The following is a 144179-nucleotide window of genomic DNA, read 5'->3' as shown; positions in this document are numbered from 1 at the left end:
TACGAGCATGTGCGGAACTTATAGGCAATCACATCGGAAGGTGACACGAAGTGATTCGAGTTCGTTTGCCCCCCCATTTTCTTTAACGAACGATAACTTTTTGTGAAAATATCAAGTGCCCCGAACCCGGCCGAAACGACTCGAATTACACTTCGAGACCCGCCGACATGATCGCCACGATGCACAGAGCACCCTCGTAAATTTTCGGGACGTTTCATTTTTTCACAACCAGGACCGAAACCCTAGGCCGAACAAAATGGTCGGGTCCGAAGTGAAATTTTTTCGCTCGAAATTTTACGAGCTTGTGCAGAACTTCTAGGCAATCATATCGGCAGGTGACACGAAGTGATTCGAGTTCGTTTGCCCCCCCATTTTCTTTAACGAACGATAAGTTTTTGTCAAAACAACAAGTGCCCCGATCCCGGCCGAAACGACTCGAATTACACTTCGAGACCCGCCGACATGATCGCCACGATGCACAGAGCACCCTCGTAAATTTTCGGGACGTTTCATTTTTTCACAACCAGGACCGAAACCCTAGGCCGAACAAAATGGTCGGATGCGAAGTGAAATTTTTTCGCTCGAAATTTTACGAGCATGTGCGGAACTTCTAGGCAATCATATCGGTAGGTGACACGAACTGATTCGAGTTCGTTTGCCCCCCCATTTTCTTTAACGAACGATAACTTTTTGTGAAAATAACAAGTGCCCCGATCTCGGCCGAAACGACTCGAATTACACTTCGAGACCCGCCGACATGATCGCCACGATGCACAGAGCACCCTCGTAAATTTTCGGGACGTTTCATTTTTTCACAACCAGGACCGAAACCCTAGGCCGAACAACATGGTCGGATGCGAAGTGAAATTTTTTCGCTCGAAATTTTACGAGCTTGTGCAGAACTTCTAGGCAATCATATCGGCAGGTGACACGAAGTGATTCGAGTTCGTTTGCCCCCCCATTTCCTTTAACGAACGATAACTTTTTGTGAAAATAACAAGTGCCCCGATCTCGGCCGAAACGACTCGAATTACACTTCGAGAGCCGCCGACATGATCGCCACGATGCAAAGAGCACCCTCGTAAATTTTCGGGCAAATCGGACGACGTTATATTTTTTCACCACCAGGACCGAAACCCTAGGCCGAACAAAATGGTCGTATGCGAAGTGAAATTTTTTCGCTCGAAATTTTACGAGCATGTGCGGAACTTCTAGGCAATCATATCGGCAGGTGACACGAAGTAATTCAAGTTCGTTTGACCCCCCATTTTCTTTAACGAACGATAACTTTTTTTGAAAATAACAAGTGCCCCGAACCCGGCCGAAACGACTCGAATTACACTTCGAGACCCGCCGACATGATCGCCATGATGCACAGAGCACCCTCGTAAATTTTCGGGACGTTTCATTTTTTCACAACCAGGACCGAAACCCTAGGCCGAACAAAATGGTCGGATGCGAAGTGAAATTTTTTCGCTCGAAATTTTACGAGCTTGTGCAGAACTTCTAGGCAATCATATCGGTAGGTGACACGAAGTGATTCAAGTTCGTTTGACCCCCCATTTTCTTTAACGAACGATAACTTTTTTTGAAAATAACAAGTGCCCCGAACCCGGCCGAAACGACTCGAATTACACTTCGAGACCTGCCGACATGATCGCCACGATGCACAGAGCACCCTCGTAAATTTTCGGGCAAATCGGACGACGTTGTATTTTTTCACAACTAGGACCGAAACCCTAGGCCGAACAAAATGGTCGGATGCGAAGTGAAATTTTTTCGCTCGAAATTTTACGAGCTTGTGCAGAACTTCTAGGCAATCATATCGGTAGGTGACACGAAGTGATTCGAGTTCGTTTGCCCCCCCATTTTCTTTAACGAACGATAACTTTTTGTGAAAATAACAAGTGCCCCGAACCCGGCCGAAACGACTCCAATTACACTTCGAGACCCGCCGACATGATCGCCACGATGCACAGAGCACCCTCGTAAATTTTCGGGACGTTTCATTTTTTCACAACCAGGACCGAAACCCTAGGCCTAACAAAATGGTCGGATGCGAAGTGAAATTTTTTGCTCGAAATTTTACGAGCATGTGCGGAACTTGTAGGCAATCATATCGGTAGGTGACACGAAGTGATTCGAGTTCGTTTCCCCCCCATTTTCTTTAACGAACGATAACTTTTTGTGAAAATAACAAGTGCCCCGAACCCGGCCGAAACGACTCGAATTACACTTCGAGACCCGCCGACATGATCGCCACGATGCACAGAGCACCCTCGTAAATTTTCGGGACGTTTCATTTTTTCACAACCAGGACCGAAACCCTAGGCCAAACAAAATGGTCGGATGCGAAGTGAAATTTTTTCGCTCGAAATTTTACGAGCATGTGCGGAACTTGTAGGCAATCATATCGGTAGGTGACACGAAGTGATTCGTGTTCGTTTCCCCCCTATTTTCTTTAACGAACGATAACTTTTTGTGAAAATAACAAGTGCCCCGAACCCGGCCGAAACGACTCGAATTACACTTCGAGACCCGCCGACATGATCGCCACGATGCACAGAGCACCCTCGTAAATTTTCGGGACGTTTCATTTTTTCACAACCAGGACCGAAACCCTAGGCCGAATAAAATGGTCGGATCGGAAGTGAAATTTTTTCGCTCGAAATTTTACGAGCATGTGCGGAACTTATAGGCAATCGTATCGGTAGGTGACACGAAGTGATTCGAGTTCGTTTCCCCCCCATTTTCTTTAACGAACGATAACTTTTTGTGAAAATAACAAGTGCCCCGAACCCGGCCGAAACGACTCGAATTACACTTCGAGACCCGCCGACATGATCGCCACGATGCACAGAGCACCCTCGTAAATTTTCGGGACGTTTCATTTTTTCACAACCAGGACCGAAACCCTAGGCCGAACAAAATGGTCGGGTCCGAAGTGAAATTTTTTCGCTCGAAATTTTACGAGCTTGTGCAGAACTTCTAGGCAATCATATCGGCAGGTGACACGAAGTGATTCGAGTTCGTTTGCCCCCCCATTTTCTTTAACGAACGATAAGTTTTTGTCAAAACAACAAGTGCCCCGATCCCGGCCGAAACGACTCGAATTACACTTCGAGACCCGCCGACATGATCGCCACGATGCACAGAGCACCCTCGTAAATTTTCGGGACGTTTCATTTTTTCACAACCAGGACCGAAACCCTAGGCCGAACAAAATGGTTGGATGCGAAGTGAAATTTTTTCGCTCGAAATTTTACGAGCATGTGCGGAACTTCTAGGCAATCATATCGGTAGGTGACACGAAGTGATTCGAGTTCGTTTGCCCCCCCATTTTCTTTAACGAACGATAACTTTTTGTGAAAATAACAAGTGCCCCGATCTCGGCCGAAACGACTCGAATTACACTTCGAGAGCCGCCGACATGATCGCCACGATGCACAGAGCACCCTCGTAAATTTTCGGGCAAATCGGACGACATTATATTTTTTCACCACCAGGATCGAAACCCTAGGCCGAACAAAATGGTCGGATGCGAAGTGAAATTTTTTCGCTCGAAATTTTACGAGCATGTGCGGAACTTCTAGGCAATCATATCGGCAGGTGACACGAAGTGATTCAAGTTCGTTTGACCCCCCATTTTCTTTAACGAACGATAACTTTTTTTGAAAATAACAAGTGCCCCGAACCCGGCCGAAACGACTCGAATTACACTTCAAGACCCGCCGACATGATCGCCATGATGCACAGAGCACCCTCGTAAATTTTCGGGACGTTTCATTTTTTCACAACCAGGACCGAAACCCTAGGCCGAACAAAATGGTCGGATGCGAAGTGAAATTTTTTCGCTCGAAATTTTACGAGCTTGTGCAGAACTTCTAGGCAATCTTATCGGTAGGTGACACGAAGTGATTCGAGTTCGTTTGCCCCCCCATTTTCATTAACGAACGATAACTTTTTGTGAAAATAACAAGTGCCCCGAACCCGGCCGAAACGGCTCGAATTACACTTCGAGACCCGCCGACATGATCGCCACGATGCACAGAGCACCCTCGTAAATTTTCGAGCAAATCGGACGACGTTGTATTTTTTCACAACCAGGACCGAAACCCTAGGGCGAACAAAATGGTCGGATGCGAAGTGAAATTTTTTCGCTCGAAATTTTACGAGCTTGTGCAGAACTTCTAGGCAATCATATCGGTAGGTGACACGAAGTGATTCGAGTTCGTTTGCCCCCTCATTTTCTTTAACGAACGATAACTTTTTGTGAAAATAACAAGTGCCCCGAACCCGGCCGAAACGACTCGAATTACACTTCGAGACCCGCCGACATGATCGCCACGATGCACAGAGCACCCTCGTAAATTTTCGGGACGTTTCATTTTTTCACAACCAGGACCGAAACCCTAGGCCGAACAAAATGGTCGGATGCGAAGTGAAATTTTTTCGCTCGAAATTTTACGAGCATGTGCGGAACTTGTAGGCAATCATATCGGTAGGTGACACGAAGTGATTCGAGTTCGTTTCCCCCCCATTTTCTTTAACGAACGATAACTTTTTGTGAAAATAACAAGTGCCCCGAACCCGGCCGAAACGACTCGAATTACACTTCGAGACCCGCCGACATGATCGCCACGATGCACAGAGCACCCTCGTAAATTTTCGGGGCGTTTCATTTTTTCACAACCAGGACCGAAACCCTAGGCCGAACAAAATGGTCGGATGCGAAGTGAAATTTTTTCGCTCGAAATTTTACGAGCATGTGCGGAACTTGTAGGCAATCATATCGGTAGGTGACACGAAGTGATTCGTGTTCGTTTCCCCCCCATTTTCTTTAACGAACGATAACTTTTTGTGAAAATAACAAGTGCCCCGAACCCGGCCGAAACGACTCGAATTACACTTCGAGACCCGCCGACATGATCGCCACGATGCACAGAGCACCCTCGTAAATTTTCGGGACGTTTCATTTTTTCACAACCAGGACCGAAACCCTAGGCCGAATAAAATGGTCGGATCGGAAGTGAAATTTTTTCGCTCGAAATTTTACGAGCATGTGCGGAACTTATAGGCAATCGTATCGGTAGGTGACACGAAGTGATTCGAGTTCGTTTCCCCCCCATTTTCTTTAACGAACGATAACTTTTTGTGAAAATAACAAGTGCCCCGAACCCGGCCGAAACGACTCGAATTACACTTCGAGACCCGCCGACATGATCGCCATGATGCACAGAGCACCCTCGTAAATTTTCGGGACGTTTCATTTTTTCACAACCAGGACCGAAACCCTAGGCCGAACAAAATGGTCGGGTCCGAAGTGAAATTTTTTCGCTCGAAATTTTACGAGCTTGTGCAGAACTTCTAGGCAATCATATCGGCAGGTGACACGAAGTGATTCGAGTTCGTTTGCCCCCCCATTTTCTTTAACGAATGATAAGTTTTTGTCAAAACAACAAGTGCCCCGATCACGGCCGAAACGACTCGAATTACACTTCGAGACCCGCCGACATGATCGCCACGATGCACAGAGCACCCTCGTAAATTTTCGGGACGTTTCATTTTTTCACAACCAGGACCGAAACCTTAGGCCGAACAAAATGGTCGGATGCGAAGTGAAATTTTTTCGCTCGAAATTTTACGAGCATGTGCGGAACTTCTAGGCAATCATATCGGTAGGTGACACGAAGTGATTCGAGTTCGTTTGCCCCCCCATTTTCTTTAACGAACGATAACTTTTTGTGAAAATAACAAGTGCCCCGATCTCGGCCGAAACGACTCGAATTACACTTCGAGACCCGCCGACATGATCGCCACGATGCACAGAGCACCCTCGTAAATTTTCGGGACGTTTCATTTTTTCACAACCAGGACCGAAACCCTAGGCCGAACAACATGGTCGGATGCGAAGTGAAATTTTTTCGCTCGAAATTTTACGAGCTTGTGCAGAACTTCTAGGCAATCATATCGGCAGGTGACACGAAGTGATTCGAGTTCGTTTGCCCCCCCATTTCTTTTAACGAACGATAACTTTTTGTGAAAATAACAAGTGCCCCGATCTCGGCCGAAACGACTCGAATTACACTTCGAGAGCCGCCGACATGATCGCCACGATGCACAGAGCACCCTCGTAAATTTTCGGGCAAATCGGACGACGTTATATTTTTTCACCACCAGGACCGAAACCCTAGGCCGAACAAAATGGTCGGATGCGAAGTGAAATTTTTTCGCTCGAAATTTTACGAGCATGTGCGGAACTTCTAGGCAATCATATCGGCAGGTGACACGAAGTGATTCAGGTTCGTTTGACCCCCCATTTTCCTTAACGAACGATAACTTTTTGTGAAAATAACAAGTGCCCCGAACCCGGCCGAAACGACTCGAATTACACTTCGAGACCCGCCGACATGATCGCCATGATGCACAGAGCACCCTCGTAAATTTTCGGGACGTTTCATTTTTTCACAACCAGGACCGAAACCCTAGGCCGAACAAAATGGTCGGATGCGAAGTGAAATTTTTTCGCTCGAAATTTTACGAGCTTGTGCAGAACTTCTAGGCAATCATATCGGTAGGTGACACGAAGTGATTCGAGTTCGTTTGCCCCCCCATTTTCATTAACGAACGATAACTTTTTGTGAAAATAACAAGTGCCCCGAACCCGGCCGAAACGACTCGAATTACACTTCGAGACCCGCCGACATGATCGCCACGATGCACAGAGCACCCTCGTAAATTTTCGGGCAAATCGGACGACGTTGTATTTTTTCACAACCAGGACCGAAAGCCTAGGCCGAACAAAATGGTCGGATGCGAAGTGAAATTTTTTCGCTCGAAATTTTACGAGCTTGTGCAGAACTTCTAGGCAATCATATCGGTAGGTGACACGAAGTGATTCGAGTTCGTTTGCCCCCCCATTTTCTTTAACGAACGATAACTTTTTGTGAAAATAACAAGTGCCCCGAACCCGGCCGAAACGACTCGAATTACACTTCGAGACCCGCCGACATGATCGCCATGATGCACAGAGCACCCTCGTAAATTTTCGGGACGTTTCATTTTTTCACAACCAGGACCGAAACCCTAGGCCGAACAAAATGGTCGGATGCGAAGTGAAATTTTTTCGCTCGAAATTTTACGAGCTTGTGCAGAACTTCTAGGCAATCATATCGGTAGGTGACACGAAGTGATTCGAGTTCGTTTGCCCCCCCATTTTCATTAACGAACGATAACTTTTTGTGAAAATAACAAGTGCCCCGAACCCGGCCGAAACGACTCGAATTACACTTCGAGACCCGCCGACATGATCGCCACGATGCACAGAGCACCCTCGTAAATTTTCGGGCAAATCGGACGACGTTGTATTTTTTCACAACCAGGACCGAAAGCCTAGGCCGAACAAAATGGTCGGATGCGAAGTGAAATTTTTTCGCTCGAAATTTTACGAGCTTGTGCAGAACTTCTAGGCAATCATATCGGTAGGTGACACGAAGTGATTCGAGTTCGTTTGCCCCCCCATTTTCTTTAACGAACGATAACTTTTTGTGAAAATAACAAGTGCCCCGAACCCGGCCGAAACGACTCGAATTACACTTCGAGACCCGCCGACATGATCGCCACGATGCACAGAGCACCCTCGTAAATTTTCGGGACGTTTCATTTTTTCACAACCAGGACCGAAACCCTAGGCCGAACAAAATGGTCGGATGCGAAGTGAAATTTTTTCGCTCGAAATTTTACGAGCATGTGCGGAACTTGTAGGCAATCGTATCGGTAGGTGACACGAAGTGATTCGAGTTCGTTTCCCCCCCATTTTCTTTAACGAACGATAACTTTTTGTGAAAATAACAAGTGCCCCGAACCCGGCCGAAACGACTCGAATTACACTTCGAGACCCGCCGACATGATCGCCACGATGCACAGAGCACCCTCGTAAATTTTCGGGACGTTTCATTTTTTCACAACCAGGACCGAAACCCTAGGCCGAATAAAATGGTCGGATCGGAAGTGAAATTTTTTCGCTCGAAATTTTACGAGCATGTGCGGAACTTATAGGCAATCGTATCGGTAGGTGACACGAAGTGATTCGAGTTCGTTTCCCCCCCATTTTCTTTAACGAACGATAACTTTTTGTGAAAATAACTAGTGCCCCGAACCCGGCCGAAACGACTCGAATTACACTTCGAGACCCGCCGACATGATCGCCACGATGCACAGAGCACCCTCGTAAATTTTCGGGACGTTTCATTTTTTCACAACCAGGACCGAAACCCTAGGCCGAACAAAATGGTCGGGTCCGAAGTGAAATTTTTTCGCTCGAAATTTTACGAGCTTGTGCAGAACTTCTAGGCAATCGTATTGGCAGTTGACACGAAGTGATTCGAGTTCGTTTGCCCCCCCAATTTCTTAAACGAACGATAAGTTTTTGTCAAAACAACAAGTGCCCCGATCCCGGCCGAAACGACTCGAATTACACTTCGAGACCCGCCGACATGATCGCCACGATGCACAGAGCACCCTCGTAAATTTTTGGGACGTTTCATTTTTTCACAACCAGGACCGAAACCCTAGGCCGAACAAAATGGTTGGATGCGAAGTGAAATTTTTTCGCTCGAAATTTTACGAGCATGTGCGGAACTTCTAGGCAATCATATCGGTAGGTGACACGAAGTGATTCGAGTTCGTTTGCCCCCCCATTTTCTTTAACGAACGATAACTTTTTGTGAAAATAACAAGTGCCCGATCTCGGCCGAAACGACTCGAATTACACTTCGAGACCCGCCGACATGATCGCCACGATGCACAGAGCACCCTCGTAAATTTTCGGGACGTTTCATTTTTTCACAACCAGGACCGAAACCCTAGGCCGAACAACATGGTCGGATGCGAAGTGAAATTTTTTCGCTCGAAATTTTACGAGCTTGTGCAGAACTTCTAGGCAATCATATCGGCAGGTGACACGAAGTGATTCGAGTTCGTTTGCCCCCCCATTTCTTTTAACGAACGATAACTTTTTGTGAAAATAACAAGTGCCCCGATCTCGGCCGAAACGACTCGAATTACACTTCGAGAGCCGCCGACATGATCGCCACGATGCACAGAGCACCCTCGTAAATTTTCGGGCAAATCGGACGACGTTATATTTTTTCACCACCAGGACCGAAACCCTAGGCCGAACAAAATGGTCGGATGCGAAGTGAAATTTTTTCGCTCGAAATTTTACGAGCATGTGCGGAACTTCTAGGCAATCATATCGGCAGGTGACACGAAGTGATTCAGGTTCGTTTGACCCCCCATTTTCCTTAACGAACGATAACTTTTTGTGAAAATAACAAGTGCCCCGAACCCGGCCGAAACGACTCGAATTACACTTCGAGACCCGCCGACATGATCGCCATGATGCACAGAGCACCCTCGTAAATTTTCGGGACGTTTCATTTTTTCACAACCAGGACCGAAACCCTAGGCTGAACAAAATGGTCGGATGCGAAGTGAAATTTTTTCGCTCGAAATTTTACGAGCATGTGCGGAACTTCTAGGCAATCATATCGGTAGGTGACACGAAGTGATTCGAGTTCGTTTGCCCCCCCATTTTCTTTAACGAACGATAACTTTTTGTGAAAATAACAAGTGCCCGATCTCGGCCGAAACGACTCGAATTACACTTCGAGACCCGCCGACATGATCGCCACGATGCACAGAGCACCCTCGTAAATTTTCGGGACGTTTCATTTTTTCACAACCAGGACCGAAACCCTAGGCCGAACAACTTGGTCGGATGCGAAGTGAAATTTTTTCGCTCGAAATTTTACGAGCTTGTGCAGAACTTCTAGGCAATCATATCGGCAGGTGACGCGAAGTGATTCGAGTTCGTTTGCCCCCCCATTTCCTTTAACGAACGATAACTTTTTGTGAAAATAACAAGTGCCCCGATCTCGGCCGAAACGACTCGAATTACACTTCGAGAGCCGCCGACATGATCGCCACGATGCACAGAGCACCCTCGTAAATTTTCGGGCAAATCGGACGACGTTATATTTTTTCACCACCAGGACCGAAACCCTAGGCCGAACAAAATGGTCGGATGCGAAGTGAAATTTTTTCGCTCGAAATTTTACGAGCATGTGCGGAACTTCTAGGCAATCATATCGGCAGGTGACACGAAGTGATTCAAGTTCGTTTGACCCCCCATTTTCTTTAATGAACGATAACTTTTTTTGAAAATAACAAGTGCCCCGAACCCGGCCGAAACGACTCGAATTACACTTCAAGACCCGCCGACATGATCGCCATGATGCACAGAGCACCCTCGTAAATTTTCGGGACGTTTCATTTTTTCACAACCAGGACCGAAACCCTAGGCCGAACAAAATGGTCGGATGCGAAGTGAAATTTTTTCGCTCGAAATTTTACGAGCTTGTGCAGAACTTCTAGGCAATCATATCGGTAGGTGACACGAAGTGATTCGAGTTCGTTTGCCCCCCCATTTTCATTAACGAACGATAACTTTTTGTGAAAATAACAAGTGCCCCGAACCCGGCCGAAACGACTCGAATTACACTTCGAGACCCGCCGACATGATCGCCACGATGCACAGAGCACCCTCGTAAATTTTCGAGCAAATCGGACGACGTTGTATTTTTTCACAACCAGGACCGAAACCCTAGGCCGAACAAAATGGTCGGATGCGAAGTGAAATTTTTTCGCTCGAAATTTTACGAGCTTGTGCAGAACTTCTAGGCAATCATATCGGTAGGTGACACGAAGTGATTCGAGTTCGTTTGCCCCCCCATTTTCTTTAACGAACGATAACTTTTTGTGAAAATAACAAGTGCCCCGAACCCGGCCGAAACGACTCGAATTACACTTCGAGACCCGCCGACATGATCGCCACGATGCACAGAGCACCCTCGTAAATTTTCGGGACGTTTCATTTTTTCACAACCAGGACCGAAACCCTAGGCTGAACAAAATGGTCGGATGCGAAGTGAAATTTTTTCGCTCGAAATTTTACGAGCATGTGCGGAACTTGTAGGCAATCATATCGGTAGGTGACACGAAGTGATTCGAGTTCGTTTCCCCCCCCATTTTCTTTAACGAACGATAACTTTTTGTGAAAATAACAAGTGCCCCGAACCCGGCCGAAACGACTCGAATTACACTTCGAGACCCGCCGACATGATCGCCACGATGCACAGAGCACCCTCGTAAATTTTCGGGGCGTTTCATTTTTTCACAACCAGGACCGAAACCCTAGGCCGAACAAAATGGTCGGATGCGAAGTGAAATTTTTTCGCTCGAAAGTTTACGAGCATGTGCGGAACTTGTAGGCAATCATATCGGTAGGTGACACGAAGTGATTCGTGTTCGTTTCCCCCCCATTTTCTTTAACGAACGATAACTTTTTGTGAAAATAACAAGTGCCCCGAACCCGGCCGAAACGACTCGAATTACACTTCGAGACCCGCCGACATAATCGCCACGATGCACAGAGCACCCTCGTAAATTTTCGGGACGTTTCATTTTTTCACAACCAGGACCGAAACCCTAGGCCGAACAAAATGGTCGGGTCCGAAGTGAAATTTTTTCGCTCGAAATTTTACGAGCTTGTGCAGAACTTCTAGGCAATCATATCGGCAGGTGACACGAAGTGATTCGAGTTCGTTTGCCCCCCCATTTTCTTTAACGAACGATAAGTTTTTGTCAAAACAACAAGTGCCCCGATCCCGGCCGAAACGACTCGAATTACACTTCGAGACCCGCCGACATGATCGCCACGATGCACAGAGCACCCTCGTAAATTTTCGGGAGGTTTCATTTTTTCACAACCAGGACCGAAACCCTAGGCCGAACAAAATGGTCGGGTCCGAAGTGAAATTTTTTCGCTCGAAATTTTACGAGCTTGTGCAGAACTTCTAGGCAATCATATCGGCAGGTGACACGAAGTGATTCGAGTTCGTTTGCCCCTCCATTTTCTTTAACGAACGATAAGTTTTTGTCAAAACAACAAGTGCCCCGATCCCGGCCGAAACGACTCGAATTACACTTCGAGACCCGCCGACATGATCGCCACGATGCACAGAGCACCCTCGTAAATTTTCGGGACGTTTCATTTTTTCACAACCAGGACCGAAACCCTAGGCCGAATAAAATGGTCGGATCGGAAGTGAAATTTTTTCGCTCGAAATTTTACGAGCATGTGCGGAACTTTTAGGCAATCGTATCGGTAGGTGACACGAAGTGATTCGAGTTTGTTTCCCCCCCATTTTCTTTAACGAACGATAACTTTTTGTGAAAATAACAAGTGCCCCGAACCCGGCCGAAACGACTCGAATTACACTTCGAGACCCGCCGACATGATCGCCACGATGCACAGAGCACCCTCGTAAATTTTCTGGACGTTTCATTTTTTCACAACCAGGACCGAAACCCTAGGCCGAATAAAATGGTAGCATCGGAATTGAAATTTTTTCGCTCGAAATTTTACGAGCATGTGCGGAACTTATAGGCAATCGTATCGGTAGGTGACACGAAGTGATTCGAGTTCGTTTCCCCCCCATTTTCTTTAACGAACGATAACTTTTTGTGAAAATAACAAGTGCCCCGAACCCGGCCGAAACGACTCGAATTACACTTCGAGACCCGCCGACATGATCGCCACGATGCACGGAGCACCCTCGTAAATTTTTGGGACGTTTCATTTTTTCACAACCAGGACCGAAACCCTAGGCCGAACAAAATGGTCGGGTCCGAAGTGAAATTTTTTCGCTCGAAATTTTACGAGCTTGTGCAGAACTTCTAGGCAATCATATCGGCAGGTGACACGAAGTGATTCGAGTTCGTTTGCCCCCCCATTTTCTTTAACGAACGATAAGTTTTTGTCAAAACAACAAGTGCCCCGATCCCGGCCGAAACGACTCGAATTACATTTCGAGACCCGCTGACATGATCGCCACGATGCACAGAGCACCCTCGTAAATTTTCGGGACGTTTCATTTTTTCACAACCAGGACCGAAACCCTAGGCCGAACAAAATGGTCGGATACGAAGTGAAATTTTTTCGCTCGAAATTTTACGAGCTTGTGCAGAACTTCTAGGCAACCATATTGGCAGTTGACACGAAGTGATTCGAGTTCGTTTGCCCCCCCAATTTCTTTAACGAACGATAAGTTTTTGTCAAAACAACAAGTGCCACGATCTCGGCCGAAACGACTCGAATTACACTTCGAGACCCGCCGACATGATCGCCACGATGCACAGAGCACCCTCGTAAATTTTTGAGACCTTTCATTTTTTCACAACCAGGACCGAAACCCTAGGCCGAACAAAATGGTCGGATACGAAGTGAAATTTTTTCGCTCGAAATTTTACGAGCTTGTGCAGAACTTCTAGGCAACCATATTGGCAGTTGACACGAAGTGATTCGAGTTCGTTTGCCCCCCCAATTTCTTTAACGAACGATAAGTTTTTGTCAAAACAGCAAGTGCCCCGATCCCGGCCGAAACGACTCGAATTACACTTCGAGACCCGCCGACATGATCGCCACGATGCACAGAGCACCCTCGTAAATTTTCGGGACGTTTCATTTTTTCACAACCAGGACCGAAACCCTAGGCCGAACAAAATGGTCGGATGCGAAGTGAAATTTTTTCGCTCGAAATTTTACGAGCTTGTGCAGAACTTCTAGGCAATCTTATCGGTAGGTGACACGAAGTGATTCGAGTTCGTTTGCCCCCCCATTTTCATTAACGAACGATAACTTTTTGTGAAAATAACAAGTGCCCCGAACCCGGCCGAAACGACTCGAATTACACTTCGAGACCCGCCGACATGATCGCCACGATGCACAGAGCACCCTCGTAAATTTTCGAGCAAATCGGACGACGTTGTATTTTTTCACAACCAGGACCGAAACCCTAGGCCGAACAAAATGGTCGGATGCGAAGTGAAATTTTTTCGCTCGAAATTTTACGAGCTTGTGCAGAACTTCTAGGCAATCATATCGGTAGGTGACACGAAGTGATTCGAGTTCGTTTGCCCCCCCATTTTCTTTAACGAACGATAACTTTTTGTGAAAATAACAAGTGCCCCGAACCCGGCCGAAACGACTCGAATTACACTTCGAGACCCGCCGACATGATCGCCACGATGCACAGAGCACCCTCGTAAATTTTCGGGACGTTTCATTTTTTCACAACCAGGACCGAAACCCTAGGCTGAACAAAATGGTCGGATGCGAAGTGAAATTTTTTCGCTCGAAATTTTACGAGCATGTGCGGAACTTGTAGGCAATCATATCGGTAGGTGACACGAAGTGATTCGAGTTCGTTTCCCCCCCCATTTTCTTTAACGAACGATAACTTTTTGTGAAAATAACAAGTGCCCCGAACCCGGCCGAAACGACTCGAATTACACTTCGAGACCCGCCGACATGATCGCCACGATGCACAGAGCACCCTCGTAAATTTTCGGGGCGTTTCATTTTTTCACAACCAGGACCGAAACCCTAGGCCGAACAAAATGGTCGGGTCCGAAGTGAAATTTTTTCGCTCGAAATTTTACGAGCTTGTGCAGAACTTCTAGGCAATCATATCGGCAGGTGACACGAAGTGATTCGAGTTCGTTTGCCCCCCCATTTTCTTTAACGAACGATAAGTTTTTGTCAAAACAACAAGTGCCCCGATCCCGGCCGAAACGACTCGAATTACATTTCGAGACCCGCTGACATGATCGCCACGATGCACAGAGCACCCTCGTAAATTTTCGGGACGTTTCATTTTTTCACAACCAGGACCGAAACCCTAGGCCGAACAAAATGGTCGGATGCGAAGTGAAATTTTTTCGCTCGAAATTTTACGAGCTTGTGCAGAACTTCTAGGCAATCTTATCGGTAGGTGACACGAAGTGATTCGAGTTCGTTTGCCCCCCCATTTTCATTAACGAACGATAACTTTTTGTGAAAATAACAAGTGCCCCGAACCCGGCCGAAACGACTCGAATTACACTTCGAGACCCGCCGACATGATCGCCACGATGCACAGAGCACCCTCGTAAATTTTCGAGCAAATCGGACGACGTTGTATTTTTTCACAACCAGGACCGAAACCCTAGGCCGAACAAAATGGTCGGATGCGAAGTGAAATTTTTTCGCTCGAAATTTTACGAGCTTGTGCAGAACTTCTAGGCAATCATATCGGTAGGTGACACGAAGTGATTCGAGTTCGTTTGCCCCCCCATTTTCTTTAACGAACGATAACTTTTTGTGAAAATAACAAGTGCCCCGAACCCGGCCGAAACGACTCGAATTACACTTCGAGACCCGCCGACATGATCGCCACGATGCACAGAGCACCCTCGTAAATTTTCGGGACGTTTCATTTTTTCACAACCAGGACCGAAACCCTAGGCTGAACAAAATGGTCGGATGCGAAGTGAAATTTTTTCGCTCGAAATTTTACGAGCATGTGCGGAACTTGTAGGCAATCATATCGGTAGGTGACACGAAGTGATTCGAGTTCGTTTCCCCCCCCATTTTCTTTAACGAACGATAACTTTTTGTGAAAATAACAAGTGCCCCGAACCCGGCCGAAACGACTCGAATTACACTTCGAGACCCGCCGACATGATCGCCACGATGCACAGAGCACCCTCGTAAATTTTCGGGGCGTTTCATTTTTTCACAACCAGGACCGAAACCCTAGGCCGAACAAAATGGTCGGATGCGAAGTGAAATTTTTTCGCTCGAAAGTTTACGAGCATGTGCGGAACTTGTAGGCAATCATATCGGTAGGTGACACGAAGTGATTCGTGTTCGTTTCCCCCCCATTTTCTTTAACGAACGATAACTTTTTGTGAAAATAACAAGTGCCCCGAACCCGGCCGAAACGACTCGAATTACACTTCGAGACCCGCCGACATAATCGCCACGATGCACAGAGCACCCTCGTAAATTTTCGGGACGTTTCATTTTTTCACAACCAGGACCGAAACCCTAGGCCGAACAAAATGGTCGGGTCCGAAGTGAAATTTTTTCGCTCGAAATTTTACGAGCTTGTGCAGAACTTCTAGGCAATCATATCGGCAGGTGACACGAAGTGATTCGAGTTCGTTTGCCCCCCCATTTTCTTTAACGAACGATAAGTTTTTGTCAAAACAACAAGTGCCCCGATCCCGGCCGAAACGACTCGAATTACACTTCGAGACCCGCCGACATGATCGCCACGATGCACAGAGCACCCTCGTAAATTTTCGGGACGTTTCATTTTTTCACAACCAGGACCGAAACCCTAGGCCGAACAAAATGGTCGGGTCCGAAGTGAAATTTTTTCGCTCGAAATTTTACGAGCTTGTGCAGAACTTCTAGGCAATCATATCGGCAGGTGACACGAAGTGATTCGAGTTCGTTTGCCCCTCCATTTTCTTTAACGAACGATAAGTTTTTGTCAAAACAACAAGTGCCCCGATCCCGGCCGAAACGACTCGAATTACACTTCGAGACCCGCCGACATGATCGCCACGATGCACAGAGCACCCTCGTAAATTTTCGGGACGTTTCATTTTTTCACAACCAGGACCGAAACCCTAGGCCGAATAAAATGGTCGGATCGGAAGTGAAATTTTTTCGCTCGAAATTTTACGAGCATGTGCGGAACTTTTAGGCAATCGTATCGGTAGGTGACACGAAGTGATTCGAGTTTGTTTCCCCCCCATTTTCTTTAACGAACGATAACTTTTTGTGAAAATAACAAGTGCCCCGAACCCGGCCGAAACGACTCGAATTACACTTCGAGACCCGCCGACATGATCGCCACGATGCACAGAGCACCCTCGTAAATTTTCTGGACGTTTCATTTTTTCACAACCAGGACCGAAACCCTAGGCCGAATAAAATGGTAGCATCGGAATTGAAATTTTTTCGCTCGAAATTTTACGAGCATGTGCGGAACTTATAGGCAATCGTATCGGTAGGTGACACGAAGTGATTCGAGTTCGTTTCCCCCCCATTTTCTTTAACGAACGATAACTTTTTGTGAAAATAACAAGTGCCCCGAACCCGGCCGAAACGACTCGAATTACACTTCGAGACCCGCCGACATGATCGCCACGATGCACGGAGCACCCTCGTAAATTTTTGGGACGTTTCATTTTTTCACAACCAGGACCGAAACCCTAGGCCGAACAAAATGGTCGGGTCCGAAGTGAAATTTTTTCGCTCGAAATTTTACGAGCTTGTGCAGAACTTCTAGGCAATCATATCGGCAGGTGACACGAAGTGATTCGAGTTCGTTTGCCCCCCCATTTTCTTTAACGAACGATAAGTTTTTGTCAAAACAACAAGTGCCCCGATCCCGGCCGAAACGACTCGAATTACATTTCGAGACCCGCTGACATGATCGCCACGATGCACAGAGCACCCTCGTAAATTTTCGGGACGTTTCATTTTTTCACAACCAGGACCGAAACCCTAGGCCGAACAAAATGGTCGGATACGAAGTGAAATTTTTTCGCTCGAAATTTTACGAGCTTGTGCAGAACTTCTAGGCAACCATATTGGCAGTTGACACGAAGTGATTCGAGTTCGTTTGCCCCCCCAATTTCTTTAACGAACGATAAGTTTTTGTCAAAACAACAAGTGCCACGATCTCGGCCGAAACGACTCGAATTACACTTCGAGACCCGCCGACATGATCGCCACGATGCACAGAGCACCCTCGTAAATTTTTGAGACCTTTCATTTTTTCACAACCAGGACCGAAACCCTAGGCCGAACAAAATGGTCGGATACGAAGTGAAATTTTTTCGCTCGAAATTTTACGAGCTTGTGCAGAACTTCTAGGCAACCATATTGGCAGTTGACACGAAGTGATTCGAGTTCGTTTGCCCCCCCAATTTCTTTAACGAACGATAAGTTTTTGTCAAAACAACAAGTGCCCCGATCCCGGCCGAAACGACTCGAATTACACTTCGAGACCCGCCGACATGATCGCCACGATGCACAGAGCACCCTCGTAAATTTTCGGGACGTTTCATTTTTTCACAACCAGGACCGAAACCCTAGGCCGAACAAAATGGTCGGATGCGAAGTGAAATTTTTTCGCTCGAAATTTTACGAGCATGTGCGGAACTTGTAGGCAATCATATCGGTAGGTGACACGAAGTGATTCGAGTTCGTTTCCCCCCCATTTTCTTTAACGAACGATAACTTTTTGTGAAAATAACAAGTGCCCCGAACCCGGCCGAAACGACTCGAATTACACTTCGAGACCCGCCGACATGATCGCCACGATGCACAGAGCACCCTCGTAAATTTTCGGGACGTTTCATTTTTTCACAACCAGGACCGAAACCCTAGGCCGAACAAAATGGTCGGATGCGAAGTGAAATTTTTTCGCTCGAAATTTTACGAGCTTGTGCGGAACTTATAGGCAATCACATCGGAAGGTGACACGAAGTGATTCGAGTTCGTTTGCCCCCCCATTTTCTTTAACGAACGATAACTTTTTGTGAAAATATCAAGTGCCCCGAACCCGGCCGAAACGACTCGAATTACACTTCGAGAGCCGCCGACATGATCGCCACGATGCACAGAGCACCCTCGTAAATTTTCGGGACGTTTCATTTTTTCACAACCAGGACCGAAACCCTAGGCCGAACAAAATGGTCGGATACGAAGTGAAATTTTTTCGCTCGAAATTTTACGAGCTTGTGCAGAACTTCTAGGCAACCATATTGGCAGTTGACACGAAGTGATTCGAGTTCGTTTGCCCCCCCAATTTCTTTAACGAACGATAAGTTTTTGTCAAAACAACAAGTGCCACGATCTCGGCCGAAACGACTCGAATTACACTTCGAGACCCGCCGACATGATCGCCACGATGCACAGAGCACCCTCGTAAATTTTTGAGACCTTTCATTTTTTCACAACCAGGACCGAAACCCTAGGCCGAACAAAATGGTCGGATACGAAGTGAAATTTTTTCGCTCGAAATTTTACGAGCTTGTGCAGAACTTCTAGGCAACCATATTGGCAGTTGACACGAAGTGATTCGAGTTCGTTTGCCCCCCCAATTTCTTTAACGAACGATAAGTTTTTGTCAAAACAACAAGTGCCCCGATCCCGGCCGAAACGACTCGAATTACACTTCGAGACCCGCCGACATGATCGCCACGATGCACAGAGCACCCTCGTAAATTTTCGGGACGTTTCATTTTTTCACAACCAGGACCGAAACCCTAGGCCGAACAAAATGGTCGGATGCGAAGTGAAATTTTTTCGCTCGAAATTTTACGAGCATGTGCGGAACTTGTAGGCAATCATATCGGTAGGTGACACGAAGTGATTCGAGTTCGTTTCCCCCCCATTTTCTTTAACGAACGATAACTTTTTGTGAAAATAACAAGTGCCCCGAACCCGGCCGAAACGACTCGAATTACACTTCGAGACCCGCCGACATGATCGCCACGATGCACAGAGCACCCTCGTAAATTTTCGGGACGTTTCATTTTTTCACAACCAGGACCGAAACCCTAGGCCGAACAAAATGGTCGGATGCGAAGTGAAATTTTTTCGCTCGAAATTTTACGAGCTTGTGCGGAACTTATAGGCAATCACATCGGAAGGTGACACGAAGTGATTCGAGTTCGTTTGCCCCCCCATTTTCTTTAACGAACGATAACTTTTTGTGAAAATATCAAGTGCCCCGAACCCGGCCGAAACGACTCGAATTACACTTCGAGAGCCGCCGACATGATCGCCACGATGCACAGAGCACCCTCGTAAATTTTCGGGACGTTTCATTTTTTCACAACCAGGACCGAAACCCTAGGCCGAACAAAATGGTCGGATGCGAAGTGAAATTTTTTCGCTCGAAATTTTACGAGCTTGTGCGGAACTTATAGGCAATCACATCGGAAGGTGACACGAAGTGATTCGAGTTCGTTTGCCCCCCCATTTTCTTTAACGAACGATAACTTTTTGTGAAAATATCAAGTGCCCCGAACCCGGCCGAAACGACTCGAATTACACTTCGAGAGCCGCCGACATGATCGCCACGATGCACAGAGCACCCTCGTAAATTTTCGGGACGTTTCATTTTTTCACAACCAGGACCGAAACCCTAGGCCGAACAAAATGGTCGGATGCGAAGTGAAATTTTTTCGCTCGAAATTTTACGAGCATGTGCGGAACTTGTAGGCAATCATATCGGTAGGTGACACGAAGTGATTCAAGTTCGTTTGACCCCCATTTTCTTTAACGAACGATAACTTTTTGTGAAAATAACAAGTGCCCCGAACCCGGCCGAAACGACTCGAATTACACTTCGAGACCCGCCGACATGATCGCCACGATGCACAGAGCACCCTCGTAAATTTTCGGGACGTTTCATTTTTTCACAACCAGGACCGAAACCCTAGGCCGAACAAAATGGTCGGATCCGAAGTGAAATTTTTTCGCTCGAAATTTTACGAGCTTGTGCAGAACTTCTAGGCAATCATATCGGCAGGTGACACGAAGTGATTCGAGTTCGTTTGCCCCCCCATTTTCTTTAACGAACGATAACATTTTGTCAAAATAACAAGTGCCCGATCCCGGCCGAAACGACTCGAATAACACTTCGAGACCCGCCGACATGATCGCCACGATGCACAGAGTACCCTCGTAAATTTTCGGGACGTTTCATTTTTTCACAACCAGGACCGAAACCCTAGGCCGAACAAAATGGTCGGATGCGAAGTGAAATTTTTTCGCTCGAAATTTTACGAGCATGTGCGGAACTTGTAGGCAATCATATCGGTAAGTGACACGAAGTGATTCAAGTTCGTTTGACCCCCATTTTCTTTAACGAACGATAACTTTTTGTGAAAATAACAAGTGCCCCGAACCCGGCCGAAACGACTCGAATTACACTTCGAGACCCGCCGACATGATCGCCACGATGCACAGAGCACCCTCGTAAATTTTCGGGACGTTTCATTTTTTCACAACCAGGACCGAAACCCTAGGCCGAACAAAATGGTCGGATCCGACGTGAAATTTTTTCGCTCGAAATTTTACGAGCATGTGCGGAACTTCTAGGCAATTATATCGGCAGGTGACACGAAGTGATTCAAGTTCGTTTGCCCCCCCATTTTCTTTAACGAACGATAACTTTTTGTGAAAATAACAAGTGCCCCGAACCCGGCCGAAACGACTCGAATTACACTTCGAGACCCGCCGACATGATCGCCACGATGCACAGAGCACCCTCGTAAATTTTCGGGACGTTTCATTTTTTCACAACCAGGACCGAAACCCTAGGCCGAACAAAATGGTCGGATGCGAAGTGAAATTTTTTCGCTCGAAATTTTACGAGCTTGTGCAGAACTTCTAGGCAATCATATCGGTAGGTGACACGAAGTGATTCGAGTTCGTTTGCCCCCCCATTTTCTTTAACGAACGATAAGTTTTTGTCAAAACAACAAGTGCCCCGATCCCGGCCGAAACGACTCGAATTACACTTCGAGACCCGCCTACATGATCGCCACGATGCACAGAGCACCCTCGTAAATTTTCGGGATGTTTCATTTTTTCACAACCAGGACCGAAACCCTAGGCCGAACAAAATGGTCGGATGCGAAGTGAAATTTTTTCGCTCGAAATTTTACGAGCTTGTGCAGAACTTCTAGGCAATCATATCGGTAGGTGACACGAAGTGATTCGAGTTCGTTTCCCCCCCATTTTCTTTAACGAACGATAACTTTTTGTGAAAATAACAAGTGCCCCGAACCCGGCCGAAACGACTCGAATTACACTTCGAGACCCGCCGACATGATCGCCACGATGCACAGAGCACCCTCGTAAATTTTCGGGACGTTTCATTTTTTCACAACCAGGACCGAAACCCTAGGCCGAACAAAATGGTCGGATGCGAAGTGAAATTTTTTCGCTCGAAATTTTACGAGCATGTGCGGAACTTCTAGGCAATCATATCGGTAGGTGACACGAAGTGATTCGAGTTCGTTTGCCCCCCCATTTTCTTTAACGAACGATAAATTTTTGTGAAAATAACAAGTGCCCCGATCTCGGCCGAAACGACTCGAATTACACTTCGAGACCCGCCGACATGATCGCCACGATGCACAGAGCACCCTCGCAAATTTTCGGGCAAATCGGACGACGTTGTATTTTTTCACAACCAGGACCGAAACCCTAGGCCGAACAAAATGGTCGGATGCGAAGTGAAATTTTTTCGCTCGAAATTTTACGAGCATGTGCGGAACATATAGGCAATCAGATCGGAAGGTGACACGAAGTGATTCGAGTTCGTTTGCTCCCCCATTTTCTTTAACGAACGATAACTTTTTGTGAAAATATCAAGTGCACCGAACCCGGCCGAAACGACTCGAATTACACTTCGAGACCTGTCGACATGATCGCCACGATGCACAGAGCACCCTCGTAAATTTTCGGGACGTTTCATTTTTTCACAACCAGGACCGAAACCCTAGGCCGAACAAAATGGTCGGATCCGAAGTGAAATTTTTTCGCTCGAAATTTTACGAGCATGTGCGGAACTTCTAGGCAATCATATCGGCAGGTGACACGAAGTGATTCAAGTTCGTTTGACCCCCTATTTTCTTTAACGAACGATAACTTTTTGTGAAAATAACAAGTGCCCCGAACCCGGCCGAAACGACTCGAATTACACTTCGAGACCCGCCGACATGATCGCCACGATGCATAGAGCACCCTCGTAAATTTTCGGGACGTTTCCTTTTTTCACAACCAGGACCGAAACCCTAGGCCGAACAAAATGGTCAGATCCGAAGTGAAATTTTTTCGCTCGAAATTTTACGAGCATGTGCGGAACTTATAGGCAATCAAATCGGTAGGTGACACGATGTGATTCGAGTTCGTTTCCCCCCCATTTTCTTTAACGAACGATAACTTTTTGTGAAAATAACATTTGCCCCGAACCCGGCCGAAACGACTCGAATTACACTTCGAGACCCGCCGACATGATCGCCACGATGCACAGAGCACCCTCGTAAATTTTTGGGACGTTTCATTTTTTCACAACCAGGACCGAAACCCTAGGCCGAACAAAATGGTCGGGTCCGAAGTGAAATTTTTTCGCTCGAAATTTTACGAGCTTGTGCAGAACTTCTAGGCAATCATATCGGCAGGTGACACGAAGTGATTCGAGTTCGTTTGCCCCCCCCATTTCCTTTAACGAACGATAACATTTTGTCAAAATAACAAGTGCCCGATCCCGGCCGAAACGACTCGAATAACACTTCGAGACCCGCCGACATGATCGCCACGATGCACAGAGTACCCTCGTAAATTTTCGGGACGTTTCATTTTTTCACAACCAGGACCGAAACCCTAGGCCGAACAAAATGGTCGGATGCGAAGTGAAATTTTTTCGCTCGAAATTTTAGGAGCTTTTGCAGAACTTCTAGGCAATCATATCGGCAGGTGACATGAAGTGATTCGAGTTCGTTTGCCCCCCCATTTTCTTTAACGAACGATAACTTTTTGTGAAAATAACAAGTGCCCCGATCTCGGCCGAAACGACTCGAATTACACTTCGAGACCCGCCGACATGATCGCCACGATGCACAGAGCACCCTCGTAAATTTTCGGGACGTTTCATTTTTTCACAACCAGGACCGAAACCCTAGGCCGAACAAAATGGTCGGATGCGAAGTGAAATTTTTTCGCTCGAAATTTTACGAGCTTGTGCGGAACTTATAGGCAATCACATCGGAAGGTGACACGAAGTGATTCGAGTTCGTTTGCCCCCCCATTTTCTTTAACGAACGATAACTTTTTGTGAAAATATCAAGTGCCCCGAACCCGGCCGAAACGACTCGAATTACACTTCGAGAGCCGCCGACATGATCGCCACGATGCACAGAGCATCCTCGTAAATTTTCGGGACGTTTCATTTTTTCACAACCAGGACCGAAACCCTAGGCCGAACAAAATGGTCGGATGCGAAGTGAAATTTTTTCGCTCGAAATTTTACGAGCATGTGCGGAACTTGTAGGCAATCATATCGGTAGGTGACACGAAGTGATTCAAGTTCGTTTGACCCCCATTTTCTTTAACGAACGATAACTTTTTGTGAAAATAACAAGTGCCCCGAACCCGGCCGAAACGACTCGAATTACACTTCGAGACCCGCCGACATGATCGCCACGATGCACAGAGCACCCTCGTAAATTTTCGGGACGTTTCATTTTTTCACAACCAGGACCGAAACCCTAGGCCGAACAAAATGGTCGGATCCGAAGTGAAATTTTTTCGCTCGAAATTTTACGAGCTTGTGCAGAACTTCTAGGCAATCATATCGGCAGGTGACACGAAGTGATTCGAGTTCGTTTGCCCCCCCATTTTCTTTAACGAACGATAACATTTTGTCAAAATAACAAGTGCCCGATCCCGGCCGAAACGACTCGAATAACACTTCGAGACCCGCCGACATGATCGCCACGATGCACAGAGTACCCTCGTAAATTTTCGGGACGTTTCATTTTTTCACAACCAGGACCGAAACCCTAGGCCGAACAAAATGGTCGGATGCGAAGTGAAATTTTTTCGCTCGAAATTTTACGAGCATGTGCGGAACTTGTAGGCAATCATATCGGTAGGTGACACGAAGTGATTCAAGTTCGTTTGACCCCCATTTTCTTTAACGAACGATAACTTTTTGTGAAAATAACAAGTGCCCCGAACCCGGCCGAAACGACTCGAATTACACTTCGAGACCCGCCGACATGATCGCCACGATGCACAGAGCACCCTCGTAAATTTTCGGGACGTTTCATTTTTTCACAACCAGGACCGAAACCCTAGGCCGAACAAAATGGTCGGATCCGAAGTGAAATTTTTTCGCTCGAAATTTTACGAGCATGTGCGGAACTTCTAGGCAATTATATCGGCAGGTGACACGAAGTGATTCAAGTTCGTTTGCCCCCCCATTTTCTTTAACGAACGATAACTTTTTGTGAAAATAACAAGTGCCCCGAACCCGGCCGAAACGACTCGAATTACACTTCGAGACCCGCCGACATGATCGCCACGATGCACAGAGCACCCTCGTAAATTTTCGGGACGTTTCATTTTTTCACAACCAGGACCGAAACCCTAGGCCGAACAAAATGGTCGGATGCGAAGTGAAATTTTTTCGCTCGAAATTTTACGAGCATGTGCGGAACTTCTAGGCAATTATATCGGCAGGTGACACGAAGTGATTCAAGTTCGTTTGCCCCCCCATTTTCTTTAACGAACGATAACTTTTTGTGAAAATAACAAGTGCCCCGAACCCGGCCGAAACGACTCGAATTACACTTCGAGACCCGCCGACATGATCGCCACGATGCACAGAGCACCCTCGTAAATTTTTGGGACGTTTCATTTTTTCACAACCAGGACCGAAACCCTAGGCCGAACAAAATGGTCGGATGCGAAGTGAAATTTTTTCGCTCGAAATTTTACGAGCATGTGCGGAACTTATAGGCAATCACATCGGAGGGTGACACGAAGTGATTCGAGTTCGTTTGCCCCCCCATTTTCTTTAACGAACGATAACTTTTTGTGAAAATATCAAGTGCACCGAACCCGGCCGAAACGACTCGAATTACACTTCGAGACCCGCCGACATGATCGCCACGATGCACAGAGCACCCTCGTAAATTTTCGGGACGTTTCATTTTTTCACAACCAGGACCGAAACCCTAGGCCGAACAAAATGGTCGGATCCGAAGTGAAATTTTTTCGCTCGAAATTTTACGAGCATGTGCGGAACTTCTAGGCAATCATATCGGCAGGTGACACGAAGTGATTCAAGTTCGTTTGACCCCCCATTTTCTTTAACGAACGATAACTTTTTGTGAAAATAACAAGTGCCCCGAACCCGGCCGAAACGACTCGAATTACACTTCGAGACCCGCCGACATGATCGCCACGATGCACAGAGCACCCTCGTAAATTTTCGGGACGTTTCATTTTTTCACAACCAGGACCGAAACCCTAGGCCGAATAAAATGGTCGGATCCGAAGTGAAATTTTTTCGCTCGAAATTTTACGAGCATGTGCGGAACTTATAGGCAATCATATCGGTAGGTGACACGAAGTGATTCGAGTTCGTTTCCCCCCCATTTTCTTTAACGAACGATAACTTTTTGTGAAAATAACAAGTGCCCCGAACCCCGGCCGAAACGACTCGAATTACACTTCGAGACCCGCCGACATGATCGCCACGATGCACAGAGCACCCTCCTAAATTTTCGGGACGTTTCATTTTTTCGCAACCAGGACCGAAACCCTAGGCCGAACAAAATGGTCGGATGCGAAGTGAAATTTTTTCGCTCGAAATTTTACGAGCATGTGCGGAACTTCTAGGCAATCATATCGGCAGGTGACACGAAGTGATTCAAGTTCGTTTGCCCCCCCATTTTCTTTAACGAACGATAACTTTTTGTGAAAATAACAAGTGCCCCGAACCCGGCCGAAACGACTCGAATTACACTTCGAGACCCGCCGACATGATCGCCACGATGCACAGAGCACCCTCGTAAATTTTCGGGACGTTTCATTTTTTCACAACCTTGACCGAAACCCTAGGCCGAACAAAATGGTCGGATGCGAAGTGAAATTTTTTCGCTCGAAATTTTACGAGCACGTGCGGAACTTATAGGCAATCACATCGGAAGGTGACACGAAGTGATTCGAGTTCATTTGCCCCCCCATTTTCTTTAACGAACGATAACTTTTTGTGAAAATATCAAGTGCCCCGAACCCGGCCGAAACGACTCGAATTACACTTCGAGACTCGCCGACATGATCGCCACGATGCACAGAGCACCCTCGTAAATTTTCGGGACGTTTCATTTTTTCACAACCAGGACCGAAACCCTAGGCCGAACAAAATGGTCGGATGCGAAGTGAAATTTTTTCGCTCGAAATTTTACGAGCATGTGCGGAACTTCTAGGAAATCATATCGGTAGGTGACACGAAGTGATTCAAGTTCGTTTGACCCCCCATTTTCTTTAACGAACGATAACTTTTTGTGAAAATAACAAGTGCCCCGAACCCGGCCGAAACGACTCGAATTACACTTCGAGACCCGCCGACATGATCGCCACGATGCACAGAGCACCCTCGTAAATTTTCGGGACGTTTCATTTTTTCACAACCAGGACCGAAACCCTAGGCCGAACAAAATGGTCGGATCTGAAGTGAAATTTTTTCGCTCGAAATTTTACGAGCTTGTGCAGAACTTCTAGGCAATCATATCGGCAGGTGACACGAAGTGATTCGAGTTCGTTTGCCCCCCCATTTTCTTTAACGAACGATAACATTTTGTCAAAATAACAAGTGCCCGATCCCAGCCCAAACGACTCGAATAACACTTCGAGACCTGCCGACATGATCGCCACGATGCACAGAGTACCCTCGTAAATTTTCGGGACGTTTCATTTTTTCACAACCAGGACCGAAACCCTAGGCCGAACAAAATGGTCGGATGCGAAGTGAAATTTTTTCGCTCGAAATTTTACGAGCTTTTGCAGAACTTCTAGGCAATCATATCGGCAGGTGACATGAAGTGATTCGAGTTCGTTTGCCCCCCCATTTTCTTTAACGAACGATAACTTTTTGTGAAAATAACAAGTGCCCCGATCTCGGCCGAAACGACTCGAATTACACTTCGAGACCCGCCGACATGATCGCCACGATGCACAGAGCACCCTCGTAAATTTTCGGGCAAATCGGACGACGTTGTATTTTTTCACAACCAGGACCGAAACCCTAGGCCGAACAAAATGGTCGGATGCGAAGTGAAATTTTTTCGCTCGAAATTTTACGAGCATGTGCGGAACTTATAGGGAATCACATCGGAAGGTGACACGAAGTGATTCGAGTTCGTTTGCCCCCCCATTTTCTTTAACGAGCGATAACTTTTTGTGAAAATATCAAGTGCCCCGAACCCGGCCGAAACGACTCGAATTACACTTCGAGACCCGCCGACATGATCGCCACGATGCACAGAGCACCCTCGTAAATTTTCGGGACGTTTCATTTTTTCACAACCAGGACCGAAACCCTAGGCCGAACAAAATGGTCGGATCCGAAGTGAAATTTTTTCGCTCGAAATTTTACCAGCATGTGCGGAACTTATAGGCAATCATATCGGCAGGTGACACGAAGTGATTCAAGTTCGTTTGACCCCCCATTTTCTTTAACGAACGATAACTTTTTGTGAAAATAACAAGTGCCCCGAACCCGGCCGAAACGACTCGAATTACACTTTGAGACCCGCCGACATGATCGCCACGATGCACAGAGCACCCTCGTAAATTTTCGGGACGTTTCATTTTTTCACAACCAGGACCGAAACCCTAGGCCGAATAAAATGGTCGGATCCGAAGTGAAATTTTTTCGCTCGAAATTTTACGAGCATGTGCGGAACTTATAGGCAATCATATCGGTAGGTGACACGAAGTGATTCGAGTTCGTTTCCCCCCCATTTTCTTTAACGACCGATAACTTTTTGTGAAAATAACAAGTGCCCCGAACCCGGCCGAAACGACTCGAATTACACTTTGAGACCCGCCGACATGATCGCCACGATGCACAGAGCACCCTCGTAAATTTTCGGGACGTTTCATTTTTTCACAACCAGGACCGAAACCCTAGGCCGAATAAAATGGTCGGATCCGAAGTGAAATTTTTTCGCTCGAAATTTTACGAGCATGTGCGGAACTTATAGGCAATCATATCGGTAGGTGACACGAAGTGATTCGAGTTCGTTTCCCCCCCATTTTCTTTAACGAACGATAACTTTTTGTGAAAATAACAAGTGCCCCGAACCCCGGCCGAAACGACTCGAATTACACTTCGAGACCCGCCGACATGATCGCCACGATGCACAGAGCACCCTCCTAAATTTTCGGGACGTTTCATTTTTTCGCAACCAGGACCGAAACCCTAGGCCGAACAAAATGGTCGGATGCGAAGTGAAATTTTTTCGCTCGAAATTTTACGAGCATGTGCGGAACTTCTAGGCAATCATATCGGCAGGTGACACGAAGTGATTCAAGTTCGTTTGCCCCCCCATTTTCTTTAACGAACGATAACTTTTTGTGAAAATAACAAGTGCCCCGAACCCGGCCGAAACGACTCGAATTACACTTCGAGACCCGCCGACATGATCGCCACGATGCACAGAGCACCCTCGTAAATTTTCGGGACGTTTCATTTTTTCACAACCAGGACCGAAACCCTAGGCCGAACAAAATGGTCGGATGCGAAGTGAAATTTTTTCGCTCGAAATTTTACGAGCACGTGCGGAACTTATAGGCAATCACATCGGAAGGTGACACGAAGTGATTCGAGTTCGTTTGCCCCCCCATTTTCTTTAACGAACGATAACTTTTTGTGAAAATATCAAGTGCCCCGAACCCGGCCGAAACGACTCGAATTACACTTCGAGACTCGCCGACATGATCGCCACGATGCACAGAGCACCCTCGTAAATTTTCGGGACGTTTCATTTTTTCACAACCAGGACCGAAACCCTAGGCCGAACAAAATGGTCGTATGCGAAGTGAAATTTTTTCGCTCGAAATTTTACCAGCATGTGCGGAACTTCTAGGCAATCATATCGGTAGGTGACACGAAGTGATTCAAGTTCGTTTGACCCCCCATTTTCTTTAACGAACGATAACTTTTTGTGAAAATAACAAGTGCCCCGAACCCGGCCGAAACGACTCGAATTACACTTCGAGACCCGCCGACATGATCGCCACGATGCACAGAGCACCCTCGTAAATTTTCGGGACGTTTCATTTTTTCACAACCAGGACCGAAACCCTAGGCCGAACAAAATGGTCGGATCTGAAGTGAAATTTTTTCGCTCGAAATTTTACGAGCTTGTGCAGAACTTCTAGGCAATCATATCGGCAGGTGACACGAAGTGATTCGAGTTCGTTTGCCCCCCCATCTTCTTTAACGAACGATAACATTTTGTGAAAATAACAAGTGCCCCGAACCCGGCCGAAACGACTCGAATTACACTTCGAGACTCGCCGACATGATCGCCACGATGCACAGAGCACCCTCGTAAATTTTCGGGACGTTTCATTTTTTCACAACCAGGACCGAAACCCTAGGCCGAACAAAATGGTCGGATGCGAAGTGAAATTTTTTCGCTCGAAATTTTACGAGCATGTGCGGAACTTCTAGGCAATCATATCGGTAGGTGACACGAAGTGATTCAAGTTCGTTTGACCCCCCATTTTCTTTAACGAACGATAACTTTTTGTGAAAATAACAAGTGCCCCGAACCCGGCCGAAACGACTCGAATTACACTTCGAGACCCGCCGACATGATCGCCACGATGCACAGAGCACCCTCGTAAATTTTCGGGACGTTTCATTTTTTCACAACCAGGACCGAAACCCTAGGCCGAACAAAATGGTCGGATCTGAAGTGAAATTTTTTCGCTCGAAATTTTACGAGCTTGTGCAGAACTTCTAGGCAATCATATCGGCAGGTGACACGAAGTGATTCGAGTTCGTTTGCCCCCCCATTTTCTTTAACGAACGATAACATTTTGTCAAAATAACAAGTGCCCGATCCCAGCCCAAACGACTCGAATAACACTTCGAGACCTGCCGACATGATCGCCACGATGCACAGAGTACCCTCGTAAATTTTCGGGACGTTTCATTTTTTCACAACCAGGACCGAAACCTTAGGCCGAACAAAATGGTCGGATGCGAAGTGAAATTTTTTCGCTCGAAATTTTACGAGCTTTTGCAGAACTTCTAGGCAATCATATCGGCAGGTGACATGAAGTGATTCGAGTTCGTTTGCCCCCCCATTTTCTTTAACGAACGATAACTTTTTGTGAAAATAACTAGTGCCCCGATCTCGGCCGAAACGACTCGAATTACACTTCGAGACCCGCCGACATGATCGCCACGATGCACAGAGCACCCTCGTAAATTTTCGGGCAAATCGGACGACGTTGTATTTTTTCACAACCAGGACCGAAACCCTAGGCCGAACAAAATGGTCGGATGCGAAGTGAAATTTTTTCGCTCGAAATTTTACGAGCATGTGCGGAACTTATAGGGAATCACATCGGAAGGTGACACGAAGTGATTCGAGTTCGTTTGCCCCCCCATTTTCTTTAACGAGCGATAACTTTTTGTGAAAATATCAAGTGCCCCGAACCCGGCCGAAACGACTCGAATTACACTTCGAGACCCGCCGACATGATCGCCACGATGCACAGAGCACCCTCGTAAATTTTCGGGACGTTTCATTTTTTCACAACCAGGACCGAAACCCTAGGCCGAACAAAATGGTCGGATCCGAAGTGAAATTTTTTCGCTCGAAATTTTACGAGCATGTGCGGAACTTATAGGCAATCATATCGGCAGGTGACACGAAGTGATTCAAGTTCGTTTGACCCCCCATTTTCTTTAACGAACGATAACTTTTTGTGAAAATAACAAGTGCCCCGAACCCGGCCGAAACGACTCGAATTACACTTTGAGACCCGCCGACATGATCGCCACGATGCACAGAGCACCCTCGTAAATTTTCGGGACGTTTCATTTTTTCACAACCAGGACCGAAACCCTAGGCCGAATAAAATGGTCGGATCCGAAGTGAAATTTTTTCGCTCGAAATTTTACGAGCATGTGCGGAACTTATAGGCAATCATATCGGTAGGTGACACGAAGTGATTCGAGTTCGTTTCCCCCCCATTTTCTTTAACGAACGATAACTTTTTGTGAAAATAACAAGTGCCCCGAACCCAGCCGAAACGACTCGAATTACACTTCGAGACCCGCCGACATGATCGCCACGATGCACAGAGCACCCTCGTAAATTTTCGGGACGTTTCATTTTTTCGCAACCAGGACCGAAACCCTAGGCCGAACAAAATGGTCGGGTCCGAAGTGAAATTTTTTCGCTCGAAATTTTACGAGCTTGTGCAGAACTTCTAGGCAATCATATCGGCAGGTGACACGAAGTGATTCGAGTTCGTTTGCCCCCCCATTTTCTTTAACGAACGATAACATTTTGTCAAAATAACAAGTGCCCGATCCCGGCCGAAACGACTCGAATAACACTTCGAGACCCGCCGACATGATCGCCACGATGCACAGAGTACCCTCGTAAATTTTCGGGACGTTTCATTTTTTCAGAACCAGGACCGAAACCCTAGGCCGAACAAAATGGTCGGATGCGAAGTGAAATTTTTTCGCTCGAAATTTTACGAGCATGTGCGGAACTTCTAGGCAATCATATCGGCAGGTGACACGAAGTGATTGAAGTTCGTTTGCCCCCCCATTTTCTTTAACGAACGATAACTTTTTGTGAAAATAACAAGTGCCCCGAACCCGGCCGAAACGACTCGAATTACACTTCGAGACCCGCCGACATGATCGCCACGATGCACAGAGCACCCTCGTAAATTTTCGGGACGTTTCATTTTTTCACAACCAGGACCGAAACCCTAGGCCGAACAAAATGGTCGGATGCGAAGTGAAATTTTTTCGCTCGAAATTTTACGAGCACGTGCGGAACTTATAGGCAATGACATCGGAAGGTGACATGAAGTGATTCGAGTTCGTTTGCCCCCCCATTTTCTTTAACGAACGATAACTTTTTGTGAAAATATCAAGTGCCCCGAACCCGGCCGAAACGACTCGAATTACACTTCGAGACTCGCCGACATGATCGCCACGATGCACAGAGCACCCTCGTAAATTTTCGGGACGTTTCATTTTTTCACAACCAGGACCGAAACCCTAGGCCGAACAAAATGGTCGGATGCGAAGTGAAATTTTTTCGCTCGAAATTTTACGAGCATGTGCGGAACTTCTAGGCAATCATATCGGTAGGTGACACGAAGTGATTCAAGTTCGTTTGACCCCCCATTTTCTTTAACGAACGATAACTTTTTGTGAAAATAACAAGTGCCCCGAACCCGGCCGAAACGACTCGAATTACACTTCGAGACCCGCCGACATGATCGCCACGATGCACAGAGCACCCTCGTAAATTTTCGGGACGTTTCATTTTTTCACAACCAGGACAGAAACCCTAGGCCGAACAAAATGGTCGGATCTGAAGTGAAATTTTTTCGCTCGAAATTTTACGAGCTTGTGCAGAACTTCTAGGCAATCATATCGGCAGGTGACACGAAGTGATTCGAGTTCGTTTGCCCCCCCATTTTCTTTAACGAACGATAACATTTTGTCAAAATAACAAGTGCCCGATCCCAGCCGAAACGACTCGAATAACACTTCGAGACCTGCCGACATGATCGCCACGATGCACAGAGTACCCTCGTAAATTTTCGGGACGTTTCATTTTTTCACAACCAGGACCGAAACCCTAGGCCGAACAAAATGGTCGGATGCGAAGTGAAATTTTTTCGCTCGAAATTTTACGAGCTTTTGCAGAACTTCTAGGCAATCATATCGGCAGGTGACATGAAGTGATTCGAGTTCGTTTGCCCCCCCATTTTCTTTAACGAACGATAACTTTTTGTGAAAATAACAAGTGCCCCGATCTCGGCCGAAACGACTCGAATTACACTTCGAGACCCGCCGACATGATCGCCACGATGCACAGAGCACCCTCGTAAATTTTCGGGACGTTTCATTTTTTCACAACCAGGACCGAAACCCTAGGCCGAACAAAATGGTCGGATCCGAAGTGAAATTTTTTCGCTCGAAATTTTACGAGCATGTGCGGAACTTATAGGCAATCATATCGGTAGGTGACACGAAGTGATTCGAGTTCGTTTCCCCCCCCATTTTCTTTAACGAACGATAACTTTTTGTGAAAATAACAAGTGCCCCGAACCCGGCCGAAACGACTCGAATTACACTTCGAGACCCGCCGACATGATCGCCACGATGCACAGAGCACCCTCGTAAATTTTCGGGACGTTTCATTTTTTCACAACCAGGACCGAAACCCTAGGCCGAACAAAATGGTCGGATTCGAAGTGAAATTTTTTCGCTCGAAATTTTACGAGCTTTTGCAGAACTTCTAGGCAATCATATCGGCAGGTGACATGAAGTGATTCGAGTTCGTTTGCCCCCCCATTTTCTTTAACGAACGATAACTTTTTGTGAAAATAACAAGTGCCCCGATCTCGGCCGAAACGACTCGAATTACACTTCGAGACCCGCCGACATGATCGCCACGATGCACAGAGCACCCTCGTAAATTTTCGGGCAAATCGGACGACGTTGTATTTTTTCACAACCAGGACCGAAACCCTAGGCCGAACAAAATGGTCGGATGCGAAGTGAAATTTTTTCGCTCGAAATTTTACGAGCATGTGCGGAACTTATAGGCAATCACATCGGAAGGTGACACGAAGTGATTCGAGTTCGTTTGCCCCCCCATTTTCTTTAACGAGCGATAACTTTTTGTGAAAATATCAAGTGCCCCGAACCCGGCCGAAACGACTCGAATTACACTTCGAGACCCGCCGACATGATCGCCACGATGCACAGAGCACCCTCGTAAATTTTCGGGCAAATCCGACGACGTTGTATTTTTTCACAACCAGGACCGAAACCCTAGGCCGAACAAAATGGTCGGATGCGAAGTGAAATTTTTTCGCTCGAAATTTTACGAGCTTTTGCAGAACTTCTAGGCAATCATATCGGCAGGTGACATGAAGTGATTCGAGTTCGTTTGCCCCCCCATTTTCTTTAACGAGCGATAACTTTTTGTGAAAATATCAAGTGCCCCGAACCCGGCCGAAACGACTCGAATTACACTTCGAGACCCGCCGACATGATCGCCACGATGCACAGAGCACCCTCGTAAATTTTCGGGACGTTTCATTTTTTCACAACCAGGACCGAAACCCTAGGCCGAACAAAATGGTCGGATCCGAAGTGAAATTTTTTCGCTCGAAATTTTACGAGCATGTGCGGAACTTATAGGCAATCATATCGGTAGGTGACACGAAGTGATTCGAGTTCGTTTCCCCCCCCATTTTCTTTAACGAACGATAACTTTTTGTGAAAATAACAAGTGCCCCGAACCCGGCCGAAACGACTCGAATTACACTTCGAGACCCGCCGACATGATCGCCACGATGCACAGAGCACCCTCGTAAATTTTCGGGACGTTTCATTTTTTCACAACCAGGACCGAAACCCTAGGCCGAACAAAATGGTCGGATTCGAAGTGAAATTTTTTCGCTCGAAATTTTACGAGCTTTTGCAGAACTTCTAGGCAATCATATCGGCAGGTGACATGAAGTGATTCGAGTTCGTTTGCCCCCCCATTTTCTTTAACGAACGATAACTTTTTGTGAAAATAACAAGTGCCCCGATCTCGGCCGAAACGACTCGAATTACACTTCGAGACCCGCCGACATGATCGCCACGATGCACAGAGCACCCTCGTAAATTTTCGGGCAAATCGGACGACGTTGTATTTTTTCACAACCAGGACCGAAACCCTAGGCTGAACAAAATGGTCGGATGCGAAGTGAAATTTTTTCGCTCGAAATTTTACGAGCATGTGCGGAACTTATAGGCAATCACATCGGAAGGTGACACGAAGTGATTCGAGTTCGTTTGCCCCCCCATTTTCTTTAACGAGCGATAACTTTTTGTGAAAATATCAAGTGCCCCGAACCCGGCCGAAACGACTCGAATTACACTTCGAGACCCGCCGACATGATCGCCACGATGCACAGAGCACCCTCGTAAATTTTCGGGCAAATCGGACGACGTTGTATTTTTTCACAACCAGGACCGAAACCCTAGGCCGAACAAAATGGTCGGATGCGAAGTGAAATTTTTTCGCTCGAAATTTTACGAGCATGTGCGGAACTTCTAGGCAATCATATCGGCAGGTGACACGAAGTGATTCAAGTTCGTTTGCCCTCCCATTTTCTTTAACGAGCGATAACTTTTTGTGAAAATATCAAGTGCCCCGAACCCGGCCGAAACGACTCGAATTACACTTCGAGACCCACCGACATGATCGCCACGATGCACAGAGCACCCTCGTAAATTTTCGGGCAAATCCGACGACGTTGTATTTTTTCACAACCAGGACCGAAACCCTAGGCCGAACAAAATGGTCGGATGCGAAGTGAAATTTTTTCGCTCGAAATTTTACGAGCTTTTGCAGAACTTCTAGGCAATCATATCGGCAGGTGACATGAAGTGATTCGAGTTCGTTTGCCCCCCCATTTTCTTTAACGAGCGATAACTTTTTGTGAAAATATCAAGTGCCCCGAACCCGGCCGAAACGACTCGAATTACACTTCGAGACCCGCCGACATGATCGCCACGATGCACAGAGCACCCTCGTAAATTTTCGGGCAAATCGGACGACGTTGTATTTTTTCACAACCAGGACCGAAACCCTAGGCTGAACAAAATGGTCGGATGCGAAGTGAAATTTTTTCGCTCGAAATTTTACGAGCATGTGCGGAACTTATAGGCAATCACATCGGAAGGTGACACGAAGTGATTCGAGTTCGTTTGCCCCCCCATTTTCTTTAACGAGCGATAACTTTTTGTGAAAATATCAAGTGCCCCGAACCCGGCCGAAACGACTCGAATTACACTTCGAGACCCGCCGACATGATCGCCACGATGCACAGAGCACCCTCGTAAATTTTCGGGCAAATCGGACGACGTTGTATTTTTTCACAACCAGGACCGAAACCCTAGGCCGAACAAAATGGTCGGATGCGAAGTGAAATTTTTTCGCTCGAAATTTTACGAGCATGTGCGGAACTTCTAGGCAATCATATCGGCAGGTGACACGAAGTGATTCAAGTTCGTTTGCCCTCCCATTTTCTTTAACGAACGATAACTTTTTGTGAAAATATCAAGTGCCCCGAACCCGGCCGAAACGACTCGAATTACACTTCGAGACCCACCGACATGATCGCCACGATGCACAGAGCACCCTCGTAAATTTTCGGGCAAATCCGACGACGTTGTATTTTTTCACAACCAGGACCGAAACCCTAGGCCGAACAAAATGGTCGGATGCGAAGTGAAATTTTTTCGCTCGAAATTTTACGAGCTTTTGCAGAACTTCTAGGCAATCATATCGGCAGGTGACATGAAGTGATTCGAGTTCGTTTGCCCCCCCATTTTCTTTAACGAGCGATAACTTTTTGTGAAAATATCAAGTGCCCCGAACCCGGCCGAAACGACTCGAATTACACTTCGAGACCCGCCGACATGATCGCCACGATGCACAGAGCACCCTCGTAAATTTTCGGGCAAATCGGACGACGTTGTATTTTTTCACAACCAGGACCGAAACCCTAGGCTGAACAAAATGGTCGGATGCGAAGTGAAATTTTTTCGCTCGAAATTTTACGAGCATGTGCGGAACTTATAGGCAATCACATCGGAAGGTGACACGAAGTGATTCGAGTTCGTTTGCCCCCCCATTTTCTTTAACGAGCGATAACTTTTTGTGAAAATATCAAGTGCCCCGAACCCGGCCGAAACGACTCGAATTACACTTCGAGACCCGCCGACATGATCGCCACGATGCACAGAGCACCCTCGTAAATTTTCGGGCAAATCGGACGACGTTGTATTTTTTCACAACCAGGACCGAAACCCTAGGCCGAACAAAATGGTCGGATGCGAAGTGAAATTTTTTCGCTCGAAATTTTACGAGCATGTGCGGAACTTCTAGGCAATCATATCGGCAGGTGACACGAAGTGATTCAAGTTCGTTTGCCCTCCCATTTTCTTTAACGAGCGATAACTTTTTGTGAAAATATCAAGTGCCCCGAACCCGGCCGAAACGACTCGAATTACACTTCGAGACCCACCGACATGATCGCCACGATGCACAGAGCACCCTCGTAAATTTTCGGGCAAATCCGACGACGTTGTATTTTTTCACAACCAGGACCGAAACCCTAGGCCGAACAAAATGGTCGGATGCGAAGTGAAATTTTTTCGCTCGAAATTTTACGAGCTTTTGCAGAACTTCTAGGCAATCATATCGGCAGGTGACATGAAGTGATTCGAGTTCGTTTGCCCCCCCATTTTCTTTAACGAGCGATAACTTTTTGTGAAAATATCAAGTGCCCCGAACCCGGCCGAAACGACTCGAATTACACTTCGAGACCCGCCGACATGATCGCCACGATGCACAGAGCACCCTCGTAAATTTTCGGGACGTTTCATTTTTTCACAACCAGGACCGAAACCCTAGGCCGAACAAAATGGTCGGATCCGAAGTGAAATTTTTTCGCTCGAAATTTTACGAGCATGTGCGGAACTTATAGGCAATCATATCGGTAGGTGACACGAAGTGATTCGAGTTCGTTTCCCCCCCCATTTTCTTTAACGAACGATAACTTTTTGTGAAAATAACAAGTGCCCCGAACCCGGCCGAAACGACTCGAATTACACTTCGAGACCCGCCGACATGATCGCCACGATGCACAGAGCACCCTCGTAAATTTTCGGGACGTTTCATTTTTTCACAACCAGGACCGAAACCCTAGGCCGAACAAAATGGTCGGATTCGAAGTGAAATTTTTTCGCTCGAAATTTTACGAGCTTTTGCAGAACTTCTAGGCAATCATATCGGCAGGTGACATGAAGTGATTCGAGTTCGTTTGCCCCCCCATTTTCTTTAACGAACGATAACTTTTTGTGAAAATAACAAGTGCCCCGATCTCGGCCGAAACGACTCGAATTACACTTCGAGACCCGCCGACATGATCGCCACGATGCACAGAGCACCCTCGTAAATTTTCGGGCAAATCGGACGACGTTGTATTTTTTCACAACCAGGACCGAAACCCTAGGCTGAACAAAATGGTCGGATGCGAAGTGAAATTTTTTCGCTCGAAATTTTACGAGCATGTGCGGAACTTATAGGCAATCACATCGGAAGGTGACACGAAGTGATTCGAGTTCGTTTGCCCCCCCATTTTCTTTAACGAGCGATAACTTTTTGTGAAAATATCAAGTGCCCCGAACCCGGCCGAAACGACTCGAATTACACTTCGAGACCCGCCGACATGATCGCCACGATGCACAGAGCACCCTCGTAAATTTTCGGGCAAATCGGACGACGTTGTATTTTTTCACAACCAGGACCGAAACCCTAGGCCGAACAAAATGGTCGGATGCGAAGTGAAATTTTTTCGCTCGAAATTTTACGAGCATGTGCGGAACTTCTAGGCAATCATATCGGCAGGTGACACGAAGTGATTCAAGTTCGTTTGCCCTCCCATTTTCTTTAACGAACGATAACTTTTTGTGAAAATAACAAGTGCCCCGATCCCCGGCCGAAACGACTCGAATTACACTTCGAGACCCGCCGACATGATCGCCACGATACACAGAGCACCCTCGTAAATTTTCGGGCAAATCGGACGACGTTGTATTTTTTCACAACCAGGACCGAAACCCTAGGCCGAACAAAATGGTCGGATGCGAAGTGAAATTTTTTCGCTCGAAATTTTACGAGCTTTTGCAGAACTTCTAGGCAATCATATCGGCAGGTGACATGAAGTGATTCAAGTTCGTTTGCCCCCCCCTCCATTTTCTTTAACGAACGATAACTTTTTGTGACAATAACAAGTGCCTCGATCTCGGCCGAAACGACTCGAATTACACTTCGAGACCCGCCGACATGATCGCCACGATGCACAGAGCACCCTCGTAAATTTTCGGGCAAATCGGACGACGTTGTATTTTTTCAGAACCAGGACCGAAACCCTAGGCCGAACAAAATGGTCGTATGCGAAGTAAAATTTTTTCGCTCGAAATTTTACGACCATGTCCGGAACTTCTAGGCAATCATATCGGCAGGTGACACGAAGTGATTCAAGTTCGTTTGCCCCCCCATTTTCTTCAACGAACGATAACTTTTTGTGAAAAAAACAAGTGCCCCGAACCCGGCCGAAACGACTCGATTTACACTTCGAGACCCGCCGACATGATCGCCACGATGCACAGAGCACCCTCGTAAATTTTCGGGCAAATCGGACGACGTTGTATTTTTTCAGAACCAGGACCGAAACCCTAGGCCGAACAAAATGGTCGGATGCGAAGTGAAATTTTTTCGCTCGAAATTTTACGAGCATGTGCGGAACTTCTAGGCAATCATATCGGCAGGTGACACGAAGTGATTCAAGTTCGTTTGCCCCCCCATTTTCTTCAACGAACGATAACTTTTTGTGAAAAAAACAAGTGCCCCGAACCCGGCCGAAACGACTCGAATTACACTTCGAGACCCGCCGACATGATCGCCACGATGCACAGAGCACCCTCGTAAATTTTCGGGCAAATCGGACGACGTTGTATTTTTTCACAACCAGGACCGAAACCCTAGGCCGAAGAAAATGGTCGGATGCGAAGTGAAATTTTTTCGCTCGAAATTATACGAGCTTTTGCAGAACTTCTAGGCAATCATATCGGCAGGTGACATGAAGTGATTCGAGTTCGTTTGCCCCCCCCCCATTTTCTTTAACGAACGATAACTTTTTGTGAAAATAACAAGTGCCTCGATCTCGGCCGAAACGACTCGAATTACACTTCGAGACCCGCCGACATGATCGCCACGATGCACAGAGCACCCTCGTAAATTTTCGGGCAAATCGGACGACGTTGTATTTTTTCAGAACCAGGACCGAAACCCTAGGCCGAACAAAATGGTCGGATGCGAAGTGAAATTTTTTCGCTCGAAATTTTACGAGCATGTGCGGAACTTATAGGCAATCACATCGGCAGGTGACACGAAGTGATTCAAGTTCGTTTGCCCCCCCATTTTCTTTAACGAACGATAACTTTTTGTGAAAAAAACAAGTGCCCTGAACCCGGCCGAAACGACTCGATTTACACTTCGAGACCCGCCGACATGATCGCCACGATGCACAGAGCACCCTCGTAAATTTTCGGGACGTTTCATTTTTTCACAACCAGGACCGAAACCCTAGGCCGAACAAAATGGTCGGATGCGAAGTGAAATTTTTTCGCTCGAAATTATACGAGCTTTTGCAGAACTTCTAGGCAATCATATCGGCAGGTGACATGAAGTGATTCGAGTTCGTTTGCCCCCCCATTTTCTTTAACGAACGATAACTTTTTGTGAAAATAACAAGTGCCCCGAACCCGGCCGAAACGACTCGAATGACACTTCGAGACCCGCCGACATGATCGCCACGATGCACAGAGCACCCTCGTAAATTTTCGGGCAAATCGGACAACGTTGTATTTTTTCACAACCAGGACCGAAACCCTAGGCCGAAGAAAATGGTCGGATGCGAAGTGAAATTTTTTCGCTCGAAATTATACGAGCTTTTGCAGAACTTCTAGGCAATCATATCGGCAGGTGACATGAAGTGATTCGAGTTCGTTTGCCCCCCCCCCCATTTTCTTTAACGAACGATAACTTTTTGTGAAAATAACAAGTGCCTCGATCTCGGCCGAAACGACTCGAATTACACTTCGAGACCCGCCGACATGATCGCCACGATGCACAGAGCACCCTCGTAAATTTTCGGGCAAATCGGACGACGTTGTATTTTTTCAGAACCAGGACCGAAACCCTAGGCCGAACAAAATGGTCGGATGCGAAGTGAAATTTTTTCGCTCGAAATTTTACGACCATGTGCGGAACTTCTAGGCAATCATATCGGCAGGTGACACGAAGTGATTCAAGTTCGTTTGCCCCCCCATTTTCTTCAACGAACGATAACTTTTTGTGAAAAAAACAAGTGCCCCGAACCCGGCCGAAACGACTCGAATTACACTTCGAGACCCGCCGACATGATCGCCACGATGCACAGAGCACCCTCGTAAATTTTCGGGCAAATCGGACGACGTTGTATTTTTTCACAACCAGGACCGAAACCTTAGGCCGAACAAAATGGTCGGATGCGAAGTGAAATTTTTTCGCTCGAAATTTTACGAGCATGTGCGGAACTTATAGGCAATCACATCGGTAGGTGACACGAAGTGATTCGAGTTCGTTTGCCCCCCCATTTTCTTTAACGAACGATAATTTTTGTTGAAAATATCAAGTGCCCCGAACCCGGCCGAAACGACTCGAATTACACTTCGAGACCCGCCGACATGATCGCCACGATGCACAGAGCACCCTCGTAAATTTTCGGGCAAATCGGACGACGTTGTATTTTTTCACAACCAGGACCGAAACCCTAGGCCGAAGAAAATGGTCGGATGCGAAGTGAAATTTTTTCGCTCGAAATTATACGAGCTTTTGCAGAACTTCTAGGCAATCATATCGGCAGGTGACATGAAGTGATTCGAGTTCGTTTGCCCCCCCCCCATTTTCTTTAACGAACGATAACTTTTTGTGAAAATAACAAGTGCCTCGATCTCGGCCGAAACGACTCGAATTACACTTCGAGACCCGCCGACATGATCGCCACGATGCACAGAGCACCCTCGTAAATTTTCGGGCAAATCGGACGACGTTGTATTTTTTCAGAACCAGGACCGAAACCCTAGGCCGAACAAAATGGTCGGATGCGAAGTGAAATTTTTTCGCTCGAAATTTTACGAGCATGTGCGGAACTTATAGGCAATCACATCGGCAGGTGACACGAAGTGATTCAAGTTCGTTTGCCCCCCCATTTTCTTTAACGAACGATAACTTTTTGTGAAAAAAACAAGTGCCCTGAACCCGGCCGAAACGACTCGATTTACACTTCGAGACCCGCCGACATGATCGCCACGATGCACAGAGCACCCTCGTAAATTTTCGGGACGTTTCATTTTTTCACAACCAGGACCGAAACCCTAGGCCGAACAAAATGGTCGGATGCGAAGTGAAATTTTTTCGCTCGAAATTATACGAGCTTTTGCAGAACTTCTAGGCAATCATATCGGCAGGTGACATGAAGTGATTCGAGTTCGTTTGCCCCCCCATTTTCTTTAACGAACGATAACTTTTTGTGAAAATAACAAGTGCCCCGAACCCGGCCGAAACGACTCGAATTACACTTCGAGACCCGCCGACATGATCGCCACGATGCACAGAGCACCCTCGTAAATTTTCGGGCAAATCGGACAACGTTGTATTTTTTCACAACCAGGACCGAAACCCTAGGCCGAAGAAAATGGTCGGATGCGAAGTGAAATTTTTTCGCTCGAAATTATACGAGCTTTTGCAGAACTTCTAGGCAATCATATCGGCAGGTGACATGAAGTGATTCGAGTTCGTTTGCCCCCCCCCCCCCATTTTCTTTAACGAACGATAACTTTTTGTGAAAATAACAAGTGCCTCGATCTCGGCCGAAACGACTCGAATTACACTTCGAGACCCGCCGACATGATCGCCACGATGCACAGAGCACCCTCGTAAATTTTCGGGCAAATCGGACGACGTTGTATTTTTTCAGAACCAGGACCGAAACCCTAGGCCGAACAAAATGGTCGGATGCGAAGTGAAATTTTTTCGCTCGAAATTTTACGACCATGTGCGGAACTTCTAGGCAATCATATCGGCAGGTGACACGAAGTGATTCAAGTTCGTTTGCCCCCCCATTTTCTTCAACGAACGATAACTTTTTGTGAAAAAAACAAGTGCCCCGAACCCGGCCGAAACGACTCGAATTACACTTCGAGACCCGCCGACATGATCGCCACGATGCACAGAGCACCCTCGTAAATTTTCGGGCAAATCGGACGACGTTGTATTTTTTCACAACCAGGACCGAAACCCTAGGCCGAAGAAAATGGTCGGATGCGAAGTGAAATTTTTTCGCTCGAAATTTTACGAGCTTTTGCAGAACTTCTAGGCAATCATATCGGCAGGTGACATGAAGTGATTCGAGTTCGTTTGCCCCCCCATTTTCTTTAACGAACGATAACTTTTTGTGAAAATAACAAGTGCCCCGATCTCGGCCGAAACGACTCGAATTACACTTCGAGACCCGCCGACATGATCGCCACGATGCACAGAGCACCCTCGTAAATTTTCGGGCAAATCGGACGACGTTGTATTTTTTCAGAACCAGGACCGAAACCCTAGGCCGAACAAAATGGTCGGATGCGAAGTGAAATTTTTTCGCTCGAAATTTTACGACCATGTGCGGAACTTCTAGGCAATCATATCGGCAGGTGACACGAAGTGATTCAAGTTCGTTTGCCCCCCCATTTTCTTTAACGAACGATAACTTTTTGTGAAAAAAACAAGTGCCCTGAACCCGGCCGAAACGACTCGATTTACACTTCGAGACCCGCCGACATGATCGCCACGATGCACAGAGCACCCTCGTAAATTTTCGGGACGTTTCATTTTTTCACAACCAGGACCGAAACCCTAGGCCGAACAAAATGGTCGGATGCGAAGTGAAATTTTTTCGCTCGAAATTTTACGAGCATGTGCGGAACTTATAGGCAATCACATCGGTAGGTGACACGAAGTGATTCGAGTTCGTTTGCCCCCCCATTTTCTTTAACGAACGATAACTTTTTGTGAAAATATCAAGTGCCCCGAACCCGGCCGAAACGACTCGAATTACACTTCGAGACCCGCCGACATGATCGCCACGATGCACAGAGCACCCTCGTAAATTTTCGGGACGTTTCATTTTTTCACAACCAGGACCGAAACCCTAGGCCGAACAAAATGGTCGGATGCGAAGTGAAATTTTTTCGCTCGAAATTTTACGAGCTTGTGCAGAACTTCTAGGCAATCATATCGGCAGGTGACACGAAGTGATTCGAGTTCGTTTGCCCCCCCATTTTCTTTAACGAACGATAACTTTTTGTGAAAATAACAAGTGCCCCGATCCCGGCCGAAACGACTCGAATTACACTTCGAGACCCGCCGACATGATCGCCACGATGCACAGAGCACCCTCGTAAATTTTCGGGACGTTTCATTTTTTCAAAACCAGGACCGAAACCCTAGGCCGAACAAAATGGTCGGATGCGAAGTGAAATTTTTTCGTTCGAAATTTTACGAGCTTGTGGAGAACTTCTAGGCAATCATATCGGCAGGTGACACGAAGTGATTCGAGTTCGTTTGCCCCCCCATTTTCTTTAACGAACGGTAACTTTTTGTGAAAATAACAAGTGCCCCGATCCCGGCCGAACCAACTCGAATTACACTTCGAGACCCGCCGACTTGATCGCCACGATACACAGATCACCCTCGTAAGTTTTCGGGACGTTTCATTTTTTCACAACCAGGACCGAAACCCTAGGCCGAACAAAATGGTCGGATGCGAAGTGAAATTTTTTCGCTCGAAATTTTACGAGCATGTGCGGAACTTATAGGCAATCATATCGGTAGGTGACACGAAGTGATTCGAGTTCGTTTGCCCCCCCATTTTCTTTAACGAACGATAACTTTTTGTCAAAATAACAAGTGCCCCGATCCCGGCCGAAACGACTCGAATTACACTTCGAGACCCGCCGACATGATCGCCACGATGTACAGAGCACCCTCGTAAATTTTCGGGACGTTTCATTTTTTCACAACCAGGACCGAAACCCTAGGCCGAACAAAATGGTCGGATACGAAGTGAAATTTTTTCGCTCGAAATTTTTCGAGCTTGTGCAGAACTTCTAGGCAATCATATCGGCAGGTGACACGAAGTGATTCGAGTTCGTTTGCCCCCCCATTTTCTTTAACGAACGATAACTTTTTGTCAAAATAACAAGTGCCCCGATCCCGGCCGAAACGACTCGAATTACACTTCAAGATCCGCCGACATGATCGCCACGATGCACAGAGCACCCTCGTAAATTTTCGGGACGTTTCGTTTTTTCACAACCAGGACCGAAACCCTAGGCCGAACAAAATGGTCGGATGCGAAGTGAAATTTTTTCGCTCGAAATTTTACGAGCTTGTGCAGAACTCCTAGGCAATCATATCGGCAGGTGACACGAAGTGATTCGAGTTCGTTTGCCCCCCCATTTCCTTTAACGAACGATAACTTTTTGTGAAAATAACAAGTGCCCCGATCCCAGCCGAAACGACTCGAATTACACTTCGAGACCCGCGGACATGATCGCCACGATGCACAGAGCACCCTCGTAAATTTTCGGGAAAATCGGACGACGTTGTATTTTTTCACAATCAGGACCGAAACCCTAGGCCGAACAAAATGGTCGGATGCAAAGTGAAATTTTTTCGCTCGAAATTTTACGAGCATGTGCGGAACTTGTAGGCAATCATATCGGCAGGTGACACGAAGTGATTCGTGTTCGTTTGCCCCCCCATTTTCTTTAACGAACGATAACTTTTTGTCAAAATAACAAGTGCCCCGATCCCGGCCGAAACGACTCGAATTACACTTCAAGACCCGCCGACATGATCGCCACGATGCACAGAGCACCCTCGTAAATTTTCGGGACGTTTCATTTTTTGACAACCAGGACCGAAACCTTAGGCCGAACAAAATGGTCGGATGCGAAGTGAAATTTTTTCGCTCGAAATTTTACGAGCATGTGCGGAACTTCTAGGCAATCATATCGGTAGGTGACACGAAGTGATTCGAGTTCGTTTGCCCCCCCATTTTCTTTAACGAACGATAACTTTTTGTGAAAATAACAAGTGCCCCGATCTCGGCCGAAACGACTCGAATTACACTTCGAGACCCGCCGACATGATCGCCACGATGCACAGAGCACCCTCGTAAATTTTCGGGGAGTTTCATTTTTTCACAACCAGGACCGAAACCCAAGGCCGAACAAAATGGTCGGATGCGAAGTGAAATTTTTTCGCTCGAAATTTTACTAGCTTGTGCAGAACTCCTAGGCAATCATATCGGCAGGTGACACGAAGTGATTCGAGTTCGTTTGCCCCCCCATTTCCTTTAACGAACGATAACTTTTTGTGAAAATAACAAGTGCCCCGATCTCGGCCGAAACGACTCGAATTACACTTCGAGACCCGCCGACATGATCGCCACGATGCACAGAGCACCCTCGTAAATTTTCGGGCAAATCGGACGACGTTATATTTTTTCACAACCAGGACCGAAACCCTAGGCCGAACAAAATGGTCGGATGCGAAGTGAAATTTTTTCGCTCGAAATTTTACGAGCATGTGCGGAACTTCTAGGCAATCATATCGGCAGGTGACACGAAGTGATTCAAGTTCGTTTGCCCCCCCATTTTCTTTAACGAATGATAAGTTTTTGTGAAAATAACAAGTGCCCCGAACCCGGCCGAAACGACTCGAATTACACTTCGAGACCCGCCGACATGATCGCCACGATGCACCGAGCACCCTCGTAAATTTTCGGGCAAATCGGACGACGTTATATTTTTTCACAACCAGGACCGAAACCCTAGGCCGAACAAAATGGTCGGATGCGAAGTGAAATTTTTTCGCTCGAAATTTTACGAGCATGTGCGGAACTTCTAGGCAATCATATCGGCAGGTGACACGAAGTGATTCAAGTTCGTTTGCCCTCCATTTTCTTTAACGAATGATAACTTTTTGTGAAAATAACAAGTGCCCCGAACCCGGCCGAAACGACTCGAATTACACTTCGAGACCCGCCGACATGATCGCCACGATGCACCGACCACCCTCGTAAATTTTCGGGCAAATCGGACGACGTTGTATTTTTTCACAACCAGGACCGAAACCCTAGGCCGAACAAAATGGTCGGATGCGAATTGAAATTTTTTCGCTCGAAATTTTACGAGCATGTGCGGAACTTCTAGGCAATCATATCGGCAAGTGACACGAAGTGATTCGAGTTCGTTTGCCCCCCCATTTTCTTTAACGAACGATAACTTTTTGTGAAAACAACAAGTGCCCCGATCCCGGCCGAACCAACTCGAATTACACTTCGAGACCCGCCGACATGATCGCCACGATACACAGATCACCCTCGTAAATTTCCGGGACGTTTCATTTTTTAACAACCAGGACCGAAACCCTAGGCCGAACAAAATGGTCGGATGCGAAGTGAAATTTTTTCGCTCGAAATTTTACGAGCTTGTGCAGAACTTCTAGGCAATCATATCGGCAGGTGACACGAAGTGATTCGAGTTCGTTTGCCCCCCCATTTCCTTTAACGAACGATAACTTTTTGTGAAAATAACAAATGCCCCGATCCCAGCCGAAACGACTCGAATTACACTTCGTGACCCGCGGACATGATCGCCACGATGCACAGAGCACCCTCGTAAATTTTCGGGAAAATCGGACGACGTTGTATTTTTTCACAATCAGGACCGAAACCCTAGGCCGAACAAAATGGTCGGATGCAAAGTGAAATTTTTTCGCTCGAAATTTTACGAGCATGTGCGGAACTTGTAGGCAATCATATCGGCAGGTGACACGAAGTGATTCGTGTTCGTTTGCCCCCCCATTTTCTTTAACGAACGATAACATTTTGTCAAAATAACAAGTGCCCGATCCCGGCCGAAACGACTCGAATAACACTTCGAGACCCGCCGACATGATCGCCACGATGCACAGAGTACCCTCGTAAATTTTCGGGACGTTTCATTTTTTCACAACCAGGACCGAAACCCTAGGCCGAACAAAATGGTCGGATGCGAAGTGAAATTTTTTCGCTCGAAATTTTAGGAGCTTTTGCAGAACTTCTAGGCAATCATATCGGCAGGTGACATGAAGTGATTCGAGTTCGTTTGCCCCCCCATTTTCTTTAACGAACGATAACTTTTTGTGAAAATAACAAGTGCCCCGATCTCGGCCGAAACGACTCGAATTACACTTCGAGACCCGCCGACATGATCGCCACGATGCACAGAGCACCCTCGTAAATTTTCGGGACGTTTCATTTTTTCACAACCAGGACCGAAACCCTAGGCCGAACAAAATGGTCGGATGCGAAGTGAAATTTTTTCGCTCGAAATTTTACGAGCTTGTGCGGAACTTATAGGCAATCACATCGGAAGGTGACACGAAGTGATTCGAGTTCGTTTGCCCCCCCATTTTCTTTAACGAACGATAACTTTTTGTGAAAATATCAAGTGCCCCGAACCCGGCCGAAACGACTCGAATTACACTTCGAGAGCCGCCGACATGATCGCCACGATGCACAGAGCACCCTCGTAAATTTTCGGGACGTTTCATTTTTTCACAACCAGGACCGAAACCCTAGGCCGAACAAAATGGTCGGATGCGAAGTGAAATTTTTTCGCTCGAAATTTTACGAGCATGTGCGGAACTTGTAGGCAATCATATCGGTAGGTGACACGAAGTGATTCAAGTTCGTTTGACCCCCATTTTCTTTAACGAACGATAACTTTTTGTGAAAATAACAAGTGCCCCGAACCCGGCCGAAACGACTCGAATTACACTTCGAGAGCCGCCGACATGATCGCCACGATGCACAGAGCACCCTCGTAAATTTTCGGGACGTTTCATTTTTTCACAACCAGGACCGAAACCCTAGGCCGAACAAAATGGTCGGATCCGAAGTGAAATTTTTTCGCTCGAAATTTTACGAGCTTGTGCAGAACTTCTAGGCAATCATATCGGCAGGTGACACGAAGTGATTTGAGTTCGTTTGCCCCCCCATTTTCTTTAACGAACGATAACATTTTGTCAAAATAACAAGTGCCCGATCCCGGCCGAAACGACTCGAATAACACTTCGAGACCCGCCGACATGATCGCCACGATGCACAGAGCACCCTCGTAAATTTTCGGGACGTTTCATTTTTTCACAACCAGGACCGAAACCCTAGGCCGAACAAAATGGTCGGATGCGAAGTGAAATTTTTTCGCTCGAAATTTTAGGAGCTTTTGCAGAACTTCTAGGCAATCATATCGGCAGGTGACATGAAGTGATTCGAGTTCGTTTGCCCCCCCATTTTCTTTAACGAACGATAACTTTTTGTGAAAATAACAAGTGCCCCGATCTCGGCCGAAACGACTCGAATTACACTTCGAGACCCGCCGACATGATCGCCACGATGCACAGAGCACCCTCGTAAATTTTCGGGACGTTTCATTTTTTCACAACCAGGACCGAAACCCTAGGCCGAACAAAATGGTCGGATGCGAAGTGAAATTTTTTCGCTCGAAATTTTACGAGCTTGTGCGGAACTTATAGGCAATCACATCGGAAGGTGACACGAAGTGATTCGAGTTCGTTTGCCCCCCCATTTTCTTTAACGAACGATAACTTTTTGTGAAAATATCAAGTGCCCCGAACCCGGCCGAAACGACTCGAATTACACTTCGAGACCCGCCGACATGATCGCCACGATGCACAGAGCACCCTCGTAAATTTTCGGGACGTTTCATTTTTTCACAACCAGGACCGAAACCCTAGGCCGAACAAAATGGTCGGATCCGAAGTGAAATTTTTTCGCTCGAAATTTTACGAGCATGTGCGGAACTTCTAGGCAATCATATCGGCAGGTGACACGAAGTGATTCAAGTTCGTTTGACCCCCCATTTTCTTTAACGAACGATAACTTTTTGTGAAAATAACAAGTGCCCCGAACCCGGCCGAAACGACTCGAATTACACTTCGAGACCCGCCGACATGATCGCCACGATGCACAGAGCACCCTCGTAAATTTTCGGGACGTTTCATTTTTTCACAACCAGGACCGAAACCCTAGGCCGAATAAAATGGTCGGATCCGAAGTGAAATTTTTTCGCTCGAAATTTTACGAGCATGTGCGGAACTTATAGGCAATCATATCGGTAGGTGACACGAAGTGATTCGAGTTCGTTTCCCCCCCATTTTCTTTAACGAACGATAACTTTTTGTGAAAATAACAAGTGCCCCGAACCCGGCCGAAACGACTCGAATTACACTTCGAGACCCGCCGACATGATCGCCACGATGCACAGAGCACCCTCCTAAATTTTCGGGACGTTTCATTTTTTCGCAACCAGGACCGAAACCCTAGGCCGAACAAAATGGTCGGATGCGAAGTGAAATTTTTTCGCTCGAAATTTTACGAGCATGTGCGGAACTTCTAGGCAATCATATCGGCAGGTGACACGAAGTGATTCAAGTTCGTTTGCCCCCCCATTTTCTTTAACGAACGATAACTTTTTGTGAAAATAACAAGTGCCCCGAACCCGGCCGAAACGACTCGAATTACACTTCGAGACCCGCCGACATGATCGCCACGATGCACACAGCACCCTCGTAAATTTTCGGGACGTTTCATTTTTTCACAACCAGGACCGAAACCCTAGGCCGAACAAAATGGTCGGATGCGAAGTGAAATTTTTTCGCTCGAAATTTTACGAGCACCTGCGGAACTTATAGGCAATCACATCGGAAGGTGACACGAAGTGATTCGAGTTCGTTTGCCCCCCCATTTTCTTTAACGAATGATAACTTTTTGTGAAAATATCAAGTGCCCCGAACCCGGCCGAAACGACTCGAATTACACTTCGAGACTCGCCGACATGATCGCCACGATGCACAGAGCACCCTCGTAAATTTTCGGGACGTTTCATTTTTTCACAACCAGGACCGAAACCCTAGGCCGAACAAAATGGTCGTATGCGAAGTGAAATTTTTTCGCTCGAAATTTTACGAGCATGTGCGGAACTTCTAGGCAATCATATCGGTAGGTGACACGAAGTGATTCAAGTTCGTTTGACCCCCCATTTTCTTTAACGAACGATAACTTTTTGTGAAAATAACAAGTGCCCCGAACCCGGCCGAAACGACTCGAATTACACTTCGAGACCCGCCGACATGATCGCCACGATGCACAGAGCACCCTCGTAAATTTTCGGGACGTTTCATTTTTTCACAACCAGGACCGAAACCCTAGGCCGAACAAAATGGTCGGATCTGAAGTGAAATTTTTTCGCTCGAAATTTTACGAGCTTGTGCAGAACTTCTAGGCAATCATATCGGCAGGTGACACGAAGTGATTCGAGTTCGTTTGCCCCCCCATTTTCTTTAACGAACGATAACATTTTGTCAAAATAACAAGTGCCCGATCCCAGCCCAAACGACTCGAATAACACTTCGAGACCTGCCGACATGATCGCCACGATGCACAGAGTACCCTCGTAAATTTTCGGGACGTTTCATTTTTTCACAACCAGGACCGAAACCCTAGGCCGAACAAAATGGTCGGATCCGAAGTGAAATTTTTTCGCACGAAATTTTACAAGCATGTGCGGAACTTCTAGGCAATCATATCGGCAGGTGACACGAAGTGATTCAAGTTCGTTTGACCCCCCATTTTCTTTAACGAACGATAACTTTTTGTGAAAATAACAAGTGCCCCGAACCCGGCCGAAACGACTCGAATTACACTTCGACACCCGCCGACATGATCGCCACGATGCACAGAGCACCCTCGTAAATTTTCGGGACGTTTCATTTTTTCACAACCAGGACCGAAACCCTATGCCGAACAAAATGGTCGGATCCGAAGTGAAATTTTATCGCTCGAAATTTTACGAGCATGTGCGGAACTTATAGGCAATCATATCGGTAGGTGACACGAAGTGATTCGAGTTCGTTTCCCCCCCATTTTCTTTAACGACCGATAACTTTTTGTGAAAATAACAAGTGCCTCGAACCCGGCCGAAACGACTCGAATTACACTTCGAGACCCGCCGACATGATCGCCACGATGCACAGAGCACCCTCGTAAATTTTCGGGACGTTTCATTTTTTCGCAACCAGGACCGAAACCCTAGGCCGAACAAAATGGTCGGATGCGAAGTGAAATTTTTTCGCTCGAAATTTTACGAGCATGTGCGGAACTTCTAGGCAATCATATCGGCAGGTGACACGAAGTGATTCAAGTTCGTTTGCCCCCCCATTTTCTTTAACGAACGATAACTTTTTGTGAAAATAACAAGTGCCCCGAACCCGGCCGAAACGACTCGAATTACACTTCGAGACCCGCCGACATGATCGCCACGATGCACAGAGCACCCTCGTAAATTTTCGGGACGTTTCATTTTTTCACAACCAGGACCGAAACCCTAGGCCGAACAAAATGGTCGGATGCGAAGTGAAATTTTTTCGCTCGAAATTTTACGAGCACGTGCGGAACTTATAGGGAATCACATCGGAAGGTGACACGAAGTGATTCGAGTTCGTTTGCCCCCCCATTTTCTTTAACGAACGATAACTTTTTGTGAAAATATCAAGTGCCCCGAACCCGGCCGAAACGACTCGAATTACACTTCGAGACTCGCCGACATGATCGCCACGATGCACAGAGCACCCTCGTAAATTTTCGGGACGTTTCATTTTTTCACAACCAGGACCGAAACCCTAGGCCGAACAAAATGGTCGGATGCGAAGTGAAATTTTTTCGCTCGAAATTTTACGAGCATGTGCGGAACTTCTAGGCAATCATATCGGTAGGTGACACGAAGTGATTCAAGTTCGTTTGACCCCCCATTTTCTTTAACGAACGATAACTTTTTGTGAAAATAACAAGTGCCCCGAACCCGGCCGAAACGACTCGAATTACACTTCGAGACCCGCCGACATGATCGCCACGATGCACAGAGCACCGTCGTAAATTTTCGGGACGTTTCATTTTTTCACAACCAGGACCGAAACCCTAGGCCGAACAAAATGGTCGGATCTGAAGTGAAATTTTTTCGCTCGAAATTTTACGAGCTTGTGCAGAACTTCTAGGCAATCATATCGGCAGGTGACACGAAGTGATTCGAGTTCGTTTGCCCCCCCATTTTCTTTAACGAACGATAACATTTTGTCAAAATAACAAGTGCCCGATCCCAGCCCAAACGACTCGAATAACACTTCGAGACCTGCCGACATGATCGCCACGATGCACAGAGTACCCTCGTAAATTTTCGGGACGTTTCATTTTTTCACAACCAGGACCGAAACCCTAGACCGAACAAAATGGTCGGATGCGAAGTGAAATTTTTTCGCTCGAAATTTTACGAGCTTTTGCAGAACTTCTAGGCAATCATATCGGCAGGTGACATGAAGTGATTCGAGTTCGTTTGCCCCCCCATTTTCTTTAACGAACGATAACTTTTTGTGAAAATAACAAGTGCCCCGATCTCGGCCGAAACGACTCGAATTACACTTCGAGACCCGCCGACATGATCGCCACGATGCACAGAGCACCCTCGTAAATTTTCGGGCAAATCGGACGACGTTGTATTTTTTCAGAACCAGGACCGAAACCCTAGGCCGAACAAAATGGTCGGATGCGAAGTGAAATTTTTTCGCTCGAAATTTTACGAGCATGTGCGGAACTTATAGGGAATCACATCGGAAGGTGACACGAAGTGATTCGAGTTCGTTTGCCCCCCCATTTTCTTTAACGAGCGATAACTTTTTGTGAAAATATCAAGTGCCCCGAACCCGGCCGAAACGACTCGAATTACACTTCGAGACCCGCCGACATGATCGCCACGATGCACAGAGCACCCTCGTAAATTTTCGGGACGTTTCATTTTTTCACAACCAGGACCGAAACCCTAGGCCGAACAAAATGGTCGGATCCGAAGTGAAATTTTTTCGCTCGAAATTTTACGAGCATGTGCGGAACTTATAGGCAATCATATCGGCAGGTGACACGAAGTGATTCAAGTTCGTTTGACCCCCCATTTTCTTTAACGAACGATAACTTTTTGTGAAAATAACAAGTGCCCCGAACCCGGCCGAAACGACTCGAATTACACTTTGAGACCCGCCGACATGATCGCCACGATGCACAGAGCACCCTCGTAAATTTTCGGGACGTTTCATTTTTTCACAACCAGGACCGAAACCCTAGGCCGAATAAAATGGTCGGATCCGAAGTGAAATTTTTTCGCTCGAAATTTTACGAGCATGTGCGGAACTTATAGGCAATCATATCGGTAGGTGACACGAAGTGATTCGAGTTCGTTTCCCCCCCATTTTCTTTAACGAACGATAACTTTTTGTGAAAATAACAAGTGCCCCGTACCCAGCCGAAACGACTCGAATTACACTTCGAGACCCGCCGACATGATCGCCACGATGCACAGAGCACCCTCGTAAATTTTCGGGACGTTTCATTTTTTCGCAACCAGGACCGAAACCCTAGGCCGAACAAAATGGTCGGGTCCGAAGTGAAATTTTTTCGCTCGAAATTTTACGAGCTTGTGCAGAACTTCTAGGCAATCATATCGGCAGGTGACACGAAGTGATTCGAGTTCGTTTGCCCCCCCATTTTCTTTAACGAACGATAACATTTTGTCAAAATAACAAGTGCCCGATCCCGGCCGAAACGACTCGAATAACACTTCGAGACCCGCCGACATGATCGCCACGATGCACAGAGTACCCTCGTAAATTTTCGGGACGTTTCATTTTTTCAGAACCAGGACCGAAACCCTAGGCCGAACAAAATGGTCGGATGCGAAGTGAAATTTTTTCGCTCGAAATTTTACGAGCATGTGCGGAACTTCTAGGCAATCATATCGGCAGGTGACACGAAGTGATTGAAGTTCGTTTGCCCCCCCATTTTCTTTAACGAACGATAACTTTTTGTGAAAATAACAAGTGCCCCGAACCCGGCCGAAACGACTCGAATTACACTTCGAGACCCGCCGACATGATCGCCACGATGCACAGAGCACCCTCGTAAATTTTTGGGACGTTTCATTTTTTCACAACCAGGACCGAAACCCTAGGCCGAACAAAATGGTCGGATGCGAAGTGAAATTTTTTCGCTCGAAATTTTACGAGCACGTGCGGAACTTATAGGCAATCACATCGGAAGGTGACACGAAGTGATTCGAGTTCGTTTGCCCCCCCATTTTCTTTAACGAACGATAACTTTTTGTGAAAATATCAAGTGCCCCGAAACGACTCGAATTACACTTTGAGACCCGCCGACATGATCGCCACGATGCACAGAGCACCCTCGTAAATTTTCGGGCAAATCGGACGACGTTGTATTTTTTCACAACCAGGACCGAAACCCTAGGCCGAAGAAAATGGTCGGATGCGAAGTGAAATTTTTTCGCTCGAAATTTTACGAGCTTTTGCAGAACTTCTAGGCAATCATATCGGCAGGTGACATGAAGTGATTCGAGTTCGTTTGCCCCCCCATTTTCTTTAACGAACGATAACTTTTTGTGAAAATAACAAGTGCCCCGATCTCTGCCGAAACGACTCGAATTACACTTCGAGACCCGCCGACATGATCGCCACGATGCACAGAGCACCCTCGTAAATTTTCGGGCAAATCGGACGACGTTGTATTTTTTCACAACCAGGACCGAAACCGTAGGCCGAACAAAATGGTCGGATGCGAAGTGAAATTTTTTCGCTCGAAATTTTACGAGCATGTGCGGAACTTATAGGCAATCACATCGGAAGGTGACACGAAGTGATTCGAGTTCGTTTGCCCCCCCATTTTCTTTAACGAGCGATAACTTTTTGTGAAAATATCAAGTGCCCCGAACCCGGCCGAAACGACTCGAATTACACTTCGAGACCCGCCGACATGATCGCCACGATGCACAGAGCACCCTCGTAAATTTTCGGGCAAATCCGACGACGTTGTATTTTTTCACAACCAGGACCGAAACCCTAGGCCGAAGAAAATGGTCGGATGCGAAGTGAAATTTTTTCGCTCGAAATTATACGAGCTTTTGCAGAACTTCTAGGCAATCATATCGGCAGGTGACATGAAGTGATTCGAGTTCATTTGCCCCCCCATTTTCTTTAACGAGCGATAACTTTTTGTGAAAATATCAAGTGCCCCGAACCCGGCCGAAACGACTCGAATTACACTTCGAGACCCGCCGACATGATCGCCACGATGCACAGAGCACCCTCGTAAATTTTCGGGACGTTTCATTTTTTCACAACCAGGACCGAAACCCTAGGCCGAACAAAATGGTCGGATCCGAAGTGAAATTTTTTCGCTCGAAATTTTACGAGCATGTGCGGAACTTATAGGCAATCATATCGGTAGGTGACACGAAGTGATTCGAGTTCGTTTCCCCCCCCCATTTTCTTTAACGAACGATAACTTTTTGTGAAAATAACAAGTGCCCCGAACCCGGCCGAAACGACTCGAATTACACTTCGAGACCCGCCGACATGATCGCCACGATGCACAGAGCACCCTCGTAAATTTTCGGGACGTTTCATTTTTTCACAACCAGGACCGAAACCCTAGGCCGAACAAAATGGTCGGATTCGAAGTGAAATTTTTTCGCTCGAAATTTTACGAGCTTTTGCAGAACTTCTAGGCAATCATATCGGCAGGTGACATGAAGTGATTCGAGTTCGTTTGCCCCCCCATTTTCTTTAACGAACGATAACTTTTTGTGAAAATAACAAGTGCCCCGATCTCGGCCGAAACGACTCGAATTACACTTCGAGACCCGCCGACATGATCGCCACGATGCACAGAGCACCCTCGTAAATTTTCGGGCAAATCGGACGACGTTGTATTTTTTCACAACCAGGACCGAAACCCTAGGCCGAACAAAATGGTCGGATGCGAAGTGAAATTTTTTCGCTCGAAATTTTACGAGCATGTGGGGAACTTATAGGCAATCACATCGGAAGGTGACACGAAGTGATTCAAGTTCGTTTGCCCCCCCATTTTCTTTAACGAATGATAACTTTTTGTGAAAATAACAAGTGCCCCGAACCCGGCCGAAACGACTCGAATTACACTTCGAGACCCGCCGACATGATCGCCACGATGCACAGAGCACCCTCGTAAATTTTCGGGCAAATCGGACGACGTTGTATTTTTTCACAACCAGGACCGAAACCCTAGGCCGAAGAAAATGGTCGGATGCGAAGTGAAATTTTTTCGCTCGAAATTATACGAGCTTTTGCAGAACTTCTAGGCAATCATATCGGCAGGTGACATGAAGTGATTCGAGTTCGTTTCCCCCACCCCCCATTTTCTTTAACGAACGATAACTTTTTGTGAAAATAACAAGTGCCTCGATCTCGGCCGAAACGACTCGAATTACACTTCGAGACCCGCCGACATGATCGCCACGATGCACAGAGCACCCTCGTAAATTTTCGGGCAAATCGGACGACGTTGTATTTTTTCAGAACCAGGACCGAAACCCGAGGCCGAACAAAATGGTCGGATGCGAAGTGAAATTTTTTCGCTCGAAATTTTACGACCATGTGCGGAACTTCTAGGCAATCATATCGGCAGGTGACACGAAGTGATTCAAGTTCGTTTGCCCCCCCATTTTCTTCAACGAACGATAACTTTTTGTGAAAAAAACAAGTGCCCCGAACCCGGCCGAAACGACTCGAATTACACTTCGAGACCCGCCGACATGATCGCCACGATGCACAGAGCACCCTCGTAAATTTTCGGGCAAATCGGACGACGTTGTATTTTTTCACAACCAGGACCGAAACCCTAGGCCGAACAAAATGGTCGGATGCGAAGTGAAATTTTTTCGCTCGAAATTTTACGACCATGTGCGGAACTTCTAGGCAATCATATCGGCAGGTGACACGAAGTGATTCGAGTTCGTTTGCCCCCCCATTTTCTTCAACGAACGATAACTTTTTGTGAAAAAAACAAGTGCCCCGAACCCGGCCGAAACGACTCGAATTACACTTCGAGACCCGCCGACATGATCGCCACGATGCACAGAGCACCCTCGTAAATTTTCGGGCAAATCGGACGACGTTGTATTTTTTCACAACCAGGACCGAAACCCTAGGCCGAACAAAATGGTCGGATGCGAAGTGAAATTTTTTCGCTCGAAATTTTACGAGCATGTGCGGAACTTCTAAGCAATCATATCGGCAGGTGACACGAAGTGATTCAAGTTCGTTTGCCCTCCCATTTTCTTTAACGAACGATAACTTTTTGTGAAAATAACAAGTGCCCCGATCCCGGCCGAAACGACTCGAATTACACTTCGAGACCCGCCGACATGATCGCCACGATACACACAGCACCCTCGTAAATTTTCGGGCAAATCGGACGACGTTGTATTTTTTCACAACCAGGACCGAAACCCTAGGCCGAACAAAATGGTCGGATGCGAAGTGAAATTTTTTCGCTCGAAATTTTACGAGCTTTTGCAGAACTTCTAGGCAATCATATCGGCAGGTGACATGAAGTGATTCAAGTTCGTTTGCCCCCCCCCCCCATTTTCTTTAACGAACGATAACTTTTTGTGACAATAACAAGTGCCTCGATCTCGGCCGAAACGACTCGAATTACACTTCGAGACCCGCCGACATGATCGCCACGATGCACAGAGCACCCTCGTAAATTTTCGGGCAAATCGGACGACGTTGTATTTTTTCAGAACCAGGACCGAAACCCTAGGCCGAACAAAATGGTCGTATGCGAAGTAAAATTTTTTCGCTCGAAATTTTACGACCATGTGCGGAACTTCTAGGCAATCATATCGGCAGGTGACACGAAGTGATTCAAGTTCGTTTGCCCCCCCATTTTCTTCAACGAACGATAACTTTTTGTGAAAAAAACAAGTGCCCCGAACCCGGCCGAAACGACGCGATTTACACTTCGAGACCCGCCGACATGATCGCCACGATGCACAGAGCACCCTCGTAAATTTTCGGGACGTTTCATTTTTTCACAACCAGGACCGAAACCCTAGGCCGAACAAAATGGTCGAATGCGAGGTGAAATTTTTTCGCTCGAAATTTTACGAGCATGTGCGGAACTTATAGGCAATCACATCGGTAGGTGACACGAAGTGATTCGAGTTCGTTTGCCCCCCCATTTTCTTTAACGAACGATAACTTTTTGTGAAAATATCAAGTGCCCCGAACCCGGCCGAAACGACTCGAATTAGACTTTGAGACCCGCCGACATGATCGCCACGATGCACAGAGCACCCTCGTAAATTTTCGGGCAAATCGGACGACGTTGTATTTTTTCACAACCAGGACCGAAACCCTAGGCCGAAGAAAATGGTCGGATGCGAAGTGAAATTTTTTCGCTCGAAATTTTACGAGCTTTTGCAGAACTTCTAGGCAATCATATCGGCAGGTGACATGAAGTGATTCGAGTTCGTTTGCCCCCCCATTTTCTTTAACGAACGATAACTTTTTGTGAAAATAACAAGTGCCCCGATCTCTGCCGAAACGACTCGAATTACACTTCGAGACCCGCCGACATGATCGCCACGATGCACAGAGCACCCTCGTAAATTTTCGGGCAAATCGGACGACGTTGTATTTTTTCAGAACCAGGACCGAAACCCTAGGCCGAACAAAATGGTCGGATGCGAAGTGAAATTTTTTCGCTCGAAATTTTACGACCATGTGCGGAACTTCTAGGCAATCATATCGGCAGGTGACACGAAGTGATTCAAGTTCGTTTGCCCCCCCATTTTCTTTAACGAACGAAAACTTTTTGTGAAAAAAAACAAGTGCCCTGAACTCGGCCGAAACGACTCGATTTACACTTCGAGACCCCCCGACATGATCGCCACGATGTACAGAGCACCCTCGTAAATTTTCGGGACGTTTCATTTTTTCACAACCAGGACCGAAACCCTAGGCCGAACAAAATGGTCGGATGCGAAGTGAAATTTTTTCGCTCGAAATTTTACGAGCATGTGCGGAACTTCTAGGCAATCATATCGGCAGGTGACACGAAGTGATTCAAGTTCGTTTGCCCCCCCATTTTCTTTAACGAATGATAACTTTTTGTGAAAATAACAAGTGCCCCGAACCCGGCCGAAACGACTCGAATTACACTTCGAGACCCGCCGACATGATCGCCACGATGCACAGAGCACCCTCGTAAATTTTCGGGCAAATCGGACGACGTTGTATTTTTTCACAACCAGGACCGAAACCCTAGGCCGAACAAAATGGTCGGATGCGAAGTGAAATTTTTTCGCTCGAAATTTTACGAGCATGTGCGGAACTTCTAAGCAATCATATCGGCAGGTGACACGAAGTGATTCAAGTTCGTTTGCCCTCCCATTTTCTTTAACGAACGATAACTTTTTGTGAAAATAACAAGTGCCCCGATCCCGGCCGAAACGACTCGAATTACACTTCGAGACCCGCCGACATGATCGCCACGATACACACAGCACCCTCGTAAATTTTCGGGCAAATCGGACGACGTTGTATTTTTTCACAACCAGGACCGAAACCCTAGGCCGAACAAAATGGTCGGATGCGAAGTGAAATTTTTTCGCTCGAAATTTTACGAGCTTTTGCAGAACTTCTAGGCAATCATATCGGCAGGTGACATGAAGTGATTCAAGTTCGTTTGCCCCCCCCCCCCATTTTCTTTAACGAACGATAACTTTTTGTGACAATAACAAGTGCCTCGATCTCGGCCGAAACGACTCGAATTACACTTCGAGACCCGCCGACATGATCGCCACGATGCACAGAGCACCCTCGTAAATTTTCGGGCAAATCGGACGACGTTGTATTTTTTCAGAACCAGGACCGAAACCCTAGGCCGAACAAAATGGTCGTATGCGAAGTAAAATTTTTTCGCTCGAAATTTTACGACCATGTGCGGAACTTCTAGGCAATCATATCGGCAGGTGACACGAAGTGATTCAAGTTCGTTTGCCCCCCCATTTTCTTCAACGAACGATAACTTTTTGTGAAAAAAACAAGTGCCCCGAACCCGGCCGAAACGACGCGATTTACACTTCGAGACCCGCCGACATGATCGCCACGATGCACAGAGCACCCTCGTAAATTTTCGGGACGTTTCATTTTTTCACAACCAGGACCGAAACCCTAGGCCGAACAAAATGGTCGAATGCGAGGTGAAATTTTTTCGCTCGAAATTTTACGAGCATGTGCGGAACTTATAGGCAATCACATCGGTAGGTGACACGAAGTGATTCGAGTTCGTTTGCCCCCCCATTTTCTTTAACGAACGATAACTTTTTGTGAAAATATCAAGTGCCCCGAACCCGGCCGAAACGACTCGAATTAGACTTTGAGACCCGCCGACATGATCGCCACGATGCACAGAGCACCCTCGTAAATTTTCGGGCAAATCGGACGACGTTGTATTTTTTCACAACCAGGACCGAAACCCTAGGCCGAAGAAAATGGTCGGATGCGAAGTGAAATTTTTTCGCTCGAAATTTTACGAGCTTTTGCAGAACTTCTAGGCAATCATATCGGCAGGTGACATGAAGTGATTCGAGTTCGTTTGCCCCCCCATTTTCTTTAACGAACGATAACTTTTTGTGAAAATAACAAGTGCCCCGATCTCTGCCGAAACGACTCGAATTACACTTCGAGACCCGCCGACATGATCGCCACGATGCACAGAGCACCCTCGTAAATTTTCGGGCAAATCGGACGACGTTGTATTTTTTCAGAACCAGGACCGAAACCCTAGGCCGAACAAAATGGTCGGATGCGAAGTGAAATTTTTTCGCTCGAAATTTTACGACCATGTGCGGAACTTCTAGGCAATCATATCGGCAGGTGACACGAAGTGATTCAAGTTCGTTTGCCCCCCCATTTTCTTTAACGAACGAAAACTTTTTGTGAAAAAAAACAAGTGCCCTGAACTCGGCCGAAACGACTCGATTTACACTTCGAGACCCCCCGACATGATCGCCACGATGTACAGAGCACCCTCGTAAATTTTCGGGACGTTTCATTTTTTCACAACCAGGACCGAAACCCTAGGCCGAACAAAATGGTCGGATGCGAAGTGAAATTTTTTCGCTCGAAATTTTACGAGCATGTGCGGAACTTCTAGGCAATCATATCGGCAGGTGACACGAAGTGATTCAAGTTCGTTTGCCCCCCCATTTTCTTTAACGAATGATAACTTTTTGTGAAAATAACAAGTGCCCCGAACCCGGCCGAAACGACTCGAATTACACTTCGAGACCCGCCGACATGATCGCCACGATGCACAGAGCACCCTCGTAAATTTTCGGGCAAATCGGACGACGTTGTATTTTTTCACAACCAGGACCGAAACCCTAGGCCGAAGAAAATGGTCGGATGCGAAGTGAAATTTTTTCGCTCGAAATTATACGAGCTTTTGCAGAACTTCTAGGCAATCATATCGGCAGGTGACAGGAAGTGATTCGAGTTCGTTTGCCCCCCCCCCCCATTTTCTTTAACGAACGATAACTTTTTGTGAAAATAACAAGTGCCTCGATCTCGGCCGAAACGACTCGAATTACACTTCGAGACCCGCCGACATGATCGCCACGATGCACAGAGCACCCTCGTAAATTTTCGGGCAAATCGGACGACGTTGTATTTTTTCAGAACCAGGACCGAAACCCTAGGCCGAACAAAATGGTCGGATGCGAAGTGAAATTTTTTCGCTCGAAATTTTACGACCATGTGCGGAACTTCTAGGCAATCATATCGGCAGGTGACACGAAGTGATTCAAGTTCGTTTGCCCCCCCATTTTCTTCAACGAACGATAACTTTTTGTGAAAAAAACAAGTGCCCCGAACCTGGCCGAAACGACTCGAATTACACTTCGAGACCCGCCGACATGATCGCCACGATGCACAGAGCACCCTCGTAAATTTTCGGGCAAATCGGACGACGTTGTATTTTTTCACAACCAGGACCGAAACCTTAGGCCGAACAAAATGGTCGGATGCGAAGTGAAATTTTTTCGCTCGAAATTTTACGAGCATGTGCGGAACTTATAGGCAATCACATCGGTAGGTGACACGAAGTGATTCGAGTTCGTTTGCCCCCCCATTTTCTTTAACGAACGATAATTTTTGTTGAAAATATCAAGTGCCAAGAACCCGGCCGAAACGACTCGAATTACACTTCGAGACCCGCCGACATGATCGCCACGATGCACAGAGCACCCTCGTAAATTTTCGGGCAAATCGGACGACGTTGTATTTTTTCACAACCAGGACCGAAACCCTAGGCCGAAGAAAATGGTCGGATGCGAAGTGAAATTTTTTCGCTCGAAATTTTACGAGCTTTTGCAGAACTTCTAGGCAATCATATCGGCAGGTGACATGAAGTGATTCGAGTTCGTTTGCCCCCCCATTTTCTTTAACGAACGATAACTTTTTGTGAAAATAACAAGTGCCCCGATCTCGGCCGAAACGACTCGAATTACACTTCGAGACCCGCCGACATGATCGCCACGATGCACAGAGCACCCTCGTAAATTTTCGGGCAAATCGGACGACGTTGTATTTTTTCAGAACCAGGACCGAAACCCTAGGCCGAACAAAATGGTCGGATGCGAAGTGAAATTTTTTCGCTCGAAATTTTACGACCATGTGCGGAACTTCTAGGCAATCATATCGGCAGGTGACACGAAGTGATTCAAGTTCGTTTGCCCTCCCATTTTCTTTAACGAACGATAACTTTTTGTGAAAAAAACAAGTGCCCTGAACCCGGCCGAAACGACTCGATTTACACTTCGAGACCCGCCGACATGATCGCCACGATGCACAGAGCACCCTCGTAAATTTTCGGGACGTTTCATTTTTTCACAACCAGGACCGAAACCCTAGGCCGAACAAAATGGTCGGATGCGAAGTGAAATTTTTTCGCTCGAAATTATACGAGCTTTTGCAGAACTTCTAGGCAATCATATCGGCAGGTGACATGAAGTGATTCGAGTTCGTTTGCCCCCCCATTTTCTTTAACGAACGATAACTTTTTGTGAAAATAACAAGTGCCCCGAACCCGGCCGAAACGACTCGAATTACACTTCGAGACCCGCCGACATGATCGCCACGATGCACAGAGCACCCTCGTAAATTTTCGGGCAAATCGGACAACGTTGTATTTTTTCACAACCAGGACCGAAACCCTAGGCCGAAGAAAATGGTCGGATGCGAAGTGAAATTTTTTCGCTCGAAATTATACGAGCTTTTGCAGAACTTCTAGGCAATCATATCGGCAGGTGACATGAAGTGATTCGAGTTCGTTTGCCCCCCCCCCCCATTTTCTTTAACGAACGATAACTTTTTGTGAAAATAACAAGTGCCTCGATCTCGGCCGAAACGACTCGAATTACACTTCGAGACCCGCCGACATGATCGCCACGATGCACAGAGCACCCTCGTAAATTTTCGGGCAAATCGGACGACGTTGTATTTTTTCAGAACCAGGACCGAAACCCTAGGCCGAACAAAATGGTCGGATGCGAAGTGAAATTTTTTCGCTCGAAATTTTACGACCATGTGCGGAACTTCTAGGCAATCATATCGGCAGGTGACACGAAGTGATTCAAGTTCGTTTGCCCCCCCATTTTCTTCAACGAACGATAACTTTTTGTGAAAAAAACAAGTGCCCCGAACCCGGCCGAAACGACTCGAATTACACTTCGAGACCCGCCGACATGATCGCCACGATGCACAGAGCACCCTCGTAAATTTTCGGGCAAATCGGACGACGTTGTATTTTTTCACAACCAGGACCGAAACCCTAGGCCGAACAAAATGGTCGGATGCGAAGTGAAATTTTTTCGCTCGAAATTTTACGAGCATGTGCGGAACTTATAGGCAATCACATCGGTAGGTGACACGAAGTGATTCGAGTTCGTTTGCCCCCCCATTTTCTTTAACGAACGATAATTTTTGTTGAAAATATCAAGTGCCCCGAACCCGGCCGAAACGACTCGAATTACACTTCGAGACCCGCCGACATGATCGCCACGATGCACAGAGCACCCTCGTAAATTTTCGGGCAAATCGGACGACGTTGTATTTTTTCACAACCAGGACCGAAACCCTTGGCCGAAGAAAATGGTCGGATGCGAAGTGAAATTTTTTCGCTCGAAATTATTCGAGCTTTTGCAGAACTTCTAGGCAATCATATCGGCAGGTGACATGAAGTGATTCGAGTTCGTTTCCCCCCCCCCCCCATTTTCTTTAACGAACGATAACTTTTTGTGAAAATAACAAGTGCCTCGATCTCGGCCGAAACGACTCGAATTACACTTCGAGACCCGCCGACATGATCGCCACGATGCACAGAGCACCCTCGTAAATTTTCGGGCAAATCGGACGACGTTGTATTTTTTCAGAACCAGGACCGAAACCCTAGGCCGAACAAAATGGTCGGATGCGAAGTGAAATTTTTTCGCTCGAAATTTTACGACCATGTGCGGAACTTCTAGGCAATCATATCGGCAGGTGACACGAAGTGATTCAAGTTCGTTTGCCCCCCCATTTTCTTCAACGAACGATAACTTTTTGTGAAAAAAACAAGTGCCCCGAACCCGGCCGAAACGACTCGAATTACACTTCGAGACCCGCCGACATGATCGCCACGATGCACAGAGCACCCTCGTAAATTTTCGGGCAAATCGGACGACGTTGTATTTTTTCACAACCAGGACCGAAACCCTAGGCCGAACAAAATGGTCGGATGCGAAGTGAAATTTTTTCGCTCGAAATTTTACGACCATGTGCGGAACTTCTAGGCAATCATATCGGCAGGTGACACGAAGTGATTCGAGTTCGTTTGCCCCCCCATTTTCTTCAACGAACGATAACTTTTTGTGAAAAAAACAAGTGCCCCGAACCCGGCCGAAACGACTCGAATTACACTTCGAGACCCGCCGACATGATCGCCACGATGCACAGAGCACCCTCGTAAATTTTCGGGCAAATCGGACGACGTTGTATTTTTTCACAACCAGGACCGAAACCCTAGGCCGAACAAAATGGTCGGATGCGAAGTGAAATTTTTTCGCTCGAAATTTTACGAGCATGTGCGGAACTTATAGGCAATCACATCGGTAGGTGACACGAAGTGATTCGAGTTCGTTTGCCCCCCCATTTTCTTTAACGAACGATAATTTTTGTTGAAAATATCAAGTGCCCCGAACCCGGCCGAAACGACTCGAATTACACTTCGAGACCCGCCGACATGATCGCCACGATGCACAGAGCACCCTCGTAAATTTTCGGGCAAATCGGACGACGTTGTATTTTTTCACAACCAGGACCGAAACCCTAGGCCGAAGAAAATGGTCGGATGAGAAGTGAAATTTTTTCGCTCGAAATTATACGAGCTTTTGCAGAACTTCTAGGCAATCATATCGGCAGGTGACATGAAGTGATTCGAGTTCGTTTCCCCCCCCCCCCCCCATTTTCTTTAACGAACGATAACTTTTTGTGAAAATAACAAGTGCCTCGATCTCGGCCGAAACGACTCGAATTACACTTCGAGACCCGCCGACATGATCGCCACGATGCACAGAGCACCCTCGTAAATTTTCGGGCAAATCGGACGACGTTGTATTTTTTCAGAACCAGGACCGAAACCCTAGGCCGAACAAAATGGTCGGATGCGAAGTGAAATTTTTTCGCTCGAAATTTTACGACCATGTGCGGAACTTCTAGGCAATCATATCGGCAGGTGACACGAAGTGATTCAAGTTCGTTTGCCCCCCCATTTTCTTCAACGAACGATAACTTTTTGTGAAAATAACAAGTGCCCCGATCTCGGCCGAAACGACTCGAATTACACTTCGAGACCCGCCGACATGATCGCCACGATGCACAGAGCACCCTCGTAAATTTTCGGGCAAATCGGACGACGTTGTATTTTTTCAGAACCAGGACCGAAACCCTAGGCCGAACAAAATGGTCGGATGCGAAGTGAAATTTTTTCGCTCGAAATTTTACGACCATGTGCGGAACTTCTAGGCAATCATATCGGCAGGTGACACGAAGTGATTCAAGTTCGTTTGCCCCCCCATTTTCTTTAACGAACGATAACTTTTTGTGAAAAAAACAAGTGCCCTGAACCCGGCCGAAACGACTCGATTTACACTTCGAGACCCGCCGACATGATCGCCACGATGCACAGAGCACCCTCGTAAATTTTCGGGACGTTTCATTTTTTCACAACCAGGACCGAAACCCTAGGCCGAACAAAATGGTCGGATGCGAAGTGAAATTTTTTCGCTCGAAATTTTACGAGCATGTGCGGAACTTATAGGCAATCACATCGGTAGGTGACACGAAGTGATTCGAGTTCGTTTGCCCCCCCATTTTCTTTAACGAACGATAACTTTTTGTGAAAATATCAAGTGCCCCGAACCCGGCCGAAACGACTCGAATTACACTTCGAGACCCGCCGACATGATCGCCACGATGCACAGAGCACCCTCGTAAATTTTCGGGACGTTTCATTTTTTCACAACCAGGACCGAAACCCTAGGCCGAACAAAATGGTCGGATACGAAGTGAAATTTTTTCGCTCGAAATTTTACGAGCTTGTGCAGAACTTCTAGGCAATCATATCGGCAGGTGACACGAAGTGATTCGAGTTCGTTTGCCCCCCCATTTTCTTTAACGAACGGTAACTTTTTGTGAAAATAACAAGTGCCCCGATCCCGGCCGAACCAACTCGAATTACACTTCGAGACCCGCCGACTTGATCGCCACGATACACAGATCACCCTCGTAAGTTTTCGGGACGTTTCATTTTTTCACAACCAGGACCGAAACCCTAGGCCGAACAAAATGGTCGGATGCGAAGTGAAATTTTTTCGCTCGAAATTTTACGAGCATGTGCGGAACTTATAGGCAATCATATCGGTAGGTGACACGAAGTGATTCGAGTTCGTTTGCCCCCCCATTTTCTTTAACGAACGATAACTTTTTGTCAAAATAACAAGTGCCCCGATCCCGGCCGAAACGACTCGAATTACACTTCGAGACCCGCCGACATGATCGCCACGATGTACAGAGCACCCTCGTAAATTTTCGGGACGTTTCATTTTTTCACAACCAGGACCGAAACCCTAGGCCGAACAAAATGGTCGGATACGAAGTGAAATTTTTTCGCTCGAAATTTTTCGAGCTTGTGCAGAACTTCTAGGCAATCATATCGGCAGGTGACACGAAGTGATTCGAGTTCGTTTGCCCCCCCATTTTCTTTAACGAACGATAACTTTTTGTCAAAATAACAAGTGCCCCGATCCCGGCCGAAACGACTCGAATTACACTTCGAGACCCGCCGACATGATCGCCACGATGCACAGAGCACCCTCGTAAATTTTCGGGACGTTTCATTTTTTCACAACCAGGACCGAAACCCTAGGCCGAACAAAATGGTCGGATGCGAAGTGAAATTTTTTCGCTCGAAATTTTACGAGCTTGTGCAGAACTCCTAGGCAATCATATCGGCAGGTGACACGAAGTGATTCGAGTTCGTTTGCCCCCCCATTTCCTTTAACGAACGATAACTTTTTGTGAAAATAACAAGTGCCCCGATCCCAGCCGAAACGACTCGAATTACACTTCGAGACCCGCGGACATGATCGCCACGATGCACAGAGCACCCTCGTAAATTTTCGGGAAAATCGGACGACGTTGTATTTTTTCACAATCAGGACCGAAACCCTAGGCCGAACAAAATGGTCGGATGCAAAGTGAAATTTTTTCGCTCGAAATTTTACGAGCATGTGCGGAACTTGTAGGCAATCATATCGGCAGGTGACACGAAGTGATTCGTGTTCGTTTGCCCCCCCATTTTCTTTAACGAACGATAACTTTTTGTCAAAATAACAAGTGCCCCGATCCCGGCCGAAACGACTCGAATTACACTTCAAGACCCGCCGAGATGATCGCCACGATGCACAGAGCACCCTCGTAAATTTTCGGGACGTTTCATTTTTTGACAACCAGGACCGAAACCTTAGGCCGAACAAAATGGTCGGATGCGAAGTGAAATTTTTTCGCTCGAAATTTTACGAGCATGTGCGGAACTTCTAGGCAATCATATCGGTAGGTGACACGAAGTGATTCGAGTTCGTTTGCCCCCCCATTTTCTTTAACGAACGATAACTTTTTGTGAAAATAACAAGTGCCCCGATCTCGGCCGAAACGACTCGAATTACACTTCGAGACCCGCCGACATGATCGCCACGATGCACAGAGCACCCTCGTAAATTTTCGGGGAGTTTCATTTTTTCACAACCAGGACCGAAACCCAAGGCCGAACAAAATGGTCGGATGCGAAGTGAAATTTTTTCGCTCGAAATTTTACTAGCTTGTGCAGAACTCCTAGGCAATCATATCGGCAGGTGACACGAAGTGATTCGAGTTCGTTTGCCCCCCCATTTTCTTTAACGAACGATAACTTTTTGTGAAAATAACAAGTGCCTCGATCTCGGCCGAAACGACTCGAATTACACTTCGAGACCCGCCGACATGATCGCCACGATGCACAGAGCACCCTCGTAAATTTTCGGGCAAATCGGACGACGTTGTATTTTTTCAGAACCAGGACCGAAACCCTAGGCCGAACAAAATGGTCGGATGCGAAGTGAAATTTTTTCGCTCGAAATTTTACGACCATGTGCGGAACTTCTAGGCAATCATATCTGCAGGTGACACGAAGTGATTCAAGTTCGTTTGCCCCCCCATTTTCTTCAACGAACGATAACTTTTTGTGGAAATAACAAGTGCCCCGATCTCGGCCGAAACGACTCGAATTACACTTCGAGACCCGCCGACATGATCGCCACGATGCACAGAGCACCCTCGTAAATTTTCGGGCAAATCGGACGACGTTGTATTTTTTCAGAACCAGGACCGAAACCCTAGGCCGAACAAAATGGTCGGATGCGAAGTGAAATTTTTTCGCTCGAAATTTTACGACCATGTGCGGAACTTCTAGGCAATCATATCGGCAGGTGACACGAAGTGATTCAAGTTCGTTTGCCCCCCCATTTTCTTTAACGAACGATAACTTTTTGTGAAAAAAACAAGTGCCCTGAACCCGGCCGAAACGACTCGATTTACACTTCGAGACCCGCCGACATGATCGCCACGATGCACAGAGCACCCTCGTAAATTTTCGGGACGTTTCATTTTTTCACAACCAGGACCGAAACCCTAGGCCGAACAAAATGGTCGGATGCGAAGTGAAATTTTTTCGCTCGAAATTTTACGAGCATGTGCGGAACTTATAGGCAATCACATCGGTAGGTGACACGAAGTGATTCGAGTTCGTTTGCCCCCCCATTTTCTTTAACGAACGATAACTTTTTGTGAAAATATCAAGTGCCCCGAACCCGGCCGAAACGACTCGAATTACACTTCGAGACCCGCCGACATGATCGCCACGATGCACAGAGCACCCTCGTAAATTTTCGGGACGTTTCATTTTTTCACAACCAGGACCGAAACCCTAGGCCGAACAAAATGGTCGGATACGAAGTGAAATTTTTTCGCTCGAAATTTTACGAGCTTGTGCAGAACTTCTAGGCAATCATATCGGCAGGTGACACGAAGTGATTCGAGTTCGTTTGCCCCCCCATTTTCTTTAACGAACGGTAACTTTTTGTGAAAATAACAAGTGCCCCGATCCCGGCCGAACCAACTCGAATTACACTTCGAGACCCGCCGACTTGATCGCCACGATACACAGATCACCCTCGTAAGTTTTCGGGACGTTTCATTTTTTCACAACCAGGACCGAAACCCTAGGCCGAACAAAATGGTCGGATGCGAAGTGAAATTTTTTCGCTCGAAATTTTACGAGCATGTGCGGAACTTATAGGCAATCATATCGGTAGGTGACACGAAGTGATTCGAGTTCGTTTGCCCCCCCATTTTCTTTAACGAACGATAACTTTTTGTCAAAATAACAAGTGCCCCGATCCCGGCCGAAACGACTCGAATTACACTTCGAGACCCGCCGACATGATCGCCACGATGTACAGAGCACCCTCGTAAATTTTCGGGACGTTTCATTTTTTCACAACCAGGACCGAAACCCTAGGCCGAACAAAATGGTCGGATACGAAGTGAAATTTTTTCGCTCGAAATTTTTCGAGCTTGTGCAGAACTTCTAGGCAATCATATCGGCAGGTGACACGAAGTGATTCGAGTTCGTTTGCCCCCCCATTTTCTTTAACGAACGATAACTTTTTGTCAAAATAACAAGTGCCCCGATCCCGGCCGAAACGACTCGAATTACACTTCGAGACCCGCCGACATGATCGCCACGATGTACAGAGCACCCTCGTAAATTTTCGGGACGTTTCATTTTTTCACAACCAGGACCGAAACCCTAGGCCGAACAAAATGGTCGGATGCGAAGTGAAATTTTTTCGCTCGAAATTTTACGAGCTTGTGCAGAACTCCTAGGCAATCATATCGGCAGGTGACACGAAGTGATTCGAGTTCGTTTGCCCCCCCATTTCCTTTAACGAACGATAACTTTTTGTGAAAATAACAAGTGCCCCGATCCCAGCCGAAACGACTCGAATTACACTTCGAGACCCGCGGACATGATCGCCACGATGCACAGAGCACCCTCGTAAATTTTCGGGAAAATCGGACGACGTTGTATTTTTTCACAATCAGGACCGAAACCCTAGGACGAACAAAATGGTCGGATGCAAAGTGAAATTTTTTCGCTCGAAATTTTACGAGCATGTGCGGAACTTGTAGGCAATCATATCGGCAGGTGACACGAAGTGATTCGTGTTCGTTTGCCCCCCCATTTTCTTTAACGAATGATAACTTTTTGTGAAAATAACAAGTGCCCCGAACCCGGCCGAAACGACTCGAATTACACTTCGAGACCCGCCGACATGATCGCCACGATGCACCGAGCACCCTCGTAAATTTTTGGGCAAATCGGACGACGTTATATTTTTTCACAACCAGGACCGAAACCCTAGGCCGAACAAAATGGTCGGATGCGAAGTGAAATTTTTTCGCTCGAAATTTTACGAGCATGTGCGGAACTTCTAGGCAATCATATCGGCAGGTGACACGAAGTGATTCAAGTTCGTTTGCCCTCCATTTTCTTTAACGAATGATAACTTTTTGTGAAAATAACAAGTGCCCCGAACCCGGCCGAAACGACTCGAATTACACTTCGAGACCCGCCGACATGATCGCCACGATGCACCGAGCACCCTCGTAAATTTTCGGGCAAATCGGACGACGTTGTATTTTTTCACAACCAGGACCGAAACCCTAGGCCGAACAAAATGGTCGGATGCGAATTGAAATTTTTTCGCTCGAAATTTTACGAGCATGTGCGGAACTTCTAGGCAATCATATCGGCAAGTGACACGAAGTGATTCGAGTTCGTTTGCCCCCCCATTTTCTTTAACGAACGATAACTTTTTGTGAAAACAACAAGTGCCCCGATCCCGGCCGAACCAACTCGAATTACACTTCGAGACCCGCCGACATGATCGCCACGATACACAGATCACCCTCGTAAATTTCCGGGACGTTTCATTTTTTAACAACCAGGACCGAAACCCTAGGCCGAACAAAATGGTCGGATGCGAAGTGAAATTTTTTCGCTCGAAATTTTACGAGCTTGTGCAGAACTTCTAGGCAATCATATCGGCAGGTGACACGAAGTGATTCGAGTTCGTTTGCCCCCCCATTTCCTTTAACGAACGATAACTTTTTGTGAAAATAACAAGTGCCCCGATCCCAGCCGAAACGACTCGAATTACACTTCGAGACCCGCGGACATGATCGCCACGATGCACAGAGCACCCTCGTAAATTTTCGGGAAAATCGGACGACGTTGTATTTTTTCACAATCAGGACCGAAACCCTAGGACGAACAAAATGGTCGGATGCAAAGTGAAATTTTTTCGCTCGAAATTTTACGAGCATGTGCGGAACTTGTAGGCAATCATATCGGCAGGTGACACGAAGTGATTCGTGTTCGTTTGCCCCCCCATTTTCTTTAACGAATGATAACTTTTTGTGAAAATAACAAGTGCCCCGAACCCGGCCGAAACGACTCGAATTACACTTCGAGACCCGCCGACATGATCGCCACGATGCACCGAGCACCCTCGTAAATTTTCGGGCAAATCGGACGACGTTATATTTTTTCACAACCAGGACCGAAACCCTAGGCCGAACAAAATGGTCGGATGCGAAGTGAAATTTTTTCGCTCGAAATTTTACGAGCATGTGCGGAACTTCTAGGCAATCATATCGGCAGGTGACACGAAGTGATTCAAGTTCGTTTGCCCTCCATTTTCTTTAACGAATGATAACTTTTTGTGAAAATAACAAGTGCCCCGAACCCGGCCGAAACGACTCGAATTACACTTCGAGACCCGCCGACATGATCGCCACGATGCACCGAGCACCCTCGTAAATTTTCGGGCAAATCGGACGACGTTGTATTTTTTCACAACCAGGACCGAAACCCTAGGCCGAACAAAATGGTCGGATGCGAATTGAAATTTTTTCACTCGAAATTTTACGAGCATGTGCGGAACTTCTAGGCAATCATATCGGCAAGTGACACGAAGTGATTCGAGTTCGTTTGCCCCCCCATTTTCTTTAACGAACGATAACTTTTTGTGAAAACAACAAGTGCCCCGATCCCGGCCGAACCAACTCGAATTACACTTCGAGACCCGCCGACATGATCGCCACGATACACAGATCACCCTCGTAAATTTCCGGGACGTTTCATTTTTTAACAACCAGGACCGAAACCCTAGGCCGAACAAAATGGTCGGATGCGAAGTGAAATTTTTTCGCTCGAAATTTTACGAGCTTGTGCAGAACTTCTAGGCAATCATATCGGCAGGTGACACGAAGTGATTCGAGTTCGTTTGCCCCCCCATTTCCTTTAACGAACGATAACTTTTTGTGAAAATAACAAGTGCCCCGATCCCAGCCGAAACGACTCGAATTACACTTCGAGACCCGCGGACATGATCGCCACGATGCACAGAGCACCCTCGTAAATTTTCGGGAAAATCGGACGACGTTGTATTTTTTCACAATCAGGACCGAAACCCTAGGCCGAACAAAATGGTCGGATGCAAAGTGAAATTTTTTCGCTCGAAATTTTACGAGCATGTGCGGAACTTGTAGGCAATCATATCGGCAGGTGACACGAAGTGATTCGTGTTCGTTTGCCCCCCCATTTTCTTTAACGAACGATAACTTTTTGTCAAAATAACAAGTGCCCCGATCCCGGCCGAAACGACTCGAATTACACTTCAAGACCCGCCGACATGATCGCCACGATGCACAGAGCACCCTCGTAAATTTTCGGGACGTTTCATTTTTTGACAACCAGGACCGAAACCTTAGGCCGAACAAAATGGTCGGATGCGAAGTGAAATTTTTTCGCTCGAAATTTTACGAGCATGTGCGGAACTTTTAGGCAATCATATCGGTAGGTGACACGAAGTGATTCGAGTTCGTTTGCCCCCCCATTTTCTTTAACGAACGATAACTTTTTGTGAAAATAACAAGTGCCCCGATCTCGGCCGAAACGACTCGAATTACACTTCGAGACCCGCCGACATGATCGCCACGATGCACAGAGCACCCTCGTAAATTTTCGGGGAGTTTCATTTTTTCACAACCAGGACCGAAACCCAAGGCCGAACAAAATGGTCGGATGCGAAGTGAAATTTTTTCGCTCGAAATTTTACTAGCTTGTGCAGAACTCCTAGGCAATCATATCGGCAGGTGACACGAAGTGATTCGAGTTCGTTTGCCCCCCCATTTCCTTTAACGAACGATAACTTTTTGTGAAAATAACAAGTGCCCCGATCTCGGCCGAAACGACTCGAATTACACTTCGAGACCCGCCGACATGATCGCCACGATGCACAGAGCACCCTCGTAAATTTTCGGGCAAATCGGACGACGTTATATTTTTTCACAACCAGGACCGAAACCCTAGGCCGAACAAAAAGGTCGGATGCGAAGTGAAATTTTTTCGCTCGAAATTTTACGAGCATGTGCGGAACTTCTAGGCAATCATATCGGCAGGTGACACGAAGTGATTCAAGTTCGTTTGCCCCCCCATTTTCTTTAACGAATGATAACTTTTTGTGAAAATAACAAGTGCCCCGAACCCGGCCGAAACGACTCGAATTACACTTCGAGACCCGCCGACATGATCGCCACGATGCACCGAGCACCCTCGTAAATTTTCGGGCAAATCGGACGACGTTATATTTTTTCACAACCAGGACCGAAACCCTAGGCCGAACAAAATGGTCGGATGCGAAGTGAAATTTTTTCGCTCGAAATTTTACGAGCATGTGCGGAACTTCTAGGCAATCATATCGGCAGGTGACACGAAGTGATTCAAGTTCGTTTGCCCTCCATTTTCTTTAACGAATGATAACTTTTTGTGAAAATAACAAGTGCCCCGAACCCGGCCGAAACGACTCGAATTACACTTCGAGACCCGCCGACATGATCGCCACGATGCACCGAGCACCCTCGTAAATTTTCGGGCAAATCGGACGACGTTGTATTTTTTCACAACCAGGACCGAAACCCTAGGCCGAACAAAATGGTCGGATGCAAAGTGAAATTTTTTCGCTCGAAATTTTACGAGCATGTGCGGAACTTGTAGGCAATCATATCGGCAGGTGACACGAAGTGATTCGTGTTCGTTTGCCCCCCCATTTTCTTTAACGAACGATAACTTTTTGTCAAAATAACAAGTGCCCCGATCCCGGCCGAAACGACTCGAATTACACTTCAAGACCCGCCGACATGATCGCCACGATGCACAGAGCACCCTCGTAAATTTTCGAGACGTTTCATTTTTTGACAACCAGGACCGAAACCTTAGGCCGAACAAAATGGTCGGATGCGAAGTGAAATTTTTTCGCTCGAAATTTTACGAGCATGTGCGGAACTTCTAGGCAATCATATCGGTAGGTGACACGAAGTGATTCGAGTTCGTTTGCCCCCCCATTTTCTTTAACGAACGATAACTTTTTGTGAAAATAACAAGTGCCCCGATCTCGGCCGAAACGACTCGAATTACACTTCGAGACCCGCCGACATGATCGCCACGATGCACAGAGCACCCTCGTAAATTTTCGGGGAGTTTCATTTTTTCACAACCAGGACCGAAACCCAAGGCCGAACAAAATGGTCGGATGCGAAGTGAAATTTTTTCGCTCGAAATTTTACGAGCTTGTGCAGAACTCCTAGGCAATCATATCGGCAGGTGACACGAAGTGATTCGAGTTCGTTTGCCCCCCATTTCCTTTAACGAACGATAACTTTTTGTGAAAATAACAAGTGCCCCGATCTCGGCCGAAACGACTCGAATTACACTTCGAGACCCGCCGACATGATCGCCACGATGCACAGAGCACCCTCGTAAATTTTCGGGCAAATCGGACGACGTTATATTTTTTCACAACCAGGACCGAAACCCTAGGCCGAACAAAATGGTCGGATGCGAAGTGAAATTTTTTCGCTCGAAATTTTACGAGCATGTGCGGAACTTCTAGGCAATCATATCGGCAGGTGACACGAAGTGATTCAAGTTCGTTTGCCCCCCCATTTTCTTTAACGAATGATAACTTTTTGTGAAAATAACAAGTGCCCCGAACCCGGCCGAAACGACTCGAATTACACTTCGAGACCCGCCGACATGATCGCCACGATGCACCGAGCACCCTCGTAAATTTTCGGGCTAATCGGACGACGTTATATTTTTTCACAACCAGGACCGAAACCCTAGGCCGAACAAAATGGTCGGATGCGAAGTGAAATTTTTTCGCTTGAAATTTTACGAGCATGTGCGGAACTTATAGGCAATCATATCGGCAGGTGACACGAAGTGATTCAAGTTCGTTTGCCCTCCATTTTCTTTAACGAATGATAACTTTTTGTGAAAAGAACAAGTGCCCCGAACCCGGCCGAAACGACTCGAATTACACTTCGAGACCCGCCGACAAGATCGCCACGATGCACCGAGCACCCTCGTAAATTTTCGGGCAAATCGGACGACGTTGTATTTTTTCACAACCAGGACCGAAACCCTAGGCCGAACAAAATGGTCGGATGCGAATTGAAATTTTTTCGCTCGAAATTTTACGAGCATGTGCGGAACTTCTAGGCAATCATATCGGCAAGTGACACGAAGTGATTCGAGTTCGTTTGCCCCCCCATTTTCTTTAACGAACGATAACTTTTTGTGAAAACAACAAGTGCCCCGATCCCGGCCGAACCAACTCGAATTACACTTCGAGACCCGCCGACATGATCGCCACGATACACAGATCACCCTCGTAAATTTCCGGGACGTTTCATTTTTTAACAACCAGGATCGAAACCCTAGGCCGAACAAAATGGTCGGATGCGAAGTGAAATTTTTTCGCTCGAAATTTTACGAGCTTGTGCAGAACTTCTAGGCAATCATATCGGCAGGTGACACGAAGTGATTCGAGTTCGTTTGCCCCCCCATTTTCTTTAACGAACGATAACTTTTTGTGAAAATAACAAGTGCCCCGATCCCGGCCGAAACGACTCGAATTACACTTCGAGACCCGCCGACATGATCGCCACGATGCACAGAGCACCCTCGTAAATTTTTGGGACGTTTTATTTTTTCACAACCAGGACCGAAACCCTAGGCCGAACAAAATGGTCGGATACGAAGTGAAATTTTTTCGCTCGAAATTTTTCGAGCTTGTGCAGAACTTCTAGGCAATCATATCGGCAGGTGACACGAAGTGATTCGAGTTCGTTTGCCCCCCCATTTTCTTTAACGAACGATAACTTTTTGTCAAAATAACAAGTGCCCCAATCCCGGCCGAAACGACTCGAATTACACTTCGAGACCCGCCGACATGATCGCCACGATGCACAGAGCACCCTCGTAAATTTTCGGGACGTTTCATTTTTTCACAACCAGGACCGAAACCCTAGGCCGAACAAAATGGTCGGATGCGAAGTGAAATTTTTTCGCTCGAAATTTTACGAGCTTGTGCAGAACTTCTAGGCAATCATATCGGCAGGTGACACGAAGTGATTCGAGTTCGTTTGCCCCCCCATTTCCTTTAACGAACGATAACTTTTTGTGAAAATAACAAGTGCCCCGATCCCAGCCGAAACGACTCGAATTACACTTCGAGACCCGCGGACATGATCGCCACGATGCACAGAGCACCCTCGTAAATTTTTGGGAAAATCGGACGACGTTGTATTTTTTCACAATCAGGACCGAAACCCTAGGCCGAACAAAATGGTCGGATGCAAAGGGAAATTTTTTCGCTCGAAATTTTACGAGCATGTGCGGAACTTGTAGGCAATCATATCGGCAGGTGACACGAAGTGATTCGTGTTCGTTTGCCCCCCCATTTTCTTTAACGAACGATAACTTTTTGTCAAAATAACAAGTGCCCCGATCCCGGCCAAAACGACTCGAATTACACTTCGAGACCCGCCGACATGATCGCCACGATGCACAGAGCACCCTCGTAAATTTTCGGGACGTTTCATTTTTACACAACCAGGACCGAAACCTTAGGCCGAACAAAATGGTCGGATGCGAAGTGAAATTTTTTCGCTCGAAATTTTACGAGCATGTGCGGAACTTCTAGGCAATCATATCGGCAGGTGACACGAAGTGATTCGAGTTCGTTTGCCCCCCCATTTCCTTTAACGAACGATAACTTTTTGTGAAAATAACAAGTGCCCCGATCTCGGCCGAAACGACTCGAATTACACTTCGAGACCCGCCGACATGATCGCCACGATGCACAGAGCACCCTCGTAAATTTTCGGGACGTTTCATTTTTTCACAACCAGGACCGAAACCCTAGGCCGAACAAAATGGTCGGATGCGAAGTGAAATTTTTTCGCTCGAAATTTTACGAGCTTGTGCAGAACTCCTAGGCAATCATATCGGCAGGTGACACGAAGTGATTCGAGTTCGTTTGCCCCCCCATTTCCTTTAACGAACGATAACTTTTTGTGAAAATAACAAGTGCCCCGATCTCGGCCGAAACGACTCGAATTACACTTCGAGACCCGCCGACATGATCGCCACGATACACAGATCACCCTCGTAAATTTCCGGGACGTTTCATTTTTTAACAACCAGGACCGAAACCCTAGGCCGAACAAAATGGTCGGATGCGAAGTGAAATTTTTTCGCTCGAAATTTTACGAGCTTGTGCAGAACTTCTAGGCAATCATATCGGCAGGTGACACGAAGTGATTCGAGTTCGTTTGCCCCCCCATTTTCTTTAACGAACGATAACTTTTTGTGAAAATAACAAGTGCCCCGATCCCGGCCGAAACGACTCGAATTACACTTCGAGACCCGCCGACATGATCGCCACGATGCACAGAGCACCCTCGTAAATTTTTGGGACGTTTTATTTTTTCACAACCAGGACCGAAACCCTAGGCCGAACAAAATGGTCGGATACGAAGTGAAATTTTTTCGCTCGAAATTTTTCGAGCTTGTGCAGAACTTCTAGGCAATCATATCGGCAGGTGACACGAAGTGATTCGAGTTCGTTTGCCCCCCCATTTTCTTTAACGAACGATAACTTTTTGTCAAAATAACAAGTGCCCCAATCCCGGCCGAAACGACTCGAATTACACTTCGAGACCCGCCGACATGATCGCCACGATGCACAGAGCACCCTCGTAAATTTTCGGGACGTTTCATTTTTTCACAACCAGGACCGAAACCCTAGGCCGAACAAAATGGTCGGATGCGAAGTGAAATTTTTTCGCTCGAAATTTTACGAGCTTGTGCAGAACTTCTAGGCAATCATATCGGCAGGTGACACGAAGTGATTCGAGTTCGTTTGCCCCCCCATTTCCTTTAACGAACGATAACTTTTTGTGAAAATAACAAGTGCCCCGATCCCAGCCGAAACGACTCGAATTACACTTCGAGACCCGCGGACATGATCGCCACGATGCACAGAGCACCCTCGTAAATTTTCGGGAAAATCGGACGACGTTGTATTTTTTCACAATCAGGACCGAAACCCTAGGCCGAACAAAATGGTCGGATGCAAAGGGAAATTTTTTCGCTCGAAATTTTACGAGCATGTGCGGAACTTGTAGGCAATCATATCGGCAGGTGACACGAAGTGATTCGTGTTCGTTTGCCCCCCCATTTTCTTTAACGAACGATAACTTTTTGTCAAAATAACAAGTGCCCCGATCCCGGCCAAAACGACTCGAATTACACTTCGAGACCCGCCGACATGATCGCCACGATGCACAGAGCACCCTCGTAAATTTTCAGGACGTTTCATTTTTACACAACCAGGACCGAAACCTTAGGCCGAACAAAATGGTCGGATGCGAAGTGAAATTTTTTCGCTCGAAATTTTACGAGCATGTGCGGAACTTCTAGGCAATCATATCGGCAGGTGACACGAAGTGATTCGAGTTCGTTTGCCCCCCCATTTCCTTTAACGAACGATAACTTTTTGTGAAAATAACAAGTGCCCCGATCTCGGCCGAAACGACTCGAATTACACTTCGAGACCTCTAGGCAATCATATCGGCAGGTGACACGAAGTGATTCGAGTTCGTTTGCCCCCCCATTTTCTTTAACGAACGATAACTTTTTGTCAAAATAACAAGTGCCCCAATCCCGGCCGAAACGACTCGAATTACACTTCGAGACCCGCCGACATGATCGCCACGATGCACAGAGCACCCTCGTAAATTTTCGGGACGTTTCATTTTTTCACAACCAGGACCGAAACCCTAGGCCGAACAAAATGGTCGGATGCGAAGTGAAATTTTTTCGCTCGAAATTTTACGAGCTTGTGCAGAACTTCTAGGCAATCATATCGGCAGGTGACACGAAGTGATTCGAGTTCGTTTGCCCCCCCATTTCCTTTAACGAACAATAACTTTTTGTGAAAATAACAAGTGCCCCGATCCCAGCCGAAACGACTCGAATTACACTTCGAGACCCGCGGACATGATCGCCACGATGCACAGAGCACCCTCGTAAATTTTCGGGAAAATCGGACGACGTTGTATTTTTTCACAATCAGGACCGAAACCCTAGGCCGAACAAAATGGTCGGATGCAAAGGGAAATTTTTTCGCTCGAAATTTTACGAGCATGTGCGGAACTTGTAGGCAATCATATCGGCAGGTGACACGAAGTGATTCGTGTTCGTTTGCCCCCCCATTTTCTTTAACGAACGATAACTTTTTGTCAAAATAACAAGTGCCCCGATCCCGGCCAAAACGACTCGAATTACACTTCGAGACCCGCCGACATGATCGCCACGATGCACAGAGCACCCTCGTAAATTTTCGGGACGTTTCATTTTTACACAACCAGGACCGAAACCTTAGGCCGAACAAAATGGTCGGATGCGAAGTGAAATTTTTTCGCTCGAAATTTTACGAGCATGTGCGGAACTTCTAGGCAATCATATCGGCAGGTGACACGAAGTGATTCGAGTTCGTTTCCCCCCCCATTTCCTTTAACGAACGATAACTTTTTGTGAAAATAACAAGTGCCCCGATCTCGGCCGAAACGACTCGAATTACACTTCGAGACCCGCCGACATGATCGCCACGATGCACAGAGCACCCTCGTAAATTTTCGGGACGTTTCATTTTTTCACAACCAGGACCGAAACCCTAGGCCGAACAAAATGGTCGGATGCGAAGTGAAATTTTTTCGCTCGAAATTTTACGAGCTTGTGCAGAACTCCTAGGCAATCATATCGGCAGGTGACACGAAGTGATTCGAGTTCGTTTGCCCCCCCATTTCCTTTAACGAACGATAACTTTTTGTGAAAATAACAAGTGCCCCGATCTCGGCCGAAACGACTCGAATTACACTTCGAGACCCGCCGACATGATCGCCACGATACACAGATCACCCTCGTAAATTTCCGGGACGTTTCATTTTTTAACAACCAGGACCGAAACCCTAGGCCGAACAAAATGGTCGGATGCGAAGTGAAATTTTTTCGCTCGAAATTTTACGAGCTTGTGCAGAACTTCTAGGCAATCATATCGGCAGGTGACACGAAGTGATTCGAGTTCGTTTGCCCCCCCATTTTCTTTAACGAACGATAACTTTTTGTGAAAATAACAAGTGCCCCGATCCCGGCCGAAACGACTCGAATTACACTTCGAGACCCGCCGACATGATCGCCACGATGCACAGAGCACCCTCGTAAATTTTTGGGACGTTTTATTTTTTCACAACCAGGACCGAAACCCTAGGCCGAACAAAATGGTCGGATACGAAGTGAAATTTTTTCGCTCGAAATTTTTCGAGCTTGTGCAGAACTTCTAGGCAATCATATCGGCAGGTGACACGAAGTGATTCGAGTTCGTTTGCCCCCCCATTTTCTTTAACGAACGATAACTTTTTGTCAAAATAACAAGTGCCCCAATCCCGGCCGAAACGACTCGAATTACACTTCGAGACCCGCCGACATGATCGCCACGATGCACAGAGCACCCTCGTAAATTTTCGGGACGTTTCATTTTTTCACAACCAGGACCGAAACCCTAGGCCGAACAAAATGGTCGGATGCGAAGTGAAATTTTTTCGCTCGAAATTTTACGAGCTTGTGCAGAACTTCTAGGCAATCATATCGGCAGGTGACACGAAGTGATTCGAGTTCGTTTGCCCCCCCATTTCCTTTAACGAACGATAACTTTTTGTGAAAATAACAAGTGCCCCGATCCCAGCCGAAACGACTCGAATTACACTTCGAGACCCGCGGACATGATCGCCACGATGCACAGAGCACCCTCGTAAATTTTCGGGAAAATCGGACGACGTTGTATTTTTTCACAATCAGGACCGAAACCCTAGGCCGAACAAAATGGTCGGATGCAAAGGGAAATTTTTTCGCTCGAAATTTTACGAGCATGTGCGGAACTTGTAGGCAATCATATCGGCAGGTGACACGAAGTGATTCGTGTTCGTTTGCCCCCCCATTTTCTTTAACGAACGATAACTTTTTGTCAAAATAACAAGTGCCCCGATCCCGGCCAAAACGACTCGAATTACACTTCGAGACCCGCCGACATGATCGCCACGATGCACAGAGCACCCTCGTAAATTTTCGGGACGTTTCATTTTTTCACAACCAGGACCGAAACCCTAGGCCGAACAAAATGGTCAGATGCGAAGTGAAATTTTTTCGCTCGAAATTTTACGAGCTTGTGCAGAACTCCTAGGCAATCATATCGGCAGGTGACACGAAGTGATTCGAGTTCGTTTGCCCCCCCATTTCCTTTAACGAACGATAACTTTTTGTGAAAATAACAAGTGCCCCGATCTCGGCCGAAACGACTCGAATTACACTTCGAGACCCGCCGACATGATCGCCACGATGCACAGAGCACCCTCGTAAATTTTCGGCCAAATCGGACGACGTTATATTTTTTCCCAACCAGGACCGAAACCCTAGGCTGAACAAAATGGTCGGATGCGAAGTGAAATTTTTTCGCTCGAAATTTTACGAGCATGTGCGGAACTTCTAGGCAATCATATCGGCAGGTGACACGAAGTGATTCAAGTTCGTTTGCCCCCCCATTTTCTTTAACGAATGATAACTTTTTGTGAAAATAACAAGTGCCCCGAACCCGGCCGAAACGACTCGAATTACACTTCGAGACCCGCCGACATGATCGCCACGATGCACAGAGCACCCTCGTAAATTTTCGGGCAAATCGGACGACTTTATATTTTTTCACAACCAGGACCGAAACCCTAGGCTGAACAAAATGGTCGGATGCGAAGTGAAATTTTTTCGCTCGAAATTTTACGAGCATGTGCGGAACTTCTAGGCAATCATATCGGCAGGTGACACGAAGTGATTCAAGTTCGTTTGCCCCCCCATTTTCTTTAACGAATGATAACTTTTTGTGAAAATAACAAGTGCCCCGAACCCGGCCGAAACGACTCGAATTACACTTTGAGACCCGCCGACATGATCGCCACGATGCACAGAGCACCCTCGTAAATTTCCGGGACGTTTCATTTTTTAACAACCAGGACCGAAACCCTAGGCCGAACAAAATGGTCGGATGCGAAGTGAAATTTTTTCGCTCGAAATTTTACGAGCATGTGCGGAACTTATAGGCAATCACATCGGTAGGTGACACGAAGTGATTCGAGTTCGTTTGCCCCCCCATTTCCTTTAACGAACAATAACTTTTTGTGAAAATATCAAGTGCCCCGAACCCGGCCGAAACGACTCGAATTACACTTCGAGACCCGCCGACATGATCGCCACGATGCACAGAGTACCCTCGTAAATTTTCGGGCAAATCGGACGACGTTGTATTTTTTCACAGCCAGGACCGAAACCCTAGGCCGAACAAAATGGTCGGATGCGAAGTGAAATTTTTTTGCTCGAAATTTTACGAGCTTTTGCAGAACTTCTAGGCAATCATATCGGCAGGTGACATGAAGTGATTCGAGTTCGTTTGCCCCCCCCATTTTCTTTAACGAACGATAACTTTTTGTGAAAATAACAAGTGCCCCGAACCCGGCCGAAACGACTCGAATTACACTTCGAGACCCGCCGACATGATCGCCACGATGCACAGAGCACCCTCGTAAATTTTCGGGCAAATAGGACGACGTTATATTTTTTCACAACCAGGACCGAAACCCTAGGCTGAACAAAATGGTCGGATGTGAAGTGAAATTTTTTCGCTCGAAATTTTACGAGCATGTGCGGAACTTCTAGGCAATCATATCGGCAGGTGACACGAAGTGATTCAAGTTCGTTTGCCCCCCCATTTTCTTTAACGAATGATAACTTTTTGTGAAAATAACAAGTGCCCCGAACCCGGCCGAAACGACTCGAATTACACTTTGAGACCCGCCGACATGATCGCCACGATGCACAGAGCACCCTCGTAAATTTCCGGGACGTTTCATTTTTTAACAACCACGACCGAAACCCTAGGCCGAACAAAATGGTCGGATGCGAAGTGAAATTTTTTCGCTCGAAATTTTACGAGCATGTGTGGAACTTATAGGCAATCACATCGGTAGGTGACACGAAGTGATTCGAGTTCGTTTGCCCCCCCCATTTCCTTTAACGAACAATAACTTTTTGTGAATATATCAAGTGCCCCGAACCCGGCCGAAACGACTCGAATTACACTTCGAGACCCGCCGATATGATCGCCACGATGCACAGAGCACCCTCGTAAATTTTCGGGCAAATCGGACGACGTTGTATTTTTTCACAGCCAGGACCGAAACCCTAGGCCGAACAAAATGGTCGGATGCGAAGTGAAATTTTTTCGCTCGAAATTTTACGAGCTTTTGCAGAACTTCTAGGCAATCATATCGGCAGGTGACATGAAGTGATTCGAGTTCGTTTGCCCCCCCATTTTCTTTAACGAACGATAACTTTTTGTGAAAATAACAAGTGCCCCGATCTCGGCCGAAACGACTCGAATTACACTTCGAGACCCGCCGACATGATCGCCACGATGCACAGAGCACCCTCGTAAATTTTCGGGCAAATCGGACGACGTTATATTTTTTCACAACCAGGACCGAAACCCTAGGCTGAACAAAATGGTCGGATGCGAAGTGAAATTTTTTCGCTCGAAATTTTACGAGCATGTGCGGAACTTCTAGGCAATCATATCGGCAGGTGACACGAAGTGATTCAAGTTCGTTTGCCCCCCCATTTTCTTTAACGAACGATAACTTTTTGTGAAAATAACAAGTGCCCCGATCTCGGCCGAAACGACTCGAATTACACTTCGAGACCCGCCGACATGATCGCCACGATGCACAGAGCACCCTCGTAAATTTTCGGGCAAATCGGACGACTTTATATTTTTTCACAACCAGGACCGAAACCCTAGGCTGAACAAAATGGTCGGATGCGAAGTGAAATTTTTTCGCTCGAAATTTTACGAGCATGTGCGGAACTTCTAGGCAATCATATCGGCAGGTGACACGAAGTGATTCAAGTTCGTTTGCCCCCCCATTTTCTTTAACGAATGATAACTTTTTGTGAAAATAACAAGTGCCCCGAACCCGGCCGAAACGACTCGAATTACACTTTGAGACCCGCCGACATGATCGCCACGATGCACAGAGCACCCTCGTAAATTTCCGGGACGTTTCATTTTTTAACAACCAGGACCGAAACCCTAGGCCGAACAAAATGGTCGGATGCGAAGTGAAATTTTTTCGCTCGAAATTTTACGAGCATGTGCGGAACTTATAGGCAATCACATCGGTAGGTGACACGAAGTGATTCGAGTTCGTTTGCCCCCCCATTTCCTTTAACGAACAATAACTTTTTGTGAATATATCAAGTGCCTCGAATCCGGCCGAAACGACTCGAATTACACTTCGAGACCCGCCGACATGATCGCCACGATGCACAGAGCACCCTCGTAAATTTTCGGGCAAATCGGACGACGTTGTATTTTTTCACAGCCAGGACCGAAACCCTAGGCCGAACAAAATGGTCGGATGCGAAGTGAAATTTTTTCGCTCGAAATTTTACGAGCTTTTGCAGAACTTCTAGGCAATCATATCGGCAGGTGACATGAAGTGATTCGAGTTCGTTTGCCCCCCCATTTTCTTTAACGAACGATAACTTTTTGTGAAAATAACAAGTGCCCCGATCTCGGCCGAAACGACTCGAATTACACTTCGAGACCCGCCGACATGATCGCCACGATGCACAGAGCACCCTCGTAAATTTTCGGGCAAATCGGACGACGTTATATTTTTTCACAACCAGGACCGAAACCCTAGGCTGAACAAAATGGTCGGATGCGAAGTGAAATTTTTTCGCTCGAAATTTTACGAGCATGTGCGGAACTTCTAGGCAATCATATCGGCAGGTGACACGAAGTGATTCAAGTTCGTTTGCCCCCCCATTTTCTTTAACGAATGATAACTTTTTGTGAAAATAACAAGTGCCCCGAACCCGGCCGAAACGACTCGAATTACACTTCGAGACCCGCCGACATGATCGCCACGATGCACCGAGCACCCTCGTAAATTTTCGGGCAAATCGGACGACGTTGTATTTTTTCACAACCAGGACCGAAACCCTAGGCCGAACAAAATGGTCGGATGCGAATTGAAATTTTTTCGCTCGAAATTTTAGGAGCATGTGCGGAACTTCTAGGCAATCATATCGGCAGGTGACACGAAGTGATTCAAGTTCGTTTGACCCCCCATTTTCTTTAACGAACGATAACTTTTTGTGAAAATAACAAGTGCCCCGAACCCGGCCGAAACGACTCGAATTACACTTCGAGACCCGCCGACATGATCGCCACGATGCACAGAGCACCCTCGAAAATTTTCGGGCAAATCGGACGACGTTGTATTTTTTCACAGCCAGGACCGAAACCCTAGGCCGAACAAAATGGTCGGATGCGAAGTGAAATTTTTTCGCTCGAAATTTTACGAGCTTTTGCAGAACTTTTAGGCAATCATATCGGCAGGTGACATGAAGTGATTCGAGTTCGTTTGCCCCCCCATTTTCTTTAACGAACGATAACTTTTTGTGAAAATAACAAGTGCCCCGAACCCGGCCGAAACGACTCGAATTACACTTCGAGACCCGCCGACATGATCGCCACGATGCACAGAGCACCCTCGTAAATTTTCGGGACGTTTCATTTTTTCACAACCAGGACCGAAACCCTAGGCCGAACAAAATGGTCGGATGCGAAGTGAAATTTTTTCGCTCGAAATTTTACGAGCATGTGCGGAACTTCTAGGCAATCATATCGGTAGGTGACACGAAGTGATTCGAGTTCGTTTGCCCCCCCATTTTCTTTAACGAACGATAACTTTTTGTGAAAATAACAAGTGCCCCGATCTCGGCCGAAACGACTCGAATTACACTTCGAGACTCGCCGACATGATCGCCACGATGTACAGAGCACCCTCGTAAATTTTCGGGGAGTTTCATTTTTTCACAACCAGGACCGAAACCCAAGGCCGAACAAAATGGTCGGATGCGAAGTGAAATTTTTTCGCTCGAAATTTTACGAGCTTGTGCAGAACTCCTAGGCAATCATATCGGCAGGTGACACGAAGTGATTCGAGTTCGTTTGCCCCCCCATTTCCTTTAACGAACGATAACTTTTTGTGAAAATAACAAGTGCCCCGATCTCGGCCGAAACGACTCGAATTACACTTCGAGACCCGCCGACATGATCGCCACGATGCACAGAGCACCCTCGTAAATTATCGGGCAAATCGGACGACGTTATATTTTTTCACAACCAGGACTGAAACCCTAGGCCGAACAAAATGGTCGGATGCGAAGTGAAATTTTTTCGCTCGAAATTTTACGAGCATGTGCGGAACTTCTAGGCAATCATATCGGCAGGTGACACGAAGTGATTCAAGTTCGTTTGCCCCCCCATTTTCTTTAACGAATGATAACTTTTTGTGAAAATAACAAGTGCCCCGAACCCGGCCGAAACGACTCGAATTACACTTCGAGACCCGCCGACATGATCGCCACGATGCACCGAGCACCCTCGTAAATTTTCGGGCAAATCGGACGACGTTGTATTTTTTCACAACCAGGACCGAAACCCTAGGCCGAACAAAATGGTCGGATGCGAATTGAAATTTTTTCGCTCGAAATTTTACGAGCATGTGCGGAACTTCTAGGCAATCATATCGGCAGGTGACACGAAGTGATTCAAATTCGTTTGACCCCCCATTTTCTTTAACGAACGATAACTTTTTGTGAAAATAACAAGTGCCCCGAACCCGGCCGAAACGACTCGAATTACACTTCGAGACCCGCCGACATGATCGCCACGATGCACAGAGCACCTTCGTAAATTTTCGGGAAGTTTCATTTTTTCACAACCAGGACCGAAACCCTAGGCCGAACAAAATGGTCGGATGCGTAGTGAAATTTTTTCGCTCGAAATTTTACGAGCATGTGCGGAACTTCTAGGCAATCATATCGGCAGGTGACACGAAGTGATTCGAGTTCGTTTGCCCCCCCATTTTCTTTAACGAACGATAACTTTTTGTGAAAATAACAAGTGCCCCGAACCCGGCCGAAACGACTCGAATTACACTTCGAGACCCGCCGACATGATCGCCACGATGCACAGAGCACCCTCGTAAATTTTCGGGCAAATCGGACGACGTTGTATTTTTTCACAACCAGGACCGAAACCCTAGGCCGAACAAAATGGTCGGATGCGAATTGAAATTTTTTCGCTCGAAATTTTACGAGCATGTGCGGAACTTCTAGGCAATCATATCGGCAGGTGACACGAAGTGATTCAAGTTCGTTTGCCCCCCCATTTTCTTTAACGAACGATAACTTTTTGTGAAAATAACAAGTGCCCCGAACCCGGCCGAAACGACTCGAATTACACTTTGAGACCCGCCGACATGATCGCCACGATGCACAGAGCACCCTCGTAAATTTCCGGGACGTTTCATTTTTTAACAACCAGGACCGAAACCCTAGGCCGAACAAAATGGTCGGATGCGAAGTGAAATTTTTTCGCTCGAAATTTTACGAGCATGTGCGGAACTTATAGGCAATCACATCGGTAGGTGACACGAAGTGATTCGAGTTCGTTTGCCCCCCCATTTCCTTTAACGAACAATAACTTTTTGTGAAAATATCAAGTGCCCCGAACCCGGCCGAAACGACTCGAATTACACTTCGAGACCCGCCGACATGATCGCCACGATGCACAGAGCACCCTCGTAAATTTTCGGGCAAATCGGACGACGTTGTATTTTTTCACAGCCAGGACCGAAACCCTAGGCCGAACAAAATGGTCGGATGCGAAGTGAAATTTTTTCGCTCGAAATTTTACGAGCTTTTGCAGAACTTTTAGGCAATCATATCGGCAGGTGACATGAAGTGATTCGAGTTCGTTTGCCCCCCCATTTTCTTTAACGAACGATAACTTTTTGTGAAAATAACAAGTGCCCCGAACCCGGCCGAAACGACTCGAATTACACTTCGAGACCCGCCGACATGATCGCCACGATGCACAGAGCACCCTCGTAAATTTTCGGGCAAGTCGGACGACGTTGTATTTTTTCACAACCAGGACCGAAACCCTTGGCCGAACAAAATGGTCGGATGGGAAGTGAAATTTTTTCGCTCGAAATTTTAGGAGCATGTGCGGAACTTCTAGGCAATCATATCAGCAGGTGACACGGAGTGATTCAAGTTCGTTTGCCCCCCCATTTTCTTTAACGAACGATAACTTTTTGTGAAAATAACAAGTGCCCCGAACCCGGCCGAAACGACTCGAATTACACTTCGAGACCCGCCGACATCATCGCCACGATGCACAGAGCACCCTCGTAAATTTTCGGGACGTTTCATTTTTTCACAACCAGGACCGAAACCCTAGGCCGAACAAAATGGTCGGATGCAAAGTGAAATTTTTTCGCTCGAAATTTTACGAGCATGTGCGGAACTTCTAGGCAATCATATCGGTAGGTGAATCGAAGTGATTCGAGTTCGTTTGCACCCCCATTTTCTTTAACGAACGATAACTTTTTGTGAAAATAACAAGTGCCCCGATCCTGGCCGAAACGACTCGAATTACACTTCGAGACCCGCCGACATGATCGCCACGATGCACAGAGCACCCTCGTAAATTTTCGGGCAAATCGGACGACGTTGTATTTTTTCACAACCAGGACCGAAACCCTAGGCCGTACAAAATGGTCGGATGCGAAGTGAAATTTTTTTGCTCGAAATTTTACGAGCATGTGCGGAACTTCTAGGCAATCATATCGGCAGGTGACACGAAGTGATTCAAGTTCGTTTGCCACCCCATTTTCTTTAACGAACGATAACTTTTTGTGAAAATAACAAGTGCCCCGATCCCGGCCGAAACGACTCGAATTACACTTCGAGACCCGCCGACATGATCGCCACGATGCACAGAGCACCCTCGTAAATTTTCGGGACGTTTCATTTTTTCACAACCAAGACCGAAACTCTAGGCCGAACAAAATGGTCGGATGCGAAGTGAAATTTTTTCGCTCGAAATTTTACGAGCATGTGCGGAACTTCTAGGCAATCATATCGGTAGGTGACACGAAGTGATTCGAGTTCGTTTGCCCCCCCATTTTCTTTAACGAACGATAACTTTTTGTGAAAATAACAAGTGCCCCGATCTCGGCCGAAACGACTCGAATTACACTTCGAGACCCGCCGACATGATCGCCACGATGCACAGAGCAGCCTCGTAAATTTTCGGGACGTTTCATTTTTTCACCACCAGGACCGAAACCCTAGGCCGAACAAAATGGTCGGATGCAAAGTGAAATTTTTTCGCTCGAAATTTTACGAGCATGTGCGGAACTTCTAGGCAATCATATCGGTAGGTGAATCGAAGTGATTCGAGTTCGTTTGCCCCCCCATTTTCTTTAACGAACGATAACTTTTTGTGAAAATAACAAGTGCCCCGATCCTGGCCGAAACGACTCGAATTACACTTCGAGACCCGCCAACATGATCGCCACGATGCACAGAGCACCCTCGTAAATTTTCGGGCAAATCGGACGACGTTGTATTTTTTCACAACCAGGACCGAAACCATAGGCCGAACAAAATGGTCGGATGCGAAGTGAAATTTTTTTGCTCGAAATTTTACGAGCATGTGCGGAACTTCTAGGCAATCATATCGGCAGGTGACACGAAGTGATTCAAGTTCGTTTGCCACCCCATTTTCTTTAACGAACGATAACTTTTTGTGAAAATAACAAGTGCCCCGATCCCGGCCGAAACGACTCGAATTACACTTCGAGACCCGCCGACATGATCGCCACGATGCACAGAGCACCCTCGTAAATTTTCGGGCAAATCGGACGACGTTGTATTTTTTCACAACCAGGACCGAAACCCTAGGCCGAACAAAATGGTCGGATGCGAAGTGAAATTTTTTCCCTCGAAATTTTACGAGCATGTGCAGAACTTCTAGGCAATCATATCGGTAGGTGACACGAAGTGATTCGAGTTCGTTTGCCCCCCCATTTTCTTTAACGAACGATAACTTTTTGTGAAAATAACAAGTGCCCCGATCTCGGCCGAAACGACTCGAATTACACTTCGAGACCCGCCGACATGATCGCCACGATGCACAGAGCACCCTCGTAAATTTTCGGGACGTTTTATTTTTTCACAACCAGGACCGAAACCCAAGGCCGAACAAAATGGTCGGATGCAAAGTGAAATTTTTTCGCTCGAAATTTTACGAGCATGTGCGGAACTTCTAGGCAATCATATCGGCAGGTGACACGAAGTGATTCAAGTTCGTTTGCCACCCCATTTTCTTTAACGAACGATATCTTTTTGTGAAAATAACAAGTGCCCCGATCCCGGCCGAAACGTCTCGAATTACACTTCGAGACCCGCCGACATGATCGCCACGATGCACAGAGCACCCTCGTAAATTTTCGGGCAAATCGGACGACGTTGTATTTTTTCACAACCAGGACCGAAACCCTAGGCCGAACAAAATGGTCGGATGCGAAGTGAAATTTTTTCGCTCGAAATTTTACGAGCATGTGCGGAACTTCTAGGCAATCATATCGGCAGGTGACACGAAGTGATTCAAGTTCGTTTGCCACCCCATTTTCTTTAACGAACGATAACTTTTTGTGAAAATAACAAGTGCCCCGATCCCGGCCGAAACGACTCGAATTACACTTCGAGACCCGCCGACATGATCGCCACGATGCACAGAGCACCCTCGTAAATTTTCGGGACGTTTCATTTTTTCACAACCAGGACCGAAACCCTAGGCCGAACAAAATGGTCGGATGCAAAGTGAAATTTTTTCGCTCGAAATTTTACGAGCATGTGCGGAACTTCTAGGCAATCATATCGGTAGGTGAAGCGAAGTGATTCGAGTTCATTTGCCCCCCCATTTTCTTTAACGAACGATAACTTTTTGTGAAAATAACAAGTGCCCCGAACCCGGCCGAAACGACTCGAATTACACTTCGAGACCCGCCGACATGATCGCCACGATGCACAGAGCACCCTCGTAAATTTTCGGGACGTTTCATTTTTTCACAACCAGGACCGAAACCCTAGGCCGAACAAAATGGTCGGATGCGAAGTGAAATTTTTTCGCTCGAAATTTTACGAGCATGTGCGGAACTTCTAGGCAATCATATCGGCAGGTGACACGAAGTGATTCAAGTTCGTTTGACCCCCCATTTTCTTTAACGAACGATAACTTTTTGTCAAAATAACAAGTGCCCCGAACCCGGCCGAAACGACTCGAATTACACTTCGAGACCCGCCGACATGATCGCCACGATGCACAGAGCACCCTCGTAAATTTTCGGGACGTTTCATTTTTTCACAACCAGGACCGAAACCCTAGGCCGAACAAAATGGTCGGATGCGAAGTGAAATTTTTTGGTTCGAAATTTTACGAGCATGTGCGGAACTTCTAGGCAATCATATCGGCAGGTGACGCGAAGTGATTCAAGTTCGTTTGCCCCCCCATTTTCTTTAACGAACGATAACTTTTTGTGAAAATAACAAGTGCCCCGAACCCGGCCGAAACGACTCGAATTACACTTCGAGACCCGCCGACATGATCGCCACGATGCACAGAGCACCCTCGTAAATTTTCGGGACGTTTCATTTTTTCACAACCAGGACCGAAACCCTAGGCCGAACAAAATGGTCGGATGCGAAGTGAAATTTTTTCGCTCGAAATTTTACGAGCATGTGCGGAACTTCTAGGCAATCATATCGGCAGGTGACACGAAGTGATTCAAGTTCGTTTGACCCCCCTTTTTCTTTAACGAACGATAACTTTTTGTGAAAATAACAAGTGCCCCGAACCCGGCCGAAACGACTCGAATTACACTTCGAGACCCGCCGACATGATCGCCACGATGCACAGAGCACCCTCGTAAATTTTCAGGACGTTTCATTTTTTCACAACCAGGACCGAAACCCTAGGCCGAACAAAATGGTCGGATACGAAGTGAAATTTTTTCGCTCGAAATTTTACGAGCTTGTGCAGAACTTCTAGGCAATCATATCGGCAGGTGACACGAAGTGATTCAAGTTCGTTTGCCCCCCCATTTTCTTTAACGAACGATAACTTTTTGTCAAAATAACAAGTGCCCCGATCCCGGCCGAAACAACTCGAATTACACTTCGAGACCCGCCGACATGATCGCCACGATGCACAGAGCACCCTCGTAAATTTTCGGGACGTTTCATTTTTTCACAACCAGGACCGAAACCATAGGCCGAACAAAATGGTCGGATGCGAAATGAAATTTTTTCGCTCGAAATTTTACGAGCTTGTGCAGAACTTCTAGGCAATCATATCGGCAGGTGACACGAAGTGATTCAAGTTCGTTTGACCCCCTATTTTCTTTAACGAACGATAACTTTTTGTCAAAATAACAAGTGCCCCGAACCCGGCCGAAACGACTCGAATTACACTTCGAGACCCGCCGACATGATCGCCACGATGCACAGAGCACCCTCGTAAATTTTCGGGCAAATCGGACGACGTTGTATTTTTTCACAACCAGGACCGAAACCCTAGGCCGAACAAAATGGTCGGATGCGAATTGAAATTTTTTCGCTCGAAATTTTACGAGCATGTGCGGAACTTCTAGGCAATCATATCGGCAGGTGACACGATGTGATTCAAGTTCGTTTGACCCCCCATTTTCTTTAACGAACGATAACTTTTTGTCAAAATAACAAGTGCCCCGAACCCGGCCGAAACGACTCGAATTACACTTCGAGACCCGCCGACATGATCGCCACGATGCACAGAGCACCCTCGTAAATTTTCGGGACGTTTCATTTTTTCACAACCAGGACCGAAACCCTAGGCCGAACAAAATGGTCGGATGCGAAGTGAAATTTTTTGGTTCGAAATTTTACGAGCATGTGCGGAACTTCTAGGCAATCATATCGGCAGGTGACGCGAAGTGATTCAAGTTCGTTTGCCCCCCCATTTTCTTTAACGAACGATAACTTTTTGTGAAAATAACAAGTGCCCCGAACCCGGCCGAAACGACTCGAATTACACTTCGAGACCCGCCGACATGATCGCCACGATGCACAGAGCACCCTCGTAAATTTTCGGGACGTTTCATTTTTTCACAACCAGGACCGAAACCCTAGGCCGAACAAAATGGTCGGATGCGAAGTGAAATTTTTTCGCTCGAAATTTTACGAGCATGTGCGGAACTTCTAGGCAATCATATCGGCAGGTGACACGAAGTGATTCAAGTTCGTTTGACCCCCCTTTTTCTTTAACGAACGATAACTTTTTGTGAAAATAACAAGTGCCCCGAACCCGGCCGAAACGACTCGAATTACACTTCGAGACCCGCCGACATGATCGCCACGATGCACAGAGCACCCTCGTAAATTTTCAGGACGTTTCATTTTTTCACAACCAGGACCGAAACCCTAGGCCGAACAAAATGGTCGGATACGAAGTGAAATTTTTTCGCTCGAAATTTTACGAGCTTGTGCAGAACTTCTAGGCAATCATATCGGCAGGTGACACGAAGTGATTCAAGTTCGTTTGCCCCCCCATTTTCTTTAACGAACGATAACTTTTTGTCAAAATAACAAGTGCCCCGATCCCGGCCGAAACAACTCGAATTACACTTCGAGACCCGCCGACATGATCGCCACGATGCACAGAGCACCCTCGTAAATTTTCGGGACGTTTCATTTTTTCACAACCAGGACCGAAACCATAGGCCGAACAAAATGGTCGGATGCGAAATGAAATTTTTTCGCTCGAAATTTTACGAGCTTGTGCAGAACTTCTAGGCAATCATATCGGCAGGTGACACGAAGTGATTCAAGTTCGTTTGACCCCCTATTTTCTTTAACGAACGATAACTTTTTGTCAAAATAACAAGTGCCCCGAACCCGGCCGAAACGACTCGAATTACACTTCGAGACCCGCCGACATGATCGCCACGATGCACAGAGCACCCTCGTAAATTTTCGGGCAAATCGGACGACGTTGTATTTTTTCACAACCAGGACCGAAACCCTAGGCCGAACAAAATGGTCGGATGCGAATTGAAATTTTTTCGCTCGAAATTTTACGAGCATGTGCGGAACTTCTAGGCAATCATATCGGCAGGTGACACGAAGTGATTCAAGTTCGTTTGACCCCCTATTTTCTTTAACGAACGATAACTTTTTGTCAAAATAACAAGTGCCCCGAACCCGGCCGAAACGACTCGAATTACACTTCGAGACCCGCCGACATGATCGCCACGATGCACAGAGCACCCTCGTAAATTTTCGGTACGTTTCATTTTTTCACAACCAGGACCGAAACCCTAGGCCGAACAAAATGATCGGATGCGAAGTGAAATTTTTTCGCTCGAAATTTTACGAGCATGTGCGGAACTTCTAGGCAATCATATCGGCAGGTGACACGAAGTGATTCAAGTTCGTTTGCCCCCCCATTTTCTTTAACGAACGATAACTTTTTGTGAAAATAACAAGTGCCCCGAACCCAGCCGAAACGACTCGAATTACACTTCGAGACCCGCCGACATGATCGCCACGATGCACAGAGCACCCTCGTAAATGTTCGGGACGTTTCATTTTTTCACAACCAGGACCGAAACCCTAGGCCCAACAAAATGGTCGGATGCGAAGTGAAATTTTTTTCGCTCGAAATTTTACGAGCTTGTGCAGAACTTCTAGGCAATCATATCGGCAGGTGACACGAATTGATTCGAGTTCGTTTGCCCCCCCATTTACTTTAGCGAACGATAACTTTTTGTGAAAATAACAAGTGCCCCGATCCCGGCCGAAACGACTCGAATTACACTTCGAGACCCGCCGACATGATCGCCACGATGCACAGAGCACCCTCGTAAATTTTCGGGACGTTTCATTTTTTCACAACCAGGACCGAAACCCTAGGCCGAACAAAATGGTCGGATGCGGAGTGAAATTTTTTTCGCTCGAAATTTTACGAGGTTGTGCAGAACTTCTAGGCAATCATATCGGCAGGTGACACGAAGTGATTCAAGTTCGTTTGCCCCCCCATTTTCTTTAACGAACGATAACTTTTTGTCAAAATAACAAGTGCCCCGATCCCGGCCGAAACAACTCGAATTACACTTCGAGACCCGCCGACATGATCGCCACGATGCACAGAGCACCCTCGTAAATTTTCGGGACGTTTCATTTTTTCACAACCAGGACCGAAACCATAGGCCGAACAAAATGGTCGGATGCGAAATGAAATTTTTTCGCTCGAAATTTTACGAGCTTGTGCAGAACTTCTAGGCAATCATATCGGCAGGTGACACGAAGTGATTCAAGTTCGTTTGACCCCCTATTTTCTTTAACGAACGATAACTTTTTGTCAAAATAACAAGTGCCCCGAACCCGGCCGAAACGACTCGAATTACACTTCGAGACCCGCCGACATGATCGCCACGATGCACAGAGCACCCTCGTAAATTTTCGGGCAAATCGGACGACGTTGTATTTTTTCACAACCAGGACCGAAACCCTAGGCCGAACAAAATGGTCGGATGCGAATTGAAATTTTTTCGCTCGAAATTTTACGAGCATGTGCGGAACTTCTAGGCAATCATATCGGCAGGTGACACGATGTGATTCAAGTTCGTTTGACCCCCCATTTTCTTTAACGAACGATAACTTTTTGTCAAAATAACAAGTGCCCCGAACCCGGCCGAAACGACTCGAATTACACTTCGAGACCCGCCGACATGATCGCCACGATGCACAGAGCACCCTCGTAAATTTTCGGGACGTTTCATTTTTTCACAACCAGGACCGAAACCCTAGGCCGAACAAAATGGTCGGATGCGAAGTGAAATTTTTTGGTTCGAAATTTTACGAGCATGTGCGGAACTTCTAGGCAATCATATCGGCAGGTGACGCGAAGTGATTCAAGTTCGTTTGCCCCCCCATTTTCTTTAACGAACGATAACTTTTTGTGAAAATAACAAGTGCCCCGAACCCGGCCGAAACGACTCGAATTACACTTCGAGACCCGCCGACATGATCGCCACGATGCACAGAGCACCCTCGTAAATTTTCGGGACGTTTCATTTTTTCACAACCAGGACCGAAACCCTAGGCCGAACAAAATGGTCGGATGCGAAGTGAAATTTTTTCGCTCGAAATTTTACGAGCATGTGCGGAACTTCTAGGCAATCATATCGGCAGGTGACACGAAGTGATTCAAGTTCGTTTGACCCCCCTTTTTCTTTAACGAACGATAACTTTTTGTGAAAATAACAAGTGCCCCGAACCCGGCCGAAACGACTCGAATTACACTTCGAGACCCGCCGACATGATCGCCACGATGCACAGAGCACCCTCGTAAATTTTCAGGACGTTTCATTTTTTCACAACCAGGACCGAAACCCTAGGCCGAACAAAATGGTCGGATACGAAGTGAAATTTTTTCGCTCGAAATTTTACGAGCTTGTGCAGAACTTCTAGGCAATCATATCGGCAGGTGACACGAAGTGATTCAAGTTCGTTTGCCCCCCCATTTTCTTTAACGAACGATAACTTTTTGTCAAAATAACAAGTGCCCCGATCCCGGCCGAAACAACTCGAATTACACTTCGAGACCCGCCGACATGATCGCCACGATGCACAGAGCACCCTCGTAAATTTTCGGGACGTTTCATTTTTTCACAACCAGGACCGAAACCATAGGCCGAACAAAATGGTCGGATGCGAAATGAAATTTTTTCGCTCGAAATTTTACGAGCTTGTGCAGAACTTCTAGGCAATCATATCGGCAGGTGACACGAAGTGATTCAAGTTCGTTTGACCCCCTATTTTCTTTAACGAACGATAACTTTTTGTCAAAATAACAAGTGCCCCGAACCCGGCCGAAACGACTCGAATTACACTTCGAGACCCGCCGACATGATCGCCACGATGCACAGAGCACCCTCGTAAATTTTCGGGCAAATCGGACGACGTTGTATTTTTTCACAACCAGGACCGAAACCCTAGGCCGAACAAAATGGTCGGATGCGAATTGAAATTTTTTCGCTCGAAATTTTACGAGCATGTGCGGAACTTCTAGGCAATCATATCGGCAGGTGACACGAAGTGATTCAAGTTCGTTTGACCCCCTATTTTCTTTAACGAACGATAACTTTTTGTCAAAATAACAAGTGCCCCGAACCCGGCCGAAACGACTCGAATTACACTTCGAGACCCGCCGACATGATCGCCACGATGCACAGAGCACCCTCGTAAATTTTCGGTACGTTTCATTTTTTCACAACCAGGACCGAAACCCTAGGCCGAACAAAATGATCGGATGCGAAGTGAAATTTTTTCGCTCGAAATTTTACGAGCATGTGCGGAACTTCTAGGCAATCATATCGGCAGGTGACACGAAGTGATTCAAGTTCGTTTGCCCCCCCATTTTCTTTAACGAACGATAACTTTTTGTGAAAATAACAAGTGCCCCGAACCCAGCCGAAACGACTCGAATTACACTTCGAGACCCGCCGACATGATCGCCACGATGCACAGAGCACCCTCGTAAATGTTCGGGACGTTTCATTTTTTCACAACCAGGACCGAAACCCTAGGCCCAACAAAATGGTCGGATGCGAAGTGAAATTTTTTTCGCTCGAAATTTTACGAGCTTGTGCAGAACTTCTAGGCAATCATATCGGCAGGTGACACGAATTGATTCGAGTTCGTTTGCCCCCCCATTTACTTTAGCGAACGATAACTTTTTGTGAAAATAACAAGTGCCCCGATCCCGGCCGAAACGACTCGAATTACACTTCGAGACCCGCCGACATGATCGCCACGATGCACAGAGCACCCTCGTAAATTTTCGGGACGTTTCATTTTTTCACAACCAGGACCGAAACCCTAGGCCGAACAAAATGGTCGGATGCGGAGTGAAATTTTTTTCGCTCGAAATTTTACGAGGTTGTGCAGAACTTCTAGGCAATCATATCGGCAGGTGACACGAAGTGATTCAAGTTCGTTTGCCCCCCCATTTTCTTTAACGAACGATAACTTTTTGTCAAAATAACAAGTGCCCCGATCCCGGCCGAAACAACTCGAATTACACTTCGAGACCCGCCGACATGATCGCCACGATGCACAGAGCACCCTCGTAAATTTTTGGGACGTTTCATTTTTTCACAACCAGGACCGAAACCATAGGCCGAACAAAATGGTCGGATGCGAAATGAAATTTTTTCGCTCGAAATTTTACGAGCTTGTGCAGAACTTCTAGGCAATCATATCGGCAGGTGACACGAAGTGATTCGAGTTCGTTTGCCCCCCCATTTTCTTTAACGAACGATAACTTTTTGTGAAAATAACAAGTGCCCCGAACCCGGCCGAAACGACTCGAATTACACTTCGAGACCCGCCGACATGATCGCCACGATGCACAGAGCACCCTCGTAAATTTTCGGGCAAATCGGACGACGTTGTATTTTTTCACAACCAGGACCGAAACCCTAGGCCGAACAAAATGGTCGGATGCGAATTGAAATTTTTTCGCTCGAAATTTTACGAGCATGTGCGGAACTTCTAGGCAATCATATCGGCAGGTGACACGAAGTGATTCAAGTTCGTTTGACCCCCTATTTTCTTTAACGAACGATAACTTTTTGTCAAAATAACAAGTGCCCCGAACCCGGCCGAAACGACTCGAATTACACTTCGAGACCCGCCGACATGATCGCCACGATGCACAGAGCACCCTCGTAAATTTTCGGTACGTTTCATTTTTTCACAACCAGGACCGAAACCCTAGGCCGAACAAAATGATCGGATGCGAAGTGAAATTTTTTCGCTCGAAATTTTACGAGCATGTGCGGAACTTCTAGGCAATCATATCGGCAGGTGACACGAAGTGATTCAAGTTCGTTTGCCCCCCCATTTTCTTTAACGAACGATAACTTTTTGTGAAAATAACAAGTGCCCCGAACCCAGCCGAAACGACTCGAATTACACTTCGAGACCCACCGACATGATCGCCACGATGCACAGAGCACCCTCGTAAATGTTCGGGACGTTTCATTTTTTCACAACCAGGACCGAAACCCTAGGCCCAACAAAATGGTCGGATGCGAAGTGAAATTTTTTTCGCTCGAAATTTTACGAGCTTGTGCAGAACTTCTAGGCAATCATATCGGCAGGTGACACGAATTGATTCGAGTTCGTTTGCCCCCCCATTTACTTTAGCGAACGATAACTTTTTGTGAAAATAACAAGTGCCCCGATCCCGGCCGAAACGACTCGAATTACACTTCGAGACCCGCCGACATGATCGCCACGATGCACAGAGCACCCTCGTAAATTTTCGGGACGTTTCATTTTTTCACAACCAGGACCGAAACCCTAGGCCGAACAAAATGGTCGGATGCGAAGTGAAATTTTTTCGCTCGAAATTTTACGAGCATGTGCGGAACTTCTAGGCAATCATATCGGCAGGTGACACGAAGTGATTCAAGTTCGTTTGCCCCCCCATTTTCTTTAACGAACGATAACTTTTTGTGAAAATAACAAGTGCCCCGAACCCGGCCGAAACGACTCGAATTACACTTCGAGACCCGCCGACATGATCGCCACGATGCACAGAGCACCCTCGTAAATTTTCGGGACGTTTCATTTTTTTACAACCAGGACCGAAACCCTAGGCCGAACAAAATGGTCGGATGCGGAGTGAAATTTTTTTCGCTCGAAATTTTACGAGGTTGTGCAGAACTTCTAGGCAATCATATCGGCAGGTGACACGAAGTGATTCAAGTTCGTTTGCCCCCCCATTTTCTTTAACGAACGATAACTTTTTGTCAAAATAACAAGTGCCCCGATCCCGGCCGAAACAACTCGAATTACACTTCGAGACCCGCCGACATGATCGCCACGATGCACAGAGCACCCTCGTAAATTTTCGGGACGTTTCATTTTTTCACAACCAGGACCGAAACCATAGGCCGAACAAAATGGTCGGATGCGAAATGAAATTTTTTCGCTCGAAATTTTACGAGCTTGTGCAGAACTTCTAGGCAATCATATCGGCAGGTGACACGAAGTGATTCGAGTTCGTTTGCCCCCCCATTTTCTTTAACGAACGATAACTTTTTGTGAAAATAACAAGTGCCCCGAACCCGGCCGAAACGACTCGAATTACACTTCGAGACCCGCCGACATGATCGCCACGATGCACAGAGCACCCTGATACCGGACAGAAAAAAGGATGGAAAACAAGTACACAGATTCACACTCAAATGATAGATAGAAGTTCACCACCCAAAAGATAACACCAAGGGATATAGAATATCACCACCCAAAGGCTTATAATAAGGGATACAGAACTAGAAAACTCACCACTCTAAGGCTCACACCAAAGAGATACAGAGATACAAGGAGAACTCTCCTCTCAAAAGCCAAAGGCTGGTTTTTAAATTAACACAATAGTCTGATCCCTACACTTGCACAGACAAGTATTATATAAGCTTAGAACAGCCCTCTAAGCATAGGATAAGTCTCTAAAGAAATAAAACAAGTAATAAAGGCATAGAACAATCTTTAATTCGTGGGCAGCAGACAAGGGGACAAAACAGCCTACTTAATGCGTATTCCCGAGAAGGCTGACCACTCCACTTGAAACAGTCATAACTTTTGGCTCCCAACTCCAAATGATCTGAAACGTTTTTAGTTGGAAAGATAAGATTCTGAACTTGAAGTTAGACCTAGGCATGCGTTCGAAATGATGAAGTACTGGACGGCTATGATGTTTTTGAACTCACTAGAACCCTCTAGACTGCATCAGGATTTCTTCAATTTGGGCCTTGACATTCTGTTGGGCTTGTGGACTTATTTGGGCTGAAGTTTGGGAGATTGTTAATGGACTCTTGCTGGACACACCCGTGTCACACCCTCGTAAATTTTCGGGACGTTTCATTTTTTCACAACCAGGACCGAAACCCTAGGCCGAACAAAATGGTCGGATGCGAAGTGAAATTTTTTCGCTCGAAATTTTACGAGCATGTGCGGAACTTCTAGGCAATCATATCGGCAGGTGACACGAAGTGATTCAAGTTCGTTTGCCCCCCCATTTTCTTTAACGAACGATAACTTTTTGTGAAAATAACAAGTGCCCCGAACCCAGCCGAAACGACTCGAATTACACTTCGAGACCCGCCGACATGATCGCCACGATGCACAGAGCACCCTCGTAAATTTTCGGGACGTTTCATTTTTTCACAACCAGGACCGAAACCCTAGGCCGAACAAAATGGTCGGATGCGAAGTGAAATTTTTTTCGCTCGAAATTTTACGAGCTTGCGCAGAACTTCTAGGCAATCATATCGGCAGGTGACACGAATTGATTCGAGTTCGTTTGCCCCCCCATTTACTTTAGCGAACGATAACTTTTTGTGAAAATAACAAGTGCCCCGATCCCGGCCGAAACGACTCGAATTACACTTCGCGACCCGCCGACATGATCGCCACGATGTACAGAGCACCCTCGTAAATTTTCGGGACGTTTCATTTTTTCACAACCAGGACCGAAACCCTAGGCCGAACAAAATGGTCGGATGCGAAGTGAAATTTTTTTCGCTCGAAATTTTACGTGCTTGTGCAGAACTTCTAGGCAATCATATCGGCAGGTGACACGAATTGATTCGAGTTCGTTTGCCCCCCCATTTACTTTAGCGAACGATAACTTTTTGTGAAAATAACAAGTGCCCCGATCCCGGCCGAAACGACTCGAATTACACTTCGAGACCCGCCGACATGATCGCCACGATGCACAGAGCACCCTCGTAAATTTTCGGGACGTTTCATTTTTTCACAACCAGGACCGAAACCCTAGGCCGAACAAAATGGTCGGATGCGAAATGAAATTTTTTCGCTCGAAATTTTACGAGCTTGTGCAGAACTTCTAGGCAATCATATCGGCAGGTGACACGAAGTGATTCGAGTTCGTTTGCCCCCCCATTTTCTTTAACGAACGATAACTTTTTGTGAAAATAACAAGTGCCCCGAACCCGGCCGAAACGACTCGAATTACACTTCGAGACCCGCCGACATGATCGCCACGATGCACAGAGCACCCTCGTAAATTTTCGGGCAAATCGGACGACGTTGTATTTTTTCACAACCAGGACCGAAACCCTAGGCCGAACAAAATGGTCGGATGCGAATTGAAATTTTTTCGCTCGAAATTTTTCGAGCATGTGCGGAACTTCTAGGCAATCATATCGGCAGGTGACACGAAGTGATTCAAGTTCGTTTGACCCCCTATTTTCTTTAACGAACGATAACTTTTTGTGAAAATAACAAGTGCCCCGAACCCGGCCGAAACGACTCGAATTACACTTCGAGACCCGCCGACATGATCGCCACGATGCACAGAGCACCCTCGTAAATTTTCGGGACGTTTCATTTTTTCACAACCAGGACCGAAACCCTAGGCCGAACAAAATGGTCGGATGCGAAGTGAAATTTTTTTTCGCTCGAAATTTTACGAGCTTGTGCAGAACTTCTAGGCAATCATATCGGCAGGTGACACGAATTGATTCGAGTTCGTTTGCCCCCCCATTTACTTTAGCGAACGATAACTTTTTGTGAAAATAACAAGTGCCCCGATCCCGGCCGAAACGACTCGAATTACACTTCGAGACCCGCCGACATGATCGCCACGATGCACAGAGCACCCTCGTAAATTTTCGGGACGTTTCATTTTTTCACAACCAGGACCGAAACCCTAGGCCGAACAAAATGGTCGGATGCGAAGTGAAATTTTTTCGCTCGAAATTTTACGAGCATGTGCGGAACTTCTAGGCAATCATATCGGCAGGTCACACGAAGTGATTCAAGTTCGTTTGCCCCTCCATTTTCTTTAACGAACGATAACTTTTTGTGAAAATAACAAGTGCCCCGAACCCGGCCGAAACGACTCGAATTACACTTCGAGACCCGCCGACATGATCGCCACGATGCACAGAGCACCCTCGTAAATTTTCGGGACGTTTCATTTTTTCACAACCAGGACCGAAACCCTAGGCCGAACAAAATGGTCGGATGCGAAGTGAAATTTTTTCGCTCGAAATTTTACGAGCATGTGCGGAACATCTAGGCAATCATATCGGCAGGTGACACGAAGTGATTCAAGTTCGTTTGCCCCCCCATTTTCTTTAACGAACGATAACTTTTTGTGAAAATAACAAGTGCCCCGAACCCAGCCGAAACGACTCGAATTACACTTCGAGACCCGCCGACATGATCGCCACGATGCACAGAGCACCCTCGTAAATTTTCGGGACGTTTCATTTTTTCACAACTAGGACCGAAACCCTAGGCCGAACAAAATGGTCGGATGCGAAGTGAAATTTTTTTCGCTCGAAATTTTACGAGCTTGCGCAGAACTTCTAGGCAATCATATCGGCAGGTGACACGAATTGATTCGAGTTCGTTTGCCCCCCCATTTACTTTAGCGAACGATAACTTTTTGTGAAAATAACAAGTGCCCCGATCCCGGCCGAAACGACTCGAATTACACTTCGCGACCCGCCGACATGATCGCCACGATGCACAGAGCACCCTCGTAAATTTTCGGGACGTTTCATTTTTTCACAACCAGGACCGAAACCCTAGGCCGAACAAAATGGTCGGATGCGAAGTGAAATTTTTTCGCTCGAAATTTTACGAGCATGTGCGGAACTTCTAGGCAATCATATCGGCAGGTGACACGAAGTGATTCAAGTTCGTTTGCCCTCCATTTTCTTTAACGAACGATAACTTTTTGTGAAAATAACAAGTGCCCCGAACCCGGCCGAAACGACTCGAATTACACTTCGAGACCCGCCGACATGATCGCCACGATGCACAGAGCACCCTCGTAAATTTTCGGGACGTTTCATTTTTTCACAACCAGGACCGAAACCCTAGGCCGAACAAAATGGTCGGATGCGAAGTGAAATTTTTTCGCTCGAAATTTTACGAGCATGTGCGGAACATCTAGGCAATCATATCGGCAGGTGACACGAAGTGATTCAAGTTCGTTTGCCCCCCCATTTTCTTTAACGAACGATAACTTTTTGTGAAAATAACAAGTGCCCCGAACCCAGCCGAAACGACTCGAATTACACTTCGAGACCCGCCGACATGATCGCCACGATGCACAGAGCACCCTCGTAAATTTTCGGGACGTTTCATTTTTTCACAACTAGGACCGAAACCCTAGGCCGAACAAAATGGTCGGATGCGAAGTGAAATTTTTTTCGCTCGAAATTTTACGAGCTTGCGCAGAACTTCTAGGCAATCATATCGGCAGGTGACACGAATTGATTCGAGTTCGTTTGCCCCCCCATTTACTTTAGCGAACGATAACTTTTTGTGAAAATAACAAGTGCCCCGATCCCGGCCGAAACGACTCGAATTACACTTCGCGACCCGCCGACATGATCGCCACGATGCACAGAGCACCCTCGTAAATTTTCGGGACGTTTCATTTTTTCACAACCAGGACCGAAACCCTAGGCCGAACAAAATGGTCGGATGCGAAGTGAAATTTTTTCGCTCGAAATTTTACGAGCATGTGCGGAACTTCTAGGCAATCATATCGGCAGGTGACACGAAGTGATTCAAGTTCGTTTGCCCTCCATTTTCTTTAACGAACGATAACTTTTTGTGAAAATAACAAGTGCCCCGAACCCGGCCGAAACGACTCGAATTACACTTCGAGACCCGCCGACATGATCGCCACGATGCACAGAGCACCCTCGTAAATTTTCGGGACGTTTCATTTTTTCACAACCAGGACCGAAACCCTAGGCCGAACAAAATGGTCGGATGCGAAGTGAAATTTTTTCGCTCGAAATTTTACGAGCATGTGCGGAACTTCTAGGCAATCATATCGGCAGGTGACACGAAGTGATTCCAGTTCGTTTGCCCCCCCATTTTCTTTAACGAACGATAACTTTTTGTGAAAATAACAAGTGCCCCGAACCCGGCCGAAACGACTCGAATTACACTTCGAGACCCGCCGACATGATCGCCACGATGCACAGAGCACCCTCGTAAATTTTCGGGACGTTTCATTTTTTCACAACCAGGACCGAAACCCTAGGCCGAACAAAATGGTCGGATGCGAAGTGAAATTTTTTTCGCTCGAAATTTTACGAGCTTGTGCAGAACTTCTAGGCAATCATATCTGCAGGTGACACGAATTGATTCGAGTTCGTTTGCCCCCCCATTTACTTTAGCGAACGATAACTTTTTGTGAAAATAACAAGTGCCCCGATCCCGGCCGAAACGACTCGAATTACACTTCGCGACCCGCCGACATGATCGCCACGATGCACAGAGCACCCTCGTAAATTTTTGGGACGTTTCATTTTTTCACAACCAGGACCGAAACCCTAGGCCGAACAAAATGGTCGGATGCGAAGTGAAATTTTTTCGCTCGAAATTTTACGAGCATGTGCGGAACTTCTAGGCAATCATATCGGCAGGTCACACGAAGTGATTCAAGTTCGTTTGCCCCTCCATTTTCTTTAACGAACGATAACTTTTTGTGAAAATAACAAGTGCCCCGAACCCGGCCGAAACGACTCGAATTACACTTCGAGACCCGCCGACATGATCGCCACGATGCACAGAGCACCCTCGTAAATTTTCGGGACGTTTCATTTTTTCACAACCAGGACCGAAACCCTAGGCCGAACAAAATGGTCGGATGCGAAGTGAAATTTTTTCGCTCGAAATTTTACGAGCATGTGCGGAACTTCTAGGCAATCATATCGGCAGGTGACACGAAGTGATTCAAGTTCGTTTGCCCCCCCATTTTCTTTAACGAACGATAACTTTTTGTGAAAATAACAAGTGCCCCGAACCCAGCCGAAACGACTCGAATTACACTTCGAGACCCGCCGACATGATCGCCACGATGCACAGAGCACCCTCGTAAATTTTCGGGACGTTTCATTTTTTCACAACCAGGACCGAAACCCTAGGCCGAACAAAATGGTCGGATGCGAAGTGAAATTTTTTTCGCTCGAAATTTTACGAGCTTGCGCAGAACTTCTAGGCAATCATATCGGCAGGTGACACGAATTGATTCGAGTTCGTTTGCCCCCCCATTTACTTTAGCGAACGATAACTTTTTGTGAAAATAACAAGTGCCCCGATCCCGGCCGAAACGACTCGAATTACACTTCGCGACCCGCCGACATGATCGCCACGATGCACAGGGCACCCTCGTAAATTTTCGGGACGTTTCATTTTTTCACAACCAGGACCGAAACCCTAGGCCGAACAAAATGGTCGGATGCGAAGTGAAATTTTTTCGCTCGAAATTTTACGAGCATGTGCGGAACTTCTAGGCCATCATATCGGCAGGTGACACGAAGTGATTCAAGTTCGTTTGCCCTCCATTTTCTTTAACGAACGATAACTTTTTGTGAAAATAACAAGTGCCCCGAACCCGGCCGAAACGACTCGAATTACACTTCGAGACCCGCCGACATGATCGCCACGATGCACAGAGCACCCTCGTAAATTTTCGGGACGTTTCATTTTTTCACAACCAGGACCGAAACCCTAGGCCGAACAAAATGGTCGGATGCGAAGTGAAATTTTTTCGCTCGAAATTTTACGAGCATGTGCGGAACTTCTAGGCAATCATATCGGCAGGTGACACGAAGTGATTCCAGTTTGTTTGCCCCCCCATTTTCTTTAACGAACGATAACTTTTTGTGAAAATAACAAGTGCCCCGAACCCGGCCGAAACGACTCGAATTACACTTCGAGACCCGCCGACATGATCGCCACGATGCACAGAGCACCCTCGTAAATTTTCGGGACGTTTCATTTTTTCACAACCAGGACCGAAACCCTAGGCCGAACAAAATGGTCGGATGCGAAGTGAAATTTTTTCGCTCGAAATTTTACGAGCATGTGCGGAACTTCTAGGCAATCATATCGGCAGGTGACACGAAGTGATTCAAGTTCGTTTGCCCCTCCATTTTCTTTAACGAACGATAACTTTTTGTGAAAATAACAAGTGCCCCGAACCCGGCCGAAACGACTCGAATTACACTTCGAGACCCGCCGACATGATCGCCACGATGCACAGAGCACCCTCGTAAATTTTCGGGACGTTTCATTTTTTCACAACCAGGACCGAAACCCTAGGCCGAACAAAATGGTCGGATGCGAAGTGAAATTTTTTTTCGCTCGAAATTTTACGAGCTTGTGCAGAACTTCTAGGCAATCATATCGGCAGGTGACACGAATTGATTCGAGTTCGTTTGCCCCCCCATTTACTTTAGCGAACGATAACTTTTTGTGAAAATAACAAGTGCCCCGAACCCGGCCGAAACGACTCGAATTACACTTCGAGACCCGCCGACATGATCGCCACGATGCACAGAGCACCCTCGTAAATTTTCGGGACGTTTCATTTTTTCACAACTAGGACCGAAACCCTAGGCCGAACAAAATGGTCGGATGCGAAGTGAAATTTTTTTCGCTCGAAATTTTACGAGCTTGCGCAGAACTTCTAGGCAATCATATCGGCAGGTGACACGAATTGATTCGAGTTCGTTTGCCCCCCCATTTACTTTAGCGAACGATAACTTTTTGTGAAAATAACAAGTGCCCCGAACCCGGCCGAAACGACTCGAATTACACTTCGAGACCCGCCGACATGATCGCCACGATGCACAGAGCACCCTCGTAAATTTTCGGGACGTTTCATTTTTTCACAACCAGGACCGAAACCCTAGGCCGAACAAAATGGTCGGATACGAAGTGAAATTTTTTCGCTCGAAATTTTACGAGCATGTGCGGAACTTCTAGGCCATCATATCGGCAGGTGACACGAAGTGATTCAAGTTCGTTTGCCCTCCATTTTCTTTAACGAACGATAACTTTTTGTGAAAATAACAAGTGCCCCGAACCCGGCCGAAACGACTCGAATTACACTTCGAGACCCGCCGACATGATCGCCACGATGCACAGAGCACCCTCGTAAATTTTCGGGACGTTTCATTTTTTCACAACCAGGACCGAAACCCTAGGCCGAACAAAATGGTCGGATGCGAAGTGAAATTTTTTCGCTCGAAATTTTACGAGCATGTGCGGAACTTCTAGGCAATCATATCGGCAGGTGACACGAAGTGATTCCAGTTCGTTTGCCCCCCCATTTTCTTTAACGAACGATAACTTTTTGTGAAAATAACAAGTGCCCCGAACCCGGCCGAAACGACTCGAATTACACTTCGAGACCCGCCGACATGATCGCCACGATGCACAGAGCACCCTCGTAAATTTTCGGGACGTTTCATTTTTTCACAACCAGGACCGAAACCCTAGGCCGAACAAAATGGTCGGATGCGAAGTGAAATTTTTTTCGCTCGAAATTTTACGAGCTTGTGCAGAACTTCTAGGCAATCATATCGGCAGGTGACACGAATTGATTCGAGTTCGTTTGCCCCCCCATTTACTTTAGCGAACGATAACTTTTTGTGAAAATAACAAGTGCCCCGATCCCGGCCGAAACGACTCGAATTACACTTCGCGACCCGCCGACATGATCGCCACGATGCACAGAGCACCCTCGTAAATTTTTGGGACGTTTCATTTTTTCACAACCAGGACCGAAACCCTAGGCCGAACAAAATGGTCGGATGCGAAGTGAAATTTTTTCGCTCGAAATTTTACGAGCATGTGCGGAACTTCTAGGCAATCATATCGGCAGGTCACACGAAGTGATTCAAGTTCGTTTGCCCCTCCATTTTCTTTAACGAACGATAACTTTTTGTGAAAATAACAAGTGCCCCGAACCCGGCCGAAACGACTCGAATTACACTTCGAGACCCGCCGACATGATCGCCACGATGCACAGAGCACCCTCGTAAATTTTCGGGCAAATCGGACGACGTTGTATTTTTTCACAACCAGGACCGAAACCTTAGGCCGAACAAAATGGTCGGATGCGAATTGAAATTTTTTCGCTCGAAATTTTACGAGCATGTGCGGAACTTCTAGGCAATCATATCGGCAGGTGACACGAAGTGATTCAAGTTCGTTTGACTCCCCATTTTCTTGAACGAACGATAACTTTTTGTCAAAATAACAAGTGCCCCGAACCCGGCCGAAACGACTCGAATTACACTTCGAGACCCGCCGACATGATCGCCACGATGCACAGAGCACCCTCGTAAATTTTCGGGACGTTTCATTTTTTCACATCCAAGACCGAAACCCTAGGCCGAACAAAATGGTCGGATGCGAAGTGAAATTTTTTCGCTCGAAATTTTACGAGCATTTGCGGAACTTCTAGGCAATCATATCGGCAGGTGACGCGAAGTGATTCAAGTTCGTTTGCCCCCCCATTTTCTTTAACGAACGATAACTTTTTGTGAAAATAACAAGTGCCCCGAACCCGGCCGAAACGACTCGAATTACACTTCGAGACCCGCCGACATGATCGCCACGATGCACAGAGCACCCTCGTAAATTTTCGGGACGTTTCATTTTTTCACAACCAGGACCGAAACCCTAGGCCGAACAAAATGGTCGGATGCGAAGTGAAATTTTTTCGCTCGAAATTTTACGAGCATGTGCGGAACTTCTAGGCAATCATATCGGCAGGTGACACGAAGTGATTCAAGTTCGTTTGACCCCCCATTTTCTTTAACGAACGATAACTTTTTGTGAAAATAACAAGTGCCCCGAACCCGGCCGAAACGACTCGAATTACACTTCGAGACCCGCCGACATGATCGCCACGATGCACAGAGCACCCTCGTAAATTTTCGGGACGTTTCATTTTTTCACAACCAGGACCGAAACCCTAGGCCGAACAAAATGGTCGGATGCGAAGTGAAATTTTTTTCGCTCGAAATTTTACGAGCTTGTGCAGAACTTCTAGGCAATCATATCGGCAGGTGACACGAATTGATTCGAGTTCGTTTGCCCCCCCCATTTACTTTAGCGAACGATAACTTTTTGTGAAAATAACAAGTGCCCCGATCCCGGCCGAAACGACTCGAATTACACTTCGAGACCCGCCGACATGATCGCCACGATGCACAGAGCACCCTCGTAAATTTTCGGGCAAATCGGACGACGTTGTATTTTTTCACAACCAGGACCGAAACCATAGGCCGAACAAAATGGTCGGATGCGAAATGAAATTTTTTCGCTCGAAATTTTACGAGCTTGTGCAGAACTTCTAGGCAATCATATCGGCAGGTGACACGAAGTGATTCGAGTTCGTTTGCCCCTCCATTTTCTTTAACGAACGATAACTTTTTGTGAAAATAACAAGTGCCCCGAACCCGGCCGAAACGACTCGAATTACACTTCGAGACCCGCCGACATGATCGCCACGATGCACAGAGCACCCTCGTAAATTTTCGGGCAAATCGGACGACGTTGTATTTTTTCACAACCAGGACCGAAACCCTAGGCCGAACAAAATGGTCGGATGCGAAGTGCAATTTTTTCGCTCGAAATTTTACGAGCATGTGCGGAACTTCTAGGCAATCATATCGGCAGGTGACACGAAGTGATTCAAGTTCGTTTGACCCCCGATTTTCTTTAACGAACGATAACTTTTTGTCAAAATAACAAGTGCCCCGAACCCGGCCGAAACGACTCGAATTACACTTCGAGACCCGCCGACATGATCGCCACGATGCACAGAGCACCCTCGTAAATTTTCGGGACGTTTCATTTTTTCACAACCAGGACCGAAACCCTAGGCCGAACAAAATGGTCGGATACGAAGTGAAATTTTTTTCGCTCGAAATTTTACGAGCTTGTGCAGAACTTCTAGGCAATCATATCGGCAGGTGACACAAATTGATTCGAGTTCGTTCGCCCCCCCATTTACTTTAGCGAACGATAACTTTTTGTGAAAATAACAAGTGCCCCGATCCCGCCCGAAACGACTCGAATTACACTTCGAGACCCGCCGACATGATCGCCACGATGCACAGAGCACCCTCGTAAATTTTCGGGACGTTTCATTTTTTCACAACCAGGACCGAAACCCTAGGCCGAACAAAATGGTCGGATGCGAGGTAAAATTTTTTCGCTCGAAATTTTACGAGCATGTGCGGAACTTCTAGGCAATCATATCGGCAGGTGACACGAAGTGATTCAAGTTCGTTTGCCCCTCCATTTTCTTTAACGAACGATAACTTTTTGTGAAAATAACAAGTGCCCCGAACCCGGCCGAAACGACTCGAATTACACTTCGAGACCCGCCGACATGATCGCCACGATGCACAGAGCACCCTCATAAATTTTCGGGACGTTTCATTTTTTCACAACCAGGACCGAAACCCTAGGCCGAACAAAATGGTCGGATGCGAAGTGAAATTTTTTTCGCTCGAAATTTTACGAGCTTGTGCAGAACTTCTAGGCAATCATATCGGCAGGTGACACGAATTGATTCGAGTTCGTTTGCCCCCCCATTTACTTTAGCGAACGATAACTTTTTGTGAAAATAACAAGTGCCCCGATCCCGGCCGAAACGACTCGAATTACACTTCGAGACCCGCCGACATGATCGCCACGATGCACAGAGCACCCTCGTAAATTTTCGGGACGTTTCATTTTTTCACAACCAGGACCGAAACCCTAGGCCGAACAAAATGGTCGGATGCGAAGTGAAATTTTTTTCGCTCGAAATTTTACGAGCTTGTGCAGAACTTCTAGGCAATCATATCGGCAGGTGACACGAATTGATTCGAGTTCGTTTGCCCCCCCATTTACTTTAGCGAACGATAACTTTTTGTGAAAATAACAAGTGCCCCGATTCCGGCCGAAACGACTCGAATTACACTTCGAGACCCGCCGACATGATCGCCACGATGCACAGAGCACCCTCGTAAATTTTCGGGACGTTTCATTTTTTCACAACCAGGACCGAAACCCTAGGCCGAACAAAATGGTCGGATACGAAGTGAAATTTTTTTCGCTCGAAATTTTACGAGCTTGTGCAGAACTTCTAGGCAATCATATCGACAGGTGACACGAATTGATTCGAGTTCGTTTGCCCCCCCATTTACTTTAGCGAACGATAACTTTTTGTGAAAATAACAAGTGCCCCGATCCCGGCCGAAACGACTCGAATTACACTTCGAGACCCGCCGACATGATCGCCACGATGCACAGAGCACCCTCGTAAATTTTCGGGACGTTTCATTTTTTCACAACCAGGACCGAAACCCTAGGCCGAACAAAATGGTCGGATGCGAAGTAAAATTTTTTCGCTCGAAATTTTACGAGCATGTGCGGAACTTCTAGGCAATCATATCGGCAGGTGACACGAAGTGATTCAAGTTCGTTTGCCCCTCCATTTTCTTTAACGAACGATAACTTTTTGTGAAAATAACAAGTGCCCCGAACCCGGCCGAAACGACTCGAATTACACTTCGAGGCCCGCCGACATGATCGCCACGATGCACAGAGCACCCTCATAAATTTTCGGGACGTTTCATTTTTTCACAACCAGGACCGAAACCCTAGGCCGAACAAAATGGTCGGATGCGAAGTGAAATTTTTTTCGCTCGAAATTTTACGAGCTTGTGCAGAACTTCTAGGCAATCATATCGGCAGGTGACACGAATTGATTCGAGTTCGTTTGCCCCCCCCTTTACTTTAGCGAACGATAACTTTTTGTGAAAATAACAAGTGCCCCGATCCCGGCCGAAACGACTCGAATTACACTTCGAGACCCGCCGACATGATCGCCACGATGCACAGAGCACCCTCGTAAATTTTCGGGACGTTTCATTTTTTCACAACCAGGACTGAAACCCTAGGCCGAACAAAATGGTCGGATGCGAAGTGAAATTTTTTTCGCTCGAAATTTTACGAGCTTGTGCAGAACTTCTAGGCAATCATATCGGCAGGTGACACGAATTGATTCGAGTTCGTTTGCCCCCCCATTTACTTTAGCGAACGATAACTTTTTGTGAAAATAACAAGTGCCCCGATCCCGGCCGAAACGACTCGAATTACACTTCGAGACCCGCCGACATGATCGCCACGATGCACAGAGCACCCTCGTAAATTTTCGGGACGTTTCATTTTTTCACAACCAGGACCGAAACCCTAGGCCGAACAAAATGGTCGGATGCGAAGTGAAATTTTTTCGCTCGAAATTTTACGAGCATGTGCGGAACTTCTAGGCAATCATATCGGCAGGTGACACGAAGTGATTCAAGTTCGTTTGCCCCTCCATTTTCTTTAACGAACGATAACTTTTTGTGAAAATAACAAGTGCCCCGAACCCGGCCGAAACGACTCGAATTACACTTCGAGACCCGCCGACATGATCGCCACGATGCACAGAGCACCCTCGTAAATTTTCGGGACGTTTCATTTTTTCACAACCAGGACCGAAACCCTAGGCCGAACAAAATGGTCGGATGCGAAGTGAAATTTTTTTCGCTCGAAATTTTACGAGCTTGTGCAGAACTTCTAGGCAATCATATCGGCAGGTGACACGAATTGATTCGAGTTCGTTTGCCCCCCCATTTACTTTAGCGAACGATAACTTTTTGTGAAAATAACAAGTGCCCCGATCCCGGCCGAAACGACTCGAATTACACTTCGAGACCCGCCGACATGATCGCCACGATGCACAGAGCACCCTCGTAAATTTTCGGGACGTTTCATTTTTTCACAACCAGGACCGAAACCCTAGGCCGAACAAAATGGTCGGATGCGAAGTGAAATTTTTTCGCTCGAAATTTTACGAGCATGTGCGGAACTTCTAGGCAATCATATCGGCAGGTGACACGAAGTGATTCAAGTTCGTTCGACCCCCCATTTTCTTTAACGAACGATAACTTTTTGTGAAAATAACAAGTGCCCCGAACCCGGCCGAAACGACTCGAATTACACTTCGAGACCCGCCGACATGATCGCCACGATGCACAGAGCACCCTCGTAAATTTTCGGGGCGTTTCATTTTTTCACAACCAGGACCGAAACCCTAGGCCGAACAAAATGGTCGGATACGAAGTGAAATTTTTTCGCTCGAAATTTTACGAGCTTGTGCAGAACTTCTAGGCAATCATATCGGCAGGTGACACGAAGTGATTCAAGTTCGTTTGCCCCCCCATTTTCTTTAACGAACGATAACTTTTTGTCAAAATAACAAGTGCCCCGATCCCGGCCGAAACGACTTGAATTACACTTCGAGACCCGCCGACATGATCGCCACGATGCACAGAGCACCCTCGTAAATTTTCGGGCAAATCGGACGACGTTGTATTTTTTCACAACCAGGACCGAAACCATAGGCCGAACAAAATGGTCGGATGCGAAATGAAATTTTTTCGCTCGAAATTTTACGAGCTTGTGCAGAACTTCTAGGCAATCATATCGGCAGGTGACACGAAGTGATTCGAGTTCGTTTGCCCCCCCATTTTCTTTAACGAACGATAACTTTTTGTTAAAATAACAAGTGCCCCGAACCCGGCCGAAACGACTCGAATTACACTTCGAGACCCGCCCACATGATCGCCACGATGCACAGAGCACCCTCGTAAATTTTCGGGACGTTTCATTTTTTCACAACCAGGACCGAAACCCTAGGCCGAACAAAATGGTCGGATGCGAAGTGAAATTTTTTCGCTCGAAATTTTACGAGCATGTGCGGAACTTCTAGGCAATCATATCGGCAGGTGACACGAAGTGATTCAAGTTCGTTTGACCCCCCATTTTCTTTAACGAACGATAACTTTTTGTGAAAATAACAAGTGCCCCGAACCCGGCCGAAACGACTCGAATTACACTTCGAGACCCGCCGACATGATCGCCACGATGCACAGAGCACCCTCGTAAATTTTCGGGACGTTTCATTTTTTCACAACCAGGACCGAAACCCTAGGCCGAACAAAATGGTCGGATACGAAGTGAAATTTTTTCGCTCGAAATTTTACGAGCTTGTGCAGAACTTCTAGGCAATCATATCGGCAGGTGACACGAAGTGATTCCAGTTCGTTTGCCCCCCCATTTTCTTTAACGAACGATAACTTTTTGTCAAAATAACAAGTGCCCCGATCCCGGCCGAAACGACTCGAATTACACTTCGAGACCCGCTGACATGATCGCCACGATGCACAGAGCACCCTCGTAAATTTTCGGGCAAATCGGACGACGTTGTATTTTTTCACAACCAGGACCGAAACCATAGGCCGAACAAAATGGTCGGATGCGAAATGAAATTTTTTCGCTCGAAATTTTACGAGCTTGTGCAGAACCTCTAGGCAATCATATCGGCAGGTGACACGAAGTGATTCGAGTTCGTTTGCCCCCCCATTTTCTTTAACGAACGATAACTTTTTGTGAAAATAACAAGTGCCCCGAACCCGGCCGAAACGACTCGAATTACACTTCGAGACCCGCCGACATGATCGCCACGATGCACAGAGCACCCTCGTAAATTTTCGGGACGTTTCATTTTTTCACAACCAGGACCGAAACCCTAGGCCGAACAAAATGGTTGGATGCGAAGTGAAATTTTTTTCGCTCGAAATTTTACGAGCTTGTGCAGAACTTCTAGGCAATCATATCGGCAGGTGACACGAATTGATTCGAGTTCGTTTGCCCCCCCATTTACTTTAGCGAACGATAACTTTTTGTGAAAATAACGAGTGCCCCGATCCCGGCCGAAACGACTCGAATTACACTTCGAGACCCGCCGACATGATCGCCACGATGCACAGAGCACCCTCGTAAATTTTCGGGACGTTTCATTTTTTCACAACCAGGACCGAAACCCTAGGCCGAACAAAATGGTCGGATGCGAAGTGAAATTTTTTCGCTCGAAATTTTACGAGCATGTGCGGAACTTCTAGGCAATCATATCGACAGGTGACACGAAGTGATTCAAGTTCGTTTGACCCCCCATTTTCTTTAACGAACGATAACTTTTTGTGAAAATAACAAGTGCCCCGAACCCGGCCGAAACGACTCGAATTACACTTCGAGACCCGCCGACATGATCGCCACGATGCACAGAGCACCCTCGTAAATTTTCGGGACGTTTCATTTTTTCACAACCAAGACCGAAACCCTAGGCCGAACAAAATGGTCGGATACGAAGTGAAATTTTTTCGCTCGAAATTTTACGAGCTTGTGCAGAACTTCTAGGCAATCATATCGGCAGGTGACACGAAGTGATTCAAGTTCGTTTGCCCCCCCATTTTCTTTAACGAACGATAACTTTTTGTCAAAATAACAAGTGCCCCGATCCCGGCCGAAACGACTCGAATTACACTTCGAGACCCGCCGACATGATCGCCACGATGCACAGAGCACCCTCGTAAATTTTCGGGCAAATCGGACGACGTTGTATTTTTTCACAACCAGGACCGAAACCATTGGCCGAACAAAATGGTCGGATGCGAAATGAAATTTTTTCGCTCGAAATTTTACGAGCTTGTGCAGAACTTCTAGGCAATCATATCGGCAGGTGACACGAAGTGATTCGAGTTCGTTTGACCCCCGATTTTCTTTAACGAACGATAACTTTTTGTCAAAATAACAAGTGCCCCGAACCCGGCCGAAACGACTCGAATTACACTTCGAGACCCGCCGACATGATCGCCACGATGCACAGAGCACCCTCGTAAATTTTCGGGACGTTTCATTTTTTCACAACCAGGACCGAAACCCTAGGCCGAACAAAATGGTCGGATGCGAAGTGAAATTTTTTTCGCTCGAAATTTTACGAGCTTGTGCAGAACTTCTAGGCAATCATATCGGCAGGTGACACGAATTGATTCGAGTTCGTTTGCCCCCCCATTTACTTTAGCGAACGATAACTTTTTGTGAAAATAACAAGTGCCCCGATCCCGGCCGAAACGACTCGAATTACACTTCGAGACCCGCCGACATGATCGCCACGATGCACAGAGCACCCTCGTAAATTTTCGGGACGTTTCATTTTTTCACAACCAGGACCGAAACCCTAGGCCGAACAAAATGGTCGGATGCGAAGTGAAATTTTTTCGCTCGAAATTTTACGAGCATGTGCGGAACTTCTAGGCAATCATATCGGCAGGTGACACGAAGTGATTCAAGTTCGTTTGCCCCTCCATTTTCTTTAACGAACGATAACTTTTTGTGAAAATAACAAGTGCCCCGAACCCGGCCGAAACGACTCGAATTACAGTTCGAGACCCGCCGACATGATCGCCACGATGCACAGAGCACCCTCGTAAATTTTCGGGACGTTTCATTTTTTCACAACCAGGACCGAAACCCTAGGCCGAACAAAATGGTCGGATGCGAAGTGAAATTTTTTTCGCTCGAAATTTTACGAGCTTGTGCAGAACTTCTAGGCAATCATATCGGCAGGTGACACGAATTGATTCGAGTTCGTTTGCCCCCCCATTTACTTTAGCGAACGATAACTTTTTGTGAAAATAACAAGTGCCCCGATCCCGGCCGAAACGACTCGAATTACACTTCGAGACCCGCCGACATGATCGCCACGATGCACAGAACACCCTCGTAAATTTTCGGGACGTTTCATTTTTTCACAACCAGGACCGAAACCCTAGGCCGAACAAAATGGTCGGATGCGAAGTGAAATTTTTTCGCTCGAAATTTTACGAGCATGTGCGGAACTTCTAGGCAATCATATCGGCAGGTGACACGAAGTGATTCAAGTTCGTTTGACCCCCCATTTTCTTTAACGAACGATAACTTTTTGTGAAAATAACAAGTGCCCCGAACCCGGCCGAAACGACTCGAATTACACTTCGAGACCCGCCGACATGATCGCCACGATGCACAGAGCACCCTCGTAAATTTTCGGGACGTTTCATTTTTTCACAACCAGGACCGAAACCCTAGGCCGAACAAAATGGTCGGATACGAAGTGAAATTTTTTCGCTCGAAATTTTACGAGCTTGTGCAGAACTTCTAGGCAATCATATCGGCAGGTGACACGAAGTGATTCAAGTTCGTTTGCCCCCCCATTTTCTTTAACGAACGATAACTTTTTGTCAAAATAACAAGTGCCCCGATCCCGGCCGAAACGACTTGAATTACTCTTCGAGACCCGCCGACATGATCGCCACGATGCACAGAGCACCCTCGTAAATTTTCGGGCAAATCGGACGACGTTGTATTTTTTCACAACCAGGACCGAAACCATAGGCCGAACAAAATGGTCGGATGCGAAATGAAATTTTTTCGCTCGAAATTTTACGAGCTTGTGCAGAACTTCTAGGCAATCATATCGGCAGGTGACACGAAGTGATTCGAGTTCGTTTGCCCCCCCATTTTCTTTAACGAACGATAACTTTTTGTGAAAATAACAAGTGCCCCGAACCCGGCCGAAACGACTCGAATTACACTTCGAGACCCGCCGACATGATCGCCACGATGCACAGAGCACCCTCGTAAATTTTCGGGACGTTTCATTTTTTCACAACCAGGACCGAAACCCTAGGCCGAACAAAATGGTCGGATGCGAAGTGAAATTTTTTCGCTCGAAATTTTACGAGCATGTGCGGAACTTCTAGGCAATCATATCGGCAGGTGACACGAAGTGATTCAAGTTCGTTTGACCCCCCATTTTCTTTAACGAACGATAACTTTTTGTGAAAATAACAAGTGCCCCGAACCCGGCCGAAACGACTCGAATTACACTTCGAGACCCGCCGACATGATCGCCACGATGCACAGAGCACCCTCGTAAATTTTCGGGACGTTTCATTTTTTCACAACCAGGACCGAAACCCTAGGCCGAACAAAATGGTCGGATACGAAGTGAAATTTTTTCGCTCGAAATTTTACGAACTTGTGCAGAACTTCTAGGCAATCATATCGGCAGGTGACACGAATTGATTCGAGTTCGTTTGCCCCCCCATTTACTTTAGCGAACGATAACTTTTTGTGAAAATAACGAGTGCCCCGATCCCGGCCGAAACGACTCGAATTACACTTCGAGACCCGCCGACATGATCGCCACGATGCACAGAGCACCCTCGTAAATTTTCGGGACGTTTCATTTTTTCACAACCAGGACCGAAACCCTAGGCCGAACAAAATGGTCGGATGCGAAGTAAAATTTTTTCGCTCGAAATTTTACGAGCATGTGCGGAACTTCTAGGCAATCATATCGGCAGGTGACACGAAGTGATTCAAGTTCGTTTGCCCCTCCATTTTCTTTAACGAACGATAACTTTTTGTGAAAATAACAAGTGCCCCGAACCCGGCCGAAACGTCTCGAATTACACTTCGAGACCCGCCGACATGATCGCCACGATGCACAGAGCACCCTCGTAAATTTTCGGGACGTTTCATTTTTTCACAACCAGGACCGAAACCCTAGGCCGAACAAAATGGTCGGATGCGAAGTGAAATTTTTTTCGCTCGAAATTTTACGAGCTTGTGCAGAACTTCTAGGCAATCATATCGGCAGGTGACACGAATTGATTCGAGTTCGTTTGCCCCCCCATTTACTTTAGCGAACGATAACTTTTTGTGAAAATAACGAGTGCCCCGATCCCGGCCGAAACGACTCGAATTACACTTCGAGATCCGCCGACATGATCGCCACGATGCACAGAGCACCCTCGTAAATTTTCGGGACGTTTCATTTTTTCACAACCAGGACCGAAACCCTAGGCCGAACAAAATGGTCGGATGCGAAGTGAAATTTTTTCGCTCGAAATTTTACGAGCATGTGCGGAACTTCTAGGCAATCATATCGACAGGTGACACGAAGTGATTCAAGTTCGTTTGACCCCCCATTTTCTTTAACGAACGATAACTTTTTGTGAAAATAACAAGTGCCCCGAACCCGGCCGAAACGACTCGAATTACACTTCGAGACCCGCCGACATGATCGCCACGATGCACAGAGCACCCTCGTAAATTTTCGGGACGTTTCATTTTTTCACAACCAGGACCGAAACCCTAGGCCGAACAAAATGGTCGGATACGAAGTGAAATTTTTTCGCTCGAAATTTTACGAGCTTGTACAGAACTTCTAGGCAATCATATCGGCAGGTGACACGAAGTGATTCAAGTTCGTTTGCCCCCCCATTTTCTTTAACGAACGATAACTTTTTGTCAAAATAACAAGTGCCCCGATCCCGGCCGAAACGACTCGAATTACACTTCGAGACCCGCCGACATGATCGCCACGATGCACAGAGCACCCTCGTAAATTTTCGGGCAAATCGGACGACGTTGTATTTTTTCACAACCAGGACCGAAACCATTGACCGAACAAAATGGTCGGATGCGAAATGAAATTTTTTCGCTCGAAATTTTACGAGCTTGTGCAGAACTTCTAGGCAATCATATCGGCAGGTGACACGAAGTGATTCGAGTTCGTTTGACCCCCGATTTTCTTTAACGAACGATAACTTTTTGTCAAAATAACAAGTGCCCCGAACCCGGCCGAAACGACTCGAATTACACTTCGAGACCCGCCGACATGATCGCCACGATGCACAGAGCACCCTCGTAAATTTTCGGGACGTTTCATTTTTTCACAACCAGGACCGAAACCCTAGGCCGAACAAAATGGTCGGATGCGAAGTGAAATTTTTTTCGCTCGAAATTTTACGAGCTTGTGCAGAACTTCTAGGCAATCATATCGGCAGGTGACACGAATTGATTCGAGTTCGTTTGCCCCCCCATTTACTTTAGCGAACGATAACTTTTTGTGAAAATAACAAGTGCCCCGATCCCGGCCGAAACGACTCGAATTACACTTCGAGACCCGCCGACATGATCGCCACGATGCACAGAGCACCCTCGTAAATTTTCGGGACGTTTCATTTTTTCACAACCAGGACCGAAACCCTAGGCCGAACAAAATGGTCGGATGCGAAGTAAAATTTTTTCGCTCGAAATTTTACGAGCATGTGCGGAACTTCTAGGCAATCATATCGGCAGGTGACACGAAGTGATTCAAGTTCGTTTGCCACTCCATTTTCTTTAACGAACGATAACTTTTTGTGAAAATAACAAGTGCCCCGAACCCGGCCGAAACGACTCGAATTACACTTCGAGACCCGCCGACATGATCGCCACGATGCACAGAGCACCCTCGTAAATTTTCGGGACGTTTCATTTTTTCACAACCAGGACCGAAACCCTAGGCCGAACAAAATGGTCGGATGCGAAGTGAAATTTTTTTCGCTCGAAATTTTACGAGCTTGTGCAGAACTTCTAGGCAATCATATCGGCAGGTGACACGAATTGATTCGAGTTCGTTTGCCCCCCCCATTTACTTTAGCGAACGATAACTTTTTGTGAAAATAACAAGTGCCCCGATCCCGGCCGAAACGACTCGAATTACACTTCGAGACCCGCCGACATGATCGCCACGATGCACAGAGCACCCTCGTAAATTTTCGGGACGTTTCATTTTTTCACAACCAGGACCGAAACCCTAGGCCGAACAAAATGGTCGGATGCGAAGTGAAATTTTTTTCTCTCGAAATTTTACGAGCTTGTGCAGAACTTCTAGGCAATCATATCGGCAGGTGACACGAATTGATTCGAGTTCGTTTGCCCCCCCATTTACTTTAGCGAACGATAACTTTTTGTGAAAATAACAAGTGCCCCGATCCCGGCCGAAACGACTCGAATTACACTTCGAGACCCGCCGACATGATCGCCACGATGCACAGAGCACACTCGTAAATTTTCGGGACGTTTCATTTTTTCACAACCAGGACCGAAACCCTAGGCCAAACAAAATGGTCTGATACGAAGTGAAATTTTTTCGCTCGAAATTTTACGAGCTTGTGCAGAACTTCTAGGCAATCATATCGGCAGGTGACACGAAGTGATTCGAGTTCGTTTGACCCCCTATTTTCTTTAACGAACGATAACTTTTTGGCAAAATAACAAGTGCCCCGAACCCGGCCGAAACGACTCCAATTACACTTCGAGACCCGCCGACATGATCCCCACGATGCACAGAGCACCCTCGTAAATTTTCGGGACGTTTCATTTTTTCACAACCAGGACCGAAACCCTAGGCCGAACAAAATGGTCGGATGCGAAGTGAAATTTTTTCGCTCGAAATTTTACGAGCATGTGCGGAACTTCTAGGCAATCATATCGGCAGGTGACACGAAGTGATTCAAGTTCGTTTGCCCCCCCATTTTCTTTAACGAACGATAACTTTTTGTCAAAATAACAAGTGCCCCGATCCCGGCCGAAACGACTCGAATTACACTTCGAGACCCGCCGACATGATCGCCACGATGCACAGAGCACCCTCGTAAATTTTCGGGACGTTTCATTTTTTCACAACCAGGACCGAAACCATAGGCCGAACAAAATGGTCGGATGCGAAATGAAATTTTTTCGCTCGAAATTTTACGAGCTCGTGCAGAATTTCTAGGCAATCATATCGGCAGGTGACACGAAGTGATTCGAGTTCGTTTGACCCCCTATTTTCTTTAACGAACGATAACTTTTTGTCAAAATAACAAGTGCCCCGAACCCGGCCGAAACGACTCGAATTACACTTCGAGACCCGCCGACATGATCGCCACGATGCACAGAGCACCCTCGTAAATTTTCGGGACGTTTCATTTTTTCACAACCAGGACCGAAACCCTAGGCCGAACAAAATGGTCGGATGCGAAGTGAAATTTTTTCGCTCGAAATTTTACGAGCATGTGCGGAACTTCTAGGCAATCATATCGGCAGGTGACACGAAGTGATTCAAGTTCGTTTGCCCCCCCATTTTCTTTAACGAACGATAACTTTTTGTCAAAATAACAAGTGCCCCGATCCCGGCCGAAACGACTCGAATTACACTTCGAGACCCGCCGACATGATCGCCACGATGCACAGAGCACCCTCGTAAATTTTCGGGCAAATCGGACGACGTTGTATTTTTTCACAACCAGGACCGAAACCATAGGCCGAACAAAATGGTCGGATGCGAAATGAAATTTTTTCGCTCGAAATTTTACGAGCTTGTGCAGAACTTCTAGGCAATCATATCGGCAGGTGACACGAAGTGATTCGAGTTCGTTTGCCCCCCAATTTTCTTTAACGAACGATAACTTTTTGTGAAAATAACAAGTGCCCCGAACCCGGCCGAAACGACTCGAATTACACTTCGAGACCCGCCGACATGATCGCCACGATGCACAGAGCACCCTCGTAAATTTTCGGGCAAATCGGACGACGTTGTATTTTTTCACAACCAGGACCGAAACCCTAGGCCGAACAAAATGGTCGGATGCGAATTGAAATTTTTTCGCTCGAAATTTTACGAGCATGTGCGGAACTTCTAGGCAATCATATCGGCAGGTGACACGAAGTGATTCAAGTTCGTTTGACCCCCTATTTTCTTTAACGAACGATAACTTTTTGTCAAAATAACAAGTGCCCCGAACGCGGCCGAAACGACTCGAATTACACTTCGAGACCCGCCGACATGATCGCCACGATGCACAGAGCACCCTCGTAAATTTTCGGGACGTTTCATTTTTTCACAACCAGGACCGAAACCCTAGGCCGAACAAAATGGTCGGATGCGAAGTGAAATTTTTTTCGCTCGAAATTTTACGAGCTTGTGCAGAACTTCTAGGCAATCATATCGGCAGGTGACACGAATTGATTCGAGTTCGTTTGCCCCCCCATTTACTTTAGCGAACGATAACTTTTTGTGAAAATAACAAGTGCCCCGATCCCGGCCGAAACGACTCGAATTACACTTCGAGACCCGCCGACATGATCGCCACGATGCACAGAGCACACTCGTAAATTTTCGGGACGTTTCATTTTTTCACAACCAGGACCGAAACCCTAGGCCAAACAAAATGGTCTGATACGAAGTGAAATTTTTTCGCTCGAAATTTTACGAGCTTGTGCAGAACTTCTAGGCAATCATATCGGCAGGTGACACGAAGTGATTCAAGTTCGTTTGCCCCCCCATTTTCTTTAACGAACGATAACTTTTTGTCAAAATAACAAGTGCCCCGATCCCGGCCGAAACGACTCGAATTACACTTCGAGACCCGCCGACATGATCGCCACGATGCACAGAGCACCCTCGTAAATTTTCGGGACGTTTCATTTTTTCACAACCAGGACCGAAACCATAGGCCGAACAAAATGGTCGGATGCGAAATGAAATTTTTTCGCTCGAAATTTTACGAGCTTGTGCAGAACTTCTAGGCAATCATATCGGCAGGTGACACGAAGTGATTCGAGTTCGTTTGCCCCCCCATTTTCTTTAACGAACGATAACTTTTTGTGAAAATAACAAGTGCCCCGAACCCGGCCAAAACGACTCGAATTACACTTCGAGACCCGCCGACATGATCGCCACGATGCACAGAGCACCCTCGTAAATTTTCGGGCAAATCGGACGACGTTGTATTTTTTCACAACCAGGACCGAAACCCTAGGCCGAACAAAATGGTCGGATGCGAATTGAAATTTTTTCGCTCGAAATTTTTCGAGCATGTGCGGAACTTCTAGGCAATCATATCGGCAGGTGACACGAAGTGATTCAAGTTCGTTTGACCCCCTATTTTCTTTAACGAACGATAACTTTTTGTCAAAATAACAAGTGCCCCGAACCCGGCCGAAACGACTCGAATTACACTTCCAGACCCGCCGACATGATCGCCACGATGCACAGAGCACCCTCGTAAATTTTCGGGACGTTTCATTTTTTCACAACCAGGACCGAAACCCTAGGCCGAACAAAATGGTCGGATGCGAAGTGAAATTTTTTCGCTCGAAATTTTACGAGCATGTGCGGAACTTCTAGGCAATCATATCGGCAGGTGGCACGAAGTGATTCAAGTTCGTTTGCCCCCCCATTTTCTTTAACGAACGATAACTTTTTGTCAAAATAACAAGTGCCCCGAACCCGGCCGAAACGACTCGAATTACACTTCGAGACCCGCCGACATGATCGCCACGATGCACAGAGCACCCTCGTAAATTTTCGGGACGTTTCATTTTTTCACAACCAGGACCGAAACCCTAGGCCGAACAAAATGGTCGGATACGAAGTGAAATTTTTTCGCTCGAAATTTTACGAGCTTGTGCAGAACTTCTAGGCAATCATATCGGCAGGTGACACGAAGTGATTCAAGTTCGTTTGCCCCCCCCATTTTCTTTAACGAACGATAACTTTTTGTCAAAATAACAAGTGCCCCGATCCCGGCCGAAACGACTCGAATTACACTTCGAGACCCGCCGACATGATCGCCACGATGCACAGAGCACCCTCGTAAATTTTCGGGCAAATCGGACGACGTTGTATTTTTTCACAACCAGGACCGAAACCATAGGCCGAACAAAATGGTCGGATGCGAAATGAAATTTTTTCGTTTGAAATTTTACGAGCTTGTGCAGAACTTCTAGGCAATCATATCGGCAGGTGACACGAAGTGATTCGAGTTCGTTTGACCCCCGATTTTCTTTAACGAACGATAACTTTTTGTCAAAATAACAAGTGCCCCGAACCCGGCCGAAACGACTCGAATTACACTTCGAGACCCGCCGACATGATCGCCACGATGCACAGAGCACCCTCGTAAATTTTCGGGACGTTTCATTTTTTCACAACCAGGACCGAAACCCTAGGCCGAACAAAATGGTCGGATGCGAAGTGAAATTTTTTTCGCTCGAAATTTTACGAGCTTGTGCAGAACTTCTAGGCAATCATATCGGCAGGTGACACGAATTGATTCGAGTTCGTTTGCCCCCCCATTTACTTTAGCGAACGATAACTTTTTGTGAAAATAACAAGTGCCCCGATCCCGGCCGAAACGACTCGAATTACACTTCGAGACCCGCCGACATGATCGCCACGATGCACAGAGCACCCTCGTAAATTTTCGGGACGTTTCATTTTTTCACAACCAGGACCGAAACCATAGGCCGAATAAAATGGTCGGATGCGAAGTAAAATTTTTTCGCTCGAAATTTTACGAGCATGTGCGGAACTTCTAGGCAATCATATCGGCAGGTGACACGAAGTGATTCAAGTTCGTTTGCCCCTCCATTTTCTTTAACGAACGATAACTTTTTGTGAAAATAACAAGTGCCCCGAACCCGGCCGAAACGACTCGAATTACACTTCGAGACCCGCCGACATGATCGCCACGATGCACAGAGCACCCTCGTAAATTTTCGGGACGTTTCATTTTTTCACAACCAGGACCGAAACCCTAGGCCGAACAAAATGGTCGGATGCGAAGTGAAATTTTTTTCGCTCGAAATTTTACGAGCTTGTGCAGAACTTCTAGGCAATCATATCGGCAGGTGACACGAATTGATTCGAGTTCGTTTGCCCCCCCATTTACTTTAGCGAACGATAACTTTTTGTGAAAATAACAAGTGCCCCGATCCCGGCCGAAACGACTCGAATTACACTTCGAGACCCGCCGACATGATCGCCACGATGCACAGAGCACCCTCGTAAATTTTCGGGACGTTTCATTTTTTCACAACCAGGACCGAAACCATAGGCCGAACAAAATGGTCGGATGCGAAATGAAATTTTTTTGCTCGAAATTTTACGAGCTTGTGCAGAACTTCTAGGCAATCATATCGGCAGGTGACACGAAGTGATTCGAGTTCGTTTGACACCCTATTTTCTTTAACGAACGATAACTTTTTGTCAAAATAACAAGTGCCCCGAACCCGGCCGAAACGACTCGAATTACACTTCGAGACCCGCCGACATGATCGCCACGATGCACAGAGCACCCTCGTAAATTTTCGGGACGTTTCATTTTTTCACAACCAGGACCGAAACCCTAGGCCGAACAAAATGGTCGGATGCGAAGTGAAATTTTTTCGCTCGAAATTTTACGAGCATGTGCGGAACTTCTAGGCAATCATATCGGCAGGTGACACGAAGTGATTCAAGTTCGTTTGCCCCCCCATTTTCTTTAACGAACGATAACTTTTTGTCAAAATAACAAGTGCCCCGATCCCGGCCGAAACGACTCGAATTACACTTCGAGACCCGCCGACATGATCGCCACGATGCACAGAGCACCCTCGTAAATTTTCGGGCAAATCGGACGACGTTGTATTTTTTCACAACCAGGACCGAAACCATAGGCCGAACAAAATGGTCGGATGCGAAATGAAATTTTTTCGCTCGAAATTTTACGAGCTTGTGCAGAACTTCTAGGCAATCATATCGGCAGGTGACACGAAGTGATTCGAGTTCGTTTGCCCCCCAATTTTCTTTAACGAACGATAACTTTTTGTGAAAATAACAAGTGCCCCGAACCCGGCCGAAACGACTCGAATTACACTTCGAGACCCGCCGACATGATCGCCACGATGCACAGAGCACCCTCGTAAATTTTCGGGCAAATCGGACGACGTTGTATTTTTTCACAACCAGGACCGAAACCCTAGGCCGAACAAAATGGTCGGATGCGAATTGAAATTTTTTCGCTCGAAATTTTACGAGCATGTGCGGAACTTCTAGGCAATCATATCGGCAGGTGACACGAAGTGATTCAAGTTCGTTTGACCCCCTATTTTCTTTAACGAACGATAACTTTTTGTCAAAATAACAAGTGCCCCGAACCCGGCCGAAACGACTCGAATTACACTTCGAGACCCGCCGACATGATCGCCACGATGCACAGAGCACACTCGTAAATTTTCGGGACGTTTCATTTTTTCACAACCAGGACCGAAACCCTAGGCCAAACAAAATGGTCTGATACGAAGTGAAATTTTTTCGCTCGAAATTTTACGAGCTTGTGCAGAACTTCTAGGCAATCATATCGGCAGGTGACACGAAGTGATTCAAGTTCGTTTGCCCCCCCATTTTCTTTAACGAACGATAACTTTTTGTCAAAATAACAAGTGCCCCGATCCCGGCCGAAACGACTCGAATTACACTTCGAGACCCGCCGACATGATCGCCACGATGCACAGAGCACCCTCGTAAATTTTCGGGACGTTTCATTTTTTCACAACCAGGACCGAAACCATAGGCCGAACAAAATGGTCGGATGCGAAATGAAATTTTTTCGCTCGAAATTTTACGAGCTTGTGCAGAACTTCTAGGCAATCATATCGGCAGGTGACACGAAGTGATTCGAGTTCGTTTGCCCCCCCATTTTCTTTAACGAACGATAACTTTTTGTGAAAATAACAAGTGCCCCGAACCCGGCCAAAACGACTCGAATTACACTTCAACACCCGCCGACATGATCGCCACGATGCACAGAGCACCCTCGTAAATTTTCGGGCAAATCGGACGACGTTGTATTTTTTCACAACCAGGACCGAAACCCTAGGCCGAACAAAATGGTCGGATGCGAATTGAAATTTTTTCGCTCGAAATTTTTCGAGCATGTGCGGAACTTCTAGGCAATCATATCGGCAGGTGACACGAAGTGATTCAAGTTCGTTTGACCCCCTATTTTCTTTAACGAACGATAACTTTTTGTCAAAATAACAAGTGCCCCGAACCCGGCCGAAACGACTCGAATTACACTTCCAGACCCGCCGACATGATCGCCACGATGCACAGAGCACCCTCGTAAATTTTCGGGACGTTTCATTTTTTCACAACCAGGACCGAAACCCTAGGCAGAACAAAATGGTCGGATGCGAAGTGAAATTTTTTCGCTCGAAATTTTACGAGCATGTGCGGAACTTCTAGGCAATCATATCGGCAGGTGACACGAAGTGATTCAAGTTCGTTTGCCCCCCCATTTTCTTTAACGAACGATAACTTTTTGTCAAAATAACAAGTGCCCCGAACCCGGCCGAAACGACTCGAATTACACTTCGAGACCCGCCGACATGATCGCCACGATGCACAGAGCACCCTCGTAAATTTTCGGGACGTTTCATTTTTTCACAACCAGGACCGAAACCCTAGGCCGAACAAAATGGTCGGATGCGAATTGAAATTTTTTCGCTCGAAATTTTACGAGCATGTGCGGAACTTCTAGGCAATCATATCGGCAGGTGACACGAAGTGATTCAAGTTCGTTTGACCCCCTATTTTCTTTAACGAACGATAACTTTTTGTCAAAATAACAAGTGCCCCGATCCCGGCCGAAACGACTCGAATTACATTTCGAGACCCGCCGACCTGATCGCCACGATGCACAGAGCACCCTCGTAAATTTTCGGGCAAATCGGACGACGTTGTATTTTTTCACAACCAGGACCGAAACCCTAGGCCGAACAAAATGGTCGGATGCGAATTGAAATTTTTTCGCTCGAAATTTTACGAGCATGTGCGGAACTTCTAGGCAATCATATCGGCAGGTGACACGAAGTGATTCAAGTTCGTTTGACCCCCTATTTTCTTTAACGAACGATAACTTTTTGTCAAAATAACAAGTGCCCCGAACCCGGCCGAAACGACTCGAATTACACTTCGAGACCCGCCGACATGATCGCCACGATGCACAGAGCACCCTCGTAAATTTTCGGGACGTTTCATTTTTTCACAACCAGGACCGAAACCCTAGGCCGAACAAAATGGTCGGATGCGAAGTGAAATTTTTTCGCTCGAAATTTTACGAGCATGTGCGGAACTTCTAGGCAATCATATCGGCAGGTGACACGAAGTGATTCAAGTTCGTTTGCCCCCCCATTTTCTTTAACGAACGATAACTTTTTGTCAAAATAACAAGTGCCCCGATCCCGGCCGAAACGACTCGAATTACACTTCGAGACCCGCCGACATGATCGCCACGATGCACAGAGCACCCTCGTAAATTTTCGGGCAAATCGGACGACGTTGTATTTTTTCACAACCAGGACCGAAACCATAGGCCGAACAAAATGGTCGGATGCGAAATGAAATTTTTTCGCTCGAAATTTTACGAGCTTGTGCAGAACTTCTAGGCAATCATATCGGCAGGTGACACGAAGTGATTCGAGTTCGTTTGCCCCCCAATTTTCTTTAACGAACGATAACTTTTTGTGAAAATAACAAGTGCCCCGAACCCGGCCGAAACGACTCGAATTACACTTCGAGACCCGCCGACATGATCGCCACGATGCACAGAGCACCCTCGTAAATTTTCGGGCAAATCGGACGACGTTGTATTTTTTCACAACCAGGACCGAAACCCTAGGCCGAACAAAATGGTCGGATGCGAATTGAAATTTTTTCGCTCGAAATTTTACGAGCATGTGCGGAACTTCTAGGCAATCATATCGGCAGGTGACACGAAGTGATTCAAGTTCGTTTGACCCCCTATTTTCTTTAACGAACGATAACTTTTTGTCAAAATAACAAGTGCCCCGAACCCGGCCGAAACGACTCGAATTACACTTCGAGACCCGCCGACATGATCGCCACGATGCACAGAGCACACTCGTAAATTTTCGGGACGTTTCATTTTTTCACAACCAGGACCGAAACCCTAGGCCAAACAAAATGGTCTGATACGAAGTGAAATTTTTTCGCTCGAAATTTTACGAGCTTGTGCAGAACTTCTAGGCAATCATATCGGCAGGTGACACGAAGTGATTCAAGTTCGTTTGCCCCCCCATTTTCTTTAACGAACGATAACTTTTTGTCAAAATAACAAGTGCCCCGATCCCGGCCGAAACGACTCGAATTACACTTCGAGACCCGCCGACATGATCGCCACGATGCACAGAGCACCCTCGTAAATTTTCGGGACGTTTCATTTTTTCACAACCAGGACCGAAACCATAGGCCGAACAAAATGGTCGGATGCGAAATGAAATTTTTTCGCTCGAAATTTTACGAGCTTGTGCAGAACTTCTAGGCAATCATATCGGCAGGTGACACGAAGTGATTCGAGTTCGTTTGCCCCCCCATTTTCTTTAACGAACGATAACTTTTTGTGAAAATAACAAGTGCCCCGAACCCGGCCAAAACGACTCGAATTACACTTCAACACCCGCCGACATGATCGCCACGATGCACAGAGCACCCTCGTAAATTTTCGGGCAAATCGGACGACGTTGTATTTTTTCACAACCAGGACCGAAACCCTAGGCCGAACAAAATGGTCGGATGCGAATTGAAATTTTTTCGCTCGAAATTTTTCGAGCATGTGCGGAACTTCTAGGCAATCATATCGGCAGGTGACACGAAGTGATTCAAGTTCGTTTGACCCCCTATTTTCTTTAACGAACGATAACTTTTTGTCAAAATAACAAGTGCCCCGAACCCGGCCGAAACGACTCGAATTACACTTCCAGACCCGCCGACATGATCGCCACGATGCACAGAGCACCCTCGTAAATTTTCGGGACGTTTCATTTTTTCACAACCAGGACCGAAACCCTAGGCCGAACAAAATGGTCGGATGCGAAGTGAAATTTTTTCGCTCGAAATTTTACGAGCATGTGCGGAACTTCTAGGCAATCATATCGGCAGGTGACACGAAGTGATTCAAGTTCGTTTGCCCCCCCATTTTCTTTAACGAACGATAACTTTTTGTCAAAATAACAAGTGCCCCGAACCCGGCCGAAACGACTCGAATTACACTTCGAGACCCGCCGACATGATCGCCACGATGCACAGAGCACCCTCGTAAATTTTCGGGACGTTTCATTTTTTCACAACCAGGACCGAAACCCTAGGCCGAACAAAATGGTCGGATGCGAATTGAAATTTTTTCGCTCGAAATTTTACGAGCATGTGCGGAACTTCTAGGCAATCATATCGGCAGGTGACACGAAGTGATTCAAGTTCGTTTGACCCCCTATTTTCTTTAACGAACGATAACTTTTTGTCAAAATAACAAGTGCCCCGATCCCGGCCGAAACGACTCGAATTACATTTCGAGACCCGCCAACCTGATCGCCACGATGCACAGAGCACCCTCGTAAATTTTCGGGCAAATCGGACGACGTTGTATTTTTTCACAACCAGGACCGAAACCCTAGGCCGAACAAAATGGTCGGATGCGAATTGAAATTTTTTCGCTCGAAATTTTACGAGCATGTGCGGAACTTCTAGGCAATCATATCGGCAGGTGACACGAAGTGATTCAAGTTCGTTTGACCCCCTATTTTCTTTAACGAACGATAACTTTTTGTCAAAATAACAAGTGCCCCGAACCCGGCCGAAACGACTCGAATTACACTTCGAGACCCGCCGACATGATCGCCACGATGCACAGAGCACCCTCGTAAATTTTCGGGCAAATCGGACGACGTTGTATTTTTTCACAACCAGGACCGAAACCCTAGGCCGAACAAAATGGTCGGATGCGAATTGAAATTTTTTCGCTCGAAATTTTACGAGCATGTGCGGAACTTCTAGGCAATCATATCGGCAGGTGACACGAATTGATTCGAGTTCGTTTGCCCCCCCATTTACTTTAGCGAACGATAACTTTTTGTGAAAATAACAAGTGCCCCGATCCCGGCCGAAACGACTCGAATTACACTTCGAGACCCGCCGACATGATCGCCACGATGCACAGAGCACACTCGTAAATTTTTGGGACGTTTCATTTTTTCACAACCAGGACCGAAACCCTAAGCCGAACAAAATGGTCGGATACGAAGTGAAATTTTTTCGCTCGAACTTTTACGAGCTTGTGCAGAACTTCTAGGCAATCATATCGGCAGGTGACACGAAGTGATTCAAGTTCGTTTGCCCCCCCATTTTCTTTAACGAACGATAACTTTTTGTCAAAATAACAAGTGCCCTCATCCCGGCCGAAACGACTCGAATTACACTTCGAGACCCGCCGACATGATCGCCACGATGCACAGAGCACCCTCGTAAATTTTCGGGACGTTTCATTTTTTCACAACCAGGACCGAAACCCTAGGCCGAACAAAATGGTCGGATGCGAAGTGAAATTTTTTCGCTCGAAATTTTACGAGCATGTGCGGAACTTCTAGGCAATCATATCGGCAGGTGACACGAATTGATTCGAGTTCGTTTGCCCCCCCCCCATTTACTTTAGCGAACGATAACTTTTTGTGAAAATAACAAGTGCCCCGATCCCGGCCGAAACGACTCGAATTACACTTCGAGAGCCGCCGACATGATCGCCACGATGCACAGAGCACCCTCGTAAATTTTCGGGACGTTTCATTTTTTCACAACCAGGACCGAAACCCTAGGCCGAACAAAATGGTCGGATGCGAAGTGAAATTTTTTCGCTCGAAATTTTACGAGCATGTGCGGAACTTCTAGGCAATCATATCGACAGGTGACACGAAGTGATTCAAGTTCGTTTGCCCCTCCATTTTCTTTAACGAACGATAACTTTTTGTGAAAATAACAAGTGCCCCGAACCCGGCCGAAACGACTCGAATTACACTTCGAGACCCGCCGACATGATCGCCACGATGCACAAAGCACCCTCGTAAATTTTCGGGACGTTTCATTTTTTCACAACCAGGACCGAAACCCTAGGCCGAACAAAATGGTCGGATGCGAAGTGAAATTTTTTCGCTCGAAATTTTACGAGCATGTGCGGAACTTCTAGGCAATCATATCGGCAGGTGACACGAAGTGATTCAAGTTCGTTTGACCCCCCATTTTCTTTAACCAACGATAACTTTTTGTGAAAATAACAAGTGCCCCGAACCCGGCCGAAACCACTCGAATTACACTTCGAGACCCGCCGACATGATCGCCACGATGCACAGAGCACCCTCGTAAATTTTCGGGACGTTTCATTTTTTCACAACCAGGACCGAAACCCTAGGCCGAACAAAATGGTCGGGTGCGAAGTGAAATTTTTTCGCTCGAAATTTTACGAGCATGTGCGGAACTTCTAGGCAATCATATCGGCAGGTGACACGAAGTGATTCAAGTTCGTTTGCCCCCCCATTTTCTTTAACGAACGATAACTTTTTGTCAAAATAACAAGTGCCCCGAACCCGGCCGAAACGACTCGAATTACACTTCCAGACCCGCCGACATGATCGCCACGATGCACAGAGCACCCTCGTAAATTTTCGGGACGTTTCATTTTTTCACAACCAGGACCGAAACCCTAGGCCGAACAAAATGGTCGGATGCGAAGTGAAATTTTTTCGCTCGAAATTTTACGAGCATGTGCGGAACTTCTAGGCAATCATATCGGCAGGTGACACGAAGTGATTCAAGTTCGTTTGCCCCCCCATTTTCTTTAACGAACGATAACTTTTTGTCAAAATAACAAGTGCCCCGAACCCGGCCGAAACGACTCGAATTACACTTCGAGACCCGCCGACATGATCGCCACGATGCACAGAGCACCCTCGTAAATTTTCGGGACGTTTCATTTTTTCACAACCAGGACCGAAACCCTAGGCCGAACAAAATGGTCGGATGCGAATTGAAATTTTTTCGCTCGAAATTTTACGAGCATGTGCGGAACTTCTAGGCAATCATATCGGCAGGTGACACGAAGTGATTCAAGTTCGTTTGACCCCCTATTTTCTTTAACGAACGATAACTTTTTGTCAAAATAACAAGTGCCCCGAACCCGGCCGAAACGACTCGAATTACACTTCGAGACCCGCCGACATGATCGCCACGATGCACAGAGCACCCTCGTAAATTTTCGGGCAAATCGGACGACGTTGTATTTTTTCACAACCAGGACCGAAACCCTAGGCCGAACAAAATGGTCGGATGCGAATTGAAATTTTTTCGCTCGAAATTTTACGAGCATGTGCGGAACTTCTAGGCAATCATATCGGCAGGTGACACGAATTGATTCGAGTTCGTTTGCCCCCCCATTTACTTTAGCGAACGATAACTTTTTGTGAAAATAACAAGTGCCCCGATCCCGGCCGAAACGACTCGAATTACACTTCGAGACCCGCCGACATGATCGCCACGATGCACAGAGCACACTCGTAAATTTTTGGGACGTTTCATTTTTTCACAACCAGGACCGAAACCCTAAGCCGAACAAAATGGTCGGATACGAAGTGAAATTTTTTCGCTCGAACTTTTACGAGCTTGTGCAGAACTTCTAGGCAATCATATCGGCAGGTGACACGAAGTGATTCAAGTTCGTTTGCCCCCCCATTTTCTTTAACGAACGATAACTTTTTGTCAAAATAACAAGTGCCCTCATCCCGGCCGAAACGACTCGAATTACACTTCGAGACCCGCCGACATGATCGCCACGATGCACAGAGCACCCTCGTAAATTTTCGGGACGTTTCATTTTTTCACAACCAGGACCGAAACCCTAGGCCGAACAAAATGGTCGGATGCGAAGTGAAATTTTTTCGCTCGAAATTTTACGAGCATGTGCGGAACTTCTAGGCAATCATATCGGCAGGTGACACGAATTGATTCGAGTTCGTTTGCCCCCCCCCCATTTACTTTAGCGAACGATAACTTTTTGTGAAAATAACAAGTGCCCCGATCCCGGCCGAAACGACTCGAATTACACTTCGAGAGCCGCCGACATGATCGCCACGATGCACAGAGCACCCTCGTAAATTTTCGGGACGTTTCATTTTTTCACAACCAGGACCGAAACCCTAGGCCGAACAAAATGGTCGGATGCGAAGTGAAAGTTTTTCGCTCGAAATTTTACGAGCATGTGCGGAACTTCTAGGCAATCATATCGACAGGTGACACGAAGTGATTCAAGTTCGTTTGCCCCTCCATTTTCTTTAACGAACGATAACTTTTTGTGAAAATAACAAGTGCCCCGAACCCGGCCGAAACGACTCGAATTACACTTCGAGACCCGCCGACATGATCGCCACGATGCACAAAGCACCCTCGTAAATTTTCGGGACGTTTCATTTTTTCACAACCAGGACCGAAACCCTAGGCCGAACAAAATGGTCGGATGCGAAGTGAAATTTTTTCGCTCGAAATTTTACGAGCATGTGCGGAACTTCTAGGCAATCATATCGGCAGGTGACACGAAGTGATTCAAGTTCGTTTGACCCCCCATTTTCTTTAACCAACGATAACTTTTTGTGAAAATAACAAGTGCCCCGAACCCGGCCGAAACCACTCGAATTACACTTCGAGACCCGCCGACATGATCGCCACGATGCACAGAGCACCCTCGTAAATTTTCGGGACGTTTCATTTTTTCACAACCAGGACCGAAACCCTAGGCCGAACAAAATGGTCGGGTGCGAAGTGAAATTTTTTCGCTCGAAATTTTACGAGCATGTGCGGAACTTCTAGGCAATCATATCGGCAGGTGACACGAAGTGATTCAAGTTCGTTTGCCCCCCCATTTTCTTTAACGAACGATAACTTTTTGTCAAAATAACAAGTGCCCCGATCCCGGCCGAAACGACTCGAATTACACTTCGAGACCCGCCGACATGATCGCCACGATGCACAGAGCACCCTCGTAAATTTTCGGGACGTTTCATTTTTTCACAACCAGGACCGAAACCCTAGGCCGAACAAAATGGTCGGATGCGAAGTGAAATTTTTTCGCTCGAAATTTTACGAGCATGTGCGGAACTTCTAGGCAATCATATCGGCAGGTGACACGAAGTGATTCAAGTTCGTTTGACCCCCCATTTTCTTTAACCAACGAGAACTTTTTGTGAAAATAACAAGTGCCCCGAACCCGGCCGAAACGACTCGAATTACACTTCGAGACCCGCCGACATGATCGCCACGATGCACAGAGCACCATCGTAAATTTTCGGGCAAATCGGACGACGTTGTATTTTTTCACAACCAGGACCGAAACCCTAGGCCGAACAAAATGGTCGGATGTGAATTGAAATTTTTTTGCTCGAAATTTTACGAGCATGTGCGGAACTTCTAGGCAATCATATCGGCAGGTGACACGAAGTGATTCAAGTTCGTTTGACCCCCTATTTTCTTTAACGAACGATAACTTTTTGTCAAAATAACAAGTGCCCCGAACCCGGCCGAAACGACTCGAATTACACTTCGAGACCCGCCGACATGATCGCCACGATGCACAGAGCACCCTCGTAAATTTTCGGGACGTTTCATTTTTTCACAACCAGGACCGAAACCCTAGGCCGAACAAAATGGTCGGATGCGAAGTGAAATTTTTTCGCTCGAAATTTTACGAGCATGTGCGGAACTTCTAGGCAATCATATCGGCAGGTGACACGAAGTGATTCAAGTTCGTTTGCCCCCCCATTTTCTTTAACGAACGATAACTTTTTGTGAAAATAACAAGTGCCCCGAACCCCGCCGAAACGACTCGAATTACACTTCGAGACCCGTCGACATGATCGCCACGATGCACAGAGCACCCTCGTAAATTTTCGGGACGTTTCATTTTTTCACAACCAGGACTGAAACCCTAGGCCGAACAAAATGGTCGGATGCGAAGTTAAGTTTTTTTCGCTCGAAATTTTACGAGCTTGTGCAGAACTTCTAGGCAATCATATCGGCAGGTGACACGAAGTGATTCAAGTTCGTTTGCCCCCCCATTTTCTTTAACGAACGATAACTTTTTGTGAAAATAACAAGTGCCCCGAACCCGGCCGAAACGACTCGAATTACACTTCGAGACCCGCCGACATGATCGCCACGATGCACAGAGCACCCTCGTAAATTTTCGGGACGTTTCATTTTTTCACAACCAGGACCGAAACCCTAGGCCGAACAAAATGGTCCGATGCGAAGTGAAATTTTTTCGCTCGAAATTTTACGAGCATGTGCGGAACTTCTAGGCAATTATATCGGCAGGTGACACGAAGTGATTCAAGTTCGTTTGCCCCCCCCATTTTCTTTAACGAACGATAACTTTTTGTGAAAATAACAAGTGCCCCGATCCCGGCCGAAACGACTCGAATTACACTTCGAGACCCGCCGACATGATCGCCACGATGCACAGAGCACCCTCGTAAATTTTCGGGACGTTTCATTTTTTCACAACCAGGACCGAAACCTTAGGCCGAACAAAATGGTCGGATGCGAAGTGAAATTTTTTCGCTCGAAATTTTACGAGCATGTGCGGAACTTCTAGGCAATCATATCGGCAGGTGACACGAAGTGATTCAAGTTCGTTTGCCCCCCCATTTTCTTTAACGAACGATAACTTTTTGTGAAAATAACAAGTGCCCCGATCCCGGCCGAAACGACTCGAATTACACTTCGAGACCCGCCGACATGATCGCCACGATGCACAGAGCTCCCTCGTAAATTTTCGGGACGTTTCATTTTTTCACAACCAGGACCGAAACCCTAGGCCGAACAAAATGGTCGGATGCGAAGTGAAATTTTTTCGCTCGAAATTTTACGAGCATGTGCGGAACATCTAGGCAATCATATCGGCAGGTGACACGAAGTGATTCATGTTCGTTTGCCCCCCCATTTTCTTTAACGAACGATAACTTTTTGTGAAAATAACAAGTGCCCCGAACCCAGCCGAAACGACTCGAATTACACTTCGAGACCCGCCGACATGATCGCCACGATGCACAGAGCACCCTCGTAAATTTTCGGGACGTTTCATTTTTTCACAACCAGGACCGAAACCCTAGGCCGAACAAAATGGTCGGATGCGAAGTGAAATTTTTTTCGCTCGAAATTTTACGAGCTTGTGCAGAACTTCTAGGCAATCATATCGGCAGGTGACACGAATTGATTCGAGTTCGTTTGCCCCCCCATTTACTTTAGCGAACGATAACTTTTTGTGAAAATAACAAGTGCCCCGATCCCGGCCGAAACGACTCGAATTACACTTCGAGACCCGCCGACATGATCGCCACGATGCACAGAGCACCCTCGTAAATTTTTGGGACGTTTCATTTTTTCACAACCAGGACCGAAACCCTAGGCCGAACAAAATGGTCGGATGCGAAGTGAAATTTTTTCGCTCGAAATTTTACGAGCATGTGCGGAACTTCTAGGCAATCATATCGGCAGGTGACACGAAGTGATTCAAGTTCGTTTGCCCCCCCATTTTCTTTAACGAACGATAACTTTTTGTGAAAATAACAAGTGCCCCGATCCCGGCCGAAACGACTCGAATTACACTTCGAGACCCGCCGACATGATCGCCACGATGCACATAGCACCCTCGTAAATTTTCGGGACGTTTCATTTTTTCACAACCAGGACCGAAACCCTAGGCCGAACAAAATGGTCGGATGCGAAGTGAAATTTTTTTCGCTCGAAATTTTACGAGCTTGTGCAGTACTTCTAGGCAATCATATCGGCAGGTGACACGAATTGATTCGAGTTCGTTTGCCCCCCCATTTACTTTAGCGAACGATAACTTTTTGTGAAAATAACAAGTGCCCCGATCCCGGCCGAAACGACTCGAATTACACTTCGAGACCCGCCGACATGATCGCCACGATGCACAGAGCACACTCGTAAATTTTTGGGACGTTTCATTTTTTCACAACCAGGACCGAAACCCTAGGCCGAACAAAATGGTCGGATACGAAGTGAAATTTTTTCGCCCGAACTTTTACGAGCTTGTGCAGAAGTTCTAGCCAATCATATCGGCAGGTGACACGAAGTGATTCAAGTTCGTTTGCCCCCCCATTTTCTTTAACGAACGATAACTTTTTGTCAAAATAACAAGTGCCCCGATCCCGGCCGAAACGACTCGAATTACACTTCGAGACCCGCCGACATGATCGCCACGATGCACAGAGCACCCTCGTAAATTTTCGGGACGTTTCATTTTTTCACAACCAGGACCGAAACCCTAGGCCGAACAAAATGGTCGGATGCGAAGTGAAATTTTTTCGCTCGAAATTTTACGAGCATGTGCGGAACTTCTAGGCAATCATATCGGCAGGTGACACGAAGTGATTCAAGTTCGTTTGACCCCCCATTTTTTTTAACCAACGATAACTTTTTGTGAAAATAACAAGTGCCCCGAACCCGGCCGAAACGACTCGAATTACACTTCGAGACCCGCCGACATGATCGCCACGATGCACAGAGCACCCTCGTAAATTTTCGGGCAAATCGGACGACGTTGTATTTTTTCACAACCAGGACCGAAACCCTAGGCCGAACAAAATGGTCGGATGTGAATTGAAATTTTTTCGCTCGAAATTTTACGAGCATGTGCGGAACTTCTAGGCAATCATATCGGCAGGTGACACGAAGTGATTCAAGTTCGTTTGACCCCCTATTTTCTTTAACGAACGATAACTTTTTGTCAAAATAACAAGTGCCCCGAACCCGGCCGAAACGACTCGAATTACACTTCGAGACCCGCCGACATGATCGCCACGATGCACAGAGCACCCTCGTAAATTTTCGGGACGTTTCATTTTTTCACAACCAGGACCGAAACCCTAGGCCGAACAAAATGGTCGGATGCGAAGTGAAATTTTTTCGCTCGAAATTTTACGAGCATGTGCGGAACTTCTAGGCAATCATATCGGCAGGTGACACGAAGTGATTCAAGTTCGTTTGCCCCCCCATTTTCTTTAACGAACGATAACTTTTTGTGAAAATAACAAGTGGCCCGAACCCCGCCGAAACGACTCGAATTACACTTCGAGACCCGTCGACTTGATCGCCACGATGCACAGAGCACCCTCGTAAATTTTCGGGACGTTTCATTTTTTCACAACCAGGACTGAAACCCTAGGCCGAACAAAATGGTCGGATGCGAAGTGAAATTTTTTTCGCTCGAAATTTTACGAGCTTGTGCAGAACTTCTAGGCAATCATATCGGCAGGTGACACGAATTGATTCGAGTTCGTTTGCCCCCCCATTTACTTTAGCGAACGATAACTTTTTGTGAAAATAACAAGTGCCCCGATCCCGGCCGAAACGACTCGAATTACACTTCGAGACCCGCCGACATGATCGCCACGATGCACAGAGCACCCTCGTAAATTTTCGGGACGTTTCATTTTTTCACAACCAGGACCGAAACCCTAGGCCGAACAAAATGGTCGGATGCGAAGTGAAATTTTTTCGCTCGAAATTTTACGAGCATGTGCGGAACTTCTAGGCAATCATATCGGCAGGTGACACGAAGTGATTCAAGTTCGTTTGCCCCTCCATTTTCTTTAACGAACGATAACTTTTTGTGAAAATAACAAGTGCCCCGAACCCGGCCGAAACGACTCGAATTACACTTCGAGACCCGCCGACATGATCGCCACGATGCACAGAGCACCCTTGTAAATTTTCGGGACGTTTCATTTTTTCACAACCAGGACCGAAACCCTAGGCCGAACAAAATGGTCGGATGCGAAGTGAAATTTTTTTCGCTCGAAATTTTACGAGCTTGTGCAGAACTTCTAGGCAATCATATCGGCAGGTGACACGAATTGATTCGAGTTCGTTTGCCCCCCCATTTACTTTAGCGAACGATAACTTTTTGTGAAAATAACAAGTGCCCCGATCCCGGCCGAAACGACTCGAATTACACTTCGAGACCCGCCGACATGATCGCCACGATGCACAGAGCACCCTCGTAAATTTTCGGGACGTTTCATTTTTTCACAACCAGGACCGAAACCCTAGGCCGAACAAAATGGTCGGATGCGAAGTGAAATTTTTTCGCTCGAAATTTTACGAGCATGTGCGGAACTTCTAGGCAATCAT

The sequence above is a fragment of the Corylus avellana genome, chromosome 6, assembly GCF_965113065.1.
Source record: "Corylus avellana chromosome 6, dhCorAvel1.hap1.2, whole genome shotgun sequence".
NCBI lineage: Eukaryota > Viridiplantae > Streptophyta > Magnoliopsida > Fagales > Betulaceae > Corylus > Corylus avellana.
Note: the sequence above shows the minus strand (reverse complement) of the source record.